At 41.8% G+C, this 144,179-nt stretch overlaps 3 protein-coding genes and 1 pseudogene across 3 annotated transcripts; all 4 read left to right on the top strand.

Annotated features, from left to right (window-relative positions):
• The first annotated feature begins 58,282 nt into the window (after positions 1 to 58,282).
• Positions 58,283 to 71,536, top strand: LOC116506978 (vomeronasal type-2 receptor 26-like). The gene is made up of 5 exons (XM_032214881.1): positions 58,283 to 58,404; positions 59,219 to 59,342; positions 60,621 to 61,454; positions 69,365 to 69,455; positions 70,632 to 71,536. Exons 1-5 carry the CDS (start codon positions 58,283 to 58,285, stop codon positions 71,534 to 71,536), a joined length of 2,076 nt encoding a protein of 691 aa, XP_032070772.1.
• Positions 71,537 to 78,055: 6,519 nt separating this feature from the next.
• Positions 78,056 to 89,163, top strand: LOC116506987 (vomeronasal type-2 receptor 26-like). The gene is made up of 7 exons (XM_032214892.1): positions 78,056 to 78,079; positions 78,727 to 78,737; positions 79,658 to 79,949; positions 80,430 to 80,540; positions 85,055 to 85,273; positions 86,121 to 86,250; positions 88,259 to 89,163. Exons 1-7 carry the CDS (start codon positions 78,056 to 78,058, stop codon positions 89,161 to 89,163), a joined length of 1,692 nt encoding a protein of 563 aa, XP_032070783.1.
• Positions 89,164 to 92,827: 3,664 nt separating this feature from the next.
• Positions 92,828 to 101,595, top strand: LOC116506997 (vomeronasal type-2 receptor 26-like). The gene is made up of 6 exons (XM_032214903.1): positions 92,828 to 92,872; positions 93,100 to 93,110; positions 94,251 to 94,542; positions 95,030 to 95,522; positions 100,242 to 100,307; positions 100,691 to 101,595. The coding sequence occupies exons 1-6, from the start codon at positions 92,828 to 92,830 to the stop codon at positions 101,593 to 101,595; spliced, it is 1,812 nt and encodes a 603-aa protein (XP_032070794.1).
• Positions 101,596 to 106,710: 5,115 nt separating this feature from the next.
• LOC116507006 lies at positions 106,711 to 118,346 on the top strand (annotated as a pseudogene).
• Positions 118,347 to 144,179: the final 25,833 nt, after the last annotated feature.

Here is a 144,179-nt window from a genome sequence, read left to right on the forward strand (position 1 = left end):
GAGTGGAAGTCAAATTTGGGAAATGGGGGAGAGGTTATCAGCCAGATGGCACAAATGATTGCTTGGATTAGGGGACAGTTTATGACAATGGAGTTGGTCAGTCTTTTTCCTAGCATTTTCCTTGTTTTATTTCCTGGTTTGGTGGCCATGAAGGCCAAGACCACCATGACTGTTTTTGCTAACACAGAGGAAACTGCAAGAGAAAAGAGAATGACAAAGGCAGTTTGTCGGAAGAGACAAGTGAGCTTCCCAGGATGACCAATGAAGAAAAAGGAGCAGAGGAAGCAGAGCAGGAGGGAGACCAGGAGGATATAGGTGAGATTTCGGTTGTTGGCCTTGACTATTGGTGTGTCATGATATTTACGGAAAATCAGCAGTACTGCAGATGTGATCAGAGAAAGGAAAAGAGCTAGAGAAGTCAAAATGTATCCAAGGGTCTCTTGATAGCTGAGGAAGTGGATCTTTTTGGCAATGCATTGGTCCTTGTCCTTGTTGGGATACTGATCCTCTGGGCAAGGGTCACAGAGGGCTGCATCTGAAATTAAGATTTTTTTGTGTAAGGATTTTAGCGTCATCTGCCATGATCATTACGCCTCTGCAAGGATTGACATGGCAAGGTCCCCTTTTGGTCTGGCTAACCCACAAATGATGTTGGTAGTGATACAGTGCAGTTGATGGTGCATCAAAAAGGGAAATCATCCTTCATTCAGGATCATTCTAGGGAAAGGTAAGCCAGAGAATAGAATCTGTTCAGTTCCAACTGGCCTGGTCAGTTTTTGTGAGAAACAAAAGGCCATCTGCAATCACTGCTAACTTGTGACTGCAGTGTCTTTCTGTGTGAGAGAGATTATATACTTCCCTTTTCCACTTTAAACTGGAACCCCAATAAGATAGATGGATTTATCAGCAGGGAGTCCTGTATTTTATCTGTGCACATTGTTTATTGGCTTTCCTCTGGTTCTGACGAGAGGGCTAGGCTGAGGTAGGGATGAAATGCATCATGTCTTTTTTTTTAATTTTTAATTTTAAAAACTGAAACACATCAACAAAGACAAACATGTAACTAAAAACAACACAGGAACTAAACGTTACATCTTAAAGCAGATACATATCAGCGAATCTTTACAGTTATTGTTTCCTTTCCTACACATTCCAAACTTTACATTTCTACCTTGTTTCTTACTTCTTTTGTGTACGATTCCTTAATTATTCACATTTAGCCATTTATGTCAGACTATCATATACCTACATTGTATTGTATATACTTTTCTTACATTGATATATCTTATCTTTCCTACCCCCTACTTTCTATATCCTTATTATTTTGTTATACCTTAATTTTACATTTCCCAGTTTCTTATTTCTTGTTTCTATTGTCTAGCCCAGGGGTCTGCAAAGTTGGCTCTTTTAAGACTGGTTTTAGTTTGAGTTTAATAAAATTTGTATGCTGCCCACTCCCTTGGGACTCTGGGCGGCTCCCAGCAAGACAAAAGAAACATTTAAAATTTAAAATAAAACACAAATATAAAATTCCACATCATCCATTCCATCTAAGCGGGGCTGGATATCAATCAACAGCCCCAGGCCTGCCGGCACAGCCAGGTCTTAACGGCTTTACGGAAGGCTGGGAGAGTGGTAAGGGTCCGGATCTCTATGGGTAGATCATTCCACAGGGCCGGCGCAGCAACAGAGAAGGCCCTCCCCTGGGGGGCCGCAGCCGGCATTGTCCGGTTGACGGCACCCGGAGGAGGCGCAACCTGTGCGATCTTGTTGGTCATTGGGAGGTAAGTGGCAGGAGGCGGTCTCTCAGGTAGCCAGGTCCTAAACCATGTAGGGCTTTAAAAGTAACAACTAGCACCCTGAAGCGCGTCTGGAGACCAATGGGGAGCCAGTGCAGCTCACGGAGGATAGCTGTAACATGGGTGTATCTAGATACACCCCATATCACTCGGGCGGCTGCATTCTGGACCAACTGTAGTCTTCGAACATTCTTCAGGGGCAGCCCCATGTAGAGCGTGTTACAGTAATCCAGTCGTGAGGTGACGAGGGCATGCGTGACCATTCGAAGTGCCTCCCGGTCCAGATAGGGTGCAACAAGTGCACCAGCGAACCTGGGCCAAAGCCCTCCTGGTCACAGCCGACAGATGGTGTTCTAATGTCAGCTGTGGGTCCAGGAGGACACCCAAATTGCGGGCCCTCTCTGAGGGGTGTATAATTCACCCCCAAGGCTAAGAGATGGAATATCTGGACTATTCTTGGGAGGCAACATCAATAGCCACTCGATCTTGTCTGGATTGACTGCAAGCTTGTTCGCTCCCATCCAGACCCTGACAGCCTCCAGGCACTGGGACATCACTTTAACTGCTTCACTGAGGTGGCACGGGGCGGACAGATACAATTGAGTATCATCCGCGTATTGATGATATTTAATCCCGTGCCGGCGTACGATCTCACCCAGAATTCCTCAACCATGCTGGCTGAGGAATTCTGGGATTTGAAGTCCACCAGTCTTAAAGAGCCAACTTTGCAGACCCCTGGGACTCTAGCCATTTGTACCATTTTTCCCAAAGTAAATAATATTCTGTCTCCTCCTTTCCTTGGATTTCCTGTGTTAAATTGTCCATCTCTGCACATTCTAAGATCTTCCTTATCACCTTGTCTTCCTTCGGTACTATATTGTTTTTTCATTTCTGTGCATATGATATTCTGGCCACTGTTTGCTTGCCTCCAGAAGTTGTGAATGCCCCAACACTGGAAGTCTTTAAGAAGATGTTGGATAGCCATTTGTCTGAAATGGTGTAGGGTTTCCTGCCTAGGCAGGGGGTTGGACTGGAAGAGTTCCAAGGTCCCTTCCAACTCTGCTATTGTATTGTATTGTGTTGTGTTTTGTTGTGTTGTATTGTATTGTTGTAATATGTAGGATTAGGTATATTTCTCTATTGTACTTTGTTGTGGTTAGACCTAATAAAATAGTTCTGGTTTCCAATCAATGCAGTTCCCTGTTATTTCCTCAAGCCACTTTTTAATTTTGGTCCAGTATTTTTTGGGCGCCTTGCATGTCCACCATGTGTGATAGTAAGATAGTAAGAGAGGGCTGGGCTGAGGTAGGGATGAAGTGCATCATCAGTCTTGAGTCCCTTCACACCCACAGGAGATCTAAGTCCAGCCCACCTTGAATTCCATTGACTCTTATCCACCACCAATTCATTTTGACTGCTGGTAGTTCAGATTCTTGAATGGAATTTAAAATTAAAATAATCCTTTATATTTATTTTAAATCCCTCAATTTTCTAATTTCCTCATGCTTGGCAGGGTTAGGGTTCGGGAGACTGAAAATGCTAACAGAAGAAGGACCCTTAAAGAATGTGTGCTAAACCTTGACTCCCATAAGCCACTCTTTTAGAGAATTGGCAGAAGGTTTTCCTGATGGAATGTGACAGTAGGTAAGGCTAGTAGGGACCCATACACTCTGCCCTAAAATTATCCTGCATCAAATTATTTAGGAGCAGAAAATGGCTTGTCAGGGCAGGATCCATAAACAGACAGTTTCTGCTGAAAAGTATGAATAATCTGGTGTAGTGTATTCCCAACAAAAATGATAAAATTAACATCTTTATCTACTCAATGACCTCTTAGATCCTGGAAAATCTCCAATTGGAATGTGCTCTACCTGTCTGATTTGAGATGGTTCCTTCAGGGCAAGGGGCACATTGGTAGCAGCAAATTGGCTCACCCTCTGGAACTCTTCTCCTCTCTCCTGCCTGGCACCTCTTCTTGCCACACCTGGCAAAGGGCACCTTCTGAAAGAAAAAGTGAAATATTTGAAGTGCCTTGTGCAACGAACAAAAAATTATTTATTCATTTCCACTTTCCCATTTTCCTGTTGAGAATGTCTGCATAAAAAAGTGTTCACCAAGTTCTAATAGAAAAAGAAGGAAAAGGAAAACACTCCTGGGGGAATCAGTGGCACCAGTAATACATCAAGGGATGCTAAAGCTTGGATCTTGAACTTCAAAGTGGCTACATGAACTATGGTTTTTTTTTAAAGAAAGAAGGATGACAATCCAACTGAACAGGAACAGTCCTTATTAAATTCAGACTACAAGCTATTTGCATCTATATTAGCTGAGAGACTTAAAAAATATTTAAATGGCTTCATCCACTCAGATCAAAATAGCTTCTTACCTAAAAGACAAATTAAAGACAATATGAGAATGATTTTGAATACCTTGGAATACTATGAGGCCCATCCTGAAAAGCAAATGGCACTGATGTTTCTTGATGCGCAGAAGGCTTTTGACAATGTGAATTGGCAATTTATGTTTTTGCAACTGGAGCAGATGAATTTTGGCAAGAAATTCACTCAAACTATATGAATGATATATCAGAAACAAGCAGCAAAGATAATGGTAAATGGAGAACTAACAGATCCGATTGAAATAAAGAGAGGTACGAGACAAGGCTGCCCACTATCACCACTACTTTTTGTCCTAACACTAGAGGTCTTAAACAGAAAGATCAGAAGAAGAAGAAGAAGAAGAAGAAATAAGAGGAATGAAAATTAAGAGAGGAGTATAAATTACAAGCGTTTGCAGACAACTTAGTTTTTATTCTTGAAGATCCATTAGAAACAGCACCAAATTGCTAGAAAGAATAGAGGAATATGGAGAAGTAGCAGGCTTGAAAATAAACAAAGATAAAACAAAGATCATGACGAAGAACATCCCAGCAACATAAAAGAAAGAGCTGTCAGAAATGTTGCAGATTCAAAATACAAGTAAGGTTAAATATTTGGGGATACACTTATTACCTAGATGTAGCACTCTTAAAGAGGATAACTATACCAGACTAAAAGACAAATAGCAATTGACTTGGAGAAATGGGAAAATTTGCACTTATCAATGATGGGAAGAATTTCTACAATTAAAATGAACATTCTACCTAGAATTCTATACCTGTTTCAGACAATCCCAATCAGATTGGGTAAGGACTTTTTTCAAGATCTAAATAAAATAGTTTTGAAATTATTTGGCAAGGGAAAAAAAGCTAGAATAAAACTTAAACTACTACAAGATGCTAGATCTAGAGGAGGATTTGGGCTACCTGATTGGGAGCTATACTATCAGGCAACAAACTTGATGTGGATTAAGGAATGGATATCATTAAAAAACTCTAGATTATTGAATGTAGAAGGTCACGACTTACTGTTGGGATGGCATGCTTTCTCATGGTATAAGGGAACTAAATCACATGGTTACTTTAGAAGACTTTATATATAAGGGAGGCGTTGTTGTTAAACTGGGAAAAGGTTAAAAGATTACACTATTGGAAAATTCCAGTCTGGATATCAACAATTGAAGCATTTTCATATCCAATAATATATAAAAAGGAACAAACAGTCAGATATATAGAATTATTGAATACAGAAGGTGAGCTTAAATCTATTCAAGAGTTGAAACAAGAAGGGATGGAAATAAACTGGTATTCATATGTACAGATACAATCTAGATATAATGAAGATAGAAAAACTAAAGGTCTTTATAATAAATGACTGAGACAAAATTTTAACAGGCACTGATGAAAAAGTAATTGAAAAACTATATGGATATTTATTGGAGTTTAAATTGCATGAAGAACAAGTTAAAGAAACTATGATAGCTTTGGGAAAAAACTTTAGGTATGGGATTGACTTAGAGAATTGGCAGAAATTGTGGTCTCAAAATTATAAAATGACAATGTCTACTGCATATAGAGAAAACTTGTATAAGATGATTTACAGGTGGCACTTACCCCCGACCAGAATCGCAAGAATGTTCAAGAATAAATCAGAAAAGTGTTGGAAATGTTACCAGATACCTGGCTCATACTACCCCATGTGGTGGACTTGCACTGAAGCTAAAAGATACTGGACTAAAATCCACATGTGGTTGGAGAAAATGACACACAAACAAATAGACTTTAAACCAGAGGTCTTTTTATTGGGGATCATACCAGAAATCTACAACAAAGACTTAAATATTTGATTGTAAATGTGTTAACAGCAGCCAGAATTGTATTTGCAAAAAAAATTGGAAAAACGAAACAATACCAAAACAGGAAGAAGTTATCCGAAAATAATGGACTGTGCTGAAATGAGTAAATTGACATTTGAAATTAGAGAGCAAGAGGATGAACAATTTTATAAGATATGGGATTTGTTTTATCGGTGGCTAGGGGAAAAACATACTTTGGAAATGAAAATGATATACTTATGCTTTAATTGAAGAAAGTAAATGATGATATAATTATGCTGTGAAATAATCTAACAATGACACAATGAAGAATTAATATAAGGTCTGGTGATATAATGTATAAGGTTAAGAACTTATTATAATGATATTTCGCTGCTGATAAGCAATTCTAATAGGGGAACAAATGAAATCTGGTATATATAGGCAGCGATGTTTTGTTGAAATGAAGGAATAAGATCTCTGTTTGAAGGTATTAAATGCAAGGTTAACAATAAATATAAGTATACTTTCGGGGGAAAAATAATGTTAATGTTAGCTGAATATATATTGTAGAATGAAAATGAGGCCTTTAGTTATATTAGACCAAGACGGTAAATATTATTTGAAGATGCAGATGGTTAAAACACTTGTAACCAAACGACATGGTGCATGTGATGATGGGTTTTTTTCCTTTTGTTTTTGTTTTTCTTTTTTCTCCCCCCCTTTTTGGGGGTCTTTCCTTTTTTTTTATTTTTTTTAAACCCTAAGTTATTGTGGTGTCTATTAAATATATAACAGGAACAGTCCATGGAAATCACAGCCTAATCTAATAGCATCCTGGTTTTACATAGAAGTTCTTCCTACTCCCACCCATTGTTGGACCTTTCACAAATTAGACCTCAAATTTGTTAACCTCAAATGCAAATAATTCACCAAATACCAAAGTGCTTTTCTGCATCTTTAGACCTCCTCTTTTCATCTTAGGAGGATGTTCAGCATCCCCAGGAGAGAGTGATTATTTTCCTGAATTTACAACATTTCCTTCCTGCTCACCTTTGATGCCCAGATGATCGCATCAGAGTTAATGGTGAAATCCTGGCCTGGGGCAGCCCTGGGATCCGTGTGCCCAACTTTCACAGGTACTAAAATTTTATTGGGGTGGACAACCCAGTTGACGATATCATAACGAGCAGTTCTCAGTCCATTTTGTGAGAAGGATACTTCATCTCCAGCACTGTTGTTGAAGTGGACATTCCTCAAATTGGCAAGTATCTGAAACAAAAAAGATCTTCAGAAATTGGAGCAATTAGCTGAAAGGCAGAAACGAGACATCATGGCATCTATCATTTTGTGGTGGCCATCATCTTAGGAAACAAGCATAAATCTGAAAAAATAGAGTTGGTCCCTTGGGTGAGATATGAGCAATGAGGAGTAACACCAATATTTGGATTCTTTGATATAACAATGCAATGGGTTCTCTTTATTACTGGGCATTTGTATTTTGGCTTCCACAATTGCAGTTTTAACCAAATGGCAGAATTGCAGGTAGCCCTCAATTTATGACCACAAGAGAACCCAAACATTCTGTTGCTAAGTGAGATATTGGTTTAGTGAGTTTTGCCCTTGCTTGCCACAGTTGTTAAGTGAATCACTGCAGTTGTTAACTTAATAACATGGTTGTTAAGTCAATCTGGATTCCACATTGATTTAGTTTGTCAGATAGTCACAAAATGGAATCACGTGATCAAAAATAGGAGTCAGTTGCCAAGCATCGACTAGATGACATGTCCATTTGGATGCTGAATGGTTGTGAGTGTGAAAAATGCTGTTGTAACTTTGAATGGTCACTAAATGAATTGTTGTAACTCAAGGACTACCCGTACTTACAAAAATTTTAAAACCACGTTTCATATTTTTTATTGTATGGTTTTCCTGACATGACATTTGGAAGGCAGCACAAGAAGCCATGGATGGAAACTAACCAGGGAGAGAAGCAGCCTAGAGCTAAGGAGAAATTCCCTGACAGCTAGAACAATTAACCAGTGGAACAATTGCCTCCAGAAGTTGTGAATGCTCAAACACTGGAAGTTTTTAAGAAGAGATTGAACAGCCATTTGTCTGAAGTGGTGTAGGGTTTCCAGCCTAAGCAGAGGATTGGAAGACCTCCTAGGTCCCTTCAAACTCTGTTATTCTATTCTGTTCTAAATTATTGAGGGTCAGAAAAAATGGCCTTTGGGGCAGGACAGCTCAGATCCATAACACTGACAGTTTCTGCTGAAAGTATGAATACTCTGATGTATTAGTGTAATCCCAACAAAACTAAGCAATAGCAATAGACTTATATACGCTTCATAGGGCTTTCAGCCCTCTCTAAGGTTTACAGAGAGTCAGCATATTGCCCCAACAATCTGGGTCCTCATTTTACCCACCTCGGAAGGATGGAAGGCTGAGTCAACCCTGAGCCGGTGAGATTGAACCGCTGAACTGCTGATCTAGCAGTAGCCTGCAGTGCTGCATTTAACCATGACATCATTATTTACAGAAGATATTGTTGAAAGGGCACTATGCAACCCAAAGCCTCTCCACCTATTGGCCCCTGATGGATTATGTGCCTACTTCCTGAAAAAGCTTTCCACTGCCATAGCTGAACCGCTAAGTACCACCTAGGAGGTATCTTTCAGAACCAGCCTTACCTATGGTCGTTAGCAACGGTCATTCCAATGGTCAAAAAAGGAGACCCCACCCTAGTTGAAAACTACTGACCAATCTCTCTTTGTTGCATCACCTGTAAAGTCATGGAATCAATCATAACCAATCCATCACCCTCCACTTAGAGATAACAACCTAATCTCTAACAAGCAATTTGGTTTCAGAAAAAAAATTGTCCTGTAATCTGCAACTCCTACACTGCAGAAACATTTGGACCACACAACTCGACCAGGGTAAAGCAAGATGCAATCTACATAGACCTGCAAAGCCTTTGATTCAGTGGTACATGGCAATCTACTGCTAAAACTAAGCTCTTACGGCATCTCTGGATCTCTGCAAAAATGGATAGCTGTGTTCCTGTCAAATAGGCAACAAGTAGTCAAATTGGAAGTGCTATATCAAACCCTGCACCAATTAACGTGGTGTCCCCAAGGTAGCGTATTAGGACCCACACTCTTTGAGCTTTTCATAAACGACCTTTGCAATCATATTATAAGCCGTTGCATCCTCTTTGCCAATGACTTAAAAACTATTTAACATTACCGACATATTGCTACCCTCCAAAGCAACCTTGACTATGTATCAGAAATAATAATTAATCAGTGGACAACTTGACTCTTGAAGTTGTAAATGCTCCAACACTGGAAGTTTGCAAAAAGAAATTGGACAGCATGTTATCTGAATGCTATGAGGGCTTCCTGCTAGAGTAGGGGATTGAACTAGAAGCCCTCCAAGGTCCTTCCAATTCTGTTATCTGTTTGGTGAAGAAGCTGAACACCACAAGAAATAGCAAACTAAAATATAGTAACTATTAGAAACATAAGAGGAGGTTAAAATGAACTGAGCTGAGTATCTTTTACAGGGTTTGGATTCAGGCTAAATACTGTAGGGACACTGAGGAGGTTTTGATGATATACCCATTGGTTCTTCAACTGCCCTTTTGAAGCTGAATATATTTTTAGAGATTGGATTCAGGCTATCTACTGAGGGAAACTGAGGAGGTTCTTCAAATATACCCATTAGGACTTCAACTGTCCTTCTGAAGCATCTTGCATGTTGCACAAATCCCCCAATATTATCATTTTGTTCCGAGATGCCACCTCCCTCCCTGTTCACCGATGAATCTCAGGGAATTGTTGGAGATCTCTCAGAACCATATATGAAGATCTTCTCTGTGTGGATATTATGCTCAAATGGTTTGGGTTACATTTTTTGCCCCCACCCCCCCTTTCACAAAGTATTATATTTAATTCATATTATTGGGTTTTTTTTTAAGTCATTGCTGTTTTATCCTGTTCTGAGATGCAATGATTTGATACCCTTTGATGTGGTATCCAGAAATGTATATGAGAAGCTTCCTCTCTATTGATCAGTGGATGATAAAATATCGCAGAGATTACTGCCATGGCTGGACATTTGAGATCCTCTTTCCAAGCTTTCGCATGGCTGGTCGGACTCCTGCTCCATAATTTGCATGCAATGCATGTGCCACAGCATAAAATGGCATTGTAGATATTGTAACTTTCACCTGTCATGCTCTTTTCGAAAATAAAATCTGGAATATCCTGTAAATTCTCCTTTCCTGTACATTGTTGTTCCCCTTTTGGAGGGACCCTGCCTGGTTTGGGGATATGGCAATTAAAGAATGTTTCCCACAATTTCAGGAGAAAGCTGGCCTCTTTTTTGATCAACTGGTATAAAGAGAGGGAAGTGGCTGAATTCTGAGACATCGCCAGTCTGGTCCTAACTGCAAAGCCCCATGCAAATTCTTTAAACCTTGAGAAGGATTCCCAACCAGAGTAAATTTCCAGTGAGAAGTTAGGATCCAAATAATTTGAAGGTGATATCTCCCATATTTTACAGAAAGATTTAGAATGATAAAAAATTTGCAATAGAAGTGGAGTCTCCAAATAGAATAATTACTTCAGCTTTAAACAAAATTTTCAAAATTAATGTCTTTATTAAAACAACGATTTGATCAGATTTCAAGCTTTCAGTGAAGGCCAGGCAGATCTCCTTCTCCTTCAGCATTGGCATCAGAGTCGACATGAAATGTTCTCCATTGTCATCTTCAGGGGCCTACAAGCCCAACCCAGTTCCACTGGAAGTATAGGAGCAGCTGGACTAAACCCACATACTCTGAAAAGTCACTGGGATTAATCCGGAAGAAGGAAGGATAAACCGGTCTGTATTCCTGAGGAAGCTCAAAGCCAACACCGAGCTGGAGAAAGAGAGATTCCTCTTTCAAAGACAAAGTAAGGTTTTATGCTGACTTTAGAAGATAACATTGCATGCTTTTTTTTTTAACCTACCAGTCAGGCAGACTTACTTTGATTAAAGTAAGCTTAAGCTTCTTCTCTTCCTAAAAGAGCTGCTAGTGACATTTTTTTTCCTGGCTGTGACACATCAGAAGCCAAGAAATTGTTAACCCGACAGGTAATACTGTAGGTTGCAGTGAAATGGGGCTGAACTTTTTATGAAAGTTAGAAATTAGTTCTTCTTGGAAACTACAGCATTTCAGAATTATTTCATTATCTGTCTGTTAGGGTTATATATCCTGAAATATAAACATGAATTCATCTGTAGGATATCCCCTTTAAACAACATTGTTTTCATCCTTGATTTTTGTGTGTGCTTCTATTCTTTGTCTACTCCATACTGCATCCTGTGGATCCCCCTTACCTGTGGGATCTTGTAGATGCTGAAGATGGGTGCCATCTGCATTGAGGATTTGGTGTTGTCACCTCCAATGACAGAGAGCAGAGTGTCCTGCCTGTCACATTTATAACCTGGAACCATTTGGCCCCAAGTGGAGAGAAAGGAGAGGCCGATAATAAGAAATCATCCTGTCAAACTGATTATTGTTACAAATGTGGAAGCCAAGTGTGGTGTTGGGGAGGAGAACCAAATCTTTGTGATCTGTGTGACTGCAAACACCAAGGTCAGGAAACTGCTGGTACTTAGTGAATATGGTCTATAGTAAAGAAGACATTGGGAACATTACAGGGAAAAATGTATATGAGTGTGGTTTAAATTTGCCTAGCCATATTTTGATGCTGTTAGGAATAACAAATCCCAGATTTCATTGGGTGTTTAAAAAAGATACTCTTCAATTAAAATTGTATGGCTTAGTGACAAAGGAGAAAGGCAAGCTGTTCTATTGGTGAATGCTCTCACCATTAGAAAATTTCTCCTTAGTTTTAAGTGCTTCTCTCCTCCTTGGTTTCCAACATTGTTTCTTATTTTGATGCTTTGGAAAACAGTTTGATCTCCCTAGTCTTTGTAGAATCCCTTCAAATATTGGAACAGTACCACCAGGTCCCCCTTTCCTACTCCATCTTTTCATTAGACTAGAATTACAGAGTTGGAAGGGATTGAGGAGGTTTTCTAATCCAATCCCCTGCTTAGGCAGGATACCCTACACCACTTCAGAGAAATGGTTTTCTAATCCCTTCTTTAAAACTTCTAGTGTTGGAACATTTAAAATTTCTGGAGGCAAGTTGTTCCACTGATTAATTGTTCTAACTGTCAGGGAATTTCTCCTCAGTTCTAGATTGCTTCCACCCATTGCTGCTTCTCCTGCCCTCAGGAGCTTTGGAGAACAGCTTGACTCCATTCCTTGTGGCAGCCTCTGAGATACTGGAAGACTGCTATCATGTCTCTTCTAGTCCTTTTCATTAAACTAGACATATCCAATTCCTGTAATTGTTCTTTGTAGGTATTAGCTTCCAGTTCCCTAATCATGTTTTCAGCTCTTCTCTGCAAGAACTAGGCTAGGACATTAGAACAGTGGAACAAGGATTTCTGAATGGAGGCCCTGAATCCAGAACACAACAAATAATTCATGCATCTTTCCCTACCAGGAGACACTTACAAAGTATAAAAACCAAGCCCAAATGGGTCCTTTTGAAAATTTGGGACCCTGGAAGACATAAGAGTTTCCAAAGGTAAATTCCCACCAATAATGAGATCACCAGGCCTGTAATAGTGATCTTCTCCTTTAGGCTTGTACAAATTCCTCAACACACATAGAGTTTGCTTCCTCTTAGCAGTAGTTGGAGGCAAGAGGCAGAAGAGCAGCAGCAGGAGAGGCAGCCCAGTCATCCTTGTCCCTCCTAAATCAGAAACCAAGATTCATGCAGAAGCTGAACTGCAGGCATGAGCAAAGAGAAAAGCGAGGGCAGCTGAGTCTCAACAAACCCAAGAATGATTCTCTTCAAGACAAGGCAAGCTAATTTGACAGATCCTGCCCCTAGTGGAAGATTTTGGAACATGTTTTCAAAGTAGGTTTTATCCTAGAATAATTTGAGGATGGAAATCCAGAGGGATACATTAAGAATTACTCTTATGATAATTGCAAAGGAAAGGACTCTATCCACATAGCAATAGATTTTATTTACACACCAGAATGGAAAAAACATGTTTGTGTTGTTGTTAATCCCTAGTGCAGATAGAAGTGAAGTGAAGCTGGGTATTTGATCTACATGAAATGGTTCCCTGGAAACAAGATGGAGTTTGGTCTGAGCCATAGCTTTTTGGATAGTATTGAGTGCTAAAGGGGCATAGTGACACAGAACAATCAGTGGTATTCCAGAAAAGTTGAATAATCTTTCCAAAATATATTCCAAATAACTGGTTTACTTATACTTGTTAGGAGGGAAAATTAGAAAATAAATTCTCCCATAGAAATAGTAGAACTAAAACTAAAAATAAATAGTAGATTGGAAGATCTCTCAAGATGTCATGCTAATTTAATAGAGTAAGAGCAATAGAAAGTAAGGAAACTTGCAGGTCATCTAGTCCAACCCTGTACTCTTGTAGGAGACTTATACTATTTCTGATGGATTGCGCTCCAGACTCATGACATATTAAAAGTTGGAAGTGACCTTGTAGGCCATCGACTTCAATCCCCTTCCCAAGCAGGAGACCTTACACCATTTCTGAAAGATAAAAGTCCAGTCTCTTCTTGAAAGCCTCCAGTCATGAACCTCCCACAACCTCTAAAAGCAACTTCTCTTTTGTTGATTGATTGTTGATTGCTATTGTTAAAAGCCTTTAACAATTTGTTCCACTGGTTAAGTGATTTGTCCTTAGTTCTAGCTTGCTTCTCTCCTTGGTTAGTTTCCATCCATTGCTTCTGGTCCTGACTTTTGCTACTTTGGTTAATAATTTGTCCCCCTCTTCCTTGCCTTTCAAGTATTGGAGGACTACTATGATGGCATCCCTGGTTCTTCTCTCAATTGACCAGGTATAACTCCACTCCCCTGATCATCTTTGTTGCTCTTTTCTGAATATTTTAAGTAATGGGGTGACCCAAAAAGATGTGGAGACTTTGGAAAGAATTTAAACTACTTGGATTAATTTAAAATTAGTTTAAACTGATTTAAACTATTTGGAGTCAGAAAAAGTGTTCTGCTATGTTTGAAGTCCAAGCAATTTTGTGAAGCTTTTGTCCTAGGTTGTTGGCTATGAAGAAACACTCATATTTCCTAGCAAAAACCCAAACAAGGGATCTGTGGAGGCTTGGTTCTTCCAATATTGGGACATAGCCAGTTTTAAAATAAACAGAGAGAAAATGCTGGTTTAAAACAGGACTAAGGATTATGAAATTTTAGGATAGATAGGATAGGATAGGATAGCATAGCATAGCATAGCATAGCATAGAATTAGAATAAAAAGAGAATAAAAATAGAATAAGAATAAGAATAGGATAAGATAGGAAGGAATAGAATAGAATAGAATAGATTACAATATTAGAGTTGGAAGGGACCTTGGAGGTCTTCTAGTCCAACCCCCTGCCTAGACAGGAAACCCTACACCACTTCAGACAAAGGGTTATCCAGCATCTACTTTAAAACGTCCAGTGTTGGAGCATTCACAACTTCTGGTGGCAAGTTTTTCCACTGATTAATTGTTCTGTCAGGAATTTCTCCTTAGTTCTAAGTTGCTTCTTTCCTTGATTAGTTTTCACCCACTGCTTCTTGTTCTACTCCCAGGTGCTTTGGAGGCTAGCTTGACTCCCTCTTCTTTGTAGCAGCCCCTGAGATATTGGAAGACTGCTATTATGTCCCCTAGTCCTTCTTTTCATTAAACTAGACATTCCCAGTTCCTGCAAACCTTATTTATTTTTAGCCTCCAGTCCCCTCATGATATTTGTTGCTCTTCATATTTGATGAAGGCATCACATTTTAAGGTGAAGTAAAAGGTCAAATACCTTGAGGTGACATTTACAAATTCAAACTCTAACCTGTTCCAAAATAATTTTGTGTCTGTTTGGAATGAAATGCAAAAAGACTTACTAAGGGGAATAAATTCTGATGATCATTTTTGAGTAGAATTTTTGTAATTACGATGAAGGTTTTACCAAAGATTTTGTTTTTATTCCAGAAACTACCAATACTGGTGACTGATATTTCATTGAAACAATGGCCAAAGGCTATTTCTAAGTTTATATGGCAAAGGCCAAAAAAATATGGAATATGAATAGTTGCAAGATGCTAAAGAAAGAGGAAGGTTTGTGTGGCCAGGTTTAAAACCATATTTTGACCCTTGTGTTTGATCTTGTTGAAAGACCGGGTAGCCCTTTAAAATAAGATGTCAGCTCAGGAAACTTCCTTTAGAAAAGAAATAATGGTGAGACCAAACTAATAAACCTACAGTCAGACAATATATTTTAGCCAAACCTAACCTAAACTTAAGTCAAAAGGAGAATTGGAATAAGAAGAATGTGTTTCTCACAAACTCACACACTTACAATGTAAGAAAAGATTTAATTTAGGCAGGAAAGTTGGATTTGAGGAAAAGTATAAAACCAGAGGTGACATTCAAATTTTTTCCCTAACAGTTCTGAGGGCCTGGTTTGGTGGGGGGTCCTGTGACTGAGTGGGAATGGCCACTGCCCCTCAGTCACATGATTTGTCAGAAATGGTGTAGGGTCTCCTGCTTGAGTGTGGGGTCAGACTGGATGACCTATAAGGTCCCTTCCAACTCAGTTAATCTATTAAATTTAGTAGCTGGAGCAATGGGGTTCTGCTGTGAGCAAGGACACACACTGATGGTTGATTGGCACCAGAGGGCGGGTTCCTGCATGAGGCAATCTGCACTGTGATTGGTTGCTCTGGGTGTGGAGGGGGAGTTTCCCTTTTTCCCGCCTTTTTCTTATGTGGGCCTGATTTACCTCAGGTGCTCCCATCTGCCTAAATATCTAGTTTTCTGTACATATAGTTGTAAAATATATTCATTTTTAAATATAAATGTCTGTGTGTGTGTGTGTGTGTGTGTGTGTGTGTATGTATGTATGTATGTATACACATATACATATACACATAATTTTCAAACATACAAAATACCCAAAAACAAAACCTAGGCATAAACTTTACACAATACATTGGAACTTCATGTTCCTTCTTATAGCAGTTTCAAATTGGTACAATTCTCCTTCTGTTAATCCCCTTTTAATTTCGTTTGAGCTTCACCATTTTTAACTCTCTTATTTTACTCTTCTATCTGATATATTGGATGATTACCTCTAATAAGCTTAAACTCCCTTGAGTGCATCTATACATAGTAATTCTCCTTAACTTCTACTTTTGGGCTTTATTGGCTTCTTTCATTGACCCTTGTTCTTTCCTCCAATACCGCGCCCTAGAGTCAGGAACAATTACCACATATGTCCAAGGGGAACTTTTACCTAAAATGTATTCATTTCTATAAAGCTAAAAGTTTGTGTCAGCATTTCTGACTCCATTGGGACACCGGCTGTGCAATTCCCTGACAAATACCAAAAGCCCCTCACCTTATAAAATATATATATATATATATATATATATATATATATAATATATATTATATATATATATATAGATAGATAGATAGATAGATAGATAGATAGATAGATAGATATAGATATAGATATAGATAATTCATGTTTCTATTCTCTTGCTACATTCCCCTTTCTATGAGCATTTATTTTCCTGATAATGTTGTAAAACTCATCTGCAGCTTCCCCATATGCCAAAAATGTCAATCTCAGAGCTTTATGTGGTATCCCAGGACTATTATCAAAGCTGCCTCCTATTACGCTATCAGCTCATCTGATATAGCAGGATATCTTTATCAAAATAATAAAGGCAGGATACAAAGTAAGACATAAATTTGAAGTGCAGTTTTTCCCCAGTGCTCAGCTTCCTGAAGATGTTGATTCTGGCTCAGGGGTTTCTCTGTTGTTGAAAATGTAACAAAATTTTGGTATATCATCAAAAAGCTCTCAGTGCCATTTGGTTCTTTCTTTCCTTTCCCCTGTAAATCAGGAAACTTTTCCCATTCAGAACACTTGGTGCATGATTCTATGTCCTTCTCTTAGTAACCAATATCAATTATGTTGTCATAGAATATTGAGGACCAAGCATTTCAAAGTTGCCCAATTCGTACAATTCCTTCTATCTTTCTATTTTCACAGTGCCTACCTGATCCCCATTCACAAGATGGATTTTTTTTTTTCAGATAAAGGGTCTGAAGGCTACACCATATGATGAACAATTGAAGGAATTGGTATGCCTATTCTCATGAAGAGAAGGATTATGGTGATATGATAGCAGTCTCCGGTACTTGAAGGACTGTACAGGGAAGAAAGCATCAATTTAATCTCCATAGCTGAGGGAAGGACAAGAAGTAATGTGTAGGGTCATATCAGAGGGAGATTCAACCTGGAAATGAGTAAGAATTTCCTGACAGTATTTATTGTTATTATTTATTTATTGAATTTATTGCCACCTATTTGCACATGGTGACTCAAGGTGGCTTACAGAATATAAAACCTCATTTAAAACAATAAAACTAATAAAAAAGAATCAAATAATTAACATAATATAATAAGATCAATAAGAATGATTAATGAATGGAACAGCTTTCCTGGACGTGTGGATTCTCAATGGCTGGTAACTATATAAAAAAAAGGCTGGCCAACAATTTATCCAGGATTGTATATGGATTCTTATCTTGGGCAGGAGTTGGAGTAGATGATCTCCAAAGTGCCTTCCAGACTATGATTCTAATCATTGAAATGGCTTTCCTCCAGAAGTTGGGGGTGTCCAATCACTGGAGGCTTTCAAGGAGAGATGGGAAGGGACATTTGTCTGGAATGTATAATATCTCTTGGATGGGCAGGGGTTGGACTAGAAGACCTCTAAGGTCCCTTCCAGCCCTATGATTCTGTGTATGTGTCTTACTAACATGCATTACTCATCCAAGAATGTGTTTTCCACAGATATCATCTCTATGCTAATGATATTCACGTGTACAAGCAGTCATATTTAATGGGCTCAAAGTTTGTGTCTGATAGTGCCTGAAAACTCTTGGAAGTGAAGGAACAGTATCAGGTTGAATCCCAGAAAAACCAAATACCAGTTTATTTTATAGTCAGTCTCTCCTTCCTTATATCATTTTCTCTTAATTTTTGAAATGTATAAAATATGAATGCATCTCATTGTCTCCTTATCTGCAGAGGTTTCTTCCACTATTCTATTGGAAAAGATCCATTTCCAATTTAGTAATTAACACAATAGGAACATCCATCCTTCCATCCATTATCTGCTGAACTCAACAGACTTACTGTAACCAGTTTTATTTGATAAACATTATTTATTGAGAATATTCCTCCTCTGTTATCATGTATTCAAAATGTCACCAGGTAGTAAACATGTCACCAAGATAAATATGAATGTTCCATGGCTGCATGAATTAAAGATTTTTGTTTCTTATCATATTTTCTCTACAATTCAGATCGGGCCTCAGTAGGATAATGTAGCATTTTGGAAAAAAAATACAAGTCAAGACAGCAGCTCCAGAGGCCAAAATGAAAGATCTCCACGGCCACCATGGACTTCCCTTTGGTACTCAAGTAGGTAGGGAGGAAGGTGATCCAAACACTGCAAAATATTAGCATGCTAAAAGTAATGAACTTGGCTTCATTAAAGCTGTCAGGCAATTTCCTAGCTAGAAATGCAACTGTAAAACTGATGAGGGCCAAAAAAGCTAGATATGCAAGGACAGCATAAAACATTGAATCTGAACCTTCATTACATTCCAAGATGGTCTCTCCAACCAAGGATGGAAGTCCATGTTGACAAATGGGGGAGAGGTTGCCAACCAGTGGCACAAAGAAGGGCTTGGATCAGGGACAGGCTATGACAATGGAGTTGGTCAATGGTTTTCCTAAGAGTTTCCTTGTCTTGTTCCCTGGCTTGGTAGCCATGAAGGCCAGAACCACCATGACAGTTTTTGCCAACACAGAGGAAACTGCAAGGGAAAAGAGAATGGCAAAGGAAGTTTGTGTAAGAGACAGTGAAGTTCCCAGGTCGTCCAATGAAGAGGAAGGAGCAAAGGAAGCAGAGCAGGAGGAGACCAGGAGGATGTAGTGAGATCTCGGTTGTTGCCTTGACGATCGGTGTGTCACGATGCTTATGGAAAATTGCTAGGACTGACAATGTGATAAAAGAGAGAGAGAGATAGTAAGAGAGGCTAAAGTGTAGCCCAGGGTATCTTCATAGGAAAGGAAGTGGATCTTCTTGGCAATGCATTGGTCCTTGTCCTTGTTGGGATATTGGTCTTCTGGGCAGGGGTCACAGCGAGCTGCATCTGAAATGAAGAATCTTTGTTTAAATATATCAGTAGCAATCATAGTAAGAATTATACTCCTGGCTCATATCTCAGTTGTGACTTTCCACATCGGTCAATTCAATAAGAAAGAGATGGAAGGACCCTCTGGGAAACTTTTTGTGCCATGTAAAAATCAAAATGGTTTGGTTAAAAATGAGCCTGGAGGATCAGTTGCTGAGAGATTGAGATCTCTGCCTCTGTAATCACCAGGCACCTGTAGCAAATTTTGCATATTGTTTCTGAGAGGAAGAGAAGGGTTGGCACTTGCATTTTTTTCACTTTGTATTGGAAATATAAGAAGATTGACCACTCTCTCAATCAAGAATCCTGCTTTTTACTGCTTAGTTTCATCATCATTTGGAGTTTTATAAAATCATAAGGTGACACACAAATGCACACCAACTCACACATAGAAACATTTGTGTAATGGGATGTGGGGAGTGAATTTCTTTGTTTGAAACCAGCATCTCCCATCATTCAATCAGAGGTTTTGTTGTAGAGAGAGCCTAGCTTCAATCCATGATAGATTGATTGATTTCTCTGACATACCTATAAGTTTCAAGGGAGACTGATAATCTTGACAGAAGCACTAAAAGTAATACAAAGTTTGAACATCAAACCAGGCTGTATCATTCATTTAGGAAAACGATCATAATTGGTTTTCCCTTTGGGATGAGATAAGAGGAATGGAGAGGACACCAAGAAATGTGCAATTTTTTTGTCTTGAATGCACCTTGTGGTAAATTTGGTGAGGAGAGCAATCTTGCCAGTCCTAGTTTCTCAGACATGGGAAATTAGACTGGTGGGGAGATGGGTGTCACAACAACTTCTTTCTGTAGTGTAAAGCATGTCAATCCTACCACAAATCATAAAAAGTCTCTTAATATTTTAAATATATTGAATGGCTTCTTTGATCCGGGAAGATCTCCATTTGAAGATTGTTCTACCTGTCTGATTAGAAATGGTGCCTTCTGGACAAGGGTCACAATTTGTAGCAGCAAACCTGCTCACCCTCTGGAACGGTTCTCTTCTCACCTGCCTGGCATCTCTTCCTGCCACACCTGGCAAAGGGCACCTTCTAAGAGAGAAAGAGAAAGTTTGAGATGGTCTATTCAATGGTCATCGCATCATTAATTTAGACATTGAGATCTCCATCTTCCAAAGTGCTTTTCATCCACATCAACTAGGAAGAGCTCCTGGGGAATTGAGACTAATCATGCCAACTATATCAAGAACCCGAATAGGACTGGAAGGGACCTTGGAGGTCTTCTAGTCCACCCCCCTTCTGAAGTAGGAAACCCTATATCCATTTAAGATAGGTGGCTCTCCTATCTTTCCTTAAAAATCTCCAGTGATGAAGCACCTACATCTTCTGAAGTTAAGTTAATTTTTCTCACTGTTAGGAGGTTTCCCCTTAATTCTAGTTTGCTTCTCCCTTTGATTAGTTTCCATCCATGTTTCTTGTCTTGCCTTCTTGTGCTTCGGAAAATAAGTTGACCCCATTCTTTGTGGCAGCCCTTTAGATAGCAATAGCACTTAGCAATAGAACTTAGAATTACTGTATATACACTTCATGGTGCTTTACAGCTCTCTCTAAGCATTTTACAGAGCTCGTCTTTTGCCCCCAACACTCTGGGTCCTCATTTTACCCACCTCAGAAGGATGGAAGGGCTGAGTCAACCTTGATACTGGAGCTTGAAACTAGGAATACAGCTAACATGCCATCCCCTAGTCCTTTTTTTCCCCTAGGCTAGCCATATCCAATTCATGCAACCATTGTTTTAGTCTCCAGGGCTCAGCTTTACTCTGCACTTTAGCCACAACAACATTCCTCTCCCTGGGAGTCAAGGACAGCTGCCCTGCACCTGGATGGGAGTGACTGGTGGTTGCCTCTGGTTAGAGTGAAGAAGTGATTGGGCTGTGTGATGGACTTGTGGGTGATATTGACTTTCTTTTGGGTGGGCAAAAATGGGAATTCTCCTATCAAGTTTTCCCAGATGTGCCAATATGACATCTCTAATAAAATGGAGCTTTGAGGAATGCTAGCCTTGGAGTCTTCTTTTGTTAGGGGTGCTTCTTAGAACCCTGACACAGTATTCCAGCTGTGATCTTACTAAGGTTTTATAAAGCAGTACTAATTTTATTTATTTATTTATTTATTTAATTAGCTTGTATGCCGCCCACTCTCGGAAGACTCAGGGCGGCTTACAAATAAGAAGGGAAGGGGGATATAAAAAATAAAAAACAACAATTAAAAATTCAACAACATTCTAACGTAGGATGGGGCTGGATATTTCAACAGCCCCAGGCCTGCAGGAACAGCCAGGTCCTTGGTCGCTTTGCGGAAGGCTGGAAGGGTAGTAAGGGTCCGGATCTCAACAGGGAGATCGTTCCATAGGGCCAGAGGAGCTACAGAGAAGGCCCTCCCCCGGGGGTCACCAGCCAACATTGGCCGGCAGATGGAATTCGGAGGAGGCCTAGTCTATGCAAATCTAATAGGTCTCTGGGAGGTGATTTGCAGGAGGCGTTGGTCGGCACCTCTCCATTAAATAATTAGGAAAGGAAACCCACGAGACTCCATGTGTGGATATCAAGTGTACTTTTACTAATTAAAAATGATTAAAGGCATAGCGAAGCGAAATCTGAATATTTAGGCGCGTAGCGATTGATATATAGAATAGCCCATTCCCCTCCCCTGGCATCACAGTTACAGTCCCAATCATAATTCTCCCAAGTGTCAGGTGCGAGATAACTTCAAAAGGCATCACAAAGATGGAATGTCGGTGCCGGTAGTCCTGGCGGGAAACTCCCACGCATGCATAGTCCGATCAGCCAGTGAACTCCAGAACCTTCCTCCAGCACAATGAGTAACCCCTCCCAAATACCATGCCCTCCCTCCCCGTTTCATGGCAGCAGAAGCAACAGCAAAGCAGAGGCTGACATCCGGCCCCTCCCCCGGAAAAAGGCAGTCAGGCCTGGAAAACGAGAAAAACCCAAACAAACAGACGAACAACAAAAACACCGAAGAGAAAAGAGGGGGGGGGGATCAAGGCTTGTCAGGATAAGCAGAATAAAACTGTCGAAGCAGCCTGGGGGCACGAACATGGGACTTGTCAACCCATTCAGTATGAGATGGAGGAAAATGCTTCCAAGCTACTAAGTACAGGGCGGGGCATAACCTTTTCCTAGGGGGGTCACAGCAACACTTGTAATAACAACACAAATAATTCATACAACCATTCGAAAGCCCATCAAAAACTGAGTTTATTGACACGATTTAATAGTCAGTATGACCACCATTAGCCCTTCGAACAGCATTTCAAACGAGGGTGGATAAGAACACAACAAAATCGTCAAACAGTTCCGTTCGATTTTCCAGATTTTCAACACAGTTTCCAAATTCATTCTCAAAGTTTCAACCGAATATCGATTTTGACCTTGCTCCTGAATCATCAGAGCTTCCACTTCATCCTTAATTATGGCCCCAATGTTCTCTGCCGGATTGAGATCTGGCGAATTGAGATCTGGCTCCAGCATCGCGAGCCTCTCGAAAGGCAATGCATTTATTCTGTCAATGATCCTTTGTTTCTTCCGAATCGAATTTTCCAGCCATTCTTAAAGCAAATTTTAACATTTAATAGCTCATTCAATTCAGTTTTTTATGGGCTTTAAAATGAGGTGTCGCGGAAGTTGTAAACTGCTGTCGATCTTGCTGTGACCCCCTAGGAAAAGGTTATGCCCCCGCCCTGTAATGGATCCGATTACGTCGCCGTCGAGAGTCCAGTATCTCACGAACTTCAAAATGACGTTCACCATCAACCAACAGGGGGGCAGGGGAAGGTCGACAGGTGGACGTAAAGTAGAAACACGAACAGGCTAATGAGGTAATGTGGAACATGGGATGAACACAGTTGAGATGCTTGGGCAGCTGCAAACAAACCGAAACAGGATTGATGACCTTGATGATGGGAAAGGGACCCACGTACTTGGGCCCCAATTTCTTCAACTTTTGTGTCGTTTGAAGGAACTTTGTGGACAAATAAACCAGGTCACCCTCCCGGTACTGATAAGGTTGCGCCCGCTTCTTATCAGCTGTTTCTTGTGAGCGCGATGCGCAGCATCCAAAGTAGTAAGAGTCAAAGGCCAAACATGGCTCAGACGTTCGCTCCACTCAGCGACGGAAGAAACCTGAGGCTGTTCACGAGGCAGCTCAGGAATAGGAACAAAATCCTGGCCAAAAACAACATGAAAAGGAGTGAAACCAGTGCTGCTATGGACGGAGGTATTGTAGGCCACCTCAGCGTGCGGTAGCAAGTCCACCCAATCATCCTGCTGATAATTGATGAAACAACGTAAATATTGTTCCAAAACGGAATTAGTCCTCTCACAAGCCCCATTAGTCTGAGGATGGTGGGCGGAGCTGAGGCCCTGGGTGGAGCCAATGCGTTTAAAGAAATTCCTTCCAGAAAGCAGAAGTAAACTGGACACCCCTATCGGAAATGATGCGATCAGGCACCCCATGCAACGGTAAATGTGGGAAATGAAAAGTCTAGCCAGTGCCTTAGCAGAAGGAATCTTGTGGCATGGAACAAAATGAACTTGTTTTGAAAGTAAGTCCGTAACCACCCAAATACGGTGTGCCCCTGGCTCTCAGGAAGGTCGACAATGAAGTCCATCGAAATTTCCTTCCAAGGGGCGACAGGGCAAGCCACGGATTGAAGTAGGCCTTGTGGCTTCCCAGGTGGCCGTTTAGCGGCTGCACAGACAGGACAACTGGCAACATAAAGTTCAATGTCCTTCTTCAAGGAGGGCCACCAAAACTGTCTCTTCACCAGGTGCAACGTTTTTACGAATCCAAAGTGGACCCGCCAACTTAGAATCGTGAGCTCGTTGGAGAACGATGAGACGAAGCGAGGCCGGGACGTAAAGCTTGGCTCCGATCCACGGTAAATCATCCCTCATTGTGCACTCATCCTGATGCTGCTGGAACCAGTCATCTTGGGGAAGGGCCCGTCTGAGATCAGAAAGAAAATCCTGAGGCACCTCCACTTTTGAGCGTGCCTGCCTGGCGAGTGACCACTGGAGCCGCAAGGCTGGATGTGGGAATGAAAGGCTGAACAACACATCAGTTTAGAGCAGTTGTATTGGGGGAGTCTGGACAAAGCATCAGCCATGAAATTCTTCCCCCCAGGGATGTACTTGAGTGTGAAATTGAAACGGTTGAAATGTTGGGCCCAGCGCATCTGCTTAGGGGATAGGCGGCGTGGGGTCCTCAAAGCCTCCAAAATTTTTGTGGTCAGTCCACACCTCAAAAGGGTGTTTAGCGCCCTCTAGGAAATGGTGCCACGTGGCCAGGGCCCAGCGCACCGCAAATGCTTCCTTCTCCCAAACGGCCCAACGTCTTTCAGTGTCCTGTGAGCTTGCGGGAGGTGTAAGCGCAAGGTTGCAAATTACCTTGGTCGTTGGCTTGTAACAAGACGGCCCAACAGCGACGTCACTGGTGTCGGCTTGGACAACGAAAGGCTTGTCCATGTCAGGATGCCTCAGAACCGGTTCCGCAGCAAAAAGGCGCTTCACTTCTCGAAAGCAGCTTGACACCTCCATGGTCCAATCCAGTGGTCGCTAGCTTAGGTTTAGGCCCCCTTTGGACTTCAAACAAATTAGTGATAGGAAGCGCAATTTTGGCAAAGAAGGAATGAACGACGTAGAAATTAGCAAAACCTAAAAACTTTTGCAATTGCCTGCGTGTCCGGGGTGCCTCCCACTCAGTGACCGCCTTCACTTTCCCAGGGTCCATCTCAATGCCAGCGGGGGAGGTACGATACCCTAGGTAGTCAATCTTTGCCTGGTGAAATTCACACTTGGACAGCTTGGCATACAGTTCAGCGGCCCTGAGTTTTTTCAAAACAGTGCGGACCAAAGCAACGTGTTCGTCGTAAGTCTGAGTATAGATAAGGATATCATCCAAATATACGATAACGCCTTTGTAGAGGTGGTCATGCAAGATCTCATTAATTAATTGCATGAAAACTGCAGGCGCCCCCTGCAGGCCAAAAGGCATCACCCGGAACTGGAAGCAGCCGAGGGGGCAGTTGAAAGCAGTCTTCCACTCATCCCCCTCCTTTATACGGACTCTATAGTACACTTCTCTGAGGTCCAGTTTAGTGAAAATGCGGCCCTTCCCCAATTGGGCCAACATGTCCTTCATTAACGGCAATGGGTAGAGGTTTTGGGCCGAGATCACATTCAGATTCTTGAAATTAACACATAGCCTCAGAGAGCCATCCTTCTTCTCTCTGAATAATACAGGGGCAGCTACTTTGGGCCGTGCTGGCTCGATGAAACCTCGTTCCAAATTTTTATCAATGAATTTTCTCATTTCCTCCATCTCCCTAGGGGACATGGAATTATTTGGGGCTTTGGAAGCTTGACACCGGCAAATGTCAATGGAGCACATCAGGAGGTCTGTGGGGCGGAAGTTTATCAGAAGATTCTCACTAAAACTCCTCCTCAGGTCCCAATACACTTTTGGAATGCTTTCCTCTCCCTCAATCCTCGCCTGTCCTCTGGCGGCCAAAGCAGAACTGCAGCTAACAGGCTCCGGGGAAATGCCCTTCCCCTCTGGAGGCGTGCTTGTGCGAATGCGCAACCATCCCCTCCCTCCAATTTATGCGAGGGTTCCATTTCCGAAGCCAGGGGAGGCCTAAAATGAGGGGCCTGCCCATTCCAGGAGCCACATAAAAGAGATTACATTCGGTGTGGGAGCTCATTTTTCATCTCTAGAGGTTCAGTAATAGAAGTGGGCCGGGCCACCCCCTGCTATGGACCCATCTATCTGGCAAAAGACAATAGGGGTTTTCAAAGTTTTTAACTTGAGGCCTAGTTTCTCCACCATTGCAGGATACAGCGGGAACAGCCTGAGTCAAGGAGGGCGGGGAGCTGCTGTGACACCCCATCGGGTGGAACCCTTAAGTCTATCGGGATCAGCATGGGGCCTTTGTTAGAACTCACCCAGCGAGGCGAGGCGTCGTCATCGGAGTCATCAGAGGAGCTGGTAGTGGCGTCAGCCTCTCCTCCATGTCCTGTCTGAAACGCGGGGGGTGGCATCCGCAGCGAAAGCAGCTTCCTTTTCTTTTTGTCGGGGCCTTGCTTGATCTCCCCTCCCTCTTGGCAGGGGGTGGGGTGGTCGCGGGAAGCTTAGCGCAGCACTCTGGAGTGTGGTGGCCTCCCCTCCTGCAACGAAAACATTGTGAACGGCTTGACTTTGCCTGCGGGACCTCCCTTCCCCTCGCTCCTGACTCAGAAAGGGGGTTTCTGAGTTGGGGGGGAGATCTTGCTGCCCTTTCTCTCTCTCTTTCTCTCTCCTCCTTTGCACGTTGAAGTCGAATTAAATCAAGCTCAATATCTGCTGCATTTTCATACCAAGCAGTAACGCACTTAGGAAGGTGGCGATTAACACATTGTTGATAAATGTCCTCATTCAAGCCCAACGCAAACTTATCCAAAAGCGCTTCTGCAGACCATCCTCTCATATAAGTACAGAGGTGTTGAAACTCCTGAATGTACTGAGTCACCGGCCTATCCCCCTGTGTGAGGGTCATAAATTTCAGTTTCCCCCGTTTCTCAGTTAGGGGGTCATCAAATTGTCTCTTGAACGCAGTCATAAAAGCGTCAGAATTCCTCAGGAGGGGGGAATTGCTTTGGTGCAGACCCATCATCCAGTCGGCAGCCTCGTCCTCCAAAGCAAGTAGCACCATACGTACTTTCATGTCATCCGATTCTAAATCGGGCCCATAAATTTCCATAAAGTTATAAACTTGCATAATGAAGAGGCCCAGTTTTTTGGGATTGCCGTCATACTTTACAGTTAGGGGGGGACTTTAGCCATCCTGCGTCTTCTGGGAGGCCCCCCTGCTCTGGCAGCCCCCCTGGCTGGGGGGGGGGTTGAAGCTGTCTCAGGGTTAGTTCGCTCCCATTCCCCCTCGGCCTCTTCACCCTCCCCGAATCTTTGCATAGAGTACCTTTGTTCCAAGCTCTCCAGCTGACCTCTTTCTCGGGGCCTTCGTTCGGCCTCCATTTCAAGTCGCCTCGCCTGATGTTTTCTTCTGGTAACTCCAGCATCCCAGCTTGCGCTGTCCTCCTTTTGTCCCACAGACAAGGACCAATGGGGGGGGGGATTGCAGGGCCCGCTATTTCCAACTCAGCCATTTTCTCAGGTAATGATGGTTCAGTAGTTTCCTTTTCAATGTCTTCATCGCTTGTGTGCAAAGACATTGTCTTCGTTTCGTCTTGCAAGTACACCCCCCACAGAAGGTTGTAATCTCCTGGTGGGGTGTTAGTGAGATTTCACTTACTGTCGGCACCTCTCCATTAAATAATTAGGAAAGGAAAACCACGAGACTCCATGTGTGGATATCAAGTGTACTTTTACTAATTAAAATGATTAAGGCATAGCGAAGCGAAATCTGAATATTTAGGCGCGTAAGCGATTGATATATAGAATAGCCATTCCCCTTCCCTTGGCATCACAGTTACAGTCCAATAATTCTCCCAAGTGTCAGGTGCGAGATAACTTCAAAAGGCATCACGAAGATGGAATGTCGGTGCCGTTAGTCCTGGCGGGAAACTCCCACGCATGCGTAGTCCGATCAGCCGGTGAACTCCAGAACCTTCCTCCAGCACAATGAGTAACCCCTCCCAAATACCATGCCCTCCCTCCCCGTTTCATGGCAGCCGAAGCAACAGCAAAGCAGAGGCTGACAGGCGGTCTCTCAGGTAGCCAGGTCCGATACCATGTAGGGCTTTAAAAGTAATGACTAGCACCTTGAAGCATGTCTGGAGACCAATGGGAAGCCAGTGCAGCTCACGGAGGATAGGTGTAACGTGGGTGTACCTAGGTGCACCCACAATCGCTCCTGTGGCTGCATTCTGGACTAGCTGAAGTCTTCGAAAACTCTTCAGGGGCAGCCCCATGTAGAGCGTGTTACAGTAATCCAGTCTTGAGGTGACGAGGGCGTGAGTGACTATCCAAAGGGCTTCCCGGTCCAGATAGGGTCGCAATTGGTGCACCAGGTGAACCTGGGCAAAGGCCCCCCTGGTCACAACCGACAAATGATGTTCTAGTGTCATCTGCGGATCCAGGAGGACTCCCAATTGCAAGCCCTCTCTGAGGGGCGTATAATTTCACCCCCCAGGCTAAGAGATGGAATAGCTGGACCATCCTTGGGAGGGAGTATCAATAGCCACTCAGTCTTGTCGGGATTGAGTGCAAGCTTGTTCGTTCCTATCCAGACCCTGAGAGCCTCCAGCCATTGGCACATCACTTCAACCTCTTCACTGAGTTGGCACGGGAGGGACAGATACAATTGTGTATCATCCGCATATTGATGATATTTAATCCCGTGCCGGCGTATGATCTCACCCAGCAGCTTCATGTAGATGTTAAATAGGAGGGGGACAGGACCGAACCCTGCGGCACCCCATAATTGAGGGGCCTAGGGGTCGATCTCTGCCCTCCGACCAACACTGACTGCGACCTGTCCGAGAGGTAGGAGGAGAACCACCGAAGAACGGTGCCTCCCACTCCCACCTCCTGCAACCGTCGCAGAAGGATACCATGGTCGATGGTATCAAAGGCCGCTGAGAGGTCAAGAAGCACTAGGATAGAGGAATGACCCCCTATCCCTGGCTCGCCAGAGATCATCGATCAGCGCGACCAAAGCAGTTTCCATACTGTAACCAGGCCTGAAACCAGACTGAAAGGAATCCAGATAATCGGTTTCATCCAAGGACCGCCGGAATTGAAAGGCCACCACGTTCTCAACAACCCTCCCTACAAAGGGGAGGTTGGAGACTGGACAATAGTTACTCAAAAAGGCTGGCTCCAGAGAAGGTTTCTTCAGGAGGGGTCTCACCACCGCATCCTTCAGGAGGTGCAGGAAGGATCCCTCCCGGAGAGAGGTGTTAACTATCATCTGGATCCAGCCATGTGTCACCTCCCTGCTGGTCGAGACCAGCCAGGAGGGGCACGGGTCCAGTATACAAGTGGAGGCACTCACCGCTCCCATGGCCTTGTCCACTTCCTCAGGAGCATTCTGGTATTCTGCTAATATTTCATGTGATTTTGATTCTATACTTCTGTTTATACAAGCAAGGATTGTATTAGCTTCTTTTTATCTGCTGCCTCCCACTGTTGGCTCAGGGTTAAGTGATCACCCAGTAGGGCTGCAAGGTCTTTTTCACAGTTAATGTTTTTAAATCAGGTTTCATATAATCTGTACTTGTACCTTTGTTTTTTCCTTCCTATGTGTAAAACCTTGCTTTTCTCTACATTACATTTTGTGTTGTTGGATAGGGCTCATTGTTCAAGTCTCTCAAGATCCTTTTGAATCCTGAGCTTGTCTTCTGGGGTGTAGATTATTTCTGCCAGGTTAGTGTCATTTGCAAATTTGATGGCTCCCCCTTCTATTCCCTCATCTAAGTAATTTATGAAGATATTGAAGAGTACTGGGCTTAAGATGGAACATTGTGGTATCCCATTGCTTCCTTCCTTCCATGTAAATGTACCATTAAGAATTACTCATTGAGTAAGTTTTGTCAGCCAGTTAGAAATCCATCTGATGGTGATGCTGTCTATCCCACATTTGTCTAGTTTACCAAGAAGTAGTCTATGGTCTAGTTTGTCAAATGCCTTACTGAAGGTTAAGTGTGTCCATCAGAGGAGGTATTCTGCTGGTTTGCACCAGTTTGGGCAAACTGTTAGTGGCAGTGGCAAGAGGCTCTGCCCACCCACCCAAATGTCATGCACTCCTGGTTCCAAACCAGTAGCAAAGATAAGAGGATTTCATGCCTGATGTCCGTGGCTAACTGAATGATGTCTGTAGTTGGAACTTCTCACGTGTAATGTAGCTAAAAGTAATCCCCACTTACTGAAGCTAATTGATCCACAGTACAGAAGAAAACTCAGATTTCCCACCATCATCGCACAACATGAAGCCCCTGCTGCTCTAGCATAGCCTCAAAGAGTAAAGTCCCCAGTCATTCTGGCCAAAGTCATAGTGCAAAGACCCAACTGCAGCCACCATCATCACCCTGCAGTCTACATTCCTGCAATTCTCTGCTCCCTCAGCTGACCTTCACCATATTTTTGTTCATGATGATGAGAGCTATGCCAGGCTATTCGGGAGGGAACTATTGTCTATATGAGGCTTTTTCTGAAGAAGAAAACCACCATGAGTGACCTTGGCAAGAAAGCTTTATGCATGTCCAGGAGAGCATGAACTTTTTTTCTGAATTTGGGACATTTCCATCCAGCCCACCTTTTTGGCCCAGATGATTGCATTGGAGTTGATGGTGAAATCCTGGCCTTGGGAAACCCTGGGATCCATTTGCCCAACTTTCATGTTCACAAAAGATTGATTGGGGAGGAAAATCCAGTTGAGAAGATCATAACGAGCAGACATTGGTCCATTTTCTAAGAAAGAGACTTCATTTCCATCACTGGTATTGAACTTGATATTCTTCAAATAGGCAAGAAGCTGAAAGAAAAGACACCCTTGGAAAGTAGAGTAACTAAAAATGAGACATCATGGATTCTATCACTCTCTGCTGACAAACATTTTAGGAAATAATTACAAATCTTTAAATGTATTATCATGTGTTTGTCTGACTTCAAGTTCACTTTTAATAGAATAGTTATGACATATTAATATTTTAATGCCCCTCTCCAAATGCAATTCTATAGCTGCTGAGATACTTATGCTTCCATTTTTAATCAAACCATTAACTGTTTGCTATTTAATAATTTAGTTTATTTTCAGATGTAATTAGAAGGGCAGAAATTCCATGGAAATTCCTAAGGATCTGTGGACTGAATAAAATTCAGAGAAATTACCTGCCATGACTGAACATTTGTGATCCTTTTTCCTAGCCTCATCATGGCTGATTGTGCTCCTGATCCATGCATTGTATGTAGTGCATGTGCCACAGCATGAATGGCATTGTAGATGTTGTAACTTTGACCTGTCATGCTTGTTTCAAACATGTAAGATGGCACCTTCTTAAAATCCTCCTTTCCTGTACAGTGTTTTTCCCCCTTTGGAAGGATCAATCCTGGTTTATGGATCTTGCAGCCAAAAATCCTTTCCCACCATAGAGGGAGAAAGACATCTCCTTGGGGATTCAAGGGGTCTAAAGACAGAAGGAAATGCCTGAATTCTGCAATATCATGGCTTTCATCCCTGAAATGGAAAGTACCATGGAAAGGCTTTAGAAATTCCAACATTTCGTGAGATGCGCTTATTTCCCATTGAGAAGTCAGGATCCAGACAACTCTAAGTGTAAAATTACTCTCAGTTTCCAAATAATAGAGAGAGATATATATTGTTTTAATACATTTGGATTCTCCAAATACAATAATCAGCCGAATGCTTTTTCTTTGCTATGTATCCACAAACTTGGTTTATTCTTCAAGTGTACTTCACTTAAGGACTAGTAATAGTGATAGATGAATATAATTTAGTAAATATAATTTTTCTTTCTATCTACCACTTCCTTTAACTGAGCTGAACTTCCTATGACCAGATGGTTGTACATGGTCTGCATTTTGGATGTCAGGTCTGCCATCTTCGGCCTGGCGCCTCACAGGCATCCTGCCATCAATGGCTGTGGGGTAGAGTGGTGGGCATGGGGAAACAAATGATCAATAAACTCGTGTGAGTAATTGATGAGAAATCAAGAGAGGGGAATGACAGTTTGACAAAGGACAGAGAAGCTCAGAACCAGTTTGTGCCAGCCCTCAAGGCTATGCACCACGAGGAAGAATTTGGATTACCCCAAACAACTTGGCGCTCTCAAATCACCTAGGGAAATCTTCATTGGCTGAAGACAAACTGGCCATGGGGAATACAGGGATGAGGGAAAACATTTGTATTTTTTTTCATGCCAGAAACATTGTTCTAGCTTCACTTTTTGGCAGCCAGTAACCTTCAGTAGGAGAACCTATCACTTCAACTAAATGGAGTTGAGGGTCTTACTTTCCTAAGGGAGCTACCTGGGGCAGGTCCGACATTGGAAAACTTGTGGCTCTGTAAGTCTCTCCTACACCCTCAACTTGGATAGCTACAGAGTCCCCTTGCTCCTTCCATCAAACTGTGCTTGAATCACATCTGGTTTGTTCAGTTTTCCACCTCAGCCGCCTTTCTCTCTTCCACCCATTCCTTTTGCTTTCCTCCCTGCAATACAGGTGTGGTCCTTTGTTCTCTTAAAATGTAGAGAAATCCAATCCATAAGGAAGGAAAACTCACAAGAGCAGACTTGGGTCTTTCCTAAGACAAGGATAAACCTTGTGAAGAGTATAACTGACATAGTTTGCCTGGCTCTGATATATGAGAAGCCAAGGAAATAAACCATCAATGTGATTCACACAATAAACCAGACTGAAGCATGGTTACATTTACATTGCATTAGGAAAAAATTCATCCAGGAAAGCATTTCAGAAATACTTTATTACCTGTTTGCAATGTGGGTATAAAGAAATTTATCCTGACACACAAAATATACAACATGAATTCAACTGTGGCATCTTGTAATTCCTCAAATCTCGGAGTCCGGATTTTCCTCAAGTAACTTGGGCTTCATATTTGACTTCTGTGTCTTGTTTTCTGCTAGCTCTATACTGATACCCTACACAAACCCTTTACCTGTGGAACCTTGAAGATGCTGAAGATGGAGGCCATCTGCCTTGAGTATTGGGAGTTGGCATCTCCAACAACAGAGAGCAATGCATCCTGCTTGTCACATTTGTAACCTGGAATCATCTGGCCTCGTGTAGACAGAAGAGAGAGGCTGTTCCAGGAAATCCTCCTAACAGTCTCTTTATTGTCGTAAATATGGAAACCGAGGGTGATGTTGGGAAGCAGAACCAAATCCTTGTTGATTTTTGTGACTGCATGTACCAAGGCCAGAATTAGCAGATAATTCTTGAATTCAACGCTATAATGAGAAAACATTGGGAAATATTAGAGAGAAGCTTTTGTGTGCTAAGGGAGGTTGTCTTTCCTTTATTGCGCTTGTATGTGTGCTCTCCCAGTCTATGAGGTGATGAATATATTTGTTGTGATTCTTTGGATAAGAAAATGGGATTAAGAAGATTTGGTGGATGGACCATCCACTTGAAACCATGGTCCATTAGAGAGCGGCTGAAAAGTTTACACCTTTACAACCCTAAACAGCCATGACTGCTCCACATGAGAAATATCTTTAATAGATTTGGCCATTTGATTAATCATTTGAAGGGTGTTTCAGCTCTGGAACCACTCAGTTCACAATACTCCACTGAAGGCCACAAGATAGATTAGCTATCCATTGTAACTGGATTTGCCTTTTTTTTTTAGTTTTCCAACATGACTTTTTTTGACCTAATAAATAATAAATGACCTTTCTCACTAACCCAGTGCAGTTTCTGACATGTATACCCTTCCTCAATTATTCTGTTTATCATTTTCCTGATGAAACTGGTACATTCTACACTATTTTAGAAGAATGCTTCTTTATCCAGGAAAGCACCAAGGCTTCTGAACCTGAAAGCATCATTAGAATATTAATTTAGGAAAGGAGTTTCCTGAATCCCAAACAAAGCAGATTTTTTTCTAATCCATTCCCTTCCAAGTGAAACTTACCTTCTTGTAATTCTTGTCTTTAATGGCTCACGGTCAAACTCCATCATTTCATAGAGAGCAAACTTTTCCAGGAGCAAATTCCCCCCAATAATGAGATCCCCAGACTTGTAGTAGTCCTTTACAATTCGCAGAGGGGTCTTGGCTACACATACAGTTTGCATTATCTTATGAGTTGTTGAAGGCAGGAGCCAAAGGAGAAGCAGCAGGAGAGGCAGACCATTCATAATTCTCACCTTCCTTCCTAGATCACAAATCAAAATTTGTTGAGAAGCAGAACTGCAAGTGGCTCTCACAAAATCCCACCAAGGTTTTAGCAGAGAAGAAGCAGACTGTGCCACATGGGTGGCCTTGAGACAAATTAATAGCAAGTGTGCTTTCTCTTACCTACTCTGAGTTGTCACTGAAGGCAAAACTGAGCCCAGTTCAGTTTCATGGATTGAAAGAAATGACTTGTTTGCAAAACAACCTAAGGTGACATGTCCAACTTCCCTTGGGAGAGTTCAGACATTATTTCATTTAAGCAAGTTTTATCTTGGAAGACTTCTGTGGGTAAAAATCTATGGGGGATACATTAAGAATTATTGTTCTTCTGATAATTGAAAGGAAGAGTAACATCCTATCCACTTAGCAATTTCCTTCCTGCACCAGAAGGGGAAAAACATGTTTGTGTCTCTTGTTCTTCATCAAAGAACAGGTGGAATTAAGGGTCAGAGTCCAGGTGGGATTTGGCCTACCTGAAACCCCTCAGCACCTGCATCCAAGATGGAGTCTGGCTTGTGCCAGGTTTTTTTTCCAGATAGGGCTAAGCATGGTGATGAGTTGTAGCCTTGCAAAATTGACCAATAATGCAGGTGTTTGTAGAAGAAACATTGTATTTATTCTTACATGGTTAGGGATGATATAGAAGCTCAGTTCTCTTATACCCCTTACAAATAGTGAGTGGGGTACTCGAGATATAAGCCTAATTTAAACTCTATGGATATTCTCAGTCATCTAGGTCATGGTTGTCCCAAAGGTGCTTTTTCAGGAGGCAACTTGACTTTCTTGTTTTGTTTTTTTGAAGACATTTTGCTTCTTATTCAAGAAGCTTCTGTCAGTTTCCAAGTAATGCATCTCTCACAAATCGAACTCCAAGGCATTTCCTTTCCTCAAAGAACAAGCATATTTAGATATACCATCTTGGCACGAACTGGTGAAAAGCCAGTACTAAAGTTCCTGGGCTTTCCCTACCCAACTATGAATAAGGCTTTCGTATTTTTCCAAAACAATGTCCAACTGGGATGGAATGTGTCACTAACATTTCTGTATATATTTTATTTTAATAAAACTGAAGTTGAAGAAACCATGATACCCAATAATAAAGAGAAATTTCTATTGTTGTTGTTAGTTGTGACCCATTGCGACCCCATGGACAACATTCCTCCAGGCCTTCCTGTCCTCTACCATCCTCTGGAGTCCATTTAAGCTCCCACCTACTGCTTCAGTGACTCCATCCAGCCACCTCATTCTCTGTCGTCCCCTTCTTCTTTTGCCCTCAATCGTTCTCAGCATTAGGCTCTTCTCCAGCCAATCCTTCCTTCTCATTGGGTGGCCAAAGTATTTGAGTTTCATCTTCAGGATCTGGCCTTCTTAAAAGATTCCAGTGTTGGAGCACTCACAACTTCTGGAGGCAACCCCCTCCACTGATTAATTGTCCTCATTGTCAAGAAATTTCTCCTTAATTCTAGTTGAATCACTCATTGATAAAATTCCACCTTTACTTCTTGTCCTGCCTTCGGATGCTTTGCAGAATAGGTTGTCCCCCTTTTCTCTGTGACAGTCCCTCAAATATTGGAAGACTGTTATCATGTCACCCCTGGTCCATCTCTGTTAGACTAGACATATACAGTTCCTGAGATCTAAATTAGATTAAATTAGACTAAACTAGAAACCAGCGAAATACTGTCAACATAATATACTTAGACTTCAGTAAGGCATTCGACAAAGTAGACTACAACATACTTCTTGGTAAGCTAGAAAGAAATGGGATAGATAGCATCACCATCAAATGGATTTGCAACTGGCTGACAAACCATACTTATTGAATAGTGCTTAATGGTATTACATCTACATAGAGGGAAGTGAGCAGTGTTCCATCTTAGGCCTCGTACTGTTCAACATCTTCATAAATGACTTTGATGAGGGAATAGAAGGGGAACTTAACACATTTTCAGATGACACTAAGCTGGTAGGAATAGCCAACATCCTAGAAGATAGGCTCAAGATCCAGATGGATCTTGACAGACTTGAACACTGGCCCCTATCTAACAAAATGAAATTCAATGTAAAGAAGAATAAAGTCTTACACTTAGGGAAGAAAAACCAAAAGTACAGATAAACTGAGTTAAACCTGTCTTTTTTATTAAAAGTTTTAATTAGTTTTACAATTATATACCTTCCACCTGTATAAACCTGTCTTAATAGAAGTATGTGAGAAGGATCTTGGAATCTTACTGGACACCCAGCTAAATATGAGCCAGCCATGTGTGGCAGCAGCCAAAAAAGCCAATGCAATCCTAAATTGCATTAATAGAGAGATACAATCTAGGTCAAGTCAGGTACTAATACCACTCTATAAAGCCTTAGTAAGGCCACACCTAGAATACTGCATCCAGTTTTGGTCACCACACTATGAAAGAGATGTTGAGACTTGAAAAAGTACACAGAAGAGCAAAAAAGATGATTAGGAGATTGGAGGCAAAAACATACAATGAATGGTTGAAGGAACAGGGCATGGCTAGTGTAGTAAAAAAAGGACCAGGGGAGACACGATAGCACTGTTCCAATATTTGAGGGGCTGGCACAGAGAGGAGGAGGTCAAGCTATTTTCCAAGGTATCTGAAAGCCAGACAAGGAATAATGGATGGAAAGTGATCAAGGAGAGATTCAACCTGGAAATAAGGATAAATTTTCTCACAGTGAGAACAATCAACCCATGGAACAGAAGTTGCCTTTAGAAGTTGAGGGAGCTTCATAACTGGAGGCTTTCAAGAAGAGATTGGACTTGGTGGATTGAGCTCAATGTCTTCCCCCCATCTTTCAGAAATCGTGTAGGGTCTCCTGCTTTAGCAAGGGTTGTGCTAGATGATCTGCAAAGTCCCTTCCAACCCTGCTAATATGTAATTTGTCTATAGAGAGTTTCAGCCATCCAAGTCATATTTGTCCCAAAGGTTGTTTTTCAAGAGGTAACTGGACTTTCTGGGGTTTTTTTAAAGACATTTCCTTTCTCATCCAATAAGATTCTTCAGCTCTGACTGGATGGGGAATGGAAGGATTTATCTCCTTGCATTGGATTCATATCTTTCTATTCCATACCATCCAATCACAGATGAAGAAGCTTCTTGAATACGAAGCAAAACATCTTCAAAGAAAAACCAGAAAGTCCAGTTGCCTCTTGAAAAAGCACCTTTATGACATGAGTTCCTGCAATTGTTCATCTTAGTTTTTGGCCTCCTGCCATCTAACCATCTTTCTTGCTCTTCTCTGCACTCTTTCTAGAGCTTCAACATCTTTTTTATATCATAGCAAAACTGGATGCAGTATTCCAAGAGCGTTCTTAAGAAGGTATTATAAAGTGGTACTAACAGTTCACATGGTCTTGATTCTATCCCTCTGTAAAAGCAGACAAAGATGTAAAGATGACTGTTCCTCCCATCCAACAACCTTCGCGCACCAGGGCAAAACCTTGGCAGTATTGTTTGGTTAGACCATGGGTATACAACTGAATATCATCAGCATAAGGAAGATGCATGATGTCAACTGAGGAGGCCTTATTGATGCACCCTGAAAGTTGGTGGATTGAGCTCAATCTCTTCCCACCAGCCAACATTGAATGGATCCACCTTCAGATGAAGGAGAGAACCACATAACAGGATGCACAAATTTTCTGTTACTCCAGAGTCTAATTTGATCTGCTGCCCTGCGGTTACAAATAAACTACTATTTCCAACCAAGCATTGCTCACAGTTACAAGAGTATAACTGATTCTCATGTGCCACCAAATCCCATTATCATTCATGCTAGCTGACCAACTGTGACAAAGGCCAAACTCCAACTTGTATGCAGGAGGTCACTTTCATGGGGGTCAAATTCACAACCACCACATGATGCCATCTGCTCTGTGAATTACAAGAAGAAACACAAAAATGTTTTCCATTTTGCTGCATGAAGAGAAGCTGTTGCTAAGGGGATGGGACAATGGCTTTTCCCTGCAATTATCAGAAGAAGTAATTCTCCATGTATCCCCTGTGGCTTTCTAGACACAAAGATCTTCCAGGATAAAACTTGCTTTAAAAAATATCTCTGAGGTTTACCAGCTTTGGGAGAGGGGGAACATGTCACCTTAACCTGTCTTGCAAAGAGCTCACTCCTCAGTTGGAACAGACTCACATCCCTTTGTTTCCTCCATGGTCACAGCCCAAACACAGGTAAGAGGAAGCATGGTTGATATAAATCTGTCCTGGGGCCATCCAGGTGGCACAGGTGGTGTCTGCTCTGCTAAAGTTCTAGTGAGATTTCAGGAACATTCAAATCTGTTTCTGCATAAACCTTGATTTCTGTTCTAGGAGGGAAGGTGATAAGAATGACAGGCTGGAGTCATGTTGTTCTGATGCTGATGCTCTTCTGGCTCCTGGCTCCAACTACAGAGAAGAAGTTGCAAACCATTTGTGTGCTTAAGAATTATATCTCATTAGAGGAACGCCACTATAGGCCTGGTGATCTCATTATTGGTGGGAATTTTCCCTTCGGAACTATTTTCAATTCTCCTGTCCAAGACTTTAATACATTGAATCATCCTCTACATGATACGTAAGTTTCAGCTGGAGGGGAAGCATGCAGATCATTATTCTGTTTGCTATAAATTCTGGGACCCCTTTCAGAAATCCTTCTTCTATTGCTTTGAACTGTCCTGGTGTAGTACACATTTTGTGCTTTTTTCAATAAAATAGCAAGCTCTTAAAATAGACTGGAATCTCTTCATCAGGAAGGTGATAAAAAACAGAAACAAAGATGTGCTGGCCTAGTGAACAAGTTGAATATAATAATAATCTTAATAGTTTACAGAACAAATTCTGGTAGAAAATTCAAATAAAAGTTCAACACTCTTCAAGTGTTCAGGAGTTACCAGAATAACTCTTTAGTTTTAGAGTCATCATTGCTCATGTACAATGGCCTTCAGTACATCAATGAGGTGACCCTCCCTCCCACTGTGGTCCTATACTCAGCAATGTTTACCCCGCCTGAAGAAGCTGCTCCAAGAAAGACATTAAATAATTATGGTGAAAGGGGGGCAGTTGGAAAGGATTGCAGCCACTGCAGCAAAGTGAATATGGCAGGGATGATTTCTCACAAAGTTACCCAAGTTTAGTCAAGGGAAATCCTTTGAAAAGAACCAAACTCAATGAAAGTTGCAAGTTTCTTCCCCCCAAAGTCCCCCCCACAAACAGTGAAGCAAATTCTACAGCCATGCACAAGCTTTCCTGTAATGTCCTCCAATGTTTTTCTCACTACAGAGTCATCACCAGTTGCTACCAGCAGTTCCTTGCATTGATGTTTGCTGTCTCCGAGGCCAATAAGGATTTTCGTCTGCTCTCCAACATCACCCTTGGCTTCCACATCTACCGCCATTTCCAGAGGGAGATGGATATTTCCTTTAAAAGTCTCTCCATGCTCTCCTCACAAGCCAAAATAGTTCCAGGTTACAAATGTGACCGGCAGGACACTCTGCTGTCCATCATTGGGGGTCTCAATCCCAAATTCTCAAGGCTGATGGCCTCCATCTTCAGCATCTTTAAGGTCCCACAGGTAAGAGAGCTCTCATGGATACAGTATGGAATAGACAAAGATCAAAAGAACACACAGAAGCTAAAGATGAAATTAAAATATTTTTCGTTGAAGAGGGGGAATGTAATGAGTTTTTGACTCTTAATTTATTCTTTATTAAAGGGTAACAATCAGTTTAGTGCCATTTATTCTCTGTATCAGGTTGCTGGTTCCTTCTCTTGTCTTCTGAAATACCACAACCAATAAAAAATGGCTAACAAGGGAAGAAGATTAAGTTTGCTAGTCAAAGAGATTCAGCCTGACTGTGAGGGCCATCAACCACACAATGGTCACTACTAAAGTCAGGATAAAACTGTTACTTTGTCTTTGAAAAAAATAATCTCACTTTCTACAGCTTGATGTTGGCTTTGAGTTTTCTCAGGGAGAGAGAAGAGTTTATCCTTCCTTCTTCCGTATTAATCCCAAGGAATCTCCTCAGTATGTGGGTTTAGTCCAACTGCTGCTCTATTTCCAATAGAACTGGGTTGGGCTTCTGGCCCCTGAAGATGACAATGGAGAACGTTTCATTTCAACTCTGACGCCGATGCTCCAGAAGAAGGAGATCTGCCTGGCCTTCACTCTAATGCAGAAATTGGATAGTATTCAAATCACTATGGAAAAGTTAATTCTCAATTTCCGTACCTTGTTTAAAAAAGCAAAAGTGTTTATTCTGTTTGCAGTCCCAACTGTAACTGACAGTTTAATAGGGGCAGTATTTTTTTATGAACAATTAAAAAAAGTATCCTTTAGGAAAGTTTTTATCTTCACTTCTCATTGGAAACTTGGTGTGAAAGAATTTGAATACACATTGTCATATATAAAGCTTTTTCATGGGGTCTTGCATTTTAGGGACCACTCTCGGGATGTGTCAGAATTCAGCCACTTCCTCCTGTCTTTAGACCCCTTGAACCCCCAAGGAGATGTCTTCCTCCCTCTATGGTGGGAATTGGTCTTTCGCTGTGAGATCCATGAATCAGGAAAGTTCCCTCCAAATGGGAAAAAACAATGTACAGGAAAGGAGAAGGTGCAGAATCTGCCCAATTACACTATTGAAAAGAGAATGACAGGAGAAAGTTACAATATCTACAATGCTGTTTATGCTCTGGCACACGCTTTACATGCAGTGCATGGATCCAGAGTCCGACCGATCATGATGAGGCTTGGAAAGAGGATCTCAACTGTCCAGTCATGGCAGGTAATTTCTGTGGCTTTTGACTCAGTCCAGACGCTTAGATCAGAAAATCCCCATATGAATCTCTTCTGTTACTGATTAAATGTCTGAATGCTCCCATACCAATTCACCTGAGACCATGTTCTTTTCTTTGGTTTATCACGTGTTGTGATACTCAGCTTGCTGTGTGATTAATAATGGATGGAAAGTAACCAAGGAGAGAAGCAACCTAGAACTAAGGAGAAATTTCTTAATGAACGGATTATCTTTAGAAGTCATGGGCACTGTTCCCTCTAAGGTGCGCAGCTGTGCGGCCGCGCATGTGGCAATAAAACACCGTGCAGCCGTTTCTAACTGCGCGCAGTGATTTCTGTCACAGGCTCCGGAAGCTGAGGGGAATATCTGCTGCCGCCTCCTCCTCCTCCAACAGCACTGCCGGATTTGCCGCCGGTGGCAGTGGTGCCTCCCCCTCCACGCAGAGCACCTGAGCTGGCCCCCGTGTTATCCCTCCCCCTTCCTCCTCCACCATGCTTTTGAGGAGCCATTTGGTCGCGGGAGCTAGTAGGAAGGCGGCGGAGGGGGCGGGAGCAGGAAAAAAGGCCTCATGGCTTCTCAAAAGCATGGCGGAGGTGGAGGCGGTGGCAGGGGTAACCCAGAGCCCAGCTCAGGTGCTCCGAGCGGAGGGGGGGCACTGCCGCTGCTGCCATGGGTGGGGGCTCCTACGGGAGCTTTGGAGGCTTCACCTCGGCTGCAGCACTGGGCAGCAAATATGTTGGTGCTGTTGGAGGAGGAGGAGGAAGATGCGGCAGCAGTTATTCTAGCGGCGGGGGCTCATTGGCATCTTCAGCGGCAGCCCTGCCCCCTGTGAAAAAACCCGAAGATGGAGCAGATCCACGCAGATGACGTTGCTGCAACATGACTGGAGGAGGAATTCTGGGAGTTGAAGTCCACAAGGCTTAAAGCTGTCAGGTTTGAAGACCCCTGGGTTTTTTTTCCTAAAGGGTTAGGGGTGCAAGAGTCTTGTAACTTGACAGCTTTAAGACTTGCATGCTTCAATGCCAGAGTTTCTGAGCCAACATGACTGGAGGAGGAATTCTGGGAGTTGAAGTCCACAAATCTTAAAGCTGTCAGGTTTGAAGACCCCTGGGTTTTTTCCCATAAAGGATTAGGGGTGCAAGGGTCTTGTAACTTGACAGCTTTAAGACATTCCCCTCAGGTAATGTTATCTTTTTTGTTCCTGCTGTGTTTTGGGGAATGTCTCCCCCAGTATGGAATATTCTTGCAATACTTTTGCGCACAACATGCAAAATACTAATTACTATCAATTACTTAAATGTCTTTAAAAAGCATAATAACTTACCCTATTTATCTGCCAAATGCAAATAGTTGCAAGATATACTGAGTTTCAAGAAAAATATTGAAATTAGGAGATACAAGCAACAATAATAGCTTTAGAATAATTGGTCATCCTCTGCTGAACCTAGCAGATATAAATATGAATTATTATTCATAAATACTAGGAAAATGTCCCTTCATGAAAAATTACTTTTTCAGTTAACTCTGCCTGGCATTAGTTGGGGGAACAGAAATATTAGTTGGCCAATTCTAAAAGAGAGCACCACAAAGAACTTAAAATATTTTTAAGAGAACTGGGTTTTTCATTTATATTATATGTATGAACAGAATTAACACAAATTGCAGATACCAATCAAAAATTAAAAAAAGGATGAAATAATGCTCATTTTTAAAAATGAAAATAAATGAAAATAAAAACAATATACCAAGAAGGTGGTATACTGGTTGTGATTTGATCTCTTCGGGGGATCCTGGGGATCCCCTATACAAGTATTTTAATATTGCAGACTTGCAGTATTATAAGTCATACTGATATTATAGAACACTTTTAATTAAGCGGGTCCCTTGAATAAACATAACTTTGAATTTAAAATAATTTCGTTGTTGTCTGTGAAAAAAATTCAGGTGCTCAGGCATGAAAATGTACCGCTCAAACACTATACTTTTCCACTCACACTGAAAAAAAATTAGAGGGAACATTGGTCGTGGGTGCCCCATTGCTGGAGTCATTGAAGAAGAGACAGGATAGACACTTCTGTAAAACTGTAGAGGGTCTGTTGCTTGATCAGGGGGTTGGACTAGAGGACGTCCAAAATGGTGATTCTGTTTCTATGTCAACCACTGCACAGAGCAAGATTCAAAGGGGTCCTAATAGGTTCCCGGTCTGAAATTCATCAGAATTTCCTGCATCAAAGGCTAAAAAGTTGGACCTCTCTGAATAGTGACCAATAGAAAAGTGAAATACGTAGAAAAAAGAAATGTACAAAAATTATCGCTATGTCAGTAAATACTTAGTTGGATAACCTTTAGCATGAATTACGGCCTTACAACGTCTTCCCATGGAGTGAACCAAGTCTTTTTGCTCTGCAGCTGTTATAATGTGAAACCAAGATTGAATGATTGCTTCTATTGACTGGGTTTTATTGTTGGGTTGCTTTTGACTAACAAGTTTCTTCAGTTGGATCCATAAATTTTCAATTGGGTTAAGGTCTGGACTATTCCCAGGCCATTCCAGCAGTGGAATATGATTCTCTTGAAACTCCAAAAAAAAGGGGGGGTGTTATTAGCCATCAAACCTCAACAATACACTTTTCTCAAAAGATTTCCACAATTTTGGCCACTACTATCAACATTCCCAACAAATTCTTATAATTCTTTGTTGCTATTTCTAGCATTTCTTCCTGCTGGATTATTTTGAAATAAGTTAATATACCTCTAACGTCCCAATATCCAAATAACTGAAAACTCCAGAAAGAAACCACTTGTTAATAAGATTTGGTCAATCCCAAAGATATTCCTCCAAATCCCCAAATTTTCTATTAGTTTGTGCTTCTCAGTTTTTATAGTTTCCAATTTACACCTTCCCAATTTTCCAGATTTTAAAGTCTTATTTATCTTTTCTTCTTTTGTTCCTTCAAGTCTTTCAAATCCTCTTTTTAGTATACAATTCTAGCATAGTTTTAGTGTTCAATTTATTTTTCTTTTTGAATCTTCAAAAAGCTCAGTGAATAATTCCCATCATCCACACCTACTAAGATAAAGTCAAGGTCAAGCAGTTCTCCAGATGTTATTTACTTCTCTCCCCACTTTCTTTTAAATTACACATGTTGCAGTAATCTTCTTTCTTCAGTAGATGGCTCCCCTGCTCCCAATAGCAATAGCAATAGCAGTAGACTTATATACCGCTTCATAGGGCTTTCAGCCCTCTCTAAGCGGTTTACAGAGAGTCAGCATATTGCCCCCAACAATCTGGGTCCTCATTTTACCCACCTCGGAAGGATGGAAGGCTGAGTCAACCCTGAGCCGGTGAGATTTGAACCACTGAACTGCTGATCTAGCAGTAGCCTGCAGTGCTACACAGAATAAAAAAATCAGAAACAGCTGCTTGTCATCCAATCAGGGGAGTTAGAAATAGCATTTAGAAAAACAAATTAACAATGAAAATTGAATTTAAAAAAGGGATGATCAAAGGAAACCATTATAATGAAATGTGGGGGGGATTTATGAAATCAGTGTTGGTGGAAAGCAAAGGGAATAAACCTACTCAATATTATATGTTGTTTTGGAAGGGATAAGAGCACAATTGGAATATACTGTATAAACAATACAATACAATAGCAGAGTTGGAAGGGACCTTGGAGGTCTTCTAGTCCAACCCCCTGCCTAGGCAGGAAACCCTATACCGTTTCAGACAAATGGCTATCCAACATCTTCTTAAAGACTTCCAGTGTTGGAGCATTCACAACTTCCGGAGGCAATTTCTGTTCCACTGATTAATTGTTCCAACCATCAGGAAATTTCTCCTCAGTTCTAAGCTGCTTCTCTCCTTGATTAGTTTCCACCCATTGCTTCTTGTTCTACCTTCAGGTGCCTTGGAAAATAGTCTTTTAGTTATTATACGCGAAGAAATAGAAGGGGGGGGGAACAGGCTATCCGAGTGGTGGGGGTGCATTGTAATATTAGGGTTTTTTTTCTTTTTCTTTCTTTTTTGCATTTAGATGTATATGTTTATATTTGTATTATTTGCATTTTTAAAAATAAAAATATTAAATTTAATAGAAGATAAAAGAAAAACAATTTCTCCCAATAGTCACTTTTCACAATGTTGTTTCCAGTTTTTCTATGTTTTAAATCATACTTTAGGGCTTTTCTTTTACTTCTGAATCTTTCATCTTCCTCTTTAGTTTTTAGTTTTTAATCTTTCTCCATAAATCCAATCGCCACTTTTTTAACATTTGGAGATCATTTTGTGGGTGGAACTTTTAACTTAGGTTCAAAGTTTTATGAACCACAGTGGCGCAGTGGTTAGAGTGCAGTACTGCAGGCTACCTCTGCGGACTGATGCCTGCATGGAATTTGGCAGTTCAAATCTTACCTGCCTCAAGGTTGACTCAGCCTTCCATTCTTTGAGGTGTGTAAAACGTGGACCCAAATTGTTGGGGGAAAGAGGCTGGCTCTGTAAAACCACTTAGAAAGGGCTGTAAAGCACTGTAAAGTGGTATATAAGCAGGGGTGGGTTTCAGGCGGTTCGCGGCGGTCCCCGCGAACCGGTTGGTCGGCGAACCAGGAAGTAAGTAACTTCCGGGAACGCTGAAGGGTCCACCTGCCCGCGTTTCTTACCCGGTTTTGACGAGTTCTGCGCTTCCACGCATGCGCAGGATGCATACAGCGCCTGCATGATCCTCCAGGAGCAGCTGGAGCATCGCACAGATGCTAGTACGCATGTGTGCACTGCGCGCGTGCACGAGGACGCCGCCGGCCCCGTTCCAACCGAACCGGTTGGAACGGGGCGAGAAACCCACCCCTGTATATAAGTCTAAGTGCTATTGCTATTAACTCTCTAAAGAACCGTATTTTTCGGAGTATAAGACGCACCAGAGTATATGATGCACCCAGGTTTTGAAGAGGCAATTTTTTAAAAAATAGGTAGGTAGATAGAGGGATAGAGAGCTAGAGAAACAGAGAGAAATACAGTAGGTAGAGAGAGAGAGCAGTTAGGTAGATAGGTAGATAAAGGGAGAGAGAGAGAGAAATAGAGAGAGAGAAATACAGTAGGTAGATAGGTAGGGAGAGAGAGTGTGTAGATAGGTAGGTAAGTACAGGGATAGAGAGAGAGAAATAGAGAGAGAGAAATACAGAAGATAGTTAGAGAGAGAGAGTGAGTAGGTAGATTGGTAGGTAGAGGGATAGAGAGAGAAAAATAGAGAGAAATACAGTAGATAGGTGGGGGGGAGAGAGAAATACAGTAGGTAGGTAGGGAGAGAGAGAGAGTAGGTAGGTAGATGTTTCCAGGTGTATTTATCCATGTGGTGGAGAAGGAAATCGCTGACAACTTGTAGCACTCTAAAACTTTGTTTCTGCTGGGACAGCACTTGATCAATCTAATTCTCATCAACTACTCTAACCAAACAGCTTTCCGAAAGGAAAAAAAAGAAGTTTTTGCACTCTGCAAACCTTCCCCAAATGGCCCATTTTTCACAATAACAGGCCTGTTTTTTCCCAAATAAAAGGCATGGATAGCCTTTGGGGGGGGGGGGGGTGCTTGCAGAGTGCTCCTGCGGGGGATGGGGGGGTAAAAAATGAGCAAAAATGGTCTGTTTTTCGCAAAAATGGGCCGTTTTTTGTCAAAAGAAATTGCATGCATAGCCTCATGGAGGCTTGTAGAGTGCTACTGGGGGGGACAGAAAACAGCCCGTTTTAGGCTCATTTCTGCCCTTCCCAGCCCCCAGGAGCTGTCTGAAAGCCTCCATAAGGTTATACATGGCCATTTTGGTGAAGGGGGTGGGGCTTCAGGAGGCAAAAATGCTGTATTTGGTGTATAAGACGCACCCCGAATTTCAGCCTCTTTTTAAAGGAAAAAGGGTGTGTTTTATACTCCAAAAAATATAGTAGCTGTTGGAAATTTTCTCACTCGGTGCTCTGTCCACACATCACTCCAGTGCAAGATCTTAGTGTCTCAGATCTCCCATCTTGTGACTGACCAAAAATTACTATTTCCCCTGCTATTGCTGGTGCTTTTTTCAGATCAGTGAGGAAATTGCAGTGTCCTCGTGATCGATGAAGGGTCTTTCCTTTCTTCACCTCCCCTCCAGGGAGCATTAACCCCATAGGGTTTCCCAGCAAGCAGTTGCTAGTTGCATTTCATGGAGCTGGTAGAACTCCACCATTTTCCAACTGTTTTCACTGAGACTTCAACTGAAAGTCCTCCCTGAATTTTCCATTGTTCTGATAGAAATCATTTATTCATTTCAAGCATTCATTTATCAGTTAACAAGAACTTGGGTCTGAAATTCATCAGATTTTCTTGCATCAAAGGCTAAAATGTTGGACCTCTCTGAATAGTGAAGTGACCAACCAGGCCAGATGCTTCCTTCCACATGGCCCAGTGGATCAAACCTGGTTCCTGCATTCTGCTGCCTTAACAATGAGCCACAGAAAAGCAGTTGAATTTTCTGATTCTGATAGAAATCATTTATTCATTTCAAGCATTCATTTATCAGTTAACAAGACCTTGGGCCAAAATAACTATTGGAAAGTGCATGTAGCCAGGTATCAAAAGAGAAAAATCTAAACTTAATTTTAGATTGTGGAACTAAAATTCTTGAGTTTTGGTGAAATTCGAGTGTATTACCATGCCCAGTAATAAAGGGGAAATATTTAGTTTCAGAGTTAAATATTTGGTGTTACACGTCATTCCTCAGATCTCCACCAAGAAATGGAACTAGCTTCTCAAAATATTAATTCATTTTCTCAAGATGGACATTATGTGATGATAGAAGCTGTGATGTCTCATTTGTAGCTCTAGCCCAAATACTCCAATTTGTGAAAGTCTCATTTCTTTCAGATTCTTGCCTATTTGAGGACTGTGCAGTTCAACAACAGTGCTGGAGATGAAGTCTTCTTCTCAGAAGATGGACTGGGATCTTCTCGTTTTGATCTTCTCAACTGGGTTCTCCTCCCCAATCAATCTTTTGTCCCCATGAAGGTTGGGCAAGTAAATTCTGAGGCTCCCCCAGGACAGGATTTCACCATTAACTCTGATGGAATCACCTGGGCCACAAAGGTGAGCTGCAAGGAAATGTAACTTCAGGGAAAGATTCATTCTCTTCCTGAGATGCAGTGTGAAGGTTCCAAGAGCTGACCTCATTAATTTACGAGCCTCCAGGCAAAGTTCAAAGAAAACCCATTCATTTATTAGGACTAACATCTTGGCACGGACTTCTGTGGAGCCAAAACTAAATCCCACTTAATGGCGTCTGAACTTTACCCCTGTGTCGCCTCCCCTCTGCCTGAAGTCATCAATCACATCCTCCAACAGGGAATTAAGGCAGGGTTCTGGACATGTGCATTCACATCCCAGTTACAGAAATATGAGACTTTTTACTCTGGCCAAAAGTATGCATGGCATTTCCCCCCCTTCTCAAGTTGATAGTAGTCATGGAAATGCCTTAGATGTTGACATGCAGAATATCTTCCTAACCTGAAAAATAATCTATTGAGTCAGAAATTATGGCAGTCATTTGGTGAAAAATCTGCTTTACATGTAACACCTTTGAGAACTGGTTTGTGTCATTCCACAAAGGCTTAAGCTTAGGAACGACTTCTGCTTGAAATGCAGGATGCAAGTACAGCAAGCAACAGTGATTTCCATTCTCCATTGTCACTCAGTTGTATCTTCATGGTTCTTTCTTTTAGAAATGCTGTGGTTCATTCAGAATCCTTCCTCTGCATGAGGAAACCCCAGTTCTAATCTCCAGCATCTATTGATGTCTCGGGAATGCAAGTGGCCTGAATCTCTCAGGAAATATAGTTGTTCTATATTTCTGATAGACCATGACAATGCATCTCTTTAAAAGAGAATCTGAACATAGAAGTAGGAATAGGGAAAATAAGGAATACAGCAGGTTCATTCCTTAAGGAATTTCAAATACTTGTCTTTCAGACAATCCCCATTGCCAGGTGTGGAAGGAAGAGGTGCCATGCAGGAGAGAAGAGAAGAGTTCCAGAGGGCAAGCAGGTTTGCTGCTACCACTGTGACACTTGTCCAGAAGGGACCATTTCTAATCAGACAGGTAGAGCAGAGATGAAATTTAAATCTTCCAGAATCAAGGAAGTCATTCTTTAAATCAGAATATTTTTCTTATTGTATCAATTTTTAAATTGACATGACTCATACTTTTCAAAGGAACCTTGAGGTTTACAAATATAAACTGCCCTTGGGAAGAGGCAAATTCTCAACAAGGATAGTTTGAGGGTACAATTTATCAATCCAACTTCCATTTCTGCTACTATTTTCACATCCAAATGGGAAACCAACTTCCAATCTTCTCCTGAGGAAGTGGGGTATGAAATATAACTTTTATTCGATAATTTACAATGTGCTTCTTCCAGCAACTCTATCAACCTCTGAGGAAATAGACATGCCAGGGAAAACGGTGATGTAGGTCTCTTTGATAGAGGAGGAGGGAGCAAAAAAAGTCTGAATGAACACTTTTGAAGTAGAAAGCAGAGAGGTTAAGACAGGGATAATGTACTCAGAATCAAAACAGCCACATTCAGCATTCAACATCCAGCAACATTCCTGGATAATAGATCTATTGCTCTTCTGTGGGTACCATTCTAAAATGATGGAAAAAACAGGCAAGAATCTCATGCTGAAAGACATATTACTTATTGAAGTGCACAGTAAATGCATAGCACTCAATCATTTTCTCTGGCTAATCTATCCCCAGGATGATCATAAATGAAAGATGATTTGCTCTTTTTCTGCCCCATAAATAGCACATGGGTTCTTTCATCATTCCCTTTGTGAGAAAGCCAACAGCAGAAAAGAAACACACCTATCACCCTTGTGGGAGGGATAATGTGAATGGCAGTTGCTCAAGAATTGTTTAGAAAAAATATTTTTTTTATTTCAGATGCAGCTCACTGTGAACCCTGCCCAGAAGACCAATATCTCAACAAGGACAAGGACCAATGCAACGCCAAGAAGATCCACTTCCTTGCCTATCAAGACACCCTGGGATACATTTTAGTTTTTCTCACTCTCTTTTTCTCTGTGATCACTTTGGCAATCCTGCTGATTTTCTATAAACATCATGACACGCCCATTGTGAAGGCCAACAACCCAGATCTCATGTACATCCTCCTGGTCTCCGTCCTGCTCTGCTTCCTCTGCTCTTTTCTCTTCATTGGTCAACCAGAGAAGATCACCTGTTTCTTACAACAATCTGCCTTTGCCATTCTCTTTTCCCTTGCGGTTTCCTCTGTGTTGGCAAAAACTGTCATGGTGGTTCTGGCCTTCATGGCCACCAAGCCAGGGAACAAGTCAAGGAAACTCTTAGGAAAACCACTGACCAACTCCATTGTCATAGCCTGTCCCCTGGTCCAAGCCCTTCTTTGTGCCACCTGGCTGGTAACCTCTCCTCCATTTCCTAACTTGGACTTCAACTCCTTGTTTGTAGAGACCATTTTAGAATGTAAGCAAGGCTCAGCTTTAATGTTCTACATTGTCCTTGCCTACCTCGGTCTTTTGGCCCTTGTCAGTTTCACAATGGCATTTCTAGCTAGAAAATTGCCTGACAGCTTTAACGAAGCCAAGTTCATTACTTTCAGCATGCTGGTCTTCTGCAGTGTTTGGATCACTTTCCTCCCCACCTACCTGAGCACCAAAGGGAAGTCCATGGTGGCTGTGGAGATCTTCTCCATTTTGGCCTCTGCGGCTGCTCTCTTGGCTTGTATCTTTTTCCCCAAATGCTACATTATTGTATTGAGGCCCGATCTGAATTGTAGAGAAAATATAGTAAGAAACAAGAATGTCTAAGTAATGCAAAGATTGGTTTCATTTATATTTGAATGTGATAAGCATTCCAAGGAATGATGGCATTAAGTAGAAATTTGTCCATAAAAGAATTCCTTATCAAGTGCTGCAACAAGTTGCAATATACCTGTTTTCAACAACAAACACCCAGCATTTTGTTTATCATGTCTTTTTTCATTATTTTGTCCTGTATGTATCTTGGTGACCTCCAATGCCCTATGTGGATGTAAAGCTAGTTTTTAAAGAAATATTTATTATTTCAAGGAGTTTTTTCTTATAAGGTTTTTGAATTCAGTTCAGAAGCTGATAATTCCAATGAAACCTGAGGCTACTGATAATCAGATTTTGTTTCTGCAGAAAGCAAAAAGAGTTGATGGCATTTTAGTTTCCCACCTTAACAAAGCAGGCAGAGAGAGAGAAAAAAACAGGCTCGTGCCTCATCGTGAAAAAAAACCTTTTTTCAAACTTCTTATAGTCTTACACAGCTTGCACAGATCGTCATAGTGTTAGAAACATTTTTCATGTTGTGGAAACCTCATGATTTTTCTCAGTGCTCCGAAAACAATAGACCTTAGGAGGGGAAAGTAATACATTTTCTGTCATAGAAGTCAGAGCTTTGTTAGGGAATGCTGAACAATATTTCAAGTTACAAGCAAGTTTACTTGGCAAAATACTTAACTAGGCTAAGCTTCGCAATTTGCCTAGAAGTTTTATCCATGAAGTTGGCATGTTAGGTTACAATGGAGCTTCTCTCAAATGATGGGAAGATAACTGATATTCAAAATTATGAATATGTATGATTACATCCTTTATTTCTTATGCATAAATCATTTTCTCCTCCTTTCTCAAATGTACAAATGCATCCTTTCGTCCTCAAGAGTTCCTCCCACTATTCTCTGGAGAAAATTTGTCCCTGGCATAATCTTAACAAATAATTCTGCTGTGTGACTTGATTATTGGTTTTTGGCCCAGCATTGGAATCCACAGTGGTTTTGGAAGGGAGGGGGCCTGAATGATTAAGCAATTGTAATTGTAAGCAATTGCTCTGGTGTTCAATCAGCTTTATCAACATTTCCATGGCAACACAACTGATTTGTGTTTTTTTTAATTAAAAGAATACTTCTTTGTTAAAAGGAGCAGTAGAAGTATGGGAAAATAACTGATATTCAAAATTATAAATAGGTATGCTTATATCATCTATTCCTTATGCATTTATCATTTTCTCCTCCTTTCTCAAATGTATGAATAAAACTGCATCTTTTGGTTATCAAGCATCCCTCCCACTATTCTCTGGAGAACATTTATCCCTGGCATAATCTTAACAAGCAGTACTGCTGTGAGACTAGATTATTGGTTTTTCATCCTACATTTGAAGCCTGAAGGCTGAAGCAGATGTAATAGCTACATATACATTACAGATATACATTACATTACAGATAATATTGCAAGCCATAATATTGACAGGAATAGGCCAATTGGCGGCAGTCGCTTCGCCCCGGCCATCTCACCCCAGCCTCCCCATCCCAGTTAACCCACCATGGCCACCCCTCCCCATCAGTCCCTCCCCAATAGCCCCTCCCTATCATTCCCCCTGCTGATTCTCCCCAGCCACCACTCCCCACTTCCTCACCCCAGGAAAATTACATGGTTTATGCGGGAATCTTCAGATCTGGCTTTGCTTATGCTGTAACCACTTGACTTTTAGTAAACATATCCCCAACTCTACAAATATAGTCAAGAGTTTTTCTTTCCTAAATGTCTAAGCTGGGACAAGCCTGACATTCTGTCCACCAGCAAGGCTAGCAAACATATTATAGAACCTTTGGTCCCACCTGGAGACCCATAGATGATGCTTCCTAAATTAGAGGCTCTGTCACTCCAGGAGAGATTGAGAGTTTTCTTCCCACAGATGGTTGTACGGAGAGCACAGTTCTGCTGTGCATTGACAGCAGGTTACAGCTTGTGGGCCCCTCTTTGCAAACTGGACATCCCAGGCCACGGAATTGATCATCAAACTGAAGCTCTAGGTTGGTTGCTGCATGGTGGGAATAGAAGCTGTCTGGCCTACATGCTCACCCTACACACTTCAGTCAAAGTGGGGCAGCTCACAGGGAGTCAAAAGGCAAACATGATCACTCCTGCCACGGCCTGGGTTATCCATTTTGCAAAGAGGAAAATGTGAACCATGGCAGCTAGGGAGGGCTGAATGCAATGGGTCAGCTGGGGTGAGGGGTTTGGGATGTAGCCAATTGTCCGAAACTACATATTGACAATGTTTGCAGGTCTATAAAGAAAAACAAATGTTGTTGCATAAGTGTTGGGACAGATTTGCTTAGCAAGCACTTCTGGCATGATTTTGGTAGCAGCCACCAATGGTGTCAGGTTTCCAAGTGATGAAACCCATTCAAAGAAGAAATGTGCAAAGTTCATCTTTGAAAACAAGTTTCTTTTATTTAGGTAGACATCAAATTGGCAAAATCTGTTTTAATTCCGGATCTGATACAAACCGGAATGACACTGATGCAGGAGGGGGTGCACAGGTAAACCCACCAGTGGCTGGCCAGGTTAGGTGGTCTTAATAGAATGGACCTTATAAATTCATATTAGCTTGGCTTTTCATTCTAGTGCTCTGGAGTTCCAAAGCTGACTTTTAGCTGGAGTGAACCTTCTCTCCAACTTCCTCATAAGTATTAAAAATAGGGTTGAACAGTGTGGCAAGACCCTGTAAAGGGGGGGGCACGGGAAGCCAGGTGTGGGTGAGAGATAGAACAGAGGTAAAACTGCTGACAGCTTAAGACATTATAGGAGGAACTTCTCTTTTTTGTATTTTTCCTATGTACTTCGCTGTAACATTCCAAATGAACTTCTGCTTTTTGAAATGTCATGCTTGTCTCGTGTATGGAAACGCCTTGAGAATGCACAGTGTGGAACTCGGCATAAAAGTAGGATCCTGGGCAGAGCCCAGGCAGTTCAGATTTTGGTGTGTGAACACGCTGAACTCGATGCATCCAATAAACCTTTTTCTCTCACCTTCGTGGTCTCAAGTCCTGATCTTTCGTAAGTGGATTACATACAAATCATTTTAAAGAAGGGTATATGACTCAGGATTATGGCATTGAGTGGAGCAGGCATGAGCCTAAAAAGTTTTGTGAATCTGAATGGCCCACTTTTGGTTTTGGGTGGCCCAACAAAGGCACTTTTGATTTCAACATAGCTTTGAATGTCCATAGGTTAGTGTTTGTAGGACATCCGGATCAGGCCCCATATATTGACGTGTAGTACAGTTTGTTGAGGAGACAGCTTGGCTAAAAAAACAAATGCAAAGACCAACAGTGTATTCTTATGGCTGTTCGGGTTGCACACCCCAAATGTCCCAAGCAGAGACCACGCTGAACACGCTGAACTCGATGCATCCAATAAACCTGTTTCTCTCACCTTCGTGGTCTCAAGTCCTGGTCTTTCGTAAGTAGATTACATACCTCAATCTGCTGCAACAACACCACATAATATTGTAAATTAGAAACATCCCTCAAAAGTCACACTCTCTAATAAACACTCCATCCACATTGACTGGTGTCTTCAAACTCCACCTTCGATTCTCACCAGGAGCAGCCTCTGTTCCCACAGGAAAGAAGGTCACCTAGCCAGAACAATCCTCCCTATCTATTCACTCCTTCCCCCCACCCAACCTTAATCAAGTGGCGAGCCTGAAAACCCCCCTGATATAGTAAAGAGAAAGAAAAGGAATAAATGAGTATAATAGAGAGCTAAATAAAATGGTTACACATATGTCAAATTTGGGCTCTACAAATGGCCTCATTTGTCATTTGACCACAATAACTCTGTTATTCCATTCTATTCTATTCTATTCTATTCTATTCCATTCCATTCCATTCCATTCCTTCTATTTATATTATTTTTATTTATCTTACTACCTTACACTAAAAGGAGAAAATATGCTATTTTAAATTAATAATTATTCTTTCTCACAGCAAATTAATCCCCCATTCTAAATAAATATAAAGTTCTCTTTTTCTCAAAGAATTCTCCACCTTTTTAGTATCCATGAAGGAAAGGTCCCAAATTTGTCCTCTTAAGAGTTGCAAATTCATTTGGAAATCTTTCAGTTTGCGCTTGGAGGTTTATATTTAAGCAGTCATAATTATAAAGATTGAGGTCAGATTTATATACCAAAATCACAGTCAATTCCTTTTCATTGTCAGATACTTGAGAAATTGCCTCAGTGGTTCGATAACTTTCTACACATAATTGCATCTCTGAATTATTCATCTTTCTTCCAATTACTGGATGTCAGCCTCTGCTTTGCTACTGCTTCACCTGCCATTGAAACGGGGAGGGGGGGCATGGTATTTGGGAGGGGAATCATTGATGTGCTGGAGGAAGTTTCTAGACGCTGAGCTGCCCACCTTACTGCTCATGTGGAGGAGGAGTGTTTCCCACCAAGGCCAACGGAACCAGCATTCCATCCTGGTGATGCCTTTCGAAGTTATCTCACACCTGACATTTGGGAGAATTATGATTGGACTGTGCACGGGATGCCAAGGGGAGGGGAATGAAATATACAATATATTATTCGCCTTCGCGCCTAAATAACCAGACTTTGCTTAGCTTCGCTTCTATTCATTTATAATTAGTAAAAGTACACTTGATTTCTACCAATGGAGTACTGTAGTCTTCTTTCCTGATTTTTGAATGAAGAAGGTCTGACACTGGAGTAGATTTCATAATATCTTTCAAAGATAATTGAGCTATGAACTGAACATATTTACTTGGATATCTTTCCAGAAGCTCTTTTGCAAAATAAAGTCATCACTTGGTCTTCATCTTCTTGGCTCCCTCTTATGGTCAAAGAGTAGATTTTTAATCTATCAGTTAATACCAGATGGTGGACAAAGGCTTCCACCATGTCCTGGGAGGGCCTAGCAGTTGCCTGTGTGTCTATAGTAGGTGTGAAATTCAACCGGATCAGACCAGATCGGGCAAACAAGTAGAGATTATTTGAATCAATTCCCTGAACCCATAGAAATCACCCGTGGTTGGCCTCACCCATGTCCGCCCGGTCACCTGCTAAGTCACCTGGTCAGTCACCCGGTCGCTGTTCACCACTTCTGGCCACTTACTCGGCCGTTCTGGCTGTTTGACCCGCCCACCCAATCTGAATATTTCTCCCTCCATTCACAGTGGAGCTGCTGCAACCTGTCCCTTTAAGTTAGTCCCTGGCAGGGAGGGTGCAGGGGGTACCATAAAGGGAGCAGCAGCTCCGCTATGAATTGGAAACCCTTCTCGTGCTCATACACAGATTTTTTTTACTGGGTTCTGTGGGCATGGCTTGATGGTGGTGGGGGGTCCTGTGACTGAGTGGGTATGGCCATGAGTGACATTGAGTTGGCCATGCCCACTCAGCCACATGACCCTCCCACTAAGCCACACCCACAGAACCAGCGGGGAAAAATTTGAATGTCACCCCTGGTCTGTAGCCATCTGGTTATTGTACATGATGGCTAAATGTAAAAATTAAATTAAAAGGAAAGAGAGGAACCTAGACTTGGGGAATGTCCTGTCAGCCCTGGAAGCTTCAATCATCAGGGCTGCCACCGTCAATGTTGTGGGGAAACAGGAGGGAGTTTGCATGGAGTTAGTGGAGATTTATAGCCATAATAACATTCCATTCCCTGGGAGTCAAGGACATTCGGCCTGCGTCTGGAGAGGTGTGACAGGGCATCATCTCTGGATGGGATGGTTATTGATTGGGCCATGTGATGGACATGGGGGTTCAGGGGACAGAGCTTTGACTTTCCTTTGGGTGGGGAAAACCTGAGGGCTTTCAGATTCGGGTTTTCCCAGATGTGCCAAGGTGGCATCTCTAATAAAATGGGAATTCTGAGGAATTGTTCAACGTTTCCTGTGCTTGGGGGTGTTAATTGGAACCCTGACATGTCTATGGAGATTCTCAGTCATCCAGGTCAGGGTTGTCACCAAGGTGCTTTTTTTTTCAAGAGGCAACTGGACTTTCTGGTTTCTCCTTGAAGAGGTTTCGCTTCTCATCCAAGAAGCTTCTTCAAGCTCTGCTGTTGGGAATCCCCCAAATCGTGTTTCAGGTTCAATATTCACTGACTGGAATCAGAGGTAGAGAAAAAGGAGAGCTGTGTTACATCATGTCCTCCATCTCACTCTATTCAACAAGGCTGGAAGAATATTGTCTTTGATGGTGTTCTTCCCCTACCAAGTTGTTAGGCAACATTCCCACACAGTTTAAGTTAGCCTTCACCTCTCTGTTATTCAGTGGAAATGAGATTCTATATCAACCCTAACTGAGCAGAAATAAATAATCTATGTCTTCATGTCCTCCATCTCACTCTTTGCAACAAGGCTAGAAGAATATTGTCCTTGATGGTGTTCTTCCTCTACCAAGTGACAGCAAACAAATTTCCTGGGCTCTAACCAGTTGTTAGGCAACACTCCCACACAGTTTAAGTTAGCCTTCACTTCTCTGTTTTTAAGTGGCACAGGAGAAATTAGATTCTATATCAACCCTAATCAAGCAGGAATTTATAATCTATTTCTTCAACACTCACACACTTGTATTATTGACCACCAGCTGATCACCATGGTTATCCCGCCCCTCCTCTATCTGAACAAACTCTGGCTCAGGCTGAACTCCATCTTGGATGCAGGTGCTCAGTTTCAGGTAGACCAAGTGCCACCTGTACTTTGACCCCCAGGTCCACCTGCTCCTTGGATCAACAACAAAAGACACAAACAGGTTTTTTCCCTTCTGATGTACGAAGAGAAGCTATTCCTAAATGGGTGGGATGGCAGTCAGCCTTGCAATTATCAGAAGAACAGTAATTCTTCTTGTATCCTCCATAGATTTCTACCCAGAAAAGTCTTTCAAGACAGAACTTGCTTAAATGACGTAAGGTCTGAATCCCCCAAGGGGAGCTGGACATGCCACCTTAGGTTGCTTGGCAAAGAAGTAATTTCTTGCAATAAACAAATTTTAACTGGCCTCAATGTTTTCTCCTGCAACAAGCCAGATAAGAGAAAGCACACTTGATATTAATTTGCCCCCAAGGCCACCCAAGTGCCACCGTCTGCTTCTTCTGTGCTAAAGCCCTGGTGATATTGCATGGGAGGCAGCTGAAGTTCAGCTTCTCAACACACATTGAATTTTGGTCAATGGAGGAAGGCGAAAATAATGAATGGGCTTCCTCTCCTCCTGCTTCTCTTTTGGCTCCTGCCTTCAGCAACTCACAATGAAATGCAAACTGTATGTGTACCAAGGAACCCTTTGCGAACTATGGAGGACCACTACAGGCCTGGCAATCTCATTATTGGGGCGAATTTGCTCCTGAAAAAGATGTATGACGTTGGAGAGTTGAAATTTGACTGTGAGCCATCAAAGACAGCAACTACAAGCAGGTATGTTTCACCTGGGAGGGAATGGTGTTAGAGGGTTATCTGCTTTATTTGGGATTCAGGTACTCCTTTCACAGATTCTTCTTCTGGTGATGCTTGCAAATTCTGCTGCAGTTCAGCACCTTTGGTGCTTTTCAAGATAAAGAACCACTTTAATAAAATAGGCTATCATGTTACAGTTTCATCGGGAAGATGATAAAGTCAGGAAGGGAGTATATGTGGTGTGAGTGAAGAAGTTGACTTATAACAATAATCTGGACAGAAAGCCCTGGTGGAAAACTCAAAAGGCTGATTCATTTACAGTGTTTGGTGTACAAAAAAGAGCAAACTGTATTTTGGAATAATTAATGGTCTTTTGTAACCCTCTTTTGCAACTCTATCTTGTAGCCTCCAGTGGAGTCCTGTGAACAGCAGTGGTTCCTAGAGCTGAGACAGCTTTTCAAAAGGAGAACCAAACTGCTAAAGCTTCCTTAGATATTTCTCCCATGGATGAGCCATGGCTGTTCAGAGCTGCAGATGTGGTCCTTTTCAGGCTCTGGACTCTCTCCAGACTGACTATGGTTTCAAGGCAGTGCCATCCACACAACCTCCTTAATCACATTTCCTTGTGCAAAGGCTCAAAACAAATGGATTCACCACTTCAAAGTCCAGGAGAACACACACACACATGTGAACACACACATGAACACACATGAACACACACATACACACACACACACACACACACACACACACACACACACAAACTCAGGAAAAGCAAACTCCACCAGCATACAAAAGGTCCCCTGTAATATTTTGAAATATTTTCTCTTTATAGCGTTACATTCAAGAATTATCAGCTGTTCCGGGCCTTGGGACTTGCAGTAACAAGCATCAACAAGGATTTGGTTCTGCTTCCCAACATCACCCTCGGCTTCCATATTTATGACAATAAGGAGACTGTTAGGAGGGTTTCCTGGAACAGCCTCTCTCTTCTGTCTACTCGAGGCCAGATGGTTCCAAATTACAAATGTGACAATCAGGACCCTCTGCTCTCTGTCATCGGAGAATTCAGTTCCCAACCCTCAAGGCAGATGGCCTCCATCTTCAGCACCTTCAAGGTCCCACAGGTAAGAACAGAATCCAGGAGGCCAGGATTTGGAGAACTCATGCGAGAGTTGCATTTATTTTTATATTTTATGTCTCAGGTGAAAGTGACAACGTATTTGGGAAATGCTTTCCTGGATGAATTCTTACCTAATTGTAACCAGGCTTCAGTGTGGTTTATTGTGTGAATCAGGTTGATGGTTGTTCTCTTAGCTCTCACATGCAAAGCCAGGCAAACTATGCCAGTGGTGGCTCTTCATAATAGAATAATAACAACAACAGAATAACAGAGTTGGAAGGGATCCTTCAGGTCTTCCTGCTCAGATAGGAAACACTATATAATTTCAAATAAATGGTTGTCCAATCTCTACTTGAAAACCTCAGTGTTGTAGCACCTGCAACTTCTGGGTGCAAGTTCTCCCATTGGTTGATTGCTGTAACCATGGAAAGTTCTCCTTAGTTCTAGATTGCTTCTCTCCTTGGTTAGTTTCCATCCATTATCTCTGATCTTGCCCTTAGGTGCTTTGGAAACTAGTTTGACTCCATTTTCTATGTAGGAGGCCCTCAAATACTGGAAGACTGCTATCATGTCTTCCCTAGTTCTTCTTTTCATTAGACAAGACATACCCAGTTCCTGCAACCATTCACCTCATGCTTTAGCCTCCAGTATACCAATCATTCTGGTTGTTCTTCTCTGCACTCTTTCTAGAGTCTCCACATCTTTTTTACATCATGGCAACCAAAACTGGATGCAATGTTCCAAACGTGGTCTTACTAATGCATTGCAAAACGTACTAACTCTTAATATGGTCTTGAGTCTATCCCTCTGTTAATATATCAGTCAGGACTCAATCATCCAGGCCAAAGCGTCTGTCTTGAATCATGGCAACTGGACCAAGCTTTGTTCATCTGAGATCTTTCATTGCTCATCCATTCATTCATCCATTCATCAGTCAGAGCAAAATTAGTTAGGCAGAGTCAGAGAATCACTGGGACGTATCAACTCTTGGCAAACCAACTTCAGAGGTTTCTCCCCCAAAATGCCTTGTAGTATGTCAATAAAGTTTCAGCATAAAGTATGACCTTTTCATGAAAAAAAATCATTTCTAAAACAAGACTATTTATTTCTGCAGCTTGGGTTTGACGTCATCAAGTTCACTCAGGCAGACAGAATTGCTTTTCCTTCCTTTTTCCGGATCAATCCCAATGAATTTCCTCAGTATGAGGGTTTAGTCCAGCTGCTCCTGCACTTCCAGTGGAACTGGGTCGGCCTTATAGCCCCTCAAAGTGACGATGGAGAACGTTTCACCTCAACTCTGATGCCGATGCTGAAGGAGAAGGAGATCTGCCTGGTCTTCACCCAGCGGTTCAAAAATGAACATGTTTTATTTGCAGGGATAAAATTGATTCCTTTCATCATAACTTGGTTCAAAGCTGAAGTGATTATTTTGCTTGGAGAACCTAAGTCTATTAAAACTATATATAGCTCTCTGGAGAATTTTAGAAAATTCATTGGGATTCCATTTAGAACTGTTTGGATCCTGACTTCCCATTGGGAAATCAGTGCATCTTCTACGGCTTTGTCACTTCTAAAGCCCTTCCATGGAGCTTTGCATTTCAAGGACCACAGCCATGATATCCCAGAATTCAGGCAATTGCTCCTGTCTTCAGACCCCTCAAACCCCAAAGGAGACGTCTTTCTCCCTTTATGGTGGGAAAGGCTCTTTGGCTGCAAGTTCCACAAAGCAGGAATGATCCTTGCAAAGGGAGAAAGAGAATGTACTGGAAAGGAGAGTTTGCAGACTCTTCCTTCTTATATGTTTGAAGCGAGCATGACAGGTGAAAGTCACAATATCTACACTGCCATTTATGCTGTGGCACACGCCCTGAACGACATGCATGGATCACGAGGGCGACCAGCCATGATGAGGCTTGGAAAGAGGATCTCCCATATACAGTCATGGCAGGTAATTCTGAAACTTTCTATCCAGGTTTATTTTTAGATGTCCTCATGGATGTTTAAATAATTCCATGCCACCCATCTCACTATATTTGAACATAAATGAAATCAGCAATTATTAAAGAACAATAAGTATGATGATTTGATTTTTTTAAAAAAGGGAAGAGTAACCGTACAAATTGTCAGTAAGTTCCAGAATGGAAAGTTCTTCTTACAAGGTCTTCAGTGGTTGTTTGAGTTTCAGGGGATGAAGCATCATTCCAGGGAGGAGGAAGATGACGAAATGGGTTCCTTAGTGCTTGGTGTTGTTTCAACAGATCAGTAAAACGTCTCCATAGCCACTTTTGCAGAACCACTAAAGTTTCTTTCGGAATGTAGCCTGAATCCAATCTCTACCAGGACATTTTATTTTCATTTTATTTTTAATGGTTTAGCATCCTGTGTGAGCACAGACTGTTTGTTTAATATAGTATTTGTTGTGCTGCTTAGCTTGCTGGCCGAAAGGAGCCTCTGTGAATCTCAGCTCCCACAGAAGGGCCCTTGTGCAAAATGGTTTCTGACCTTCATCAAGGCTTAACCTGGGTTGCTTCTCTGCCATGGAGGGACAAATACTGTCTGGCTGTTGCTTTTGCCTGACTATGTCATATGTAAGTCAGAGACTCTGCACGGCACATGACCAGACACAGATGCTACATTCAGTACTTTTTGAGTATCAGAATAAAAGAGTTGGAAGAGACCTTGGAGGTCCTCTTGTCCAACCCACTGCTCAAGAAGGAAAACCTATACCATTTCAGACAAGTGGCTGTCCTGTCCCTTCTTAAAACCTTCAGTGATGGAGCACCCACAACTTCTGGAGGAAAGTCATTCCACTGATTAATTGTCAGGAAATTTCTCTTTAGTTCTAGATTGGGTCTTCCCTTGATTAGTTTCCATCCATTGCTCCTTGTCCTGCCTTTGGGTGCTTTGGAGAATAGATTGACCCAGTCTTCTTTGGGGCAGCCCTGTAGATATTGGAATTCTGCTATCATGTCACCTTTAGTCCTTGTTTTCATTAAATTATATATGTCCAGTTCCTGTAACCATTCCTTATATGTTTTAGCCTCCAGTTGCCTAATCATCTTCATTGCTCTTCTCTGCATTCTTTCTAGAGTCTCAACATCAGTTTATATCATGGCAACCAGAACTGGATGTAATATTCCAAATGCAGTCTTACCAAGACATTATAGAGTGTTGCTATTATTTCACTTGATTCTAGTCATTTATTAATGCAGCCCCAGGACTCCGTTACCTTTCTTGATTCATATTTAATTAATTCTCAATCGGGACTCTCTGATCTCTCTCATGGATACTTCTTTAGAGCAAAGTTTCACCTATTCTATATTTGTGCATTTGTTTTTTTTTCTTGACTAAGTGTAGAACCTTACTTGTCTGACCCCTGAATTTGATTTTGTTAAATAGGGCCCAATGGTCAAGTCTATCAAGATTTGAGTATTTTTTTTAATTAATACTTATAGGCCGCCCTTTTCCCTGAGGGGACTCAGGGCGGCTTACATAAAATGAGGGGAAGGGATATACAAACAATAGCACATACAATACATAAAGTAAAATAATAAGCAACATTCATTCATCATTCGGGTGGGGGCAATTATCTTTGTCCCCAGGCCTGACGGGCTAGCCAGGTCTTGAGGGCTGTGCGGAAAGCCTGGACGGTGGTGAGGGTACGAATCTCCATGGGGAGATCGTTCCAAAGGGTCGGAGCTACTACTGAGAAGGCTCTCCTCCTTGTAGTTGCCAGTCGGCACTGACTGGCAGATGGAACTCGGAGGAGGCCTAATCTATGTGATCTAATTGGTCGCAGGGAGGTAATTGGCAGGAGGCGGTCTCTCAAGTACGCAGACCCACTACCATGAAGGGCTTTATGAGTGACAAGTAGCACCTTGAAGCACACCTGGAGATCAACAGGTAGCCAGCGCAGCTCGCGGAGGATAGGTGTTATGTGGGTGAACCGAGGTGCACCCACAATCACTCGCGCGGCTGCGTTCTGGACTAGCTGAAGTCGCCGGATGCTCTTCAAGGGCAGCCCCATGTAGAGCACATTGCAGTATTCCAGCCTAGAGATCACAAGGGCCCGAGTGACTGTTGTGAGAGCCTCCCGGTTCAGGTAGGGTCGCAACTGGCGCACCAGGCGAACCTGGGCAAATGCCCCCCTGGTCACAGCCGTCAAATGATGGTCGAAAGTCAGCTGTGGCTCCAGGAGGACTCCCAAGTTGCGAACCCTCTCTGAGGGGTATAGAATTTGACCCCCCAGCCTGAGCGATGGAACACTGGTCGAATTATTGGGAGGAAAACACAACAGCCACTCGGTCTTCTCCGGGTTGAGTACAAGCTTGTTAGCCCTCATCCAGTCCATAACGGCCTCAAGACCCCGGTTCATCACGTCCACCGCTTCATTGAGTTGGCACGGGGCGGACAGATACAACTGGGTATCGTCCGCATATTGATGGTATCTTATCCCGTGCCTTCGAATGATCTCACCCAGCGGTTTCATGCAGATGTTGAATAGTAGGGGGGATAAGACCGAACCCTGCAGCACCCCATATGTTAGGGGCCTAGGGGTCGATCTCTGCCCCCCCACTAACACCGACTGCGACCTGTCCGAGAGGTAGGAGGAGAACCACCGTAACACAGTGCCTCCCACTCCCACCTCCCGCAGTCGTCGCAGAAGGATACCATGGTCGATGGTATCGAAAGCCGCCGAGAGGTCGAGGAGAACCAGGATGGAGGGATGGCCTCCATCTCTGGCTCTCCAAAGATCATCGGTCAATGCGACCAAAGCGGTTTCTGTGCTGTAACCGGGTCTGAAGCCTGACTGGAAGGGGTCGAGATAGCTTGCTTCCTCCAAGGACCGCTGAAGCTGGAAGGCCACCACCTTCTCGACAACCTTCCCAACAAAAGGGAGGTTGGAGACTGGACGGTAGTTGTTAATGACAGCTGGATCCAAAGATGGTTTCTTCAGGAGGGGTCTCACCACCGCCGCTTTAAGTGCGGCGGGGAAGTGCCCCTCCCGAAGAGAGGCGGTAACAACCGCCTGGATCCAGCCTCGTGTCACCTCACTGCTGTTGACAACCAGCCATGAGGGACACGGGTCCAGTACACAGGTGGAGGCACTTACAGCCCTCATGGCCTTGTCCACATCCCCAGGGGCAACATCCTGAAACTCAACCCAGAGATGGTCTATCTCATCCTCTTGTGCCTCGGCTGGAACTGCAGGGATGGAGTCCAAATCCGACCGAAACCGAGCAATTTTGTCCGCTAAGAATTGGGCATAATCCTCAGCTCTACCCTGCAAGGGTTCCCCCGTGTCCCTCCTATTTAGGAGGGAACGGGTTATCCTAAACAGGGCGGCTGGGCGGCACTCAGCGGACGCAACCAAGGTGGCAATGTGGGATCTTTTCGCTGCCCTAAGTGCCCTGATGTACTCCTTGGTGCTGGTTGTTAGCATTGCTCGGTTCGATTCGGACTTGTCGGACCTCCATAGGTGCTCTAGGCGTCTCCTCCGGCGCTTCATCTCCCGGAGCTCCTCGGTGAACCAAGGGGGTCTCCGGGATCCGCCGCCTCAGAGGGGCCGTAGTGGCGCAATCCGGTCAAGGGTCTCCGATGCTGCCGAGTGCCAGGCAGCAACCAGAGTCTCTACCGGACTGTGGGCGAAAGTATCAGGAATAACCCCAAGCTCCGTCTGGAACCTTAACGGCTCCATAAGTCGCCTGGAGCGGAACCACCTGGTCGGTTCCTCCTCCCTACAGTGCGGGTTTGGTCTCCGGAAGTCGAGCCTCAGTAGGCAGTGGTCTGACCACGACAGGGGTATGATCTCATTACCCCTCAGACCAAGATCACAAGTCCACTGCTCCGAGAGGAATACGAGGTCGAGCATGTGACCCGCTGAGTGGGTTGGGCCCTGGATTACCTGGGTCAAGCCCATGGCCGTCATGGAAGCCATGAACTCCTGTGCCCCATCAGAGTGTTCACCGAGCGACGGCAAGATCCCTCTGTATCTTGATTCAATCTTATGGAGTGTTGGCTATTCCTGCCAGCTTGATACCATCTGCATATTTGATGAATTCATCTTCCAGCATTAGCACTCAGCTTACATATCGCTATATAGTTCTTTACAGCACTCTCTGAGTGGTTTACAATGTCATTACATTGCCCCAACCAACTGGCTCCTCATTTTACTGACCTTGGAAGGATGGAAGGATGAGTCAATCTTGCGCTCATCAGAATCAAACTCCAGACTATAGGCAGAGACAGCCTGCCATACTGTGTTCTAACCACCATACCACCATGGCTCCTCAAGTAAATCACTTATTAAGGTATTGAAGAATACTTAAGACAGAGCCTTGAGCCACTGCATCCTTCCCTCCATGTAGATCAGGGGTGGGTTTCAACCGGTTCGTGGCGGTCCCTGCGAACCGGTTGGTTGCCGAACCTGGAAGTAAGTAACTTCCGGGAACGGCGAAGGGCGCGCCCGCCCGCGGTCCTTACCCGGTTTTGATGAGTTCTGCGCTTCCACGCATGCGCAGGACGCATACAGCGCCTGTGCGATCATCCAGGAGCAGCTGGAGCGTTGCGCAGACGCGAGTACGCATGAGTGCACCGCGCGCATGCACGAGGATGCCGCCGGCCCCGTTCCAACCGAACCGGTTGGAACGGGGTGAGAAACCCACCCCTGATGTAGATGCAGTTCCATTAAGGAGTACATGTTTAGTGTGGTTGGTCAGCCCGTTACTAACACATCTGGTGGTGATGCTATCTAATCCACATGGTTTCTATCTTACACATAGTAGTTTATGGTCTACTTTATCAAATGCCTTACTGAATTCCAAGTAAATTATGTCCACAGCTTTTGGCTGATCTACTGATTTAGTCACATTGTGTGTATATATATATATATAAAATAGGATTTGTCTAGCATGATCTCTTTGGGAAGCCAGCAGGGAAGATCAGCAATGGTGATCACATCTCTACAGAATGCTACAACCAATCATAAGCATGATCTTGTTGCCAAATTCCCAAATATTTTTGACTTACTGTGGGGCTGATATAAGGATCAGAACTTTTTGGAATAGTAGGAAGTCATGTTATGCAGTGACTTTGTAACTTCAAAAACTCTTTAAATGAATGGTCATAACTCAAGAACTATCTGTACTCCTACCTCATTTATAAAACCTGGGACCAAGAGAAACATTTATAATAGTAGCTAACCAATCAATCAATCAATCAATCAGAATAGTCCCTGGAGGTCTTCTAGTCCAACCCCCTGCTCAAACTGCAGACCTTGTACCATTTCATACAAGTGACTGTCCAGGCTCTTCTTAAAAACATTTGGTGATGAAGCCCCTACAACTTCTGAAGGCAACCTGTTCCACTGCTTAATTGTTCTCATCCTTAGGAAGTTTCTCCTTAATTCCAGGTTGCTTTTCTCCTTGATTTGTTTTCATACATTGTTTCTTGCCCCGCCCTCTGGTGCTTTGGAAAATAAATTGATCACCTCCTCTTTGTGGCAGCCCCTCTAATATTGGAATACTTCTATCATGTCCCCCTTAGTCCTTCTTTTCTCTAGACTGGCCAAATCCAAATCCTTCAACCATTCTTCATAAAGTTTTAGTCTCCAGGCCTTTAATTATCTTAGTTGCTCTTCTTTGCATTTTTTCCAAAGTCTAAACATCTTTTCTGTAACGTGGTGACCAAAACTGGATGCAGCATTCCAAGAATGATAGCAGCCAAGATAAACACTAATATTTGGAATTTTTCATGAAAACTTTTGTCTATTGGAATTGGGTGAAGCAACCATGATACAAACACCCCATAATAGAATCTTTTTGCAATGAGGATCACTCTCTCATGCCCCATGCTACATTTCTGTGATTCAATGCTGCTCCTGATGTCCAGATTCACAGGGTTGCAATTATCTCCAAAAATGATGGTCACCATAGAATGCTAGAAACCATAATTTTTAATTTCCAATCACCCCAGTTGCTAAGGATCTATTTCTTTCTTTCAGCTCCTTGCCTATTTGAAGAATGTCCAATTCAATGACAGCTTTGGAAATGAAGTCACAATCTCAGAAAATGGACTTGGAACAGTTCAGTATGACCTTCTCAACTGGCTTTTCCTCCGCAATCAGTCTTTTGTCCCTGTGAAAGTCGGGGGAAAAAATCCCAGGCTTCCCCCAGGCCAGGATTTTTCCATCAGCTCTGGCGCAATCACCTGGGCTAAAAGGGTAGGCTAGAAGGAAATGTTATGAATTCAGGAAATGATTCATTCCCTCCTAGTGATGCAGAATTTCCTTGTCATTGGGGGGGAAATGGATTGAACTAGAAAAATTGACAGCCAAGTGATGAAAGGTCTTTCAATGAAATGGACTCAAGTGTGAGTTCTGCCATGGCCAAGGAGGGTTGAGATTAGGAAAAAATAGCACTAGCAATAGCACTTATATACCGCTTCACAGTGCTTTCCAGCCCTCTCTAAGTGGTTTACAAAGTGAGCCTATTGCCTCCAACAATCTGGGTCTTCATCTTGCCCACCTCAGAAGGACAGAAGGCTGAGTCAACCTTGAGCCAGTCAGAATTGAACTCATGGCAGTGGTCAGGGTCAGCATGTGATACTGCATTCCAACCACTATGCCACCACAGTCCCCCTTCCTCCCTAATTCCTTCCTTCCTTCCTTCCTTCCTTCCTTCCTTCCTTCCTTCCTTCCTTCCCACTTATATTTATATAGTGCTTCATAATACTTTACAGTCCTCTCTAAGCAGCCACTTCCAGCTGAATTTCTAAGCAGTTTACAGCCTCTTGCCCCAACAATCTAGGTCCTCCTTTTACCAACCTCAGAAGGATGGAATGCTGAGTCAACCTTGAGCCTGTCAGGATCGAACTCCTGGCAGTGGAATGCAGGGTTTCCCTGTAATACTGCATATAACAACCGTGGCACCATGGCTCTATCCTAGTTGAAATGTTCTTGAATCCTAATTGAAATCCACTGTGTAATTCGAGAAGGCAACAGTAAAGTCCCTGAATCATTCCTGTTCAGTTGGAACATTATGATTCTTTCTTTTAGAAAAAGCTGCAGCTCAGAGGCAGAGTATGCTCTGAAACTTCCAGCTGACCTTCACCATCTTCTTCTTCCCACTGCTGAGGATACAAACACCTGGTCTGCCTAAGTCGCTCATGGTGGTTCACTCAGGAACCACTCAGGTGGTTCACACCTTGGGAATAAGGACTTGGGTAGCTAGCAGCTGCCTTGTGAAGGGCTAATGCATCATCAACAGCAGGAGGCAAAAGGTCATCAGAGGTGATGGAGTACTGGATGGCAGCGGGGGAAGAGCAGGGCTGTGACTGGGTCTATGTTCCATGCTTCTGGGCTGGGATAGCTGAGCCTTCATGCTGTATGTTTGGAGCTTCTGAGTGTATTATGGCTCTGGGTCTGCTTGACATGCTGTGGCTCAGGAGCCTCTTGGCACACTGTGGCAATGATAATACATTCCCAGGTGCATGGCACAAGGTGGCAGTTCTTAATTACATTAGAAAGTCCAGCACATGGGAGGAAGAACATAATACTTTCCCCAGGAGAACAGGAAGGAAGATCCATTGTAGCATTAGAACAATCAATCCGTGAAACAAGTTGCAGCCAGGAGTTGTGAATGCTCCAACACTGGAAGTTTTTAAGAAGAGATTGGAGAACCTGGGTTTCCTGCCTGAGCAGGGGGTTGGACTAGAAGATCTCCAAGGTTCCTTCTAATGCTGTTATTCTCTTATTTTGGAAATTGAATGATGCATTTTCATTGAATGGAGCACCTCAAGCATTTCTCTTTTCTGTCTTAGAAGGTGCCCTTTGCCAGGTGTGGCAAGAAGAGGTGCCAGGCAGGAGAGAGAAAAAGTGTTCCAGAAGGCAAGGAGGTTTGCTGCTACCAATGTGCCCCCTGTCCAGAAGGGACCATTTCTAATCAGACAGGTAGAGTATACATCAAATGTTGATCTTCCAGGATCAAGGAATCAACCCAAATATGAAGAGGTTCTTGGCCATGTGTGGTAGGTATAACCTGCTTCACAACACGGATGAAAATTATTCTGATCCCCTGTCTAATTGTCCATATCTGAAGAATGAGGATAGGGAGAATTGCTCTCCTGACCCAATTTCACACAGGGTGAACTCAAGGCAGTCATTTTTCAGATTTCTTGCTGTCGTTTCCCATCCTCCTGTCACTTACCAGTGGGGAAAACAAACTCCTGATCACTTTTCTGAATGAATGACACAGAGTGGTGGTTGAGAATTCAAATGAATCCATTAAGTGGAATCAAAAGAACTTTTACTGAGAGAAAATGATTGCATGAAAGCAAGGCGAGAAAAATCCCACGCAAAGCACATAGCATTCTTTCATTTCCCCAAATCCAGCCTCCCTGACCAGTCCACCGGCAGCCAATATGATATCGCAAGATTGTTATGGAAACTCCAAGGTGCTAGGCAGATAACGGTTCAGTCTTAGGACATGATAGCCTTGAGGTCAGGCTGTAACTTGTAATAAGCCACGGTGGTGCATTGGTTAGAGTGCAATACTGCAGAATACTTCTGCTGCCTGTCAGCTGCCTGCAATTTGACAGTTTGAATCTCACCGGTCTCCAGGTTAACTCAGCCTTCCATCCTTCCAAGGTGGGTAAAATAAGGACCCAGATGGATGGGGGCAAGAGGCTGACTCTTTAACCCTCTTAGACAGGGCTGTAAAATACTGTAAAATGGTATATAAGTCTAAGTGCTATTGCTAACTGACTGGGAGGGGAGCTGCTCATTCTCCAAAGACAGTCCCTCTCCCTAATTCCCAAGTAGTTACAGTCAAAGCAAAAGCATGTGAGAATGCTAGCAAGCTTCCTCTCCCCCTCTTCCAGTAGAATGGCAGGACACAACAGTGGACCTGACAGTTGTGTTATGTGTCATGTGCTGCTTCTGTCAGGACTATCAGTCTCCCAGGAAGATTTGCACTTTTCAGGGACCTAAGTTGACCAGGAGCCCTTCCACCACTTTCCTTTTGAGTTGGCCCCTATAGATGGGAGTCACACCTGAGAAACTAAGTGAGAGGGATAACGCTCATTGTGGATGCACATGAAATACTGAAACAAACACTCTTCATTTCAGATGCTGCTCACTGTGAACCTTGCCCAGAAGACCAATATCCCAACAAGAACAAGGACCACTGCATTTCCAAGAAGATCCACTTCCTTTCCTATCACGAGACCCTGGGATACACTTTAACTTCTCTCGCTCTCTTCCTTTCTCTGATCACATTAGCAGTTTTGGCAATTTTCCTTAAGCAACGTGATACACCGATTGTCAAGGCCAACAACCGAGATCTCAGCTACATCCTCCTGGTCTCCCTCCTGCTCTGCTTCCTCTGCTCTTTCCTTTTCATTGGTCGACCTGGGAAGCTCACCTGTCTCTTCCGACAAACCACCTTTGCCATTCTCTTTTCCCTTGCAGTTTCCTCTGTCTTGGCAAAAACTGTCATGGTGGTTCTGGCCTTCATGGCTACCAAACCAGGGAACAAGGCAAGGAAACTCTTAGGAAAACCTCTGACCAACTCCATTGTCTTGGTCTGTCCTCTGATCCAAACAATTCTTTGTGTCACATGGCTGGTAACCTCTCCCCCATTTCCCAACTTTGACTTCTACTCCTTGATAGGAGAGGCCATCTTGGAATGTAATGAAGGCACATCTTCAATGTTTTATGCTGTCCTGGCATACTTGGGTTTCCTGGCTCTTGTCAGTTTCACAGTGGCCTTTCTGGCAAGGAAATTGCCTGATAGCTTTAATGAAGCAAAGTTCATAACTTTCAGCATGCTGGTTTTTTGCAGTGTTTGGATCACCTTCCTCCCCACCTACCTGAGCACCAAAGGGAAGTCCATGGTGGCTGTGGAGATCTTCTCCATCTTGGCCTCTGGAGCTGGTCTTTTGGCTTGCATCTTTCTCCCCAAATGCTACATTATCATACTGAGGCCCCATCTTAACTGTCGGGAAAATATGATAAGGAACAAACATGTCTAACTGATGCACACATGGGAGACATTTAAACATTTGTAATTATATTGAGGCATGTTTAATATGTCATGATATTTCTAAAAGATAATGACAGAGAAGGAAGAACATGTTGATTAAATAATACCTTAACAAGTGCTATAACTGGTTAAAATATATCTGATGTCAGCAACCATCATCTAGCTCCCCCCCCCCTATGTGTTCCCATTGTCATCCCATTGCCAGCGCCCTCTGTGGAAATAATGCTTGGTGTTAAACATATGTTTGTTATATTAAAGAGGATATTTTGTTACTTTATTCATTTAATTTGTATTTTTACTACAGTGTTTTAAAAGGTTAGCTTTGGTGTCAATGGCTTTTAGCATATATATTTGTTTCCATAATCTCTTTCTATTTCTGCTCACCCTGTTACCCATTGCCTTGCTCCTATGGCCCTTAGGAAAAGATCTGGCCATCCTTGACTGACTGGTGTGCTTGCTCGGGGGGGAGGAGGATGACGCCCTGAACCGAGCCCTGGGTCATTGTGGCCTCCTCCGGACATTGCTCCTTGCCTTCCGCTCTAGCCATTAGGAGGAGTAGGATTGTGGCTGAGTTGGCGTGGGAGCAATAGAGGATGGCGGCCGCAGTGGCGAGGACTGGGCTTCGAAAACATCAGCACTCCCCTCCTCCTCTGCCAGAGTGGCTCAGGTCAGTTCCAAACTGTGGCCCCCCAGATTGGGGCCCTTACCCATCTTTAGGAAGGAGATTTCTAGGCATACAGCCCGCTGACCTTCATTGGAAGGGTGTGACTGAACGGTTGCTGCCTATGAACATTAGACTTTTACATCCTATCCTGCCTGCATACGGCCGCCTTATATACCACACACTTTTGATCTGGTGGCCAAGGACGTCTCCCCAGGACATAGGAAGGGAGAGGAGCGGAGTACCTCTCCCCCCTCCTTTTCATATTGTTACACATTACAACTGCACAATTTTTAACTGGTACGGTGAGTGTATGGGATTTGCTTGTGATTGAATGAATGGCCCACTTTTTATCATTCCATTATTGCTGTATTTTATGTGTTTTAACTACTACGTGGGGACTGTCTGAGTGAACAAATGAGTGTGTTTGATTCGGAGGGCCTGCCGGGGAATGCGGGAGCCATGGGGGTGGTTGAGGGAACCGCGGACACGGGAGTGGGCCGGAGCATTACGGTCGTAACAGGGAGGGGCAGATATGGCGGGGACTTTAGGGCTGGCCATTATCGGGGAAGGAGGGCTCGCTACGTCACAGAGATCCCTCCTTCCGGCCCTATGAGTCCCACTCCAAGGCCAGATGGCGCGAGTAATCAGGACCCTGGTCTCAGGCTGTTGTCGCTAAATGCCAGGTCTGTAGTTCACAAGGCTCCCCTCGTCCGGGACTTAATTTTAGACGAGAGGGCAGACCTGGCATGTATTACTGAAACCTGGCTGGGCCCGGAGGGAGGAGTCCCCCTCGTAGAGATGTGCCCAGAAGGTTTTCAGGTGCTCCATCAGCCGAGAGCCCAGGGAAGGGGTGGAGGTGTGGCTATTGTTATCCGAGAGTCTCTAGTACCTCGTAGGATCCCTGCTCCGGAGCTTGTCGGGTGTGAGTCCCTGCTGGTGAAGTTGGACCTCAAGGGTCAAGTGGGTTTGCTGTTAACGTACCTGCCTCCCAACAGCGTTGCAGCAGCCCTCCCCTCGCTCCTCGAGTCGGTAGCCGAGCTGGCAATTGAGTTCCCCAGGCTTATGGTTCTGGGGGATTTCAATTTGCCTTCGCTCGGTGAACACTCTGATGGAGCGCAGGAGTTCATGGCTTCCATGACAGCCATGGGCTTGACCCAGGTAATTCGGGGCCCAACCCATTCAGCGGGTCACACGCTCGACCTCGTATTTCTCTCGGAGCAGTGGACTTGTGATCTTGGTCTGAGGGGTAGTGAGATCATACCCCTGTCGTGGTCAGACCATTGCCTACTGAGGCTTGACTTTCGGAGGCCAAACCTCCACTGTAGGGAGGAGGAACCGACCAGGTGGTTCCGCCCCAGGCGACTTATGGACCCCTTGAGGTTCCAGACGGAGCGTGGGGTGATTCCTGATACTCTCGCCCACAGTCCGGTGGAGACCCTGGTTACTGCCTGGAATTCGGCAGCGACGGAGTCTCTTGACCGGATTGCGCCACTACGGCCGCTCCGAGGCTGTGGATCCAGGAGGCCCCCTTGGTTCACCGAGGAACTCCGGGAGAGGAAGCGCCGGAAGAGACGCCTAGAGCACTTATGGAGGTCCAACAAATCCGAATCGAGCCGAGCACTTCTAACATCGTGCATCAAGGATTACATCAGGGCAATTAGGACGGCAAAAAGATCTTATATTGCCACCTTGATCGCCTCCGCTGAGTCGCGCCCAGCCGCCCTGTTTAGGATAACCCGTTCCCTCCTAAATAGGAGGGATACGGGGGATCCCCTGCAGGGTAGGGCTGAAGATTACGTCCAGTTCTTGGCGGACAAAGTTGCTCGGTTTCGGTCGGAGTTGGACTCCGATTCTGCAGATCCAGCCGAGGCACAGGGGGATAATCTGGTAGACCATCGCTGGGTTGAGTTTCAGGATGTTGCCCCTGGGGACGTGGACAAGGCCATGAGGGCTGTGAGTGCCTCCACATGTGTGCTGGACCCGTGCCCCTCCTGGCTGGTTGTCAACAGCAGGGAGGTGACATGGGGCTGGATCCAGGCGGTTGTTACCGCCTCCCTTCGGGAGGGGGTCTTTCCCCCCGCACTTAAAGCGGCGGTGGTGAGACCCCTCCTGAAGAAACCATCTTTGGATCCAGCCGTTCTTACCAATTACCGTCCAGTCTCCAACCTCCCCTTTGTGGGGAAGGTTGTTGAGAAGGTGGTGGCCTTTCAGCTCCAGCGGGCCTTGGAGGAAGCTAGCTATCTCGACCCTTTCCAGTCCGGCTTCAGACCTGGTTACAGCACAGAAACCGCTTTGGTCGCATTGACCGATGATCTCTGGAGACCCAGGGATGGAGGCCATGCATCCATCCTGGTTCTCCTTGACCTCTCAGCGGCTTTCGATACCATCGACCATGGTATCCTTCTGCGACGACTGCGAGAGGTGGGGGTGGGAGGCACTGTTTTGCAGTGGTTCTCCTCTTACCTCTCAGACAGGTCGCTGTCGGTGTTATTTGGAGGGCAGAGATCGACCCCTAGGCCCCTAACATATGGGGTGCCGCAGGGTTCGGTCTTGTCTCCCCTACTTTTCAACATCTACATGAAACCGCTGGGCGAGATCATTCGGCGGCACGGGATAAAATACCACCAGTATGCGGACAATACCCAGTTGTATCTTTCCGCCCCGTGCCAACTCAATGAAGCGGTGGACGTGATGAACCAGGGACTTGAAGCTGTTAGGGACTGGATGAGGGCTAACAAACTCGTGCTCAACCCGGATAAGACCGAGTGGCTGTTGTGTTTCCCTCCCGCCAATTTGGCAAGTATTCCACCACTCAGGCTGGGGAGTCAAACATTAAACCCCTCAGACAGGGTCCGCAACTTGGGAGTCCTCCTGGACCCACAGCTGACTTTCGAACACCATTTGTCGGCTGTGACCAGAGGGTCATTTGCCCAGGTTCGCCTGGTGCACCAGTTGCGCCCCTACCTGAACCGGGAGGCTCTCACAACAGTCACTCGGGCCCTTGTGACCTCTAGGCTGGAGTACTGCAACGTGCTCTACATGGGGCTGCCCTTGAGGAGTATTCGGCGACTTCAGCTAGTCCAGAATGCAGCCGCGCGAGCGATTGTGGGTGCACCTCGCTTCACCCACGTAACACCTATCCTCCGCGAGCTGCACTGGCTACCTGTCGATCTCCGGATACGCTTCAAGGTGCTACTTGCCACCCATAAAGCCCTCCATGGTAGTGGATCTGGATACTTGAGAGACCGCCTACTGCCAATCACCTCCACACGACCTATTAGATCGCATCGATTAGGCCTCCTCCGAGTTCCATCCGCTGGTCAATGCCGACTGGCAACCACGCGGAGGAGAGCCTTCTCGGTGGTAGCTCCGACCCAATGGAACGATCTCCCCGTGGAGATCCGTACCCTCACCACCCTCCAGACCTTCTGCACAGCCCTCAGAATCTGGCTATCCTGTCAGGCCTGGGGCTAAAGACTGTAACCCGCCCAAATGGTATGAATGTTGTGTTTTAATTATGTATTGTCTTATTTGTAAAAGTCTGTTTTCCCCCCTTTCCTTTGGATTGTGAGCCGCCCTGAGTCCCCCCAGGGAAAAGGGCGGCATATAAATAAACCTTCTAATTCTAATTCTAATTCTTGAGGCTTTGAGAATTCTCTGCTAGTGTCTATGGATATTTTCAGTCACCCAGGTCTTGGCTGTCCCAAAAGTGCTTTTTTAAGAAAAAAACTGGACTTTCTTGTTTGTCTTTGAAGAGGTTTCGCTTCTCATCAAAGAAGCTTCTTCAGTTCTGACAGGATGGTGGGGACGAAAAGGAAGAAGAAAGATAAAGGCCACTCTTTTGAAAACAGCAACACCCACATTTTGGATAGTTAGGACTGCTGGTTTCAACATGTCAAAACTGAACAGCCCCCTCTCAACAGAGAGGGAAAGATATGACATCATCTATCTCCTGTCCGCAACATAGTCCTTTAAGCAGTTCCAAGAAGGTTTCACACCCATTTCCACAACTCAGGTGACCCTGAGAACACAGATAAACCTCCAAGTGGCCTCAATGACTCTCTAAAAGGATGCAAATGACCAGCTATCTGAAAGGAATATAAATCCTTCCATTCCCCACCATCCAGTCAGAGCTGAAGAAGTTTCATGGATGAGAAGCGAAAAATCTTCAAAGAAAACCAAGAGAGCCCAGTTGCCTCTTGAAAAAGCATCTTTGGGAAACCTGTTGATCAGCAATAAACACTCCCTATTTTACTTTTCATGGAAGTCAGTTGTCCCCAGTGAGCATTTTTGCCCTAGAAACTGGTCTTTTGGCTTGTATCTGGTCCCTCAAATGTTCTATTTTCTGCTGAGGTCCAAACAGAATCACAGAGAAAACATAACAAAGAACAAAAATATCTCTGACTAATGCAGGGATTGAAAACGTTCGTTTTGACTTTGGGGCTTGTTTAGAATTTAAAAACATTTCAGACAAGGGAAGAAAAGAGGGCGAGATGTCCATTTCACAACTGACATTCAACCAATATGAGTGATCACAATACATTTGTTAGCTGCCCAGAGTCACTTTGTGTAGGGCAACATAAAAAAATAATAAATAATTACTTATTTACCCACCCTTTTATTTTTCATGAAAGCCACTTGTTCCCATTGAGGCTGTCTTTCCCAACTTGGTAATACAGGTTGACTTTGAAAAAAATGTTGATTTCCAGCAGGAACTTTTGTCCCTTTGTTTTAATGAAGAATCTTTGAAAAGAAGTGTCAACTTGTGTTATCATGGCAAAGAAAATTCATACAGAAACAATAAAATTAATACTGACAACATATGTGTACACATGGGCTCTTTGAGCTTTGCAAAATTCTCTCTTCATTTTTCCATTCAAGTTTTTCTCATTGTATCGTTTGAATGCAAAATATTAAATTGTATTGAGTATTCTCTTCATTCTGACTAGATAAATGTGCTTCATAAATAAACAAGGCCATGCAATGTGGATATTAAGGTATCGTTTCCTGTCCCTGCTATTTTTCATGCTCTCAGATTATTATGGGGATGGATTGATGGGTGTGAATTAATGGAATAGTACAAAATTGTTCAGTCTGGGGCAGAGAGGAAGGAAGGCAACATTGTGTGACAGTCTTAGATGTTTCATGAACTTACAAGAATGCTTAGGGATAGAGAGGGGGAGAGAGGGTCGACCCTGAAGCACTCCACATAGCAGAGCCCCCTGGGGTGACCTTTCACCTTCCACCACCACAGACTGAAACTGTTCCTGAATGGAACCAGAGCCCAGCCAGGTCTCCAATCTCGAACCTTTCTAGGTGGTCCAGCTGGTTACCCTGCTTGATGGCATGAACACAACATGCATGAGGAAAAGGAGGAGGAGGAAGGTGTAGAATGGGGCACCTATCATCTCTCTGGGACACTGCAAATGCAGGAGTTGCCTCATAGGGTGATGATTGGATATTATGCTTGTCATTCAAGGAAAGGCAACCCTTCCTGGTTCAAACCACAAAGGATGAGGACTGAAGAATGGTGTAGAGCAGAATGGTTCACCTGAGAGAAGCTCTTATTCTGTTCTCAAGAAGTCCTCCATCAGGCTGAGTGATCGGTCTTTAAATACTTATTTAAAATATTAATGGCCCACTCAAGTGACAGAGAGATTGGGCGGAGTGCATCTAAGTCATAAAGAAAAGAACAAAGCTTGTGATTATTAAAACCGCTGCGATGGGGCCGGGCATCCACCACAGACATGCGTGCTGCACATGCATGCACATCCACTGCCTGCGACACTCCAGCTGCTCGGTGGAGTGTCACACAAGCGTCATACCCTGCACATGCATGAGCAAATGGCCCAGTTGTCCAAAATGCAGGTAAGGAATGAGTGTGGGTGAGCAGGCCTCCAAAGCACCATTCCGGTATGGTGGCTGCTGCTTCTGGCAGGCACCGGTTTGCCCGGAACCCAGCACTGCTGCTCTGGGGTTTAAATTAGCATAACATCTGCCTATTTCTAAAAAAATATAAGAGCCTTTAGTTTCTTGGTATTATTACTTGCACTTAGTATTGTACAACTGACGGCCATGTGCCACCCTGTCCATTAGAACTCAACCTATCCAAACAAACTATGGCAAAAGTCAAACTCTGTCTTGTTTACATGGGCTGCTTCATCTAGGTCAAACACCCAAGTTTCTCTTGTCTCCCAAGTCCTTCTGCTCTGTGGAATAGCAATAAGAGACAGAAACATGTTTTTCTCTTTCTGGTGCACAAAAAAAAGTCTAGTGCCACATGGGTAGGACAATTGCGTTTCCTTGCAATTACCATAAGAACAGTAATTTTTAATGTATCCCCTATGAATTTCCACCTATGAAAACCTTCCAGGGTAAAACCTGATTTACAAATATTCTTTGATTTTTCAGAGTTGAGGGAGAGAGGGAGAGAGAGAGATCTTTTTGTATCTTGGAAAGATCCAACTTCTAGTTTTGGTGAGACTCAACTGACTCAATTTTCTCTTTGGTCGCAGCCCAAACACAGGTAGGAAGAAGCACATTTGATAGAAAGTTGCACTGGGGCCATTCAGGTGGCATGAGCAGACAAGGTGCTAACACTGCTGTGATTTCAAGTTCAGCTTCTGCACAAATCTTGATTTTTGCTCTAGCAGGGAAAGTGAGAAGAATGACTGGGCTGCCTCTCCTCCTCCTCCTGCTCTTTTGGCTTCTGCCTCCAACTTCTCCAACATCTGCTGTGAGGATGCAAACCAGATATGTGCTGCCAAAACGTTTAAAGTTTGAAGAATACAGTTACAAGCATGGTGATTTCATTATTGGTGGGAATTTGCCCTTTGGAGCCTATTCTCCTTCTTTTCAACCAGACTTTAAAAACAACCCATTTCATTTTGGTACTGAACCTTAGTAAGTTCTGGAGGAAACAAATTTACATGATTGCTTGCTTTGTTTGCTCAAAACTATTTGTTCTACTGATGTTTCAATATCCTAGTGTAGTTCAAATCTCAGAGCTTTCCTATGTTGGGTACTATTAAAAACACAAAACTCAATCTTGGAATCTGCAGTGTGCATGAATAATCTTTGCTTTGACAACTAACTGAAGTGTTGTTCCCAGCTGCGGTTGTTAGACCTGAAGAAGATGCTCCAACACAGAATTCATTTGATTAGATTGCTAGAGGAGAAATTGGGATGGGTTGCAGCCACCAGAGAAAAGTGAAGAAGGGAGGCAGGATAGAAGGATATAAAATGGTCCTTGATAGGCAGAGACAAACTTTTCTCCTGTCTCACGAATCCATCCAGGCTGCTGAAATATTTTATTAAAAGGAACCCTATTAATAATTGGGACTTCCTGCTCCAAGCAAAACCCCACAAAGATCAAAGACAAGGCAACCTTCCCCAGCACACACAAGCTTTTCTGTTATGGTTCACAATGTCTTTTTCTCATTATAGCCCCATCCCCAACAACTACCAGCTGTTCCTGGCTTTGGTATTTGCAGTCACAGAAATCAACAAAGATCTGGTTCTCCTCCCCAACATCACCCTGGGCTTCCACATGTATGACAATCTCCAGTGGGAGACGAGGATTTTTTTAATCAGTCTCCTTCTGCTCTCCACACGTGACCAAATGGTTCTAGGTTATAAATGTGACTGGAAGGACCCTCTGCTCTCTGTCATCGGGGGTGACAATGCCAAATCCTCAAAGAAGATGGCCTCCATTTTCAGCATCTTCAAGGTCCCACAGGTAAGGGGGCTTCTTTAGATACAGTGGTGGAATAGACAAAAAACAGATGAACTCACAGAAGCAAACATATCACCAAAGGTGTTTGGGGGTAGGAGGTAGGACAATAATAGTATATGAGCTGGAGATTCTATACATGGATTCATTTTAATATCAACGTTGGTTGATGGTTTGTTCCTTTGGATTCTGACATGTCACAATTCTGCAAATATGTTAATTGATGGCTTGTCCTACGAAGGGAAGCATTGTATCTCCAAAAATGACTCATCTTGACTGATGAGGTCACTAAACCACACAATGGGACCCCTAAAGTCACCATCAAAATTTGCTTTGTCTTTTGAAGAAGATTCTCACTTTCTCCAGTTCAGTGATGGCTTTCAATCCACTTGGGAAGACAGAAGAGTTTATCCTTCCTTCTTCCGGATTAATCCCAAGGAATTTTCTCAGTGTGTGGGTTTAGTCCAGCTGCTCCTGCATTTCCAGTGGAACTGGGTTGGGCTGGTGGCCTCTGATGATGACAGCGGAGAACATTTCGTCTCAAGTCTGATGCCACTGCTGAAGGAGAAGGAGATCTGCCTGGCCTTCACTCAAAAGGTGAAATATGATTCTGGTGACCCTGTTGTCCAGATCTTTTTTGATTCCAAAATATGGCTAAAAGTTGACATCATTGTTTTCTTTGGAGACACTGGAACTATTCTAACTTTTCAGGGGGTTCTCTATTTTCTAGTAGTTCATGAGAGGAGATCATTTCAGAATGTTTGGATCCTAACTTCATCTTGGAAACATATTATACATGAAGGTTTTGATGTATGGCAATCTCTAAAGCCCTTACATGGGGCGTTGCATTTTAGGGAACACAGTGGGGATATCTCAGAATTCAGCCATTTCCTCCTGTCTTTAGACCCTTTGAACCCACAAGGGGACATGTTTCTGCCATTCTGGTGGGAAAAAGTCTTTGTCTGCCGGTTCTATGGACCAAATAAATATTATCCAGAGGGGATGAAAAACTGTACAGGGAAGGAGAACTTACAAGATTTACCATCTTCCTTGTTTGAAACAAGCATGATTGGTGGAAGTTACAATATCTACAATGCCGTTTATGTTCTCTCACATGCATTACATGCAATACATGGACCAGGAACCCGACCAGCCATGATGAGGCTTGGAAAGAAGATCTCAAATCTCCAGTCATGGCAGGTAATCTCTGTGACTTTTTATTCCATCCACAGACCTTAAGAGAGGATTTTTCCCATATGTATTTCTTGAATTACTTGTGAAAGTTCTGTATGCCACAAGATCAATGTACAGCACATCATAACTGGTTAGAATGGTAATTAATATAAACAATGATATGAATTATGTAAAATTTGGTTGAAAAGGGAGAGGGGAGAAAACAGAAATAAACCAGTCTTCCATAAGATCCTTAGAGGAAATATCTGCATAGAAGATACTAAAAAAACCTCAATGGCTGCCTGGAGGTTTCAGGAGGTGACCATTTCATGGAGGAAGTGTCAGCCCAGAGCAGGATGATAATCTGGATGTGTTTGTGGAGGAAGCTTCAATAGGGAACCTTAAGTCGTGTGGGCACATTTCTTGAACCACCTCAGTTTCACTCAGTATGTTTGCTGAATCCAACCTGTTCCAGGTCTAAAATTCATCACACTTTTTTTCAATCAAGGCTAAATTGTGGACCTTCCTGGACATTGAAGAGGCAACCCAGGGTATCTAATTCTTTCCACATGGCCCCACTTAGTTAGATAGGAATAGCACTTAGACTTAATTTCTGCTTCACAGTGCTTCACAGCCCTCTCTAAGTGAATTAGAGAGTCAGCATCTTGCCCCCAACAATCTGGGTCCTCATTTTATCGACCACAGAAGGATGGAAGGCAGAGTCAACCTGGAACCAGTCAGGATCAAACTCATGGCAGTGGGAAGAGTTTGCCTGAAATATTGCATTCCAACAAGTGTTCCACTATGGCTCTGGTTCCTGCATTCTTCTTTCTTTGTCTATGATAAAAAGTCAGGAGAATTACAGACCATTTTGAAAGAAATCTTTTTTCCTTCTCTAATCATTTTTACTGGGGGGAGTCAGGACATCTGAATAAAGCAGATAATTTGTTGGCTGGATGCCCTTCCTTATGCCTATGCAGCAGGGGTGGGTTTCTCGCCCCGTTCCAACCGGTTCGGTTGGAACGGGGCTGGCGGCGTTCTCGCACACGCGTGCGGTGCACGAGTGCCTACTAGCATCTGTGCGATGCTCCAGCTGCTCCTGGAGGATTGCGCAGGCGTCCTGCGCATGCGTCCTGTGCATGCATGGAAGCACAAAACTTGTCAAAACCGGGTAAGGAGCGCGGGCGCGCGGGTGGGCCCTTCGCCGTTCCCGGAAGTTACTTACTTCCGGGTTCGCCGACCAACCGGTTCGCAGGGACCGCCGCGAACCGGTTGAAACCCACCCCTGCTATGCAGAGTTCACAGCAGATATTTTCTCTTTGTGCCCTGATAGAGAAACATCTGTTGCTGCCTTGGATTGAACTCTCAACTTTTGAAGTGAGAGGCAAGCATCTTCACCTCTAGGCCACCATGCCACTCTCTTTTTAAAGTAATCATTGAATCATTCCTAAAATGTATTTATCAGTCGCAAGACAAATTTACATGCAAAGACTTTAAAACCTTTAGAGTCAAGTAAAACATGAAGAAAACCAAACAATGAAATTTGGAGTTTGGCATTAAAATCTTTATGCAAAGTGGTTGAAGAAGCCTTGATACAAATTCCCAGTCTCAAAGGCATTTTGTCTTTTATTGAGGAAGTAGCACTTGGTGTTACCCCTGACTGCTCAAATCTCAAAGGTAGAACTTCTCAGACATAAACCCATCTGCTAGAATGAGGGCCCTGATTAAGGTGACCAGATTTTCAGATTGGTAAAGAGGGACACCATTGACCGGGGGGGGGGGCTTATCCATCTTCTGCTCTTTCCCTCTCTTCCTTCCTTTCTTCTTCCATCCTTTCTTCTTTCCTCACTCACTCCCTTCCTCCTTCCATTCTTTCAGCTTCCTTTCTTTTGCCTATCTACCTTCTCTGACTTTCTGCTCTTTCCATTTCTCTCTTCCTCTTCGCTTCTGTTCCTTCCTCCTTCCATCCTTTCACCTTCCCTCCTTCCCATTTCTTCCTTCTTCCTTCCTTCTGCCTATCTACCTTCACCTTCTCTGTCTTTCTGCTCTTTCCCTGTCTTCCCCTTTCCTCCCTCCCTCCCTTTTTTCCTTTCTAGTTCCATCTTTTCTTCTTTCCTCTCTCCCCTTTTTCTTTCTTCCTTCCTTCCTCCTTCCTCTTGCCTATCAACTTCATCCTCTTTGTCTTTCTGCTCTTTCCCTCTCTTTCCCTCTCTTCCCCTTTTCTTCCTACCTCCTTCCCTCTTTTCTCCCTCCCTTCTTCTTTTTCTTCCTTTCTTCTTCCATCTTCCTCCTTCTCCTTCCTCCTTCTATTCTTTCTCCTTCCATCTTTTCTCCTTCCATCTTCTCCCCCCCACTCCCTTCTTCTTTTCCTTCCCCTCTCCCTTCTTCCTTCCTCTCCTTCCCACTCTCTCCTTCGGAGGGGTTGGGGGGGCAGCAGAGACCAAATAAAGTCAGAAAATCTTATTAAAACTTTCCTATTTGTTGGATCGCATTGCTGCGAACTTATAAACAAAATCAGGGGAACATTTTGCAACTGAGGGTGCTGCAAGGAGAGGCAGCCCTGCCCTTTGCAAGGAATGAGAAACGGTGCTTTAATCCGAAGCAACTGCAATTGGAACCTCAGACAAGGAAAGAAACAAAGAAAGATCCTTGTAGCACAAAACCAACCTTTGAATGATTGTGAGAATATAGGTAAAACAAAACAAAAAAAGCACAGCATCCCTCCACCCTCTGAATGGGACTCGGCATGACTCCGATTTGAATACAAGGATAGCTGGGCGGGGAGATAAGCACCTTCATTTGCATTCTCTGCAACCATGATGCTTTGCAAGGAACATTCCCCGGGCTTTTTGCAGATTTTTCCTTTCGTGCTTAAAAAAAAAAGAACAGGACTTCTTTAAAATGAGCAGAATGAGCTTTCTTTCAGCCTGACAAAAATGCAACCCCTTCCTTTGTCCTCCTCCTATGTCACTAACAGCTGGGGGCTCATAAATCGGAGTGAAAAGATGGTCCTCCATCTCTTCCCTCTTCCTGGATTCATTCTGAAGTTTTAAATCCCCCTTCTGTGCATAAACACTCCCTCCCTCTCCCTCTCCCCCCCTGTATATATATCTGTTTGTCTCTCTCTCTGTCTGTGGCTCTTTGCCTCTATCTCCCTCCCTCCCTCTGTCTCTCTCTTTCTCTGTCATTCTCTGTGTGTCTCTGTCTCTCTCTCTGTCTCTCCTCCCTCCCTGTGTGTGTGTGTGTGTGTGTGTGTCGGGGGATCCCTGCCCCCGTGAATGGGCTCTGGACTAGTGGAGCCTCCTCTTCCTCCTTTTTAACCAAGCAATCTTCGGCTGCTGCACAATCCCAAAGGCATGCGCTGCCCAGTTTGCTAAATCCGGCGCGGCTTCAGAGAAAGAAGGCTTGCGAGAAAGCCCCCCCCCCATCCCCGCTGCCTGAACATTTGAATGAAGGAGGCTGCAGGCTCCTTTGTCCTCGGCTATGCAATTTTCTTTCGTTCTCTGCTGCCTGAACGAGTGAATGAGGCAGAGGGACAATGAAAGGAGATTGCGTCCCTTCTGTCTCCCCGTTGCTCAGAAAAGCAACTCCAGGAAGGTCCTTTGGTGGCGGCAGGTGTTCTAGAACCTGGTTGCTAGCAAAGGACCTTCCCAGAGTTGCTTTTCTGAGCAATGGGGAGACAGAAGGGACAAAATACCGGCCGGCTGGGACAAGTATACAGGGATGGGGGTGGGGCAGGCTTACTTCCAGGTCCAGTCACAAAAATCGGGACTTTTTAAGAACGCTCTGGGACATGGGACAAATTGTGTGAAAGCGTGACCATCCCGCGAAAATTGGGACGTCTGGTCATCTTAGCCATGATAGAATGGTGGGAGCCATGTTGTCATGTGTGGCTTTCAGCAAATTGCTCCAATTTCTGAAGGTCTCCTTTGTTTCAGCTTCTTCCCTATTTGAGGAATGTCAGGTTCAACAACAGTGTGGGAGAAGAAGTCTCCTTCTCAGAAAATGGGCTGGGATCTGCTAGTTATGATCTTCTCAACTGGGTTTCCATTCACAATAAATCAATGGCTCTGGTGAAAGTTGGGCAAATCAATCCTAGGGCTCCCCCAGATCAAGTTTTCACTATTAACTCTGATGCAATCGTCTGGCCCACAAAGGTGAGTTGAAAGGCAACGTTATAAAACCAAGGAAAGATTCGTTCTCTCCTCTCCTTGGGATGCAGAATGTCCTTCTAACTGGAAAAATGGCTCTCTTGGATCATAAAATATGGCAGCCATTTGGTGAAAAATCTGATTTGCACATAACGCATTTCATCTCTGATTTGTGTCAGGTTGAGAAAGAGTTGATATTGGGAAGAACTTCTTGAAGGTCAGGATGCCATTATGGTGGGCAAAAATGATTTCAGTGGACTTTTCCCCCTGTGGAATCAAACACAAGACCCCCAAACCAAGAATCAAATCTCACTGCAGGATTTATCAGTATACATCAAAGTAAACAATGGGAGGGACTCCTACTGACAGAAGGAGTCAAGTTACTTCTCTACCTTTTTGCTATTTCTGACCTCAAGAAAGAATTAATCTTAATTAAAAGAAGCATATCAGTTATGTTGCCATAGAAATTTTGATAAAGTTTGCTGAGAATGATGTACTTCAAGGTTCCCTCAATTAACAAACATTCCTCCTGTTTCTCTTTTGATCACACCTCACACTCCTCCACTGACTCCTCACGCTGTCCAGTTGGATCTTCATCATTTACTATTTCACCAAAGACGTAGCTTAATGTCACAAACACTCCTTTGCATGCGGAGGTCCAAGCTCCAATCTCCAGCATCCATTGATGGGTCGGAATGCTGCTGACCTCAATCAACAAGGAGCTGTTTTTTTGTTTCAGGGGAATCATTTCCTTTGAATTCATATTTTCGATTGAAATAAAAATGTGGAATTGGACAAACAAAGCAGGTTCATAGCTTGTGGCAGCTAAACCATTTCCCTGTTTCTATTGTAGGAGGTACCCTTTGCCAGGTGTGTCATGAAGAGGTGCCAGGCAGGAGAGAGGAGAAGAGTTCCAGAGGGCGAGCCTGTTTGCTGCTACCAATGTGCTCCTTGTCCAGAAGGGACCGTTTCTAATCAAACAGGTAGCTCACGTATCAAATCAGATCTTCCAGGATGAAGAAAGTCAATCATTAAATCACAATTTTAACTTCATTGCTATTTTTATTAGCAATAGCTACAGCACTTAGACTTATATTCCACTTCATAGCACTTTCAACCCTCTCTAAGCAGTTTACAGAGTCAGCATATTGCCCCCAATAATCTGGGTCCTCATTTTCCCCACCTTGGAAGGATGGACGGCTGAGTCAACCTTGAGCCTGGTGAGATTTGAACTGCCAAATTGCAGTCAGCAGTCAGTCATCAGAAGTAATACTGTACTCTAACCACTATGCCACCGAGGCTCCTATTAGGATCAACATCTGTCAAAGTATTCATATTTTACAACAGAATCTCTCAGTTTATTGATATAATTTGTCCTGACACCACAGGTCAACCAACCTTGTCATTTCACAAGAATTTAATGCAGGGTAGTGACACATACCAATGAGATGCCACTGTTTTCCTAAAAAAGTTGTATTTCAGTTTGTTTTTTAACCTTTAGGGTATGCTTCCTCTATCAACACTGTCAATCACCTCTGAAATTAATAGACCTTTCAGAGGAACAGGAGATACATCTATCCTTGTCTCTTAACCATATGCATGAGCCATGGTGGCACAATGGTTAGAGTGCAGTACTGTGGGCTACTTCTGCTGACTGCTAGCTGCCTATAATTTGGCAGTTCAAATCTCACCAGGCTCAAGATTGACTCAGCCTTCTGTTCTTCCGAGGTGGCTAAAAGGAGGACCCCGATTGTTGGGGGCAAGAGGCTGGCTCTGTAAAAAACTTAGAGAGGGCTGTAAAACACTGTGGAGCAGAATATAAGTCTAAGTGCTATTGCTGTTGCTATTAACTCTCTCCTCAAGAACAACAAAAATCAGAATCAACAGATTTGAACTACAAATCAAAGAACTCGAGTCAATAGTGCTACGGTATTTCTAGATCACTGCTGTCCAAGTATCAGCCCATGGACCAGATGCATCACCTGCTGGCCATGCCCATAACTGGTTTCAGAATGGGGGGAAAGTCCCAAGACATCATGTGATGCCGCTGTGATGATGTGACTTTGACACTCCTGTTTTAGATCATTATTTCCTCCTTCCCCACTGCAATCAAGAAATGGCAATCTCTCTCTCACTGAAAGCCATAATAGTCATGGAAGTGCCCTATATATATGAACACATCCTTGTCTCTGGCTAAACTAGTTGAAGCATCAACAATAACATAAAAATAATTGCCTTGTTTCATCCATCATGAAACGCTGAGTGATTTGTTCCATCTATTCCTTCGTGGATTTGCGATAGCAGAAAGGGGCTAGTCATGCCATAGTAGAATAGAATAGAATAGAATTTTATTATTTGTATGCCACCCTTCTCTGGGAGGACTCAGGGCAGCGAACAATTCAAGGGGAAAAAGGGGAACATAAAAACAGAATACAAATAATAAAAGTAAACAACAGTTGCACAACCATACATGTCGAGAGGGGAGGGGACACCTCACCCCCAGGCCTGCCAGCAAAGCCAGGTTTTGACGGCTTTTCGGAAGGCCTGGAGGGAGGTGAGGGTTCAAATCCCTGCGGGGAGTTCATTCCAGAGGGCCGGAGCTGCCACAGAGAAGGCCCTGCCCCGGGTAATAGCCAGGTGGCATTGGCTGGTAGATGGCACCCGGAGGAGGCCGACCCTGTGAGATCTAATGGGTCTTTGGGGGGTAATTGGCAGCAGGCAGTCTCTCAAGTACCCAGATCCAATACCATGAAGGGCTTTATAAGTTACGACTAGCACCTTGAAGCGTATCCGGAGACTGATCAATAACCAGTGCAGCTCGCAGAGGATAGGTGTAACGTGGGTGTACCGAGGTGCACCCACAATCGCTTGCGCGGCTGCATTCTGGACGAGTTGAAGTCTCCGAATACTCTTCAAGGGCTGCCCCATGTAAAAGGAGACAGGAATAACGAGGGTGAAATAATGCTCAAAGATTTCATTTCTTGATTTCAGATGCAGCTCGCTGTGACCCCTGCCCAAAAGATCAGTATCCCAACAAGGACAAGGGCCACTGCATTGCTAAGATGCTCCTCTTCCTCTCCTATCAAGAGACCCTGGGATACACTTTAGTGTCTCTCACTCTTTCTCTCTCCATGATCACATTGGCAGTCTTAGCAGTTTTCATTAAGCATCGTGACACACCAATTGTGAAAGCCAATAACAGAGATCTCACCTACATCCTCCTGATCTCCCTTCTGCTCTGCTTCCTCTGCTCCTTCCTCTTCATTGGTCAACCCAGGAAGCTCACCTGTCTCATCCGACAAATTACCTTTGCCATCCTCTTTTCCCTTGCAGTTTCCTCTGTGTTGGCAAAAACTATCATGGTGGTTCTCGCCTTCATGGCCACCAAGCCAGGGAACAAGTCAAGGAAACTCTTAGGAAAACCATTGACTAACTCCATTGTCTTAGTCTGTCCCCTGATCCAAGCAATTTTTTGTGTTACCTGGCTGATAATCTCTCCTCCATTTCCCAACTTGGACTTCCACTCCTTAGTAGGAGAGACCATCTTGGAATGTAATGAAGGCTCAACTTCAATGTTTTATGTTGTCCTTGCTTATCTGGGTTTCCTGGCTCTTGTCAGTTTCACTGTGGCCTTTCTGGCTAGGAAATTGCCTGATAGCTTTAATGAAGCCAAGTTCATTACTTTTAGCATGCTGGTCTTTTGCAGTGTTTGGATCAGCTTCCTCCCCACTTACCTGAGCACCAAAGGGAAGTCCATGGTGGCCGTGGAGATCTTCTCCATCTTGGCTTCTGGGGCTGGTCTCTTGGTTTGTATCTTTTTTTCCAAATGTTATATTATTCTACTAAGACCTGATATGAATCAGAGAGAAAATATAATGAGGCGCAAGAATCTCTGATTTGTGCAGGAATTGGAAACTTTTATTTTGATTTTTTTATCACATTTGTCAAAAATAATGAATATTAAATAATTGGTAATCAAATGATTTTAGTGACCATAAAATATCAGTTAATAATCTTTCATTTTTCATTTCCCCTTGTTGTCTTCAGTGAGGCTCCAGTGATCAACTTGGAAGTATACCTTGATAGAAAAGATGTATTACTTTATAAGTTTTTTAAATTTAAAACTATGGCTTTGAATGGCATGAAGGTTTTGTATTTCTAACATCAGCAGATGGAAGAGGTATATCATTCGTCTCTTCAGAATATCCCATCTAAGGTTTTGAAGGTGACATGACCTCACATCAACAATTATGCAGCCCAGTGACTTTTCCGAAAACTTCTAGGTGGGTCAGATGCAAAGGGAGGTGGGAGTGTTGGGGAGGATTTTTAAAGGGTGCCCCATACAGGTACCAGTCATCTCTTGTTTGAAAAGTCCATCTGAGGCTACCCTTGAAAAGTATATGGAGGCTTCCTCTGGTGCTGAATGCAGCTTTCTGGCAACTTTGGGCACTGGATGAAGGGCACACATGACACCTCTGTGGCACAAGCTTCACTGAGTTCCAATCTCTTTCAGGGTCCAAATCAAGATGTTGGTTATGAGCTTTACAGTCCTACATGGCATTGGTCCAGGTTATCTATGAAACTATCTTCATCCCTTTAGTGTAGCATCTCCCATTCCACATCAGCAGAGAAAGTATGTTTTTAATGTTTGTGTATACCACCCAGAGTCTCTCTGTGAGTCAGATGAGCCATTTAGCATTTAATCAATAAAATAAATGTCCCAAAGGGTGGGTTCCATAGCAGAAGTGTCCTGTCTCCTGGGTCTGTAGAGATAGCAATAGCAATAGCAGTTAGACTTATATACTGCTTCATAGGGCTTTCAGCCCTCTCTAAGCGGTTTACAGAGTTAGCATATCGCCCCCACAGTCTGGGTCCTCATTTTACCCACCTCGGAAGGATGGAAGGCTGAAGTCAACCCTGAGCCGGTGAGATTTGAATAGCCGAACTGCAGATAACAGTCAGCTGAAGTGGCTGCAGTACAGCACTCTAACCACTGCACCACCTCGGAGATAGAAGTCTTTTGCAGATGGGACCTGTCCTTTCCCCTCCTGCTGACCCGATGGGTGAAACCAGGGAGTGGGGATTCCTCAAAATAACCTTGTCCCATCCATATACAATATTGAAGGTCAAAACTGTACCTTTAATTCCATCTGGAAACACACTAGCAATCTGTGCACTTCATAAGGCAGAGATGTGATGTGCTGTTCTGGGAGCACACATAACTTCCCACAATGCTGTGTTTTGCACAAAATAAATGCTATTCAAGATCAGCCCCATGGAGAATTCATTACAACCAGGGCAGGAGCAATTGTGAACAGACCCTCATAAACCAGGAATGGATGCAACTGGCACCCAAAGCACACCTCTGCAAAGGATCTCCTAGAAACAACTGCCAACTACACTTTGAGTAGGAGCCAGGAGTTATGAAGGACCTCAGATTATGCACTGGACCTGTCTGGGGCAAAGGTGGTAAAATCTCATATTCAGAAGAGCCTCAAACTCAAATCCACCTATTTTTTTTCAGGATTGACTGGGGTTCTCATACAGAACCCCAAAGCCACCAGGTCCTCAGACAGGATATCAACAATGCTGCTTGAGTCACCATGGCCAGAGATTTAGACAAGAACAACTTTGGCACACTGATAATACCTCACCCCACATAGATGGATATCTTCATGTATACCTTAAAGAGGAGAGGGGAAAGCACCAAACACTATGGCACCCTCAGAGCCAGTTCTGGGACCTGGCACTCCTAATCAACACAGACTGATACCTGTCCTGTAGAAAAGAAGAGAACTTGTAAAATGCAGTCCTGCCCACTCCCTAACAAAGACCTGATATAGAAGCTGAAGTTGAAGACCATCAAGAGGTCAAGAAGAGCAAGGATGGATTGCTACCACCATCCCATGGCTATCAAACCAATGTGTCAACCCTGAAGCTGACCTGACCATGATCATTTTGAGGCTTCAGTGTTGCCACTCTGGAACTGAGCATAGGGTGGGGAGAAAACAGATAGCTCGGGTTTTGTAGCCAAAACAAAATACTTTCCCCTGGGAACCAAGGAACATACCCACAGCTGATAGGGGAGAGGAGGAGTGAAGCTACCAGGCAACCAGATGACACCTTGATTGGACCATGTGACTGATTGTTTGGGAAAGGGAAACACTTTTACTTTTAATTAGACGAAATCAGTGAGAATATTCAGATTTGGTTTTCACCAGCCTGTACCAATATGATATGCCAAATAAACATATTCTTTGAGGAACCTACCTGCCTTGGAATTCTGTTTGCTATGGGTGTATTACTTGGAACCCTGACCCAATGTCTTTTCTGTCCCATATGCCAGTTCTGAATCCTGATTGAAAGGGGCCTAAATAATCCACCAAGAGTCTGGTGAAGGTACTGCATGACCACCTTCTTCACAATCTTTCCTTTTAAAAGGGACATTGGTTGTGGATGAGAATTGGTCGGTATAGTGGGGTCCAGTCATAATTTCTTGAAAAGGGAGCAAACCAAGATCTCTTAAAGAGGTGGAGGTACCACACCATGTCTGAAGGAAGAATCCATGCTGGTCCCATTCCACTGCTGAATCCAAACCCAATAACTAAGGCTTCCTGCCTTCACTCAGGCCACTCCGTCCCTCTCATGGGTGTTCAGATTCACCAAAGTTCAAGATAGTTGTGTTTCACAAACTGAAGCTTTACAAAGAGCTTCCTGGCCATAGCAGTTATCTGTTCTTTGAGCAGGAGATGAGTGTCACGGAAGACCCTCAGATTGCACTACAGTCCCAAACATGGAAGAGCAATGTCATCCATGACCCAATACTGGGGGGACAAATTACCCACGGTTACTTGATTTTGGAGCTGTTAAACCTCCCCATCCAACAGCTGTCAGCAACCAGGGCAAAACCTTGATTACATTGTTTGGTCCTTCACTGCTTGTGGAATTGAATATCTCCATCATATGGATGATACCTGACCTAGAACTGAGAAGACCTCACTGAGACAACTTGAAGATAAAGTGTTGAGATCAATCTCCCTCTCTCCAACCAACACTGGTTGGAACCAGCTTCAGAGAAAGAGGAGAGGCATGTAACATCATGAACCCATTATTATAGTCCCACTTTGTCAAGACATTGACTATGAATGGGGGTATCCTTTCCTCCCCAGCTGAGGATTCGGATGACCTACATCATAAGACAAATACAGCAGACAAACATTTATGGCTCCAACAAGTTCTTAGAGAACCTTCTGTAGAGTTTCAATTAGCCTGACAACTTGTCTATTTGGGAGAAGAAAGTTTTTACTTTTGCCCCATTCTATTTGAGTATCAATAAATCAATTATTTCAATCTGCATTGGTATCATTGCTCACACTTATTAGTGTACAACTGACTGCCATGTGCCACCCTGTCCCATTAGCACTCATCCTATCTGGAAAAGCGATGGCAAAAGTCAAACTCCATCTTGTTTATATGGGCTGCTTCATGTAGTCAAACACCCAACTTTCTCTTGTCTCTCAAGTCCATTTGCTTTGGGGAATAGCAATAAGAGACACCGACATGTTTTCTTTTTCTGCTGCACAAACAACATCTAGTGCCACATGGGTAAGACAATTGCCTTTCCTTGCAATTACCAGAACAGTAATTTTTAAGATATCCCCTATGAATTTCCTCCTATGAAAATCTTCCAAGGTAAAACCTGATTTATAAATATTCTTTGACTTTTCCTAGTTGAAAGGGAGAGAGAGGGGGGGGGTCTGTTCCCATGTTGGAAAGAGCCAACATCTAGCTTTGGTGAGACTCAGCTGAATTGGTTTCCTCTTTGGTTGCAGCCCAAACACAGGTAAGAGGAAACATATTTCATATCAATTTGTATTGGGGCCATCCAGGTGGAATGAGCAGACTCTGGTGAGATTTCAAGTGATACCTGTAAATCAGCTTCTGCACAAACCTTGATTTGTTTGTGCCCCCCAGGAGGGAAGGTGAGAAGAATGACTGGGCTGCCTCTCCTGCTGCTGCTGCTGCTCTTCTGGCTCCTGCCTCCAACTTCTCGAACATCTGCTGTGAGAAAACAAACCATTTGTGTCTTACCAAAACGTTTAAAGATTCAGGAATATTACTACAGGTCTGGTGCTCTCATTATTGGTGGGAATTTTCCCCTCAGTGCCTATCATAAGCCTATGGATCTAGACTTTACAATGGACCCATTATGGTATTCTACCCCATTTATGTAAGTTTCACATGGAGGAGAAAAAATGTTGATGATCGTTTTCTCAAAAATATTTGTTCTAGTGATGTTTCAACCTCCCAGTGTAGTTCAAATCTTTGTCCTTTTCTCAATAAGGAGCCAAACTAAAAAAAAAAAAAACAGGCTAGATTTTCAAACTTTTCAGAATTCTTCAACAGGAAGACAAGAAACCACAAACAGAGTAATGAGGGACAACACGTTAGGAACTTTACTGCACTAGTTAAGAAGCTGGCTTACACTGTTCATTTGGATAGAAAGTCATGCTGGAACACTCAAGAAAAAGCTCAAACCTTTTCCTGTATGGAATACTACACACATAAAAAACCATCCTCAGTTTTGGAATCAGTAGTGATTATGAATAATGGCCCTCAGTAAATCATTGCTCTGGCCCTCACTGGAGTCTTCTATTCAACAATGATGCCAGACCTGAAGAAGCTGCTCTAAGAGACAAAAAACTGATTAGGCTGTTAAAGAAGAAATTGGGTAGGATTACAGACTCCAAACCAAAGTGAAGATGGGAGGGATGGTAAAGGGATATAAAATGGTCTACAACAGCCTTTTCTCCTTTCTCACAAATCCAACCAGTTGAATAAAAAAACATTTTTAAAAAAATACTATTCATACTTGGGACGTCTTACTCCAAAGAAAACCCCACAAAGATCAAATTCAGGACAAACTCCATCAGCACATACAAGCTTTTCTGTAATGCTTCTGAATATTTTTCCCTCTCTATAGCCCCATGCCCAACAACTACCATCAGTTCCAGGCCTTGGTGTTTGCTGTCACGGAGATCAACAAGGATCTGGTTCTCCTCCCCAACATCTCCCTTGGCTTCCACATGTATGACAATGTCCAGTGGGATAGGAGGATTTCTTTAATCAGCCTCCTTTTGCTCTCCACACATGGCCAAATGGTTCCAGGTTACAAATGTAACCAGAAGGAGACCCTTTTCTCTGTCATCGGGGGTGACAACCCAAAATCATCAATGGTGATGGCTTCCATCTTAAGCATCTTCAAGGTCCCACAGGTAAGGAGATTCTGTAAGATGCAGTTACAGAGTAGGTAGAGAACAGAAGCACTCCGGAGAAGCCCAAGATGACACATCAATACTATGTGAATTAGAGAATCAATGCTGTACTTGGGTTCATTTTAATATTTTATGCAGCCAGATATGTTTTAGATAACATAAAATATTGGTTGATGGATAGTTCTCTTGGATTCTGACATATCACAACTCTGCAAATATGTTAATGGCTTGTCCTAAGAAGTGAAGAAACTTCTCTCTCAAAATGACAGAGTTTGACTGATGGGCTCAATAAACCTTCACATGGGAACCCCTAATGGCACCATCAAACTTTGCTTTGCTTTTTAAAGAAGATTCTCGTTTTCTCCAGCTCAGTGTTGGCTTTGAGTTCACCCAGGGAGACAGAAGAGTTTTTCCTTCTTTCTTCCGAACTGACTCCAAGGAATCTGCTCAATATGTGGCTTTGATCCAGCTGCTTCTGTATTTCCAGTGGAACTGGGTTGGACTTCTGGCCTCTGAAAGTGAGAGTGGAGAACATTTCATTTCAACTCTGATGCCGATGCTCAAGGAGAAGGAGATCTGCCTGGCCTTCACTGAAATGATGAGACATAATAATGATAATGTGCTCGAGTTCCTTTCATATTCCAAAACATGGCTTAAAGCTGACATCACTGTTTTCTTTGGAGACTCTGCAACTATTACACATTTTCAGTGGCTTCTGGACCATTATGTATATCACGAAACGGAACCACTTCAGAACGTTTGGATCCTAACTTCCACTTGGAAACTTATTGCAATGGAAAATATAGATATATGGCATTCTCTAAAGCCCTTGCATGGGGCTTTGCATTTTAGGGACCACACTGGTGACATCGCAGAATTCAGCGATTTCATCCTGTCTTTAGATCCCTTGAACCCACAAGGGGATATGTTTCTCCCGTTATGGTGGGAAACGGTCTTCGCATGTGAATTTCACAAACCAGGTAAATTTTATCCAGGGGGGATGAAATACTGTACAGGGAAGGAGAACTTACAAAATGTACCATCTTCCTTGTTTGAAACAAGCATGACTGGTGAAAGTTACAACATCTACAATGCTGTTTATGCTCTGGCACATGCATTACATGCAATATATGGATCTGAAGGACAACCAGCCATGATGAGGCTTGGAAAGAGGATCTCAAATGTCCTGTCATGGCAGGTAATTTCTGTGACTGTTAATCCAATCTACAGATCCTTAGAGAGGAAATTTCCCATAATTATTTCTGGAATTACTCCTTAAATATCTGATATCAGCATATCAGAACAGGTTAAAATGGTTATTGTTTTTTTTAAATGATATGAATTAAGTGTAGTTTTGATTGAAAGGGGGCAGAGGGGGAAATAAAAATAAATCAAATCAATAGTCCATAAGATCCATGCAAGAAATGTAATAATAAAAAGTTTTGAAAGATCTCCAATGGATCTCTGAGTTTCAGGACATGAACATTTCATGGAGGAGGTGTCAGCCAGAGCAAGATGACAATCTGGGTGTGTTTGTGCAAGATGGTTCAATAGGGCAGTAGACATCCATGTGGGCATCTATGCAGAACCACCTCAGTTTCTCTCTGTATGTCACCTGAATCCAACCTGTTCCTGGTCTGAAATTAATCAGGTTTTTCTAGATCAAAGGCTAAATGATGGACCTCTCTGGACAGTGAATGGACAAGCCAGGGCAGATGTTTCCTTCTGTATGGCCCCACTTGGTCACTCTTGGTTCCTGCCTTCTTCTCTCTTTTTGTCTATCAGGTAGAGAAAGTTGGTAAAATTGTACACCATTTTGAAAGAAATTATTTACTCATTCCTAAAATACATTTCTCATTGACAAGATATTGAGCTAAAGTAAAGATTTTAAAATGTATATAGCCAAGTAAAGCAAGAGGAAAGCTGAACAATGAAATTTGGAGTATAGCATTATAATCTTTGTAAGTAAGCATCATTGTTTAAAATGGAGAAGAAAAACCATGATGCAAATGCCCAGTCACAAAGGCAAGCTTTTGTTGTATTGGGGAAGTAGCTAAGCATTTGATGTTACTCCTGATTGCTGAAATTTCCAGAAACATAATTCCACAAACTTCTCAGACACAAACCAGTCTGCTAAAATGAGGACTATGATAGAATGGTAGGAGCCATAATGTCTCATTTGTGGCTTTCAGCCAATTACTCCAAATATCAAAGATCTGTTTTGTTTCAGATTCTTCCCTACTTGAGAAAGGTCCAGTTCAACAACAGTGCTGGAGAAGAAGTCTCCTTCTCAGAAGATGGACTGGGATCTGCTTGTTATGATCTTCTCAACTGGGTTTTCTTCCCCAATAAATCAATTGTCCTTGTGAAAGTTGGGCAAATTGATCCTGGGGCTCCCCCAGGTCTGGATTTCACCCTTAACTCTGATGCAATCATGTGGTCAACAAAGGTGAGTTGAAGGGCAATGATGTAAATTCAGGGAAAGATTCATTCTCTTCTGGAGATGCAGAACATCCTTCTAGCTGGAAAAAAAGGTCAATTGAATCATAAAACATGGCAGCTTTGTGCTGAAAAAACTGATGCAACATTTCATTTGTGACAGATGCAGAAAGATTGGGATTGGGAAAAATGCCTTGAAAGCTAGGATGCCATTGAGCTGGGCAACAGTGATTTCTATGGATTATTCCCACTGTGGAATCAAATTCAGGACCCCAAAACCAAGAATCAAATCTTACTCCAGGATATAGCTGTACACACACTGGAGTAAATAATGGGAGGGACTCCAACAGATAAAAAGGATTCAGCACTACATTTCAGGAAAGGCGAAAGGAAGTGATACAGTCAAACAGACCCAGATTGTCATCTTGACAGATTCCTTCTCCATGAAACAGTCACCCATTGAAGATCTTTTAGGGACCACAAGAAAGAATAATTGCCTTAATAAAAAGAAACATGTCCATTATGTTGCCATAGAAATTTTAATAAAAGTGCACTGAGAACAAAATAGTTCAATGTTGCCTCAATTGGAACCCAATTTTAATGGGAGGGTGGGGCTGACGTTGCTACAATACAACATGCAATCTTGGAGCTCCAGGATTGCTGTCAATATCTCTGTTGCTGGATGATCCTTTATGGACTTAAACCATCTTGTAGAGACGGTAATAGAGAAGGGCACATCCTGCTGATCTCAGGGGCATCGTAAACCCCTGATCAATCCAGGAGAAGCTCTTTTTTCCGGATACAAGAGAAGCAACCATTGAGACTGCAGAAGGTTGGGACAGACCCCTGATACAGAAGCAGAATAGGAGAGAAAGTGTGTCAGAAATGGTGAGAAAATTTTTACCATGAGAGAAGAGAACACCCAAAAAGACTTAGAGTTAAATTAAAATTGAAGACAGAAGAAAGTAAGCGGTGAATTAAGCCTGGATTAAAACTATTGTGTTATCTCTTTCACTTCAATTTTGTTTCTTTCTATGGATGGAATTGTTACAAATGCCTCTTAATTTTAAATTGGACTGGTCTTTTTTTCCCCTTCTTCTATTTTTCTCCTTTTTTGGATCTGTGGATTAAAATTCTCTTTCTTCTCAAGGCTCAGTTGGATTGTAACTTTTAAGCTTTTTCTCTCTCTCTCTCTCCTTGAGTTTGGAGATTAAAGAGAGAGGTAAAAGCAGAGAAAAAAGAAGTAACACTGCCACCTAGAGACTGGAGGCTTGGTAACACCAGATATTACAAGGCTATTAAGCACGTTTTGTTTATACAGGTGCTCTTTTGGAGTAAACAGAAAGCCTCGACTTGAAAGATTACACTGATTTTTTTTGAAATCTAGCAAAAAGCCTTGGATGTCTTAGTGGCAGTGTTTACAACCTGGAAAAATGGTGCAACATGAAGAAGAAAAGGAATTAATATTACAAATAATTATGCTAGAAATTCAAAAAGTTCTAATAATCACAGAGAGAATTGATAAGAGACTTGAGATTATAAAACAAAATACAGAAAGAATGGAGGAAATAGTTGAGAATATTTACAATGATGAAACTTGAGGACAGAGTTCAAAAAACTGCAGAGAAATATGAACAAAGTAATAAGAAAATTGTTGACACTGACAACAACCGAGAGTGGAGGGAAATGATATGTGTGAAATACTGAAAGTAGAGATCGACGAACTGGAACTCTATCTCAGACTTCAAAATACAGATGAAGAAAGGGGAGAAAATCTGGCAGAAACAATGAGAGTAATTTTGACAGAAGCAGCAGTAATAATTAAAGGCAAACTGATGGAAGGAAGAGATGGAGGGTTTCGACTCTCTATAAGATATGAAATGAACAACAAGTTGCTAAGAAAAGTCCACATAAGACTTATCAAGAAAACACTTAGAATACAGATTCTACAAATGGCAAGAGATATTGGACTGCACTACTCCTGGAAGGATACAGGATGATGAAATGAAATGTCACAATGAAATTAAGTTAAACTTAGTTAAACTTTGAGTATTATGTATAAGACAAAGTAATAATAGTTATAGTCAAATAAATGATTAATAATGATAATAATGCATTTATATATACTAGATTGATAATATGAAATTTTATATAAAATTGCAAGTGGGACTATGGAGATGATGTTGAAAAGCCTTTTTATAAAAGATAAACAATTTTATACGGAATAGAATATAAAGATGTAATATCATTGGACGATTTCAGAACGATGTAATGAAAAGCCATAATAAAAAATTTACTTTAAATGTAGTATGCTTTATATAAAAAGGATGTAATAATAGCTATACTCAATGAATGTTTAACAATTGTTAAACAATGAATGTTTAACAATACAAATGTATATGTATATGTATACATATATATTAGATTGATGATACTAATAATGGAAAAAACATAGAATTGGAAATTATTAGAGAATGTTACCAATACTAAAATAATATAATGAGTTAGAATAGGATATAAAAAAATATTATTGGATATAGTGAAGATGATATAATGAATTATTATAATATAAATGAATTCATGTTTAGAATACCTTATTTAAAATGAAGAAACAATAGTAGTAATCAAACAAATGAAGGATTATAACAATAATGTATACAAATATATTTGATTGACAATATGTGACTTTAGATAGTTTAAGTGATGACTATGGAAAGGATGCACAAAAACCTTCTAACCAATCGACACACTGTACGTAATTGAAGATGTTTTTTATGTTATATGTCTTATTTATTTATATTTGTTTAAAAATAAAAAAATATTTAAAAAATAAATAAATAAAAAGAACCCATTTCTCCTGTTTCTATTTTGCTCACCTCCTCCCACTCCTCCAAAAACTCATTTCCCTCACACTCTTCAGTTGGTCTTCATCATTTACTATTTTATCAAAGCTGTAACTTAATGTCACCAACCCTCCTTTGCATGCGGAGGTCCCAACTCCAATTTCCAGCATCTATGGAAGAGACAGCAATGCTGCTTGCCTAATTTACCTAGGAAATGTTTTTGGTTTCTGGGAAGCACAGGTGAATTATTTCTTTTGAAGACTTTCTTTCAATTGAAATAGGAATATGGAGAAGAATGAATGAAGCATGTTCCTTACTTATGCTATCTCAAGCACTTCTCTTTTCTCTTTCAGAAAGTGCCCTTTGCCAGGTGTGGCATGAAGAGGTGCCAGGCAGGAGAAAGGAGAAGAGTTCCAGAGGGCCAGCAGGTCTGCTGCTATCAATGTATCCCTTGTCCAGAAGCGACCATTTCTAATCAGACAGGTAGAGCAAATGTCAAAAGCAGATTTTCTAGGATCAGTTGATAGACATGTCAGAGAAGAAGAGATCCAGCCAACATGTCTGCCTACAATCAACTACATACCATAGTTTTTGGACTATAAGGCACACCCTTTCCCGCCCTAAAAGAGCCTGGAAATGGTGGTACATCTTAGCCAAAGCGTCATTAATAATATAGAAAGAATGAACTTGTTTTATACAGCATGAAATGCACAAAGGCACATTCCATTACTTCCTTGGTGGACTGGCCATAGCAGAAAGGGGAAATTGTGCCACAGCTGAGGGAGGGAGGAATAATGAAGAGGAAATAAGGCTTATGGCAGAGGTCCTTGGGACCCTCAGACAAAGTTTTGATTTCTTGATTTTAGATGCAGCTCGCTGTGACCCCTGTCCAGAAGACCAATATCCCAACAAGGACAAAGACCACTGCATTGCCAAGAAGATCCACTTCCTTGCCTACCAAGACATCCTTGGATATACTTTAGTTTCTCTCACTCTTTCTCTCTGTGTGATCACAATAGCAGTTCTGGCAATTTTCCTTAAACATCGTGACACCCCAATTGTCAAGGCCAACAACCGAGATCTCACCTACATCCTCCTGGTCTCCCTTCTGCTCTGCTTCCTCTGCTCCTTCCTCTTCATTGGTCAACCCAGGAAGTTCACTTGTCTCTTCCAACAAACTACCTTTGCCATTCTCTTCTCCCTGGCAGTATCTTCTGTGTTGGCAAAAACTGTCATGGTGGTGCTGGCCTTCATGGCCACAAAACCAGGGAACAGCACTAGGAAACTCTTAGGAAAACAATTGACCTACTCCATTGTCTTAGCCTGTCCCGTGGTCCAAGCAATTCTTTGTACCACCTGGCTGGTAACCTCTCCCCCGTTTCTCAATTTGGACTTCCACTCCTTGGTAGGAGAGTCAATCCTGGAATGTAATGAAAGCTCAGCTTCAATGTTTTACGCTGTCCTTGCCTACCTGGGTTTCCTGGCCCTCATCAGTTTCATTGTGGCCTTTGTGGCTAGGAAATTGCCTGACAGCTTTAACGAAGCCAAATTCATTACTTTTAGCATGCTGATCTTTTGTAGTGTTTGGATCACCTTCCTGCCCACCTACCTGAGCACCAAAGGGAAGTCCATGGTGGCCGTGGAGATCTTCTCCATCTTGGCCTCTGGGGCTGGTCTATTAGCTTGCATCTTTTTCCCCAAATGCTACATTATCCTATTTAGGCCAGATCTGAATCAGAGAAAAAATATAATGGGGCACAAGAATCTCTGATTCATATTAAAGTAGTAACTTTTATTTTGCCTTTGGTTCCTTTTTCAATTTGATGTGGGTTCTTAACAATGATGAAATAAGAGTGGCTTGTCTTTCAAATAATTGGAAATCATTGAAATATTTGGTGGTTCAGAGGTTATTTTTTTTATAAAATAATCTTTATTGGTTATACATTTTTTTAAGAATAAGACATACAAATACAAATACAACTTTAAACATACAACCCCTCCCCCCCACGGTGACAGTCAGTTCAGTGGTTAGAATGCAACATTGCAGGCCAATGTTCAATCCTCAGTGGCTCAAGGTTGACTTAGCCTTCCATCCTTTCGAGGTCAATAAAATGAGGACCTAGATTGTTTGGGGGCAAAAGTCTCTGTAAGCTGATTAGAGAGGGCTGCAGAGCACTGTGAAGTGATATATAAATCTAAGTTCTATTGGTATTTTATAATCATCTCTGTCCAAATACAAATAATTTTAGTTCCTGTTTGAAATTCCTTCTATTTGCATTTCAGATTTAGTACTTTACAATTTAAAGTATTAAAACATTTTTCTTTAGCTCTCAGTATTGTGATGTGATATAGTTAATTTATTAGAATAATATATAAAACAACTTCTTGGACAGTAAAGGTAAATAACAAGCAAGTACAGGAGCACAAAGCACCACACATGTTGCTGGAAGGAAATTATGGAACTGAGTCTCATTTACTTTGGCCCAGAGCTGATATTCAGCAGGTTCTGACCACTTCTGGAGAACCAGTAGCAGGAATTTTGAGTAGTTGAGTTCCACCTCTGACTGGCCCCATCCCCATTTATTCTCTGCCTCCTGAGTCCTAGCTGATTGGGAGGGAATAGGGATTTTTGCAGTAACCTTCCCCTGGAGTGTGGAGGGAATGGAGATTTTACAGTATTGTTCTCCTGCAAGACCCACCAAGCCACACCCAACCAAGCCACACCATGCCCACCAAGCCATGCCCACAGAACCAGTAGTAAAAAATTCTGAATTCCACCAATGCTTTGGCCATGTCATGCATGGAAATTCACCGGAGAAAGTAATTATGTTTGGAAGAGTTAGTGGTAAATGGAAACCAGTCCACCAAAGAAAGACATGGCTGGACACCATCAAAGCTGATACCAGCTGGAGAATAAAACAGCTCAAAAAAGTAGTGCAGGATCAGCAGATGTGCAGATACCTGGGCCATAGAATTGCCAAGACTCATATCTGACTCAATGGATATGGATCCATATTATATATTAGTTAGATCACACCTCAATATTGCATTCAACCTCAGAGAGAATCCAATACAACATGACAGGGTGTAAGATACACTGAATGACACCACTAAGTAGTTGGAACAGCAACATATGGACAGTATATGGGCTAAATCTTGTAAAGCCCAGATGTGATATTCCACACAAAGTTGTGGAGAATAACAGGACTAAGATCCTCTGGGACTTCCAGATCAAAGCAAACAGGCAGATACTGGTCAACAAACCAGACAAAGAGGTCAGAAAGAAGAAAACAAGGGTGGTGAGAGATGCAGCAGTGTCAAATGATAGCAAGATCCAAAGAAAGAGGATGGGATGCTGGAGAAGTTCCAGGGTCTAAAGGAGGAATTGGAGATGTTGTGGAAAATCAAGGCCAAAGTGGTCCTAGTGATAGAGACACTTTGGGCTGTGACACTGAAACTGGTAGAGGGGCTCCAGCAGATCCCAAGCACAACAGAAAAGTTCTAAGCCCAGAAGAATGAAGTGTTAGGAACTGCTAAGATACTGTGTCCATCCTTGTCTTAACTGACTCAGTGGTGACTGGAGAGAAGAGACCCCACCCTGGACCTTCTTTATGTGAGGTGCCACAGAGGTCACTGCTCCCCCTCCTATTCAACATCTGCATGATACATCAAGGTAAGCCCATCCATCTCCATATCCTTGATTTGCTGATGACACCCAATTGAACATTGGTGCTTCTGATAATTTAAGCAGAGCTGTGCATGTCCTGTCCTTCTGTCTGGAGGCTATGAGTGTCTGCATGGGGAAAAACAGGCTTTGAAGGAGCAGCAAGACTGCATGGTTTTGCCTTTGGGGGTGTTGTTAGTTCTAGGATTACACCATCTATGGTACTGGGTGGGGTCCAAACAGACTTTGCAAGAAATTTGGGGAATTTCAGGACTCACAACTCCTGCTTGAGCATCAAGTGAAAACGATTGCTAGAAGGGCTTTTTCACAACTTTGATTATGTACCACTTGTACACAACCTAGGAGAAAAGATGCCGTGGGCACATCTTGATTGGACTATTGGAATGTGTTCCAATTCGTACCAGTGTTGCAAGTTAAACCCCCCCCCCCATTTACATAGTTCTGGCATATATCTTTGTTTAAGCCATCCATAAATCTGTGCATTAAAGCCTCTTCAAACCAACCCAGCATAGAAACGGACAATTCATGATATAATGTATATAATCAGCCACTGGGCTCTTTCCCTGGGTAAGGGTTTTCATTCTGGTTCTGGCCTTCCGCTCTGTGAGCAGATCATCAAAGCATTTCCTCAGGGCGGCCATAAACCTATTATAGTCTCTCAGTAGGAGGAGTCACCGTTATGCAGGGCAACCAACCATTCCGCTGCCTTGTTCTCCAGCGCCATGGTAACCAGTTTCACCTTAGCTTCTTCTGTGGGGAGATCCTCTCCGAACTGTTGCATTAAATGCCAGACTTGGACCAGGAAAAATCCTAGGTCCTTTGATTCCCCACCAAATTTCACACCAAGCGGAGGAGCCTTTGCCATCCAGCATCTGTGGGGGGCTGCTCCCCCTCTTGGAAGGGCTCTCGTGGCTGCTGCTGCTGGCGCCGGGGTTTCTCCATCCTGATGAGCTCCACTGTCAGCTCCCAGGGCCCCACTTGGGTGGAGGAGGGCTTTTGCAGTTTTCTCCTCTAGTTCTGGGAGATCAGCTTCTCTTTTGGGACCATTCTCGCATAAGTGTCACCTCTCCCAAGCCTCTTGAAAGAGTTTCATAGCCTGAGACATCATAAGGTTCTCCTCATTGATGTCCTGCCAAGCAGCTGCTGTCCGCCGATATCGCCTTGTGGTAACTCCAGCCGGAATTTCCTCAGGGTCATACTTCTGTCCCACTCCCAATGACCACCTAGGGTGGACAGATCATTCCTCCAAATTCAGATCTGCCATCCGCTCCATTTCCAAGGGACACGAGGATGCAGCTGCCCCCATGTCGACCTTCTGGTCGCTGCCTGGGTAGGACATTCTTTTGAAGGTTTCGGCTTTATTTACACTCCCCTCAAGGTGTTAGCTCTGGGAAGAGTGCGAAAGTGAGATCTTGCTTAATGTCAAGCCAGCCTCCCTCAGCAACCAAGAAAGAAACCACTTAACTCCATTTCGCAGAATTAAGAGTACTTTTACTGGTTATGAAAAGATAGCAGCTAAGCAAAGCAAGATCTGAGGCAAAAGCGCACGAAATCATAGATATCAATATGTGACCCAACCCCCTCCCCCGGGGAACCCCACCCCTAGTCCAATCTGCAAATCCCTCAGGTGTCATGTGGGTTCCATCTTCAAAAAGCATCATCGGGTTGGTATGCAGGACAGTTGGCCTTGGCGGCTCCCATCACTATCTCCAGCATGAGCAGTAGATGGTGAGAACAAAACTCCCTTTACACAATCTCTCCTGTAATTAAAACTTCCCTTCCCAAATACCAGGCCTCCTCGTCCCCGTTTCAATGGCAGCCGAAAGCAAGTAGCGAAACAGAGACTGACAGCTTCATTTTACACAATTGTCAAGTTCAGCTGCTCTGTGGATTAGCAACAAAAGATTCAAATCTATTTTTCCCTTTCTGTTGAAGAAACAAAATGGAGGGCTGTTCCTTGCAATTATCAGAAGAACAGCAATTCTCAATATATCCCCTGTGGATTTAAGCCACAAAAGAGATAAAAATCTGCTTTCAAAAATATGCTTGAAGTACTCCAGGTGGGGGCAGGCAATGCTACCTCACCTTGTCTTGCAAAGAGCTAACTCCTTGGTTTGAAGAGACTCAGCTGCCCTTAATTTTCCCTTTGGTCACAGCCCAAACACAGGTAAGAGGAAGCATATTTGATATATCTACCCTGAATCCATCCAGGGGGCATGTGCTGGGTTTATCCTGTTAAAACTCTGGTAAATTTTAAAGTGATGCCTGCAATTCAGCTTCTGCACAATCTTGATTTCTGATCTAGGATTGAAAGTGACAAGAATGACTGGGCTGCTTCTCCTGCTGCTGCTCTTCTGGCTCCTGCCTCCAGCTATTGCTCAGAAGATGCAAACCCTTCGTGTGCTTCCACAACGTTACAAGATTCCGGAATATTATTACAGGCCTGGTGATCTCATTATTGGTGGGAATCTGCACTTGGGGAATTATTGGAACCCTTTCTTAGACTTTAACAAAGACCCATACCCATTTTCTCTCCCATATTTGTAAGTTTTACTCGGAGCACAAATATCTAGGTGGTTGTTTGCTGTGTTTGCTCAGAAATATTTATTCTTGCAATATTTGAATTTCCCAGTATAGTTCAAAGCTTTGTACTTTTCTCAGTAAAAACCCAGACTGATCACAATAGAATAACAGAGTTGGAAGGAAGTCTTCTAGTCCAACCCCCTGCTTAGGCAGGAAATCATATACCATTTCAGACAAATGGTTATCTAACATCTTCTTTAAAACTTCCAGTGTTGGAGCATTTACAATTTCTGAAGGCAAGTTGTTTCACTGGTTAATTGTTCTAACGGTCAGGAAAATTCTCCTTAGGTCTAGGTTGCTTCTCTCCTTGATTAGTTTCCACCCATTCCTTCTTGTCCTACCCTCAGGTGCTTTGGAGAATCATTTGAATTAACTGATTAAATAGGCTAGATTTTCAGTCTTTCTAGAAATCTTCACCAGGAAGACAGTAAAGCACATAAAGAGTAAGAGAGACAACACTTTAGGAATTTTACTAGAGTAGTGAAGAAGTTGACTTAAAATGTTAATTTGGACATAAAGTTATGATAGAAGCCTCAAGGAAAAGAGCAACACTTTTCCAGTGTGAGGTATGGCACAAAATCCAAAAATCAGTTTTGGAATCAGCAGTGCTTATGAATAATGGCCCTCAATGAATATTTGGTGTATTTTCCACTGGTGCCTTCTGCTTCAGATCCAAAGAAGCTGCTCCAAGAAAGATCAAAATTGGTTAGATTGCTGGAGGAGAAATTGGGTAAGATTACAGGCACTGAAGCAAAGAGAAGAAGGTAGGGATGACAGAAGGATATAAAATGGTCCATGATATGGACAGACAGGATTTCTCCATTGTCAAAAATCCATCTAAGTTTAACAATAAGCATCTTAAAAAAAAACCATCAACATTTGTGACTTTCTGCTCCAAAGAAAATGCCACAAAGAAATAGGACAAGGCAAACTCCACCATGAGACACAAACTTTGTGGCAATGTTTCACAATGTTTCTTTCAATATAGACCCACACCCAACAACTACCATCAGTTCATGGCCTTGGTGTTTGCAGTGACTGAGATCAACAAGGATCTGGTTCTCCTCCCCAACATCACTCTTGGCTTCAACATGTATGACAATGCCAATTGGAAGAGAAGGGTTTCTTTCATCAGTCTCCTTCTGCTTTCCACCCATGACCAAATGGTTCCAGGTTATAAATGTGACCAGTGGGACACTCTCCTCTCTGCCATTGGAGGGGACCAGTCCCAATTCTCACTGCTGATGGCCTCCATCTTCAGCATCTTCAAGATCCCACAGGTAAGGGGGGCCCTTTAGATTCCCTTTAGATCCTTTGGTTATCTTTATGAAGCACACACAGAGGTCCAATATGACACCAAAAGGTAGTGGGTACATCAATAGCACATGGCATAGAAAAAGAAGTTGTTAGGGGAAGGGGGAGAAGAAGGGAGAGAATTAAAACTGGAATCTCTGAGAGCACAGGAGAAAATGGCTAAAAGAGGAAGAAAGGGGAAAAGAATTACATTAGTAGTCTAAAGAGAATAGTAGTAAGATTGTTATGGTTGTGTAGCTAATTAAGAAATAAAGAAATTGCAGTATATTGTTAGAAAAAACTGACAGAAAATGCTCTCTAGGTTTAAATTGAATTAGAGGATATACGCTGTTTGTAGCAAAATGGAGAAAATAAGAAATGAAAATTTGGTGAAACTGTTAAGGGGCAATTGAAGATATTGTTTATGTAGTAAGAAAAAATAGTTACGAAGATGAAAAATAATGGAAGAATAATTTGGCTGAAAGTGAAAACAAGACCATGATGTAAAATGGACTATGTAAATGAGAGGAGATAAAAGAAAAGACCTGGACAACACGTTGGTCCTATAATATGTATAATTTGTATTAAAAAAATTAAAAACTTGAAAAAAAAAACACCAAAAGACTCAGCTTGACAGATGGAGTCAATAAACGGCAGAATGGGAATCCTTAAAGTCACCATCAATATTTACATTTGGTTTTTTGAAGAATATTTTCATATTTTTTTCAGCTCAGTCTTGGCTTTGAGTTCACTCAGGGAGACCGAAGAGTTTATCCTTCCTCCTTCCGAATTAATCCCAAGGAATTTCCTCTATTTGTGGGTTTAGTCCAACTACTACTCTATTTCCAGTGGAACTGGGTTGGGTTTATTGCCTCTGAAAGCGAGAGAGGAGAAGAATTCCTGTCAACTCTGAGGCCAATGCTCATGGAGAAGGAGATCTGCCTGGCCTTCATTCAAATGGTGAAAGAGGATCTTAGTGATGCAGAGTTGTACAAATTCCTTTCACATTTGGAAATATGGGCTAATATTGAAGTGATTCTTTCCTTTGGAGAACCTGACATTGTTCAAAAATTTCTTTTGGCTCTGAACTTAAAGTCAGTTGGTCAACGTCCATGTCCAAAAGTTTGGATCTTAACTTCATATTGGAAACCACATACAACCCATCTTCTATATAGAAGGAAAGCCTTAAAGCACTTACGTGGCTCTCTGCATTTTAGGGACCACAGTGGTGATATCTCACTGTTCAGCCATTTCCTCCTGTCTTTAGATCCTTTGAACCCACAAGGGGATAGGATCCTCCCAGTGTGGTGGGAACGGGTCTTTGGCTGTAACTTCCACAAACCAGGTCTCACTTTAAAAAAATACTGTACAGGAAAAGAGAATTTACGGAATCTGCCCACTTACGTGTTTCAAACAAGCATGACAGGTGAAAGTTACAATGTCTACAATGGCATTTATGCTGTGGCACATGCACTGCATGCAATGTATGGATCAGGAGTGAGACCAGCAGTGATGAGGCTGAGAAAAAGGATCTCAAACATTCAGTCATGGCAGGTAATTTCTTTATTTTTGATAGTTTGGACTGTTTTTCCTTTTGATGCAAAAAATAAGTTAAGCAGCTTTGTGGCAATCTTTTTTCTTGTCACTTTCTCCCATTAAGGGACCAATTGTTTCCTTGACTTTTTGCTTGTTTTTTACATGTTGAAAGAAGCTTTTTTTTTTAAAAAAAAAAATTGTCTTTTTTGAGCCTTAGCCTGTCGAATTCACCTTTGCAGATTCGAGCTATTTGCTGATATTCTCCCTTAGTGCCTCTCTTTTGACTTTTTATACTAGTCCTTTTTGTCTTTCAGTTTACAGTTTATCAGAATTTGTTGTGCAGCCATGCTGGCTTCTTTTTAGATCTCTTTATTTTAGTTCCTCATTGGGATTGCTCTAGACTGGGCTTTTATAATCTCATTTTTTAAAGTTTTCCAAGCTTTTTGGGTGTTTTCTCCTTGCTGATTCTCATCTGTGGGAATCCTTGTCATGCTCTAAGTTTATTGAAATCAACTCTCTTAATTCCAGTTGCCTTTTTGGACCTTATTCTATTGCTTGAGCTTGAATAATGTAGAATTCTAATATTTTATGATCACTCCACTCCAGGTTCCTGCAATTTCAACACCTCTATTCATTTCATCTGTTTTACTGATAATTAATTCCAATATGGCTCACTCTCTAGTTCTCTACCTTTGAGGAGACAATGTTCAATGCTAAGAATGTGTTTGATCTTCTAATAGGTGCAGAGTTTGTCTCCTAGGTGTTAAAGTCCCCCTTTATTATTGTGATATACTTCCAACATACTTTATTTAACTATCTAGGAAAAAGTTCCTCTCTTTGTTTAGGTGGTCTGAACTACTCGTCTATGGCAATGTCATTCTTTTTTTGTTTTACTTTTATATTGATCCAAATGCATTCAAGGTTGTTGTCATCAATATCTTGCTGTATTTCTGTAGAGATGTAGTTATTTCTTATATGTAATGCAACTTTACTTTCTCATGTATTAACTCTGTTTCTTAAATCCTTCTAGTTGTGTATTCCATTCATGGGTTTCATCCACCAAATTACATGATGGCAAAAGTATCATATCTGCCTTCATGTTGTTGGATTTCTCATTCACACTGTTTATACCTCATATTGGTATACAGACATTTGAATCTTTTCGACTGACCCTGTGTTTTCTACATAATTTGTTTTAGGTCTGAGAATCCACAAAATGATAGAAGGCAGAATGCCTTATCTCTTACTTTCAACCAACTATTCCAATTTCTGAAGGTCATTTTTCTTTCAGCTTCTTCCTTACTTGACGAATGTCCAGTTCAACAACAGTGCTGGAGAAGAAGTCTCATTCTCAGAAAAAGATCTGGGATCTGCTTGTTATGACCTTTTCAATTGGGCTCGCCTCCCCAATCCATCAATCATCCTTCTTAAAGTTGGCCAAATAAATCCTGGGGCTCCCCCAGGCCAAGATGTCACCATTCGCTCAGATGCCATTGTCTGGCCTACAAAGGTGAGCTAGAAAGTTCTCTCTCTCCTGAGGATGCAGAATGGAAAACAGAACTATTGAATCAGCAAACATGAATGCATTGTCAGGGTTCCAAATAGCATCCTCAATAAAATCAGAATCCAAGGCAAGAGGTTCCTCAAAACTCCAATTTATTATAAGAACCATGTTGGTATATCTGGGAAAACCTGAATCTGAAAGCTTCCAGGTTTTCCCTACCCAGTTGAAAGTTCAAGACTCTGCCCCAACACCCACAAGTCCATCACATGGTCCAATCAGTCATTTCTACAAAGGAAGATTCCTCCCATTCACATCTGTCCAGGTGCAGGGATGAGGTGACCTTGACTTTCTGAGAAGGAATGTTCTTTTGGCTATGTATTTCCTAAGCTCCATACAATTCCCCATCCCAGTTTCCCATAGTAGGCTATGTTTGAATATGTGGCAGGTTTGAGGCTCAATACCTCAATATTGGGTGAAAAATGTGTTTTGCATGGAGGACATTTGAGGTCTGATTTGTGTCACAATTGGGAAGAACATCTTGTAACCCAGTTGGCCATTAGAGCAGACAACAGTGATTCTAAGTACTCAAAACCTAATAATCAGGGCTCACTGCAATGATTTATTTTACCAATTCAATACACAGTGGTACACAGGTGGCATTGCTATTTGTAGGCACCCCAAAAGCTTTTGATAACATTAAATGGGAATTTATGCTACAGCAATTAAAATACATGGAATTCAGTGACAAATTTTGAAATATGTTCCAAGAGTAAATATGTTTTACCCTAAGCAAGAAATCAAAGTAATAGTGAATAGAGAGGTGACAAAAAAAATCAAAATTCAGAAGGGTAGGAGGCAAGGGTGTCCTTTATCCCCATTGTTATTCATATTAACTTTAGAAATGATAACGAGGATAATACAGAAAGAAACACAAATTAAAAGTCTGGAAATTAGGAAAGAAGTTTATAAATTGCAAGCATTTGCAGACAATTTAGTTTTTAAGAATTTACAACCACTAAATTCAAGTTTGAGGCTTATGGAAGTATTAGAAGAATATGGATACACAGCTGGACTGAAAATTAGCAAAGATAAAACCAAAATGATAGTTAAAAATATGATGGATAGGAAGAAGGCGGGGCTTAGCAGTGAGAAGATGGAGTTTCAGGCTACTCCTGAAATTCCTCTATACCAAAGGATTTTTGGACGGGTTCTTTGAACTCTAGCTGTCCCGGAGACGACAGTGAAGGTGGGGAGAGACCCAGGACTCCAGAGATATCTGCAAATCTCTGGGGGAGGGTATTAACTCCTCGTGCCAATTCCTTTTTGGATTAGCTGCGTGCTAACTGAAACTGCAGGTTGCCCCTAAGAATGGAAGAAGTGATGTCATCTGGTAAGCTGATTTTATTATCCAAGAGAGACTGTTCGTGTTAAAAAATTAAGCTAATTGAAACCAAAGAACAAGAAGATCTAGTGGCGAATTGGCTTTTCTAATGGATTTATGACTGGTGGTTACTTTACTTCTTAAATGCTTCAAGAAACTCCGCGACATCCTCCCCCCTCTGAATCTCCCTAAGTGGATCGTAAAACTTATCTCCTACTAATTAGCCCGTCACGATTCAACATTTTTACTACTTTACTACCTAGTTCTGTTTACAACTAGATAAGATTGACAGCCTGTAAGAGACCAAAAAAAAAGTGCTTCGAAGCCTGTGGGGGAAAAAAAAAGAGAGCTTCTAATTTTTAACTACGACACATACGACACATCATGGCGTCCCAAAATACCTCTAAGATTTCATTTCAGGCTCTTTTCTCTGCGTGTAGAGGACTCTTTGATTCTTACCAAAAACTGGAAAGAACCCTGGATCAACTGATTCTAAAATATGAAGTTAAAACTGAGATCGTTGAATGCTTAAATGTTCCTGAAACACAAATGGAAAGTGTGAGAAATGGTGTCTGGTCTATCTCAGAGGAAGAAAGGAGGGGGAAAGCTATAAAGAAGACTCATTTAAAGAGACAAAGTGCAGGAGGAATGGAGAATCCACCCTTGAGAATTAAAGTTAATTTGGGAAATTTTATAAGCCTAGGACAACATTATTATTTCATCACCGACATTCAGAATCCAAAGGTGCCGAAATATTTTTGTTTGGATTTGCTTATGGAAACATTTGGTAAATTTATCCAACGAATGGCTATTGGGCTGAGGAAATCTCGTTGTTGGAGGGACACAGGCTGACAGATGGGACAATACAACCTAAAATTAGCTAAATCGGATTACTTCAATTTGTAATAGATATAGCTGAATAATGACTGATATGGATAGCAATATATATAATTTGGAACTGGCTGATAGATTGATGAATACAATTGAAAACTAGTTAAACCTAATTGCTTTTTCTTGTAACAGATATTGCTGAATAATAATTGATACTGATAGTAATGTATATAATGTGGAGTTGATATGATAACTAACAATTGGATATGAGAAAACACCTTTAGATTATACATAAAGAGTATTAACTATAATAATTAGCACTATTAAAAAAACTAAATAAAATTCATACAATCAAATGTTAATCAATACTGGGAAAATGTTATGATATATGATATAATTGAATATTATGGATGTTTAGCTAAAATAGGATATGAGGATTTGATGATAATAGAGGATTTTACAAATAAGTAAATGAATTGTCAGCATGTGTTATGGATTAATTCTTTAGCATAGCTAAGGATGAAGGATGTTTAAATAACCATAATAATTAAAACTGGAGGTATAATGATGTTGATATGGTAAATATTCGAGTTAAGATATCTGAATTAATATGAATTAACGGAAGAGAAGCACCAAAACATGTTGTAACCAGTTGATATACTTCTTTTTTTTTTTCATAATAGACACCTGTGTTTTGTTTTGTTTTCCTGATTGTCGTTTTTGTCTTTTTTGTATTATCTACTATCTTTTATCTTAATTTTTATTTTCTATTTGTCCTTTTTTCTTTTTTCTTTTTTTGATTTCTCTCCCCTCCCATTGGTGTGGGTAGGTATTGTTCAAGATTATTCCTCCTACCAATACTCCTAAATAATAATTACAGTTAAATGAAAATGGATATATAATAATGCTTGAGTTAATATGAGTTATGTTGGTTGACTGTGGAGGAGATGTACCAAAACTTATCTGTAATCGATTGATATATTAAGAAAGATGCTGTACCCGTTTCAAACTAAAATTAAAAAACATTTAATTAAAAAAAAATATGATGGATAAACAGGAGGAGGAATTGGCCAAGGGAATAAACGTACAGATTGTGAAGAAAGTGAAATATTTAGGAATCTACATAACTGCAAGATACACATCAATCAAAGAGGACAATTATGTTAAGCTAATAAATTATATAAAGGAAGATTTGGAGAGGGGGAGAAATTTGAGACTTTCTTTAATGGGAAGAAGAGCAGTGATCAAGATGAACATTCTACCAAAATTACTTTTCTTGTTTTAAAATATCCCTATAAAATTGGATAAAAAGTATTTTGGAAATTTGACCAAAATGACACCAGAATACATTTGGCAAGAGAGAAAAAACAAGGATTAAATTTAAACTTTTGCACGATGTAAAAGAAAGAGTAGGGTTTGGCGTACCAGATTGAGAGTTTTATCACCAAAAAACAATGCTCACCTGGGTAAAACTCTCTGTAAACCGCTTAGAGAGGCCTGAAAGGCCTATGAAGCGGTATATAAGTCTACTGCTATTGCTATTGCTAAAAGAATGGATAAAGTTAAAAAATAAAAGATTGCTAACATTAGAGGGCAACGATTTACAACTAGGATGGCACACATTTTTGTGGTATGGGAAACAAGTAGCACATCAAGACTTATAAAACAGGCATTATTGGAGATATGGAATAAATGCAAGCAACAGAATTATAGCAAGGTTCCGATTTGGTTATCCACATTAGAAGCGTTAGTGCACCCAAATTTTATCAATCAGGAAAAACAGATTACCTATAAGGATATAATGAACAAAGAAGGGGGATTGAAATTGAGGAAAGAACTAAAAGAACAAGGGGTAGAATTGGAATGGTAGTTCTAGTTACAAATCCAATATCATTACTTGAAAGACATGAAAATGTGGGATATCAATAGGGAGCTAACGACAATAGATAAGATCTTTTTGGGGACAAATGATGAATGGTAAAGAAGATTTATAAATTTTTATTGGATTATAAAATGGAAGAAGAGAAGGTTAAGGAAATAATGGTAGCATGGGCAATAACCTTTGGATACAATATACAACTGGAAAATTATGGGAAAATTATGGGAAAGAAATAGAAAAATAACATTGGCAATACCATATAAAGAAAATTTACCATATTTTTGGCATATAAGATGCATCTTTTTCCCCCTAAAAGAGTATGGAAATGTTGGTGCGTCTTATACACTGAATACAGCCATTTTTTGCCTCCCGAAACCCCACCCCGACATCTCATTTTTATGAAAAATGGGCCATTTTTTGCAAAAACTGGGGTGTTTTTGCCTCTCCCCCCAGAAGCACTCTGCAGGCTTCAGCAGGGATGGGGGAAGGGAAAAATGCCCCCGTTTTGGTGAAAACGGGCCCATTTTTCACCAAAACAGGAGTGTTTTTGCCTCTCCCCGAAAGCACTGTGCAGACTTCAGCAGGACTAGGAGAAGTGAAAGAGGCCCCCATTTTGGTGAAAAAAGGGGAAAATTTGCCTTACCCAGCCCTGCTGAAACCTGCAGAGTGCTCCTGAGGGCCAGGGAGGACAATTTTTTTTTACTTACCTCTTCGAAATCTTGGTGCATCTTATACACCGGTGTGTCTTATAGTCTGAAAAATATGGTATATAAAATGTTTTATAGGTGACACCTTCCACCAGCAACATTAGCAAATATGTTTAGAAATTTATCACCAAATTGTTGGAAATGCAATCACAAATCAGGCACGTACTACCACATATGGTAGTCATGTAAAAAAGCAAAAGAATATTGGCGGAAAATTCAAATATGGCTGACAGCGTTAACCGAAGAGGAAATAGAATTTAAACCAGAATTATTCCTTCTGGGAATTATAAATGAGGAATATAGCAATGGGGTAACTTACTTAACAATACATATTATAATGGCAGCAAGAATGGTCTTTCCCCAAAACTGGAAAAACAGGGAAATTCCACTAGAAGAGGAATTGATTAGGAAAATTCTGACTTGCACTGAAATGGATAGGATGATATGGGAATTGAAGAATAAAGGTGAAAAAGAATATTATAAGATCTGGAATAAATTTTATCGATGGTTGGAACGGAAAAGAGGGACCTAAAAATAAGAAATGAATAGGATTTATAGAATGGAAAATTAGAATTATTTATGTAACTATAACGGAGTGAAAGTGGATAAAACAATATCGAAAGTAATATGGACTGAAATAATATGTCTTTATATTTGTAGATACTGAATAGACCAAATGTTAATAAGCAAGGTGGTTATGATATTTAAATAATATTTTAGTATGTATGGCAAAGACAAAGCCAGGATGGTTATACTGTATCCAATGTTTTATTGTGTGTTTAATAAAATATTTTTGAAAAGACACAGGACTTTTTAAAAGAAAAAATAATAATAGTTTGCACCGGAGGGATATCCTCCAGGAAGCCATATGGTGCACTCACCATTAAACATTTCAAGACAGATGGAGAACGTGATAAAGTCAAATCTATGAACAGGTGATGTAAGATGTAAACATAGATGTTCATGATTGGTAAACTCAAGTTTATTCCCAGCCATCCTACCGTTTACTCTCTTCAATACAAATTATAACATTGTATTGTATTAAATATATATATATAGATAAATCACACTAAGAACCAATTTTGTTCATGGTTGCCTCAATTACTTCAAATTTCTTCTATGTTTCTGTTTTGCTAACACACTCTAATTGTTCCAAGAACTTCTTTTCTTCACACTGTTCAGTTGGATTATCATGTTTTATTGTTTCATAAAAGCTGTCGCTCAATGTCATTAGTCTTTCTTTGCATACCAAAGTCTGTGCCCCAATCTCCAGCATTCACTGGTGGGCCAAGAGTACCACTGAACTAAAAGACCCTGGTGAACTATGTCTGATTATGGAAATATAATGTGGAGATGAAAAAAGTGAATCTGTTAATTGCTTCAGTCATCTCAAGGATTTCTCTTTTTTCTTTCAGAAGGTGCCCTTTGCCAGGTGTAGCATGAAGAGATGCCAAGCAGGAGAGAGGAGAAGTGTCCCAGAGGGCAAGCAGGTTTGCTGCTACCAATGTGCCCCTTGTTCAGAAGGGACCATTTCTGATCAGACAGGTAGAGCAGACTTCAAATCTAGATCTTCCAGGATCAGTGAACCGGTCCGTAAACCAAAGTTTTATTTTTTTTGTAAAATCATTGTTCACGGAATAGTTATGCTTCTACATTTCAGAGTACAATTTGTGGGTTTTCCCTGTAAATCACTTCTTTCACTTTTCAAAATACTTGGTGCACAATTCTATGACCTTCTTGTAATTTCTCTATAAATCAATTTGGATCAGGAAAAGAGACCATTCCCTTCCATGATATTCAATGCAGCTTTTTATGTCTTCCTCTGTTGCCTTGTGGACATTCTCAGGACCAATGAAAAAATAATCTCTACACACACACACACACACACACACACACACACACACAAACACACAATTTCTGGCTGAAAGATATGTCAGTCTTTCTGTAGTTCCAGTATGAAGTGGGGAAAAAACATCACTCTCACATTGAAAGACACAGTAATCATGGGACTTCCCAGTGAATTGAAAGTGCCTTTTTTCCCACAGAAAATTGACCAGGCCAGCAGATGCATGTTGCTAACAAATGTATCCCTGGATCATTAATAATGAAAAAGGTTCAGACTTTTTTGATCCACCATGAAATGTACAGTGCTGCATTCCATTACATCACTCGGCAGCTGGCCATAGGATTAATGCTTACATTAAGACTCTTGATTTCAGATGCAGCTGAATGTGATCCTTGCCCTGAAGACCAATACCCCAACAATGACAAGGTTCAATGCATTGCCAAGAAGATTCACTTCCTTTCCTATCAAGACCCCCTGGGATATGCTTTAGCTTCTCTAGCTCTTTTTTTACTTTGCTCACAACTGTTGTCCTGGTGATTTTCTGTAAGCATCATGATACACCAATTATCAAGGCCAACAACCGAGATCTCAGCTACATCCTCCTGATTTCCCTTCTGCTCTGCTTCCTCTGCTCCTTCCTCTTCATTGGAAAACCCAGGAAGCTCACCTGTCTCTTCCAACAAACTGCCTTTGCCATTCTCTTTTCCCTTGCAGTTTCCTCTGTGTTGGCAAAAACTGTCATGGTGGTTCTGGCCTTCATGGCAACCAAGCCAGGGAACAGGACAAGGAAACTCTTAGGAAAACCACTGACCATCTTCATTGTCATAGCCTGTCCCCTGATCCAAGCAGTTCTTTGTGCCACCTGGCTTGTAACCTCTCCCCCATTTCCCAACATGGACTTCCACTCCTTGGTTGGACAGACAATCCTGGAATGTAAGGAAGGTTCAATTTTAATGTTTTATGCTGTCCTTGTCTATCTTGGTTTTCTGGCTTTTATGAGTTTCACAGTGGCCTTTCTGGCTAGGACATTGCCTGACAGCTTTAATGAAGCCAAGTTCATTACTTTCAGCATGCTGGTCTTCTGTAGTGTTTGGATCAGCTTTCTCCCCACCTACCTGAGCACCAAAGGGAAATCCATGGTGGCTGTGGAGATCTTCTCCATTTTGGCATCTGGGGCTGGTCTCTTGGCTTGCATCTTTTTCCCCAAATGCTACATTATCCTACTGAGGCCCAATCTGAATCGTAAAGAGAATATAATGAGGCAGAAGAATTATTGACTTATGTGGAGATTGGATGCTGCGATTTTGGGATATTTTTCTACTTGATCTGATTTCTAAAATAAACTATGAAATGCCAGAAAATGTTGTCCATTAAATAATTGAAGATAACATTATGTGACTAATAATAAATATTACATAATCAGTAACAATCATCCAATCGTCCCCTCAGGGAAAAGGGCGGCCTATAAATCTTAATAAAATGTCTTAAAAAATGTCTTAAATGTCTTTCTGTCATGATGGTCTCTTGTGATGAGCCGATAGACAGAGAAAGGAAGCAGTCTGCTTCCTCCCATATTTGGGCATACCAGGGGTTGTGACACAATACATACATACATACATACATACATACATACATACATACATACATACATACATACATACATACATACCTCAGTCTGAGGCATGGCAACCCCTTAAAATCCAAAGGTTATAAATGATCAGATAGAGGAGTCACCCACCCACCCACAACCAAACTCCGTCCTACCAAGGTTCACTTAAAGGCTGTTGTTTCCCATCCAGATTCCCAAAGTGTTCAGAAACCATGAAGAAATATCCATAGTACCTGTTAGTTCACTTGAGACACAGATGTACAACAGGGGATCATCTGCATATAGAAATATCTCATTCTATGGTAACATGTAGATGTTGAACAGGAACAGAGAGAGCACCAAGTCCTGTGGACACCTCATTTGCCTTTGACATGATATGGAACTGGCCATGGAGGAAGGAGATGAACCAGCACAAAACTCTACTCCACTCCCTTAAGTCCTGGAACCGACCCAAAGGTATACATGGCCAATCATATCAAAAGCCATGGAAAAGACCACAAGAACTAGAATGGATACATGACCGTCATCCAACTTCAACCAGAGATCATACAAAAGTGTGACTAATGGTGTTGCTGTCCCATTTCAGACCTAAAGCCTGACTAGATGGAGTCTAGATAATCCACTTAATCCAGGATTCTCCTAAAGTGCAGCCCTATCACTTTCTCAATCCCCTTCTCTTAAAAGAGGAGGTGGGAGACTGTATGAAATAATCAGCATGTTGGGGTCTAGCAAAGGTTTCTTGAGGAGAGGCCATAACAGCATCTATTTAAAGGATGCTGGAACCTCTTCCTGAAGGATGAAGTAAGTATCCTTAGGACCCACCCAAATGTCACCTTCCAAGTGGCCTTCACCAGCCAAATGGGACATGGATCTAGTTCAGAGGTGGTCACATCTACATCCCAAGGACTCTGTTGATTTCCTTAGTATCAACAGGATCAAACTCTTCCTAAATCCTTTCTATAGCCTTCCCCATAGGATCTACACCATGCTTGGCCTCGAACAGGGAACAGATCCAAGTAATTTTATCAACCAGATGCACGGAGAATTCCTCTATGAGGCTGAAGGAAAACCTACATGTGACCCTTACCCAGAAGGTTTAGGATAATTGTTACAAAATCCATAGGGTGTCACTCAGTGCTATAAGAAATGCAATAAGAATGGAGAAATGTTGCCATTTTGAGGCTTGTACTGCCATGAGGGAGGCCTTCATAGAAGCTCTTCTCAGATATGTCAAACACAAGGCCCGTTCCTCCCCAACACAGGAGGGGGCATGCAGGGGGGGGCAATAGTGTCTGGCAGTTTCTGCACCCCGCTAGAGCCCACTGTGCTCCATAGCCCATGCTGTGCAAGTGGGTCCAAGCACTGGGACTGCCAGGCCAGCCCTCCAAGCAGCAGGCGGAGGCAGAGCCATGAGAGAAGGAACATGACCAGGCCTCCTGAATGCACCGGGTAGCCACCCACTCACTCACCCACTCTGTCCCACCATTTGATTTTGCTTGCCCATGGCTTTCCCAGCTAGGACAGGGCAGGTGGCTGCATGGCTCCCTTGAAGACCAAATCTCATGCCTTCTGCCATGCATCTGCTTCCACCTGCTGCTGTTGATGCCACCAAGGAACTCAGCCTGTTCTATCCAAATCTTTCCCCCTGGCTCCCCCAGACACGTAGAATGAGCCTCCTGCCCATCACCCTACCTGCAATGGCCCCAGTTTATGGGAAGGGCAGGAAGACCCATCCCCAAGAGGCAATTAGGACTCCCCTCCCTACTTTGCCTCGCCCGAGCCCATCCCCACAGCTGACCTACAGGCCCTGTACAGCATACATCAGGATCCCGCATCCGGACCACGCCCACTTCACCCCTGCCTTGCATTCAAGCAGTGGTACCAGCAGTAGCATTTCCCTCCACCAGGAGCTGCACTGTCCCTCAACCCCCCCTCACGGTCCAGGAAGCCCACACTGGGCAAGGAGAGTGACCACAGCAGCAGAATCTTGGAGCAAGAGGTGAATGGGCCTATGCATACCCTCAAAGAAGTGGGGCTGGGCTGTGGAGTCCTTGGGCTCTAGGAGCTAAAGTGTCAGTTGCCTGATGCCCAGAGCCCTGGGTGGCTCATGCTGCCATCCATGGACCTCCCATGTGGACCGAGAGGGTCAGTGAGGCTCCTCTAGAGGATCAATTTGGTTCCAACCCAACATGAGGGACATCAAGTTGGTCAAGCCCACCCTGGCCAAGCCCACCCAGACACCCACAACCACCAGCTATGCCCTCTTGGCTCCCCTAAGGCCAACAACAATCCTAATCTGCCCCCCTCAAATTGAAATAGTTTGACACCTCTGCTCTAGCTTATGTTGAGTCATATTCATCCCTCATGTTCCTTCTGCCGAGCTCTGGATGTCTCTTGATCCTTTTCAGATCCCTCAATTGAATCATGGGGCATGTTGGGAACTATGGACCAAGAGAGGTTGCATGCAGTGATCCTATCCAAGGCCTCAGTAGCTTTCCTATTGCAGGTAGTAGCCAAGGCCTCAGAAGGACCATCCAGCAGAGCCTGGGTATAATCCACAGTTCCCTTTGGAACCCCATCTGTCACTAAGAGGGGACTGGTCAAATAGATCTGGCCTCCCTGCAGAGAGGGGCAACGTAAAAGAATCTCAAAGTCATCAGGCCATGATCTGTCCAGGACAAAGAAGACAAGGATAGCTTCTCCTCAGATTATGTTGGAAGTGATCTGTTTTGAGTTGAGCCAAGAATGATGGTGGGCATGTTGAAAAGCCTCTAAGGCCAGTCCCAGGGATGGCAAATGGACCTCTCTCAAGACCATAAGGCGGGGAAACCCAGCGGTCAACTGTGGAATGCCCTCCAGAGGCCCATGGACGTTGCTGTGCAGCAGGAAGGTTGATACAGAAGTAATGATCCCAACTGGTCCTATGAATGAACCTTCAAGGAAAGAATTTCAGACCTGGTGATTTGGAGAGCAACACCCCAAAAGGCCAAAAGAGACACTCGGATGACAATTGCTACACTTAGGCCACAGAAACAGAAATTTGTAACTCTTGCCAAAAAAACTTGCAGTTAATATCTTGAGATACTTCCTCAACTTACATTTCTGCCTTCTGCCAATTATACCCAAGTAGCACTCCTATTATTTGACCAAACTAGGGTATAAGCCAAAATCCAACTTGTGTGCAGGGGTCACTTTTATGTAGGTCAACTACACAACTTCCCCAGGACTCCATCTGCTCTGTGAATTACACAAGGAGACACAAATATGTTTTCCATTCTGCTGCATGAAGAGCAGCTGTTGCTAAGGGGAAGGGACAATGGCTTTTCCCTGCAATTATCAGAAGAACAATATTTTTTCATGTATCCCCTGTGGATTTCTACACACAGAGATCTTCCATGATAAAAGTTGCTTTTAAAATATCTCTGAGTTCGCCAGTTGGGGGGACAGAACGTGTCACCTTGGCCTCTCTTGCAAAGAGCTCACTCCTGGGTTGGAAGAGACTTACATTCCTTTGTTTCCTTTATGGCCACAGCCAAAGTACAGGTAAGAGGAAGCATGGTTGCTATAAATCTGTGTTGGGGCCATCCAGATGGCGTAGGTGGTGTCTGCTAAAGTTCCAGTGAGATTTCAGGAGCAACCTTCAAATCAGTTTCTGTATAAACCTTCATTTCTGTTCTAGGAGGGAAGAAGACACGAAAGACCAGGCAGGAGATATGCTACTGTTCTGGGTGATGCTCTTCTGGCTCCTGGCTCCAACTACAGTGGAGAGGCTGAAAACTATATGTGTGTTCAAGGATTATATGAACATAGATGAAAGCTACTATAAGCCTGGTGATCTCATTATTGGTGGGAATTTGCCTTTGGGGATAAATTTCAAGACTCCTGTTCCAGAGTTTAATACAATGATGCTTCGTTTAGGGAGTCTGTAAGTTTCAGCTAGAAACTTTTTGCTTTAAATTCAGTGACTCCTTTCAGAAATAGTTTTAGTGTTTTGTACTGTCTAGTTTAGTGCATATTTTGAGCTTTTCTGAATAAAACAGCAAGGTTTTAAAATAGGCTGGAAATCTCAATCTCTTCATCAGAAAGATGATAAGCAACAAAAATGAAGGTGGAAGCTGTGCTGGCCTAATGAAGAAGTCAAATTATAATATTCATCTGACCAGTAACTTGTGGAAGAAAATTCAAATAAAAGCTCAACACCCTTCAAGTGTTCAGGGATGAAAATAAATCCCAGTTTGGGAATCAGCATGGTTCTTACATAATGTCCTTCAGTGTATCTATGAGGTGACTCCCACTGTAGTCCTGTGCTCAGCAATACTTTCCCTACCTGAAGAAGCTGCTCCAAGAGAGACCATAAATGATTACGGTGAAAGGGGAGCAGTTGGAAAGGATTACAGCCACTGCAGCAAAGTGAATATGGCAGGGATGATAGAGAGTATAAAAGAGGCCATGAGGTCTATAGAAAGGCTTGTCTCCTATCTCAGAAAGTCATCCAAGTTTAGGCAAGGGAAGTCCTTTGAAAGAAAAACCCAATCCAATAAAATGTGGGAGTTTCTGCCATCAAAAGTCTGCCGAAGAGTAAAGCCAATTCTATAGACATGCACAAGTTTTCCTGTAATGTTCTCCAATGTTTTTCTCACTATAGGCTCATCCCCATTAACTACCAACAGTTCCTTGCCTTGATGTTTGCTGTCTCCCAGGTGAATAAGGATTTTCTTCTGCTCCCCAACATCACACTTGGCTTCCACATCTATGGCCATTACGAGAGGGAGATTAATATTTCCTTAGACAGCCTCTCCATGCTCTCCTCACAAACACAAATGTTTCCAGGTTACAAATGTGACCACCCAGACATTCTGCTGTCCGTCATTGGTGGTTTCAATGCCAAGTCCTCAAGGCTGATGGCCTCCATCTTCAGCATCTTTAAGATCCCACAGGTAAGAGAGCTCTCCTGCATATAGTATGGAATAGACAGAGATCAAAATACACACAGAAGCCAAAGATGAAACAAAAAATAGTTTTTTATGGGTTAACAAATAATGAGCTTGTAATTCTTTATCTCGGAGATAATTCTTTATCTAAATGATGGTAGCTATCATTTTAGTGTCATTTATTCTCTGTATCAGGTTGTTGATCTATTCTCTTGCCTTCTGATATAACACAATCAATAAAAATGGCTAAAAAGGGAAGATTAAGTTTGCCAGTCAAAGTGAGTCAGCCTGACTGCGAAGGCCATCAACCACACAATGGTCACTACTAAAGTCAGCATAAAACTTTTACTTTGTCTTTGAAAGAGGATTCTCTTTTTCTCCAGCTCGGTGTTGGCTTTGAGTTCTCTCAGGGAGAGAGAAGAGTTTATCCTTCCTTCTTCCGGATTAATCCCAAGGAATCTCCTCAGTATGTGGGTTTAGTCCAGCTGCTCCTGTATTTCCAGTGGAACTGGGTTGGGCTTGTGGTCCCTAAAGATGACAGGGGAGAACGTTTCATCTCAAATCTGACACCAATACTCCAGGAAAAGGAGATCTGCCTGGCCTTCACCCTGATGCTGGAATTGGATGATGTTCACAAACGTCTGGAAAAGTTTGTTCTCAATTTCCTTCCCTGCTTTAAAACAGAAGTGTTTATTCTCCTTGCAGACTCAACTGTTACTAGCACTTTAGTAGTGGCAGTACAGGCTTTTGAAAAATACAAAAAAGTATCATTTAGGAAAGTTTATATCTCCACTTCCCATTGGAAACTTGGTATACAAGAATCTGAAGGAATATTGAAATACATAAAGTATTTCCATGGGGTCCTGCATTTTAGGGACCACTCCGAGGATGTCTCAGAATTCATACACTTCCTCCTGTCTTTAGACCCCTTGAACCCCCAAGGAGATGTCTTTCTCCCTCTGTGGTGGGAAAAAGTCTTTGGCTGCAAGATCCATAAATCAGGAAAGATCCCTCCAAAGGCTGAAAAACAATGCACAGGAAAGGAGAATGTGCAGAATCTGCCCAATTACAGTTTTGAAACAAGAATGACAGGTGAAAGCTACAACATCTACAATGCTGTTTATGCTCTGACACACGCTTTACATACAATGTATGGATCCAGAGCCTGGCTGACCTTGATGAGGCTTGGAAGGAGGATCTCAAATGTCCAGTCATGGCAGGTAAGTTCTGTGGCTTTTGACTTAGTCCAAAAAGCTTAGATCAGAATTGAAAACTCCTGGAATTGCATTAATATTTCAGTATACAGTAGAATTCAATATTGCTACTGCTCTGGGATAAAAGCTATTATTCAGCCTATTTGTCCTTGTTTTTATTGCCCTGTAATAGTTCAAAAAATGGGTACCCAGGATGAGGTGCACCTTTAAGAATGTTTTGAACTTTCTTAAGGCAGCAGGAGCTATAGAGCTCTTCCAAAGAGGAGAGAGGGCAACCAATGAACCTCTCGGCAATGATATTAACAGTCATATATGTTATCAGTTACTGATTAAATGTATGCATACTTCCCGTACCAATTTATCTGAGACCCTGTCCTTTTTTTAGTTTAGCATTTGTTGGGCTACTCGGCTTGTTGTGTGAAAAGAAGCTTCTGCTTAATAATTGATGGAAACTAACCAATGAGAGAAGCAACCTAGAACTAAGGAGAATTTTTTTAAGGAACGGTTTACCTTTAGAAGTCGTGGGTGTCCCATTGCTGGAGTCATTTAAGAAGAGACAGGATAGCCACTTATCTAAAACTGTAGAGGGTCTGTTGGACTAGAAGACCTCCAATGTCCCTTCCAATACTTTTGAAGGGAAATAATAATAATAATAATAATAATAATAATAATAATAATAATAATAATAAGTATTCAACGACTATGGCACAAACCAGCAGTGGTAATTCCAGTGGTAATTGGCACACTGGGTGCTATTCCAAAAGCACTGGAATTACATTTAAAACATTTAAAAATTGACAAAATCACCATCAGTCAAATGCAAAAAGCCGCACTGCTTGGATCTGCACGCATATTACGAAAATACGTTACGACGTCCTAGGCCCCTGGGTGGGGCCCGACTAGTAACCAATGCCAAATCCGGCGAAACAACTGGCCGCTGTGATACAATTGTACAATAATAATAAGTATTATTATTATTATTATTATACAATTGTATCACAGCGGCCAGTTGTTTCACCGGATTTGGCATTGGTTACTAGTCGGGCCCCACCCAGGGGCCTAGGACGTCGTAACGTATTTTCTTAATATGCGTGCAGATCCAAGCAGTGCGGCTTTTTGCATTTGACTGATGGTGATTTTGTCAATTTTTAACTGTTTTAAATGTAATTCCAGTGCTTTTGGAATAGCACCCAGTGTGCCAATTACCACTGGAATTATCACTGCTGGTTTGTGCCATAGTCGTTGAATTTCGATTTTTAAGTCCTGGTATCTTGCGATTTTTTCATGTTCCTTCTCGGCGACCCTGCTATCACCTGGTATTGCGATGTCTATGATTGTGACCTTATTTTTCTCAACCAGTGTGATGTCTGGTGTATTATGCGCCAGTATTTTGTCGGTTTGTATACGGAAATCCCACAAGATCTTGACCATCTGATTTTCGGTGACTTTTTCAGGCTGATGTTCCCACCAGTTTGTTGCTGTTTTAATATTATAATTTTTGCACAAATTCCAATGGATCATTTGTGCTACTGAATTGTGCCGCAATTTATAATCAGTCTGCGCGATTTTTTTACAGCAGCTGAGTATGTGATCAACAGTTTCATCAGCTTCTTTGCAAAGTCTGCATTTGGCATCATCAGAGGATTTTTCGATTTTGGCCTTAATGGCATTTGTGCGGATAGCTTGTTCTTGAGCAGCCAGGATTAGTGACTCTGTTTCTTTCTTTAATGTACCTGTTGTTAACCATAACCAAGTTTGTTCACTGTCCACTTTATCTTTTATTTTTTCCAGAAATTGGCCATGCAGTGCTTTGTTCTGCCAACTCTCCATTCTTGATTTTATCACATCTTTTCTGTATTCTTGTTTCGTCTGTTGGGCCTTCAGTAGATTTTTGTTCTTTACTTCGATTAATAGATGTTCTTGACTTTCTTTTAAATAATCAGCCAGTGCATGTTTTTCTTCTTCAACTGTTTGCTTCACTTGTAATAATCCTCTGCCACCTGATTTTCGGGGCAGGTACAGTCTATCAGTATCACCACGTGGATGTAAACTGTAGTGCATTGTCATTAGTTTCCTGGTTTTTCGGTCCAAAAGGTCCAAATCAGCTTGTGTCCAGTTAACTATACCAGCTGTGTATCTTATAACTGGTATTGCCCAGGTATTTATGGCCTTGATTGTATTTCCACCATTCAATTTAGATTTCAAAATTTTCCTAACTCTGTTGGTGTACTCTCGCCTGACAATAGTTTTTACTTCTCCATGCTTGATGTTATCCAACTGCAGAATGCCTAAGTATTTGTAGGCTTCATTTTCTTTGCATTTAATTAATTGGCCATTGGGCATTTCAATTCCCTCACATGCAGTGATTTTGCCCTTTTTTATGGATACAGTGGCGCATTTTTCCATGCCAAACTGCATTGAAATATCGGTGCTGAATACTCGGACTGTGTTTGTCAATGATTGGATTTCTATTTCTGACTTTCCATAGAGTTTCAAATCATCCATATATAGTAAATGTGAAATTTTTTCAGCTTCTTTGGCTGTTTGGTAGCCTAATTTCATTTTTTTTAAGATTACTGATAGTGGGATCATTGCGATGATGAAGAGAAGAGGTGAAAGTGAATCACCCTGGAAAATTCCTCGCTTGATATTAACTATTCCGTAGATCTCATTCCCTACTGCCAACTCAGTTCTCCATTGTTTCATCGCCTTTTCAGTAAAGGATGTAATATTTTTGCTAATGCCAGTTGTTTCTAAGCATTTTATGATCCAACTATGTGGCAGTGAGTCAAATGCCTTTTTGTAATCAATCCAGACCATATTCAAGTTCGTTTTTCTGTTCTTACAATTTTCTAATATCATTTTATCAATTAGAAGCTGATCTTTGGTGCCCCTGCTCATTCTTTTGTTGCCTTTTTGCTCTACTGGCAAGATGTTGTTTGTTTCCAAATAATCCATCATGTTATCTGCAATAATGCCTGTGAGTAATTTGAAGGTTGTTGGCAAGCATGTTATTGGTCTGTAGTTTTCAGGTGTTGTTCCTTTAGTTGCATCTTTCTGAATCAAGTATGTTTTTCCAGTTGTCAACCATTCATCAATTTGGCCCTTTTGTAAAATTTCATTCAGTTGCCTGGCCAATATTGCATGTAAACTGGTCAGATATTTGAGCCAGAAACCATGTAATTGGTCCTTTCCAGGTGATGTCCAATTCTTTACCTTTTTAACTCGATTTTTGACCATCTCAGTTGTTATTTCTAATACTTGCATTTGCTTGTTGCCAATGCTTTTCTCAAAGTCATGTATCCACTTTGCTTCCTTGTTGTAGTCCTTTGCATTTTCCCACAATTCTTTCCAGAATTCAACTGTGGCCTGTTTTTCTGGTTTTTCACTTTTGGTGTCACCATTCACATTAAGACTTTGATAAAAACGCCGTTGGTCTGATCGAAATTGCTGATTTTGTTTATATTGGATGATTCGTGCCTCATATCTTTCAATTTTTCTAGCTGTTGCTGTTATCTGCTGTTTTACAATCTCTACAGCTTCATTGATGTTTCTTGTATCCAATCTATATCGTCTGATTAGCCGATCTATGATTTTGTTGTTTTTAAGCCGTTGCTCATGCATGTTCTTTAAGTTACTAGCATCTGCCCTTAATTTTTTGATTTTTTGTTCTAAACGGATTTTCCACTTTGGCTTTGATGCTTTTTCTGTTGTGTGACTAGGTACTTTAATTTTAATGCCTAGTTCATTAGTGACTATTACAGCTGCGCTGTACATTAACTGGTTTGTTTCCAAGATGGATCCCGGTTCAATTGTTGAAAACACTGCATTAACCATTTTCATGATAGGGGCCAAAATTTTCTTAGGCACAGTTTTTAGTGATGGTAAACGTTGCCTTTCCTCATTAAGCAGAAAATGCTCCATGATCTTATCCTTCAATTCTTTTTGTTTTTGAGTTAGTTCATCAGTTGGTTCAGTGATAACTGGTTCTAGTGGTGGTGATGTTATTTCCTCCCCGAGAGCTTCTTCTGGGAGTTCTGCTATAGTGTCTTTAGTTGTGTCTTGAATATCAGTTATTTCCGCTTGTGATATTGTTTTTTGGGTTTTGCAATTTGCCTGAATTTCCTCATGTTCAACTTCACTAAACACTTTATTCCGTATAATAAATCGCCTTTGATCTGCTAGTCGTTGTTCACTAACATTTGAATCTGGATATTGTTGTTTCCATAATTCATACATTCGCTTTAAATAGCCTCTTTTTTCTGGCTCTGAGTTGTAGTAACAGGCCATTATGGCACGGTTTTCATCTGCACTATATTTTTGTCGTTTTGTTGGCTGGTCCACTTGTAGCCCACTTGTCGACGGATGTCCAGGGACCCCAACATCCGCCGCGGCCCTTGTTAACCCGCGCGACGACCGATGCGGTATGGAATTCTTATTTTTTTTTTCACCATATTGTATGGGTTGGCTGGGGGTTTTTTACGGGACCAGATGCCAACCTGACCCCAACCCTCCTCCTTTCTCATCCGGGCTTGGGACCGGCAACGGCGGAGTCCGGCGAAACAACTGGCCGCTGTGATACAATTGTACAATAATAATAAGTATTATTATTATTATTATTATTATTATTATTATTATTATTATTGTTGTTGTTGTTGTTGTACAATTGTATCACAGCGGCCAGTTGTTTCGCCGGATTTGGCATTGGTTACTAGTCGGGCCCCACCCAGGGGCCTAGGACGTCGTAACGTATTTTCGTAATATGCGTGCAGATCCAAGCAGTGCGGCTTTTTGCATTTGACTGATGGTGATTTTGTCAATTTTTAACTGTTTTAAATGTAATTCCAGTGCTTTTGGAATAGCACCCAGTGTGCGAATTACCACTGGAATTACCACTGCTGGTTTGTGCCATAGTCGTTGAATTTCGATTTTTAAGTCCTGGTATCTTGCGATTTTTTCATGTTCCTTCTCGGCGACCCTGCTATCACCTGGTATTGCGATGTCTATGATTGTGACCTTATTTTTCTCAACCAGTGTGATGTCTGGTGTATTATGTGCCAGTATTTTGTCGGTTTGTATACGGAAATCCCACAAGATCTTGACCATCTGATTTTCGGTGACTTTTTCAGGCTGATGTTCCCACCAGTTTGTTGCTGTTTTAATATTATAATTTTTGCACAAATTCCAATGGATCATTTGTGCTACTGAATTGTGCCGCAATTTATAATCAGTCTGCGCGATTTTTTTACAGCAGCTGAGTATGTGATCAACAGTTTCATCAGCTTCTTTGCAAAGTCTGCATTTGGCATCATCAGAGGATTTTTCGATTTTGGCCTTAATGGCATTTGTGCGGATAGCTTGTTCTTGCGCAGCCAGGATTAGTGACTCTGTTTCTTTCTTTAATGTACCTGTTTTTAACCATAACCAAGTTTGTTCACTGTCCACTTTATCTTTTATTTTTTCCAGAAATTGACCATGCAGTGCTTTGTTCTGCCAACTCTCCATTCTTGATTTTATCACATCTTTTCTGTATTCTTGTTTTGTCTGTTGGGCCTTCAGTAGATTTTTGTTCTTTACTTCGATTAATAGATGTTCTTGAGTGTCTTTTAAATAATCAGCCAGTGCATGTTTTTCTTCTTCAACTGTTTGCTTCACTTGTAATAATCCTCTGCCACCTGATTTTCGGGGCAGATATAGTCTATCAGTATCACCACGTGGATGTAAACTGTAGTGCATTGTCATTAGTTTCCTGGTTTTTCGGTCCAAAAGGTCCAAATCAGCTTGTGTCCAGTTAACTATGCCAGCTGTGTATCTTATAACTGGTATTGCCCAGGTATTTATGGCCTTGATTGTATTTCCACCATTCAATTTAGATTTCAAAATTTTCCTAACTCTGTTGGTGTACTCTCGCCTGACAATAGTTTTTACTTCTCCATGCTTGATGTTATCCAACTGCAGAATGCCTAAGTATTTGTAGGCTTCATTTTCTTTGCATTTAATTAGTTGGCCATTGGGCATTTCAATTCCCTCAGATGCAGTGATTTTGCCCCTTTTTATGGATACAGTGGCGCATTTTTCCATGCCAAACTGCATTGAAATATCGGTGCTGAATACTCGGACTGTATTTGTCAATGATTGGATTTCTATTTCTGACTTTCCATAGAGTTTCAAATCATCCATATATAGTAAATGCGAAACTTTTTCAGCTTTTTTGGCTGTTTGGTAGCCTAATTTCATTTTTTTTAAGATTACTGATAGTGGGATCATTGCGATGATGAAGAGAAGAGGTGAAAGTGAATCACCCTGGAAAATTCCTCGCTTGATATTAACCATTCCGTAGCTCTCATTCCCTACTGCCAACTCAGTTCTCCATTGTTTCATTGCCTTTTCAGTAAAGGATGTAATATTTTTGCTAATGCCAGTTGTTTCTAAGCATTTTATGATCCAACTATGTGGCAGTGAGTCAAATGCCTTTTTGTAATCAATCCAGACCATATTCAAGTTCGTTTTTCTGTTCTTACAATTTTCTAATATCATTTTATCAATTAGAAGCTGATCTTTTGTGCCCCTGCTCCTTCTTTTGTTGCCTTTTTGCTCTACTGGCAAGATGTTGTTTGTTTCCAAATAATCCATCATGTTATCTGCAATAATGCCTGTGAGTAATTTGAAGGTTGTTGGTAAGCATGTTATTGGTCTATAGTTTTCAGGTGTTGTTCCTTTAGTTGGATCTTTCTGAATCAAGTATGTTTTTCCAGTTGTCAACCATTCATCAATTTGGCCCTTTTGTAAAATTTCATTCAGTTGCCTGGCCAATATTGCATGTAAACTGGTCAGATATTTGAGCCAGAAACCATGTAATTGGTCCTTTCCAGGTGATGTCCAATTCTTTACCTTTTTAACTCGATTTTTGATCATCTCAGTTGTTATTTCTAATACTTGCATTTGTTTGTTGCCAATGCTTTTCTCAAAGTCATGTATCCACTTTGCTTCCTTGTTGTAGTCCTTTGCATTTTCCCACAATTCTTTCCAGAATTCAACTGTGGCCTGCTTTTCTGGTTTTTCACTTTTGGTGTCACCATTCACATTAAGACTTTGATAAAAACGCCGTTGGTCTGATCGAAATTGCTGATTTTGTTTATATTGGGTGATTCGTCCCTCATATCTTTCAATTTTTCTAGCTGTTGCTGTTATCTGCTGTTTTACAATCTCTACAGCTTCATTGATGTTTCTTGTATCCAATCTATATCTTCTGATTAGCCGATCTATGATTTTGTTGTTTTTAAGCCGTTGCTCATGCATGTTCTTTAAGTTACTAGCATCTGCCCTTAATTTTTTGATTTTTTGTTCTAGACGGATTTTCCACTTTGGCTTTGATGCTTTTTCTGTTGTGTGACTAGGTACTTTAATTTTAATGCCTAGTTCATTAGTGACTATTACAGCTGCGCTGTACATTAACTGGTTTGTTTCCAAGATGGATCCCGGTTCAATTGTTGAAAACACTGCATTAACCATTTTCATGATAGGGGCCAAAATTTTCTTAGGCACAGTTTTTAGTGATGGTAAACGTTGCCTTTCCTTATTAAGCAGAAAATGCTCCATGATCTTATCCTTCAATTCTTTTTGTTTTTGAGTTAGTTCATCAGTTGGTTCAGTGATAACTGGTTCTAGTGGTGGTGATGTTATTTCCTCCCTGAGAGCTTCTTCTGGGAGTTCTGCTATAGTGTCTTTAGTTGTGTCTTGAATATCAGTTATTTCCGCTTGTGATATTGTTTTTTGGGTTTTGCAATTTGCCTGAATTTCCTCATGTTCAACTTCACTAAACACTTTATTCCGTATAATAAATCGCCTTTGATCTGCTAGTCGTTGTTCACTAACATTTGAATCTGGATATTGTTGTTTCCATAATTCATACATTCGCTTTAAATATCCTCTTTTTTCTGGCTCTGAGTTGTAGTAACAGGCCATTATGGCACGGTTTATTATTATTATTATTATTATTATTATTATTATTATTATTATACAATTGTATCACAGCGGCCAGTTGTTTCGCCGGATTTGGCATTGGTTACTAGTCGGGCCCCACCCAGGGGCCTAGGACGTCGTAACGTATTTTCGTAATATGCATGCAGATCCAAGCAGTGCGGCTTTTTGCATTTGACTGATGGTGATTTTGTCAATTTTTAACTGTTTTAAATGTAATTCCAGTGCTTTTGGAATAGCACCCAGTGTGCCTTTTAATTATAAAATAATTATAAAATATAAAATAAAATATAAAATAAAATATAAAATAATAATAATAATAATAATAATAATAATAATAATAATAATGTTGATCACATACTCAGCTGCTGTAAAAAAATCACGCAGACTGATTATAAATTGCGGCACAATTCAGTAGCACAAATGATCCATTGGAATTTGTGCAAAAATTATAATATTAAAACAGCAACAAACTGGTGGGAACATCAGCCTGAAAAAGTCACCGAAAATCAGATGGTCAAGATCTTGTGGGATTTCCGTATACAAACCGACAAAATACTGGCGCATAATACACCAGACATCACACTGGTTGAGAAAAATAAGGTCACAATCATAGACATCGCAATACCAGGTGATAGCAGGGTCGCTGAGAAGGAACATGAAAAAATCGCAAGATACCAGGACTTAAAAATCGAAATTCAACGACTATGGCACAAACCAGCAGTGGTAATTCCAGTGGTAATTGGCACACTGGGTGCTATTCCAAAAGCACTGGAATTACATTTAAAACATTTAAAAATTGACAAAATCACCATCAGTCAAATGCAAAAAGCCGCACTGCTTGGATCTGCACGCATATTACGAAAATACGTTACGACGTCCTAGGCCCCTGGGTGGGGCCCGACTAGTAACCAATGCCAAATCCGGCGAAACAACTGGCCGCTGTGATACAATTGTACAATAATTATTATTATTATTATTATTATTATTATTATTATTATTAGTAGTAGTAGTAGTAGTAGTAGTAGTAGTAGTAGTAGTAGTAAGGTTCATTGACATTGCAATGCCTGGTGATGCACGAATTGAAGATAAGCAGCAAGAAAAAAATCACAACGTGCCGGGAGTTGCAAATTGAGGTTGAGCGACTGTGAAAAAAGAAATCGTGTGTAATTGGATCCCTTGGAGCAATACATAAAGGGCTACCTCACTATTTGGAAATTTTAAATTTACCTGACTTGAACATTCTGACTCTACAAAAAACCACTCTACTTGGAACATCTTATATCCTTCAACATTACCTTAACAGTTCCTAGGTCCTTGGTTAGGACTCAAGCTGTTGAGCTACTAACCAGCCCCAAAGGCTGTGAATCTCACCAAAGATTATAACAAACAACAACAACAATAATGTATATAATAATAGAACAGGTAGAATTAGTAGGAGATAATAGTAGAGACAGTAGAATTGGTTTGACTTGCTGTTTTCTTTCTGTAAGAATTCCTTTGCTAAGAATTGGAATTGCCTCTGCCTTTTGCTTCTACCGGTGATCTAACTCCTGTTATCTTGTGGGGTTTTTTTGTATAACTCGGTGCCTGGTCCGTATCTGAAACAAGAAGGGGGAAATGTCGTGGTTTGTCAGGGTTTCATTGGGCAAATACCTGTGTTGCTAAGCACCAAGCCCTTCTGTTTCTTGCCACACAGCCAATGCAGGGCTAGGGGTCCAGAATTGGGTTCTACGCTGAGGTTTCTGAAGTTATAAAAGAATGCCATTCTTTCCCCACAGATAATGCATCTTATCTGTCTGTTCATGGAATGGTCTACCCAGCTCTTTGTACAAATAAAAGCTGTCTCTTTTCCGAGCCTCTTCTTGAGTCTCTCTCTTTGGCATTCTGCTGACTCAAGTACATTTTGGGACCTTACTGTGATTCTCTTTGACAAGATTCAAAGTGGTCCTAATGGGTTCCTGGTCTGAAATTCATCTGAATTTCCTGTATCAAAGGTTAAAATGTTGGACCTGTCTGAACATTATCATTATGTGATGATAAGAACCGCAACATCTCATTTGTACCTTTAACCCAAATACTCTAATTTCTGAAGGTCTCCTTTCTTTCAGATTCTTCCGTATTTGAGCAATGTGCAGTTCAACAATAGTGTTGGAGATGAAGTCTCCTTCTCACAAGATGGACTGGGATCTGCTCGTTATGATCTTCTCAACTGGGTTCTCTTCCCCAATCGATCTTTTGTCCCCATGAAAGTTGGACAAGTAAATCCTGAGGCTCCCCCAGGCCAAGATTTCACCATTGACTCTGATGGAATCATCTGGGCCCCAAAGGTGAGCTGCAAGGAAATTTTGTAAGTTCAGGGAAAGATTCATTCTCTTCTTGAGATGCACAACATCTTTCTAAGTTGAAAAATAATCAATTGAGTCAGAAATCATGACAGTTATTTGGTGAAAAATATACTAACAAGTTTGAGGTCTGATTTGTTTCATTCCACAAAGGGTAAGGCTTGGGAACATTGTTTCCTTGAAATGCAGGATGCAATTACAGTAAGCAACAATGATTTCCATGGACCATTGTCACTCAGTTGTATCCTCACAGTTTGTTCTTTAAGAAATGCTCTCGTCCCATCACAAGCCTTCCTCTGCATGCTGAGATTCCAGATCCAAACTCCCGCATCCATGGGTGTGTCAGGAATGCCCCTGGCCTGATTCACTCATGACTGTTCATGATTTCTGATAGACAGTGGCAATATATTTCTTTAGAAGAGATTATGAATATAGAAGTAGGAAGAAGGAAAGGAAATAGGAATGGGGAAAAGAATGGATGCAACAGGTTCATTGCTGAGGTCATCTCAAGTATTTCTTTTTCCCTCTTTCAGAAAGTGCCCTTTGCCAGGTGTGGCATAAAGAGGTGCCATGCAGGACAGAGAAGAAGAGTTCCAGAGGGCCAGCCAGTTTGCTGCTACCAATGTGATGCTTGTCCAGAAGGAACTTTTTCTAATCAGACAGGTAGAGCAGACTTCAAATATTAATCTTCCAGGATCAAAGAAGACCATTGTCATTTTTATGAGCTTGACAGGAAATCATATTTTCAGCAAAACTTTTCAGTTTAGAGATATAAACTGCACTGGCCACAGAGGCCACTTTTCCTGATCCTCCGCAGTTCCAGGCAAGATAGCTTTAGGGCAGGATTTATGAATGTCCAACTAGGATTTCTACTGGTACTCTAATGTCCAATTGCAAAAACTGCCTTCCAATATTTCCTAGGAAGTGTGGTGTGTGCTCCAACCTTTCTTTTTTATTATTCAGAATATCCTCCTTCCATCAGCACTATCAACCTCTGAGGGAATAGACCTGCCAGGGAAAGAGGACATTCCTCTAGCTATGTCTCTTTGATATAGCAGGAGGGAGCAAAAAATGTCTGAATGAACTTATTTGAGGTACATAGCGGAGTATCAGGCCTGGAAGCCATCTTTTACATTGGGCGTTCAAGCCTGTCACATATTCCACTGTGGGAAACTGGGAGGGGAGATTATATGATGCATGGGAGACATATAGTCAAAATAAGATTCTTTCTCATCAAGGTCATTTTCCCCCTGCACCTGGATGACATGATTGGGAGGAAACTTCTCTTAGGACAGTGTTTGATAGGACTGTGTGATGGACATGTGGATGCTGGGCAGGGACTTGAACATTCACTTACTTGAGGAAAACCTGGAAACTTTCACATTTGGATTTTTCCCGATGTGCCAATATGATATCTCTAATGCATTAGAACTTTGAGGAAACTCGGGCCTCTGAGTTTTATTTCATTGAGCGTATTACATGGAACGCTGATACAGAGAGGTTAAGGCAAAGATAATATACACACAAACAAAATAGCAGCATTCCTGGATAACAGATCTGTCATTCTTCTTAGTGTTCCATTATAAAATGGAAAAAAAGAGGCAGGCGCCTCAGACTGAAAGCCATATTACTCGTGGAGGTCCACAGTGAATGGATAGCTGGAACTGAACAAAACCTTGTCTCTGGCTAATCTATCTCCTTGATCATCATTAAGGAAGGATTATTTACTCTTTTTAATGCCCCATAAATTGCACATGGGTTTTTTCACCATTCCCTTTGTTGGTAGAACAACAACAGAAAGTTAATACCTGCATCACCTTTGGGTTGGGGATAATGTGTATGGTAGTTGATCAAGAAATCCTTAGACACTTTTTTTCCAGATGCGGCTCAATGTGAACCTTGCCCAGAAGACCAATATCCCAACAAGGACAAGGACCACTGCATTGCCAAGAAGATCCACTTCCTTGCCTATCAAGACACACTGGGATACACTTTAGCTATTCTTGCTGTCTTTTTCTCTGTGATCACTTCTGTAGTCCTGGTGATTTTCTATAAACATCATGAGACACCGATTGTCAAGGCCAACAACAGAGATCTCACCTACCTCCTCCTGCTCTCCCTCTTGCTCTGCTTCCTTTGTTCCTTTCTTTTCATTGGTCAACCTGGGAAGGTCACCTGTCTCATACGACAAGCTGCTTTCACCATTCTCTTTTCTCTTGCAGTTTCCTCTGTGTTGGCAAAAACTGTCATGGTGGTTGTGGCCTTCATGGCTACCAAGCCTGGAAACAGGACAAGGAAACTCTTAGGAAAACCACTGACCAACTCCATTGTCATAGCTTGTCCCCTGGTCCAAGCCCTTCTTTGTGCCACCTGGCTGGCAACCTCTCCTCCATTTCCCAACTTGGACTTCCACTCCTTATTTGGAGAGACCATCTTGGAATGCAAGGAAGGCTCAGCTTTAATGTTCTACATTGTCCTTGCCTACCTAGGTTTTTTGGCTCTTGTCAGTTTCACATTGGCATTTTTAGCTAGGAAATTGCCTGATAGTTTTAATGAAGCCAAGTTCATTACTTTTAGCATGCTAGTCTTTTGCAGTGTTTGGATAACTTTCCTCCCCACCTACCTGAGTACCAAAGGGAAATCTATGGTGGCTGTGGAGATCTTCTCCATTTTGACCTCTGGAGCTGCTCTCTTGGCTTGTATCTTTTCCCCCAAATGCTACATTATTCTACTGAGGCCGGATCTGAATTGTAGAGAAAATATAGTAAGGAACAAGAATTTCTAACTAATGCGGGAAAGTGTTTCCAGCTGGTGAGGAATTTTTATTGTTTTAAAAAAAGAGACTGCCTATAAAAAATTAATCAATTTAAATTGAAGAATAGAACAATCAAGCAGTGGAATTAAATTTGGAATGGTTTTGGACAGTGGTTATCTTACTTTTTAAATGCTATTTTCATGAATCGAATCTATGCAAACCTTTTGAAACGGATGGATTAAGTTTTCTTCTTCTACCTTCTCTTTGTGATTCTCTGTAATCTATAGATTAAAGTTTTCCTTTTTTATTGTTGTGGGTATTTTTCTAATTCATTTAAAAATTGGACTTTTCTAACTTGAAATACAAAAAAGATACAAAAAGAAACACTTTAACAGTGTTTCCGCATGGATGCTGGGAGGTTTTCTTGATCGGAGCTTTGTGTATTCAAAACGGATTTTTTTTTTCACGGATTGTTTTGACTTGACACCACAAGGTTTTACTGTTTGGCTACAGACTGATAAGAAGGGAAGCACATAGATGTCCCTTTGAAGTATATTTCCAGTCAGAGAAAAGTGAAAACAACATTCTTTGTGAATCTATGCTTTAATTTTATTAACCTTCCAAGCTAGAGCAGCTGTGTTGTTAGAATGGCACAATGTTAAGAGAAAATAGAGGTCTTAACTTTGCAAAATATATTTTCAGAACTACAGAAATTATCAAATATAGATGAAAGAATAGAGAAAAAACTGGAATGCCTAGAGCACATAACAAGAAAATATGATGAAAAAATTGAGGATGTTCATCAAATGCAAAACGGGGTGATTGAAACTCAAAAAAATGAAGTGGAAAATGAATATAAAGAGATTAAACCTGTTGATATCTATGGTAATTGGTTTGTTCCTGAAAATAGAAAGAATGGAATACTGGAAGAGGAATTAAATGGAGAGGAAATCTATTCCAAAGGTCAAGATATAGAAGAAGATAAAATTAAAGAATCTATGGGCTTAAATGGGGAAATTCTATTAGCAAAAGCATTGATAACACTGCTGACAATCAAATTGTCAAGAGCCGAGGTGGCACAGTGGTTAAATGCAGCACTGCAGGCTACTTCAGCTGACTGCATTCTGCAGTTCAGTTGTTCAAATCTCACCGGCTCAGAGTTGACTCAACCCTCCATCCTTCCAAGGTGGGTAAAATGAGGACCCGGATTGTTGTTGGGGGCAATATGCTGACTCTGTAAATCGCTTAGAGAGGGCTGAAAGCCATATGAAGCTGTATATAAGTCTAACTGCTATTGCTATTGCTACAAGCTGAATAAGGACACAAAAAGAGAGCATCAAGATTATATGAGAGATCTTATAAACAAGGAGTTGCTAAGAAAAGACCATACAAAGCTGATCAAGAAGATGATTAGAGGATTGGTACCACAAATGGCAGAAGATATGAGATTGTTTTGTTATTAGAAAGATACATGTTGATAGATGGAAGAATATAACTTAAAACTAGTTAAACTTAGTGAAATTTAATGATAATAGATACAGTTAAATAAATAATTGACAATGATAATAATGTATACAATGTGTAGTGTTATGATAAATAATAATTGGATATGAATATTGAATGGTACCCATGAAAGGAAGATTAGAAATCCTTTTGGATTATATACAAAGGTTAATAAAAAAGAACTAAGTTAGATACAGTTAAGTTTTGATTATTAGGGGGGAAATGTTATGATACAGGATATAGTCAAATAAAAGAGGGATAATGATGACAACCTATATATATATATATATATATATATATATATATATATATATATATATATATATATATATATATATATATATATATATATATATATATATATATATATATATATGTATGGGTACAACCTAAGGAAACTAGATGAAAATTGTAAACAGTGATTTGGAAAGAAGGATTAGAAAATTTTGTTATTAAATATTATGGACGTTTAGCTAGAATAGGACATAAGGATTCAGTGATTGGAGGATTTTAGAAATATTAAATGAAATGCCAGTATGTGGTTATGTGTTAAATGTTGGTATAGTTTATGATGAAGGACGTTTAAACAATTATAGTCAAATAAAAATAGAGGTATGAAGACGGTAACATGTATAAATATCTGAGTTAAGATATTAGAATTAATATGAATTATGCTTGATGACTGTAGAAGAGATGCACGAAAGACTTTTGTAACCAACTGATACACTTTCTACAGTATGTAAAGAAAAAGGATTTTATGTGTTGTGTGTGTTTTAAAAATTAAAAATAAAAAAATAATAAAAAAGAATTACTAACTAATGCAAGAATTGGTTCATTTATGTTTTGGGGGCATATTTAGAATGTGATAAAATTTCTAAAATATGATGACATGAAGGACGAATGTTTCCATTAAAAAGTTTCTATAGAGTGCTGTAACTAGTTGCAATATACCTGTGGTCAACAACAATCACTCAGCCTTTTTTAATTGTATACTTTCTTATTTTATCTGGCCTCCAGAAAACCTCTTCCTTGTTTAACAATAAAGAAATCTCAAAAAGTCCCCCCAGGGAAAAGGGCGGCATACAAATAAAATACCTATAGTAATAGGCTGTGACTAAAAAGGAGCTTCTTTTAGCTAATAAACATAATAATCCTAGAAAGTGATTAAGAAATGAAAGGGGTGACTTAGTGTCCATTTGAAAAACAAATTCCAAAATGGCTGCTTTTCCAACAATGAAGTGAGCGGTGCTCTGACTGCTTCAAAGCACAGCTCCTGAGACTTCCTGCAGACCTCTGCTGTATGGAGGGTCATGTGGGGTGATTCTAGGACTCTCCGTAATGCAGGAGAATCATAATAAAATGAAGGAATGCCTGTTCCTTTTGTTAGTAAGTTGAAAATACCATAATCCAGAGAAAACCCCCTCAGGGAATCTCTCTCATCTAGACATCAGTCAGCCATCTTCACTGGAAGTCCTACTTTCCTAATGCAATCTGCACAGCTCTGCTGAAAGCCCAGAAGCCTTGGAGGTCTTCAAAAAATAAATGCACAAAGGGTAATGGGGGTGGGGAAGAGGCCCAACCCTTGTGGAAACTTGGGGAGGGGTAAAAATCTTGTAGGTACCTAATATTTAGAGGGGGGAAGCCCAGCAGACAAAGCAAGATCAAAAGATATGGGGTGTTCCATGGGGGACAGGAAGCAGAAAAGAGAGCAACTCGGGGTGAGGGAGGCCTTGGGAAGCTTGGAAATCTTAGTTTTCTCTTTATTTATTTTCTGTCCTGTCACTTCTCCATATTCTTCTATTTTTTTTTATTAATTTAGGCCGTTTCTTGTGGATCTTCCAAAATAAAAGCTAAGTCATCTGCAAACACCTGTAGTTTATACTTGTTTTATTTCCATACCTTTTATCTCTGTATCTTGTCTGATGTCTCTATTTAATACTGCCAGTGTCAATACAAATAATAGCAGAGACAAGGGGCATCCTTGTCTTGTGTCTTTCTTCATGCTAACCTTTTCATTCATATCTCCATTTACCATCACCTTTGCAGTTTGCTTGTAAGATATCACCTTAATCATATTAATAAATCTCTCCCCAAAGTCCATGGCTTTTAATTGTGAAACCCTGAATCTTGTGGTGATACTGATATTGTAATGATCAAGCACTCTAGTAAACAGCTCTCCCAGGACCTGGCTAGCCTTGCTGATTTTTGAATCAATTTCTTTCTCCAAATAGCCATCAGACAAGTTGATGCTTCTCAAGTATTTGAAGCTGTTTGCATTGGTCAGATAGTTGTCAACAACAGTGATTTTTGATCTGCAGGTTTGATACTTAGTAAGGGCTATGACAAAGCTAAGAGCAAAGCAACTCTTCTTCAGCAGCTGACACCCAGATAACCATGGATTAGCACCAGACAAACAAACAATAAATAATATCCTAATCAAGGAACTACCAAGGGAAAAATGATACCCCCATCAATATTGACAAGTAAGCTACTGGATATAAACAGGAAGCGATCCCCACTGTCAGCCCTTCTTCATTCAAAAATCAGGAAAGAAAACCACAGGACTCCATTGGTAGAAATCAAGTGTACTTTTACTAATTATAAATAAATAGAAGCGAAGCTAAGCGAAGACTGATTATTTAGGCGCGAAAGCGAATAATATATTGTATAATTCATTCCCCTCCCCTTGGCATCCCATGCTCAGTCCAATCATAATTCTCCCAATTGTCAGGTGTGAGATAACTTCAAAAGGCATCACCAGGATGAAATGCTGGTTCTGTTAGCCTTGGCGGGAAACACTCCTCCTCCACATGCGCAGTCCAAACTCTAGAATCTTCCTCCAGCACAACATTCAGTCCCCTCCCAAATACCATGCCCCCCTTCCCCGTTTCAATGGCAGCCGAAGCAGCAGCAAAGCGGAGGCTGACACCCACACTCACTAGCATTTGAAATGTCTGCAAACTACCAAGCTCATAGGATACCAAGGACTCCATAAATACATAGATGACAGAGTAAAAATTGTGTTAATTAAAAAATTAAATTTATATGCCACTGTCTCACTCCACCAAGAAACTGGGTGGCTACAATTAGAATCATAAATATTAAATATTAAAATATTAAATATTGAGTCAGGGAGCAAAATTGATACTTTGTCAATCCACCACCCACCTCCCACATAGGACACCAGGCTAACTGCCTAAGCCAGTTTTTAATAACCTTCTTGAAGACCAGAAGGGAAGGGATTGACAGACCTAAACACAGGAGCAGCTGGACTAGAACCACATACTGAGAAAATTTAGAATGTGATAATTAAAAAAAAACATTGACAAGAAGGAGGAACTTGTCCATTCAAGAATTCCTTCTCAAGTCCTGCAAATGGTTACAATTTACTTATGGTCTGCAACTATCATCCAGTCTTTGTTTATCATGTTTCCAAAGGGTCCTCAGTGATGTTCAGTGCCCTTATTTGATGGAAATCTTGTTCATAAAGATGTGTTTATTATTACAAGGAGGAAATTTTCCCATTTTATTCCTTTTAATTTAATTTATTTATTAAGTTAGTATTTTTAATGAAAGGGTTCAGTATTAGTGTTTGTAAGAAAATAGGGTTGTTTCTTAGATATCTGAGGCTTTATAGAATTGCCAGCCACTATTCCATTATTTTTGAAATGGTAGAGTTTAAACCACCCTCACATCCAGATCTGCTATACTTCCTCATCAATGTCAGGAAGAATTTTCCTGAGATGGATGAGCAAAGTATGTCGTACTGTAAGCAATAGTTTATCATATTTTGTGACATTTCATCTCTTTGGCTTTCTTGGTAAACCATGGTGCTCTACAAGATCTGCATGGATAGAGAGTCTCCAGAGGAATAATTCAAACCATGCCCAGAATCACAATCTAATTTCTTTAATGAGTATCAAGATAGCAAGTAGCAAGATCATCCAGGGCATAACTGTAATCCCAGTTTCCTAACTAAAGTCAGGAGGCATCTGTCAATCACCCAGTCCTGGGACATGTACTTTTTAAAAGATGATAACCAGCACCTTGAATGGTGTCTTGGAAGAACCTGGGAGCCACTGCAGCTCATGCAACAGAAGTTTGTCTCTGGGTGAGCCTACAAATGTCCAATATTGTAAGCACCGCTTCATTTTGGACCAGCTACAGCTTTCAAGAGGTCTTCAAGGGTAGCTCCAATGCAAGAACATTGCAGTAGTCCAAGTGGGAAGTGACTGAGGCACAACTGACTTTGAGCAGAACCACCACTACTGGGAAGTGCACAATTGGTGTGTTGATGATAGAATCTCCATTTCCATCAGATGGACTCTCATCTGAGAAATGGAAACATAGGGGGGATGTGTGCAAATCAGCCCATAGAATAGGAAACTCTGGTTTTCCATAAGCTTTAACCAAATGTCTACGGCAATGTAACTGATTCATTCTTTTATTAAGAGAAAACTTGTTTGTCTCAGATAGTAACATTAGAAAGGTGGGAATTAACTAGATATTTTATTCATTATGAATAGGTACACTCATATCATCTAATACTTATGCATATATGATTTTACCCCCTCTTTTCTGAAATGGATAAATATGAGAGCAGCCTTTTCCCTTTTGGAGTTATTCCCACTATTCTTAGGACAAGAGTTGTCCAGATTACATTCATAACAATAAAAACTGCCATGAGATTTGGTTATTGTTTTTTGGTCCAGCATTTCATTCACGGTGGTTTTGGGAGGGAGGGAGCGGGCTTGACATATAGGCACACGTTCT

The sequence above is a fragment of the Thamnophis elegans genome, chromosome 1 (assembly GCF_009769535.1).
Source record: "Thamnophis elegans isolate rThaEle1 chromosome 1, rThaEle1.pri, whole genome shotgun sequence".
Classification (NCBI taxonomy): domain Eukaryota; kingdom Metazoa; phylum Chordata; class Lepidosauria; order Squamata; family Colubridae; genus Thamnophis; species Thamnophis elegans.

Bases quoted from the DNA above. Each gene is read 5' to 3' on its own strand.
- LOC116506997 (XM_032214903.1), top strand. From the start codon at position 92,828: ATGTTTTCTTTTTCTGCTGCACAAACAACATCTAGTGCCACATGG. The intron at 94,543-95,029 runs GTAAGGAGATTC...CTGTATTTCCAG, and splicing joins GCATCTTCAAGGTCCCACAG to TGGAACTGGGTTGGACTTCT. The intron at 100,308-100,690 runs GTAGAGCAAATG...TCTTGATTTTAG, and splicing joins GACCATTTCTAATCAGACAG to ATGCAGCTCGCTGTGACCCC.
- LOC116506978 (XM_032214881.1), top strand. From the start codon at position 58,283: ATGGAGGACCACTACAGGCCTGGCAATCTCATTATTGGGGCGAATTTG. The intron at 58,405-59,218 runs GTATGTTTCACC...TTCTCTTTATAG, and splicing joins AAGACAGCAACTACAAGCAG to CGTTACATTCAAGAATTATC. The intron at 59,343-60,620 runs GTTAGGAGGGTT...TTATTTCTGCAG, and splicing joins TTTATGACAATAAGGAGACT to CTTGGGTTTGACGTCATCAA.
- LOC116506987 (XM_032214892.1), top strand. From the start codon at position 78,056: ATGGCCCAGTTGTCCAAAATGCAG. The intron at 79,950-80,429 runs GTAAGGGGGCTT...CTGCATTTCCAG, and splicing joins GCATCTTCAAGGTCCCACAG to TGGAACTGGGTTGGGCTGGT. The intron at 86,251-88,258 runs GTAGCTCACGTA...TCTTGATTTCAG, and splicing joins GACCGTTTCTAATCAAACAG to ATGCAGCTCGCTGTGACCCC.